A 144179-nucleotide genomic window follows, 5' to 3' on the forward strand; every position below is an offset into this window, starting at 1 on the left:
TGTAGTTGACACAGTGCACAACCACCTTCATGACAGACGCCCACTTCAAAACTTTGCAGCATAGGGCTTGCTGGTGAATCAGACAGTGGACTTGTAGTGGGGGGGTGAGACCTCGTTCCTCGAATTCGCTGTTCAAGCGCCCTACTAGCCCTCTTGTCGTGCCAACCATACTAGGTGCGCCATCCGTAGTGATGCTGGCAAATTTACACCAGTCTAGACCCAACTCTTCCATTGTTTTGCACACTTGGACAAAAATATCCTCTCCTGTTGTAGTTCCTTTGAGGCTTTTTAGTGCTGCCAGCTCCTCAGACACTTCAAAGCTTTCGCTAATCCCACGAATAAAAATGAGCAGTTGTGCTGTGTCCTGCACATCATTGCTCTCATCCATGGCCAAAGCAAAAAACTTGAATTGTGACGCTTTCTCGTTCAGCTGCTCATAAACGTCGTCCCCCAATTCTTCTACTCGCCTGGTCATAGTAGTCGCGGAGAGACTCACACCGTTGACTGCCTCTCTCTTGTCGGGACACACCTCCTCGGCCACAGCAAGGATGCATTTTTTAACAAAGTCCCCATCAGTGAAGGGCTTCCCATGGGTAGCTAGTATGTGAGCTACCTTGAAGCTAGCTCGAACAGCAGCGTGGTTTACCTGGGTTTGGCGAATTAATGTTTGTTGTTGTGCTGCCAGTCCGCCTTTCATTCTGCGAATTCTGTCTGCTCTTGCTTGCCCTCGCAAACTAGCAAAGTCACTGTGGCGGGTTTCGTGGTGACGACGAAGATTATATTCCTTGAAAACCGCCACACTCTCTTTACAGATAATGCAAACGGCACGGTCCTTATACTGAACAAAAAAATATTCATTTGTCCACTGTTCTTTGAAAATTCTGCACTCTCTATCAACTTTTCGTTTAACGTTAACATTAGCCATTTTTGCTGTCCTGAACACTGACAGTTCTCTACGCGTGCGTTGTCTGTCACTCACTTGATCTCCATCATGTCGGGTGACGACAATTCGGCAAATATAGTGCATTTTATTTTATAACTAAATATAATTTTTTTAACTGAAACAAAATCAACAAAATACGAAACGCAGACATGTTATTATTTTCCAAAAATCAATTTGAAAAAAATAAGCCATGACGACTTTTGGGGATTTGCCTCATAGGGCCGGTTCAATTAGTGGGGGGCAGAGGGGGTGGGGGCCGGTCAAAGGGGGGTGGCGGGCCGGATCCGGCCCCCGGGCCGTAGTTTGGTGACCCCTGCTGTAGACGGTGTGAAAGCACCTATTGTTTTAAATAATGGTCGGAATGTGACCTGTGAGCCTTCTGAATTACCGTGGGACAGCACATTCTAAACTAAAATGTTCAATCAATAAAGTAACATCTTATCTTATCTTAATAATATCTTCATATTAATAATAATAATAAATCATACAGTATGTGTCCGAAAGGGAGCAGGAGGAAGCAAACACAAAAATATACTGCATATTAAAGCAAACGATTGTAAAGGTTAAAGTATGAGCATAACAAATAAAGAAGTGTAATGTAAACATTTACATTATGATTATTTAATATATAAAGACTCTATATTATTGAATTACAAGATTAGATATACTTTAGTTGATCTAAAATATGGATGTGTTCAAATGCTCTTCAAAACACAACTGAAAGTCCATGAAACTTGTCTTTCTGTATTTGTGAATGAAGCGCCATCTCCTGGTTAAAACCTGAAATTGAAAATCTGGCAACGCCCTCTTGGAAAATAGTGGGAGGGCTTAACATTCCTCTATACTGGTCTTTGGCAGGTCGTAGGCAGGAAGCTGTAAGCTGGAGTCCAAAATTCAGTGCTACATCTGTACGTGGCGCTGTAACTTCCTCCACAAAAGCAGCGAAGAAGCATGGTTGTCATGGTTGCCCTTCTGTTTATTCTCCGCGGTGGGGGCAGAGGGAACCGGGCAGAGTTTTTCGCCATTCAACGTGTATTAAAGTTGAAATCTTCCGGACAAAATTTTAAAGTGCCGGTCAAAGGTCTTCTTTGCTATTTATTGAGCTTTAAAACAAATGAATAACGACTCTATATAATATAATAAAACACACGGAGTCTCTCTTTTTCCTCCCTCTCTTCTGACAGCGTCAGTGTCTGTCTCATGCAGCAGCTGATCCAGTAATGAGTGACCCGGACGAAAGTAAAAATAAACATATTTATAACTAGTTTAGGTAGTTTGTGAGGTAATTAAAATAGCTAAGGGCGATGATCTGACTTGAAGTGTGTGTTTTGCTCCGTTCACCGCTGCATCACAGCGGGAGGAGCAAAACATCTCCTGCAGTCTCAGGCTTTATAATGCATACCAATAAATAGTGTATTAAAGGGTCTCAGGCATTTTATATTCCTTTAATATATTCCTTTTCCTGTAGAAAAATATCTTATATAAAGACATTAAAATAGTTTCATTATAATAGTCATGATATTTCAAGATCTGTTCAGATTTGTTGCACTAAATACTTTACACTGATGACAACAGTAATTATAACTATGTATTTATTTATAGTAGGGTCAATTAGGTGGTGGATGGATATTGTTGGGGACATATCTATACCGTCCCTATTCAACACCTCTTGATTTCACATCAGGTCAGCAAAATTGTGCTTGTGGCATTATTTGAATATACCGATGGCACCTGACTGACATTGGTGCTCCTTTGACACAGACTCATGGCTCAGAATACACCACACGGTGAATATCATCAGATGAGCTAGTATAGGGTACATGTAGACGTCTACAGGGTACAGTAGTTATGGCCTAGTTTGTAGCTGTCATTAAACCAGAGTTTAGTTTGATAATAACTATTCATATTGAACTTACATTTATCAAGAGTCTTAATATAAAATGTATTAAAAAGCAATGAATACATATGTTTAATACACTTAAAAAACACAGCCTTATATTTTCTCAAAATAAGAAAAAAAACATCCAAACTAAATGAGACCATGAAGAAACAGTGTTATTTTGTGAATGCATTTTGAGGGACCATGTACCAGTCCTGCCTCACACACGTTCACTTTGAAAAGGCAATGTGAACATTTTGGAATTTGAATATCATAACAACTGTCTCAATGAGCAGTTCAATAAATGTATCTATTACATCTTAAACTAAGAAATAAGTTTAAATGATGCATTCAGGTATAAGTAAAGTATTCCTCTCTTCCCTGTAACTGTTTGCTGAAAAATATCATGGCTTAAAGATTTGTCCCACAAATCTTTTTCTTTTTCTTGCAAAATGGACAGAGGGTATCTACATTTTAATTGCTTATGTATTTAAAACGTATTCAAATAATAGGAGTTGAGGAAAGCATGATGAGAACGTGTGAGAGCAGCAGATGAAACCTGAGGCTGGATGAGCACAACACGGCTCTGAGAGGGGGGGGGGATCTGATTATGTATTCTCTGGGGATTCTGGGGGGGTTCCTGGTTAACTTGATTGGGAAAGCAGTGAGGGGGGTGAGGGGAGGAGTCCAGATGGATGCGAAACAGATATGTACCCACAAAATAACTGGTGCCCCCCCTCCCAACCTCAGCTGGTGCCACCCTGAACCCTGAACCCTGACTTGACCTTGCCTATAAAGGCCTCTCTCTCTGTCCCCGCCTAGCTCTCTCACCCCTCCCCCGCCCCCCTTATTTCCCTCCCACTGTCGCTCCGCTCCCCCCCCCCCATCCGCTCTTCCTCAAAGAACCAAACTGCACTTGGGGGCAGCGGAGAACAGAAACCAGAGGAGGGGAGTACAAATGTTACTGTACTTGCTGTGGCGGAAGCGATTTGAAAATGAAGAATGCTTTCTGAGCCCCCCCAGGCACTTATGTCTCCCTCACTTTCCCTCTTTCTCTCTGTGTCTGTGAGGGAGGTGTGGGGTGAGTCTGAATTAGCATAAAGGAACAGGCACAACAACAGGCGCCTTTGAAAGAGCTAACCGGTGGGTGGATTAAGTATGTCATTGAATGGGGTTTTGTTGTAAATTATGGGGTGGGGTAGGACCTCATCCCCATCTGGTCTTTTTAAAGAATACCTTGTGGTAATTACCCCCCAGACAGCATTGTGGAGCGCCCAGGCCGTCCGGCCAGGTGCCTGCAGGCCCCGCTGCGTCCGGCCATTCACTGGCTCTGCTCACGCACGCTGCCCCGCACAACATGGACCCAAGGTCAGCGTCTGATTTGTTAGACTCCCACTTTACATGGTTTTAAATAAATACAGACCCAGTGCAGCCTAGAGCCTAATCCCAACACCCCATAACAACGTCTGTGGACGTAAAGACTACAACTTGGGAGCTTTTGATATCTCTGTCAATGTTCAAAGTGACCGTAAACAAACTGAAAACACTTCTAAACTCACTGCATTGTTGGATCTGCTGCACAGTGATTTTCCCAGCGTGACAATAAATCCAGCTCTCTCAGAGTCTCCTCTCCGCTCTCTGGAGAGCTCCTCTCTGTTAGCAGGGTTTGTTTAGATGCCCTCCTTCAGAAAGGAGAGTGTCTGCTCACCACTCTTGACCCTCTTAAGGGCGAAGACAAGTCCAGAGAATGGCTCTGATAAAACTCCTGAGGGGGTTCCTCCGGTTCTTTCTTTTTCCTTTATTTCTCTAAATGCGGCTCTTGGACATGACAGGGAATTGATTTTATCTCATGGTTTGACAGGGGACAGGGCTCCCTTCCTCACAACTGCTTCATGTTTTCTTTTAAGAGCTAAGAAGGACATTTTGGCTTTTGGGGTGTTCAAAATCCTTTCAACTGCTTTAAACCGTGTAAGGGATACACTTTAAGTTATAGCCGCTAACATTGGGACACTGAAAGGTTTGGGCCAGACTGTGCATGAGTGTAAATAGTTCAATATAACAAAAAGTGAATGACACTAAAATATGAACCAACTTTAACCATCAAAAAAAAAGGAAAGCTAACCAAAGTAAGGGTCTCCAACTGTATATTAAATCACAAGGTTCAAATGAGTTTAACAGAACATCGGACATAACTTCTTATTAAATATGATGTTAGATGTGGGAAATAATAATAATTAGCATCCGCATTTAAGAGCTGGTATTGTAGGCTGTATCTTGCCATAATAATAATAATAATTGTATCTAATATTTTAACGGATATAACCTGGTTTAAATAACTTGTTAATAAAGGCAACATTCTAGTACATTTATCTTTTTAATGAATACAATCTAAGTTTGGTATTGCCCATACAGTATACAGGTTGTTTTATTTTTAATGTGTAGTTTTCACAGCAAATGTCTTTAAAGAGTATTTAAATATTTGTTAAAGTTCTCACAAAAAGGAAAACATGCTTATTTTTAGATAGGGCTTCATCCAACCAACCATGTTCTTTTTATGTCAGAAGAATCTGCTGTTTTCGTATATAAAATACAGAATATAGTGAGAAATGTCTATAACCTTAGAGTTTCTCAAAACTGATGTCTTTAAAAGTGTCATCCCAAAACACTGAGATATTCTCTTTAATACTCTTTAAATGTTTTGCCTGTTTTTGCCTGAAAATTACATTATCGCAAATGTGTTACTGAGATGTGTTGGTGAATATTTAATATTTTTGCCAAAACTACATCACGTTGAAGTATGGCGCTCCACGGTACAGTATATTGGTATCTAACACTGCTCCCTTAGCTCCGGCCCTCAGCCTCCCAGTTAGCACAGGGCTGTGATTAGCAGCGCTCACAGGGAACAAAAGGCGCTTGACCTTTGCCCTGGACACATGTAGAATGTCCCCGGACACTACAAAGCTTTTCAGCTTTATTCATGAAGCAAATACAACCAAATTTAGAGCAGCCGAGGGCCTTCCCTGCATTCACTTACACAGCACAGAGGGCCAAGGCACTGCTGCTTCCTTGAGCTCTTCCAAAGACTTACTCAAATGTCTGCTGGTGATATGAAGCTGCATCCTCTAAGTAAACAGTTTATCAGGTACATCTACTCAAACTAATGCAGTCCAACATGATCATAAATAATACAAAATGAATTCCAACCAAGACAATCCAAATGACAAAGATGATCATGTGAAGGTACAACTGAAACAAAGAATCAACCGCTCTTATCAGATTTTTACCACACAATAATCCTGGCTAGAATGATTCACAATATGGATTTAATCGTGACAATTATATAGAATTTGAGGACAAATGAAGGTAAAACAATTGCATCCCTCATCTTTGTTTAGTGTGCACTGTTTCTCTTATTTGGCAAATAGATTGGATTGAGTGAAGCAGATGGAGAGAGAGCATGTGACATTTTTAACAATTGTAACCAGTTATTTAAGAGGCGCTGGATTATTTACACGATATTCTCATATATTTATATTGTAACTGCATTTTTTCATACAACAGTGTCTTTCTGTTATGTTGCTAGGATATGAGGCAAAAACACCTGCTTGTGACCTGGAGAGCTGCAGTGTGACAGCTGCTCCCCCTGGTCAGAACGAGACAGTTATGGAGCTTCTGGTGTTCCTGGTGAGTTCCCTGGGGGGGGTTTCCCTGGCACGTCCAACTGTATGTAGACCCGGAGGCAGAGCAACATCAGGAGGGGGGGTGACCCTCCATTTACCACTGGAACCTTTGGGCTGAGGCTAAGCACCCGGACCAGCTAGATCATCATGACTGAGAACCACTAGCAGAAAATGGACAGATGGATGGATGGTTGTTATTGTGAGGGTTTACAAAGGCAAAGCCTGACACTGACATGAATGCTAACAGCATGGCTGTCTGCAAACAGACAGTGATGTTGTGTGGGCAGCCTCCTGTGAGGAGCAGCAACATATTGATTCTTTATCAGAGTAGACGAGCTGCTCAGAGGGAAAGGTGTCATTTATCTGTTGTGAAAAAGTACAGCCTTAAACACTTTCAATGTCCTGCTGCTTGTATTCACAAATATCTGACCCAGTGGCATTCACCCTGGTGAGGCTATGTGCAACAATGCACATTCCTCTGTAGGACCCTCTATAACCCACCCTGTACACCTGATTCAAGAGCAATAGATACCTGGTTTTTAACATTTATTAAAACAATTATAATTGAGTTTAATAATAATTTAAGTTTCAGCAACTTATACAAACATTCTCACATTCATAATATATAATATATAATAAATAAGTAAATAAGTGAATACATAAATAAATAATAATACAAATACAAAATAAGATGTTAAAAATAATAATTGTTAATAAATAAATACATTTCTATAAATACACAGACCGCCTATGTTTATGCCAAAAACCGGCCCTGACTCCACCACTGGCAGCCGCGCATTAAACGTATTGATCTGAGAGAACAGGAATTATGGAAGGAAAGTGTATCAACAAGTTGAACAGCTCCTCTGTTCCACAGCAGCTGGACATTCAGAGGACACTTTGGTGAGACGTTATAATACCAAATACATTTGGCTCTATAGAAATGACGCCGTTGGCTCTCAGTGTCCTCTCACATGTCTGGTTTGCAGTGATGTGTGTGAGGGGCTGCAGGGGGGTGCTCAGGGGGCAGACGGAGCTAGGGACCTGCTGCGGGGCATCCTAACATCTGCCTGAACGCCCCGCTGCTGATTATTGAATATTGACAATTGAAGGACATTCCTCAAGAGACAAAAGAACCGAACAACAGGATGGGAGGATCGCAGTGTCATAAATGTGTCAGGGAGCCCCAAGTACGTGTAATTGGGCCCCTGAACCCATCATTAGTTATCCAAGGTCGGTGCATGTTTAGCTCATAATCAAAGTCATCATCAGTTTTTTATAATAGGCTGGTTGTAATGTACGTTGTAAGTGCAAAATGCAAACATTGGAAGCAAATATGTAGCAATGCAAAAATCATGCACATCCTATCTTCAGGCGATGCAGAGAAACTTTCTTCCTGATATTTGTGGTTCGGATGGTTATGGTTGGGGTGGGGGGGGGGATTACATAGCTGCTCTATGATGTATGATGCCCCCCGAGGGAGAAAGAGACAGAGACAGATTCCGTGTGTGTTTACTGTATGTTTTCTTAAATTTGATCACAACACACCGCCCATAGTTATTATATATGATCAATTAGCTGCCAATGTTTGAAATTAATATCTAAAAGTCTTAATACTAATGCTGTCAAAATTATCGCTTTAACGGCGGTAATTCATTTTTTTTATTAATTGCGTTAAAATATTTAACGCATTTAACGCATGCGCAGAATGGCCCGCCCCATACATCCCACCAGTGGCAGCGCCAGGGTATGACTGGGATAGGCTACACCCATGCCAAGAAATGGCTTAGCCCCACCATGAAAAATGATGTTAAAGTAAGCAAAATAAAGTCCGCCAACTCGCGAGGAGTAAATTGCACAGAGCAGTTAGTAAGATTGATTTCAGCGGTCACTTGTCTGGAAATACCGAAAACTAGAAACGGTTTTGAAAACTTTTGTCACGTAGTGATCGTCTTCTCAATAGAACATCTTTGATAATTTCTTCTGGCCAATCAGAATCACGATAACGGCGTGGTGTTGTTGCAGGAAGTCCCGACGGAGAATACTTTTGCTGTGGTACATCTCTATATACATCGATATAACATTACGTGTTGATATCTTTCCATTCCCACAACAATATACATAAAGAAATGGCATATTTTGGACATAGTTAGAATGGTGATTAATCATGAAGAATTAATTTTTAAGCTGTGATTAATCTGATTAGAAATTTTAATCGTTTGACAGCCCCACTGCAACATGATTGAAACATGATTATAAAACATGCAAATGCAGCTAGGGTCTACTATTAACTACAAATATATCTTGCATACCATAGAATCACAAGAAAATCATCTTGCTTACACATTGTAACGACGAGACGCCGTTACTAGAGCTCTCGTGAACATGTTCATATAATTTATTGATGTAGTATTTATTTGGTATAAGTGTTCACCCCCATCTTGTCTGTTGCTTCCGGTCGTCTCTGTGTTCCCTCCTACTGATTACCCAATTGTGTTCACCTGGTGCCCTGTGTTTGCTCCTCCCCCCTCACCTGTGTCTAATTGCTCCCCCCTCACCTGTGTCTTGTTAGTCTGTGTATTTAAGTGCTGTTTCTTGTTGGGTGTGAGTGTGTGTGTGAGATCCTGGTTGCTGCAGGCTGGGCTCACGTGAAACAACAACAACAACAACAACAACAACAACAACAACAACAACAACAACAGCAGCAGCAGCAGCAGCAGCAGGATTGGGGCTGTGTGTAATGTTTTAATAAATGCCCACACCGGGTTATATTTTTGGACGTTCTGCCTCTGCCTCCTTGCTTGGTCGGGCCGCTCAACGGTCAATCTCACACACATACAATTATAGTGATTTTTAATTGTTTACTCAAAGCCTACTATTCATTTTTGCTGCCATTTAAATATATGCTTGTCTGGGGTTTTTCACATTTTGATAAATATTTGATATATCAGCACATTATCTCTCTTTCCTCTCTTTTGTGCTGAAACATCAACACCTTTTGCCTGCACATGATAACCGATGCATGTTGAGTGTTAATTAACACTGAAACATTTGTGCAACAACAGCTGTGGCTTCACTCATAGAGTGCTATTTACCACACTGAGTAAAATTATGCATGTACTACACTTAAAAATGTACTAAGCTTGCTGGTAATGCTGTAAAGGTTGTGTTGGTTACATAGGCTCGATGCAATTAATGTTACTTAAAATGGCAGAGAGATGTATCTCTGCCAAGTGAAACGGGGCTGCTTAGAAGCATTTACAAATAATAATAATCAGGCACAGCTAATTTACGCAGGGTCAGGATTGTATGTGAAGTTGCGTGAAAATGGAAAAGCCCACACAGCGGAGAGGAGAGGGAGCATCAGACACAATAAAGAATTACAAAAATAGAAAATGTTTTCATAACAGCTTCAATTAGAATCTGAAGTCCCAGGCTCCTCCTAAATCAAATAGTGACATGACGGAACCAGTCAAATGAAAATCAAAACAGAACGGGTTCTTGTGGAAAATGGTCCACAGATAATAAGTACAATTATTATGTAAAACACTTTTTAAAGCTTAATCAAGAATCTATCGGAAATTAAGGTTTCTAAAAAATAAATTGTGACGCCAACCTCTTTTGGAAAAAAGTATTCCCACCAACCATTACGAGATGGAACAACACATCAGGAAATGGGACCAAATTAGCTCTAATGATGAGTGGGACTATATTAAATATATTATTATTATTATTATTACTATTATTACTTGTATTTATTTTGATTAACACAGAACCCATTCTTGTACTTATCTGCCTATTTCGGTAGATGAATCCTTTTCAGTGTACATGCAACTCATTATCATGCTAACAATAATTATAAATGCTGTTAAACTCATATTAGCATTTTGTGTGATTTTAATAACCATACATGTGTTGGTCATTTGGCAAATATTGACAAAAATTGATAAACCCAGAGAAACAGCGTCTCAGGGCCCTAACCCTAACCCCACATGAGGAGGTCCTAACCTACAATGTGTTGAATTGTTCCTTACATAATTGGCTTGTTAGCACTAATTCACCTTAAAGTGGCAAAACAAACCAGATTATATTTTATATATTTCTGATTGAAAAAAAAGGTCAGTCATTTATTATTGCAGCTGGAAATTGTAGTTTTTATCAAACCTATCTCAAACAGTGGGCCATCGTGGATTTATTGGGGACTATTTTCAGCAGCAGATGAATTCCCAATTATATTTTTGTTTGTCTTTAATGCAACGGAAATGAAGGAACGTGTTAACCAGTGAAAATTCATTTCAGAGTTTTTCCTTTCCATGAGATGGTTGACTGAAATAAATCACCAGACAAAAGTCAAATAAAACCGAATATTCACAGTCTGATTTGGTCCTCCATCAGCTCCAGTTTGACATCTTCTTCTTTTCCTTTTCTCTTTTGTTTTGGCCCCTCAGCAGCCTCAGCCATACATCATGTAACAAGTCTTTTACCAGGAGCAGGGGTGAAATGGTGATTACACGCTGGCCGTCAGCAGAGTTAACCTCTGACCTCCACCCAGCAGTGCAGCCGTGTGGAGCAAACACACAGGAGAGTGAACCCTGGATACAAGTCACACTGCGGCAAGGAAGGGAAGTAAAAGGACAAAAAAGAAAGAAACATGCTGTTCTCTGGTCTTTATTGATTCTGCTAGGGTGTTGAAAAGGTCTTTGGTCATGCCCTTACCAAAGGATACTAATTTGCTCGATCAAGTCTGTCGGAAGATCGACTGGGAGGAGGCTGAGCGCCGCCATTGTGCCGTCTTCAGCGGGGAGCTGGTCTGTGAAACAGGATTACTAGAGGTCAGGCAGCCAGTGAAAGGATGTCCATCACTTTCTGAGGCTAATACAAAGGGGCGGGCCCAGGAGACGTGATTGAGATGTTGAAGACCAGAGGGGAGGATACGCTCCAGCACCATCTCACCCCCACCCACATGCAGATTTGCTGCCAGTTAAACTGTATGTTTGATGGTTACAGACACCCGGGAGGCTTTGTTCTCAGCCACAAAAGATATTCCAGGGGGACGGGGCTCCTCTCTCTGAGACGTAAATGTCATACACTAATGATTTTAAATGGTGCCATATTGTTCTCTATCCATCTCTTGTGTCTACAGCCACTGATCCTGTGCGGGTACAGCCACTGATCCTGTGCGGGTACAGCCACTGATCCTGTGCGGGATGAAAGTGTCCAACAACTGGGAAACACAACACACTGTTTCACTTCTTCATATCATCAAGTGCAGCCAGTTTTCAGAAAAGCTGAGATCATAAGTCCAGATTTGAAATGTATGTAAATCAATAAACACATGATCAAATAATAAATCTGTAGTTTTAGAATACATTCATCGATTGATACATTTGTGTAAATTATTTGAATGATTAGTCATGATAGACTTTGACTAAGGTGCCTCGGGAAATAATAATAATAATAATAATAGGCCTAATATAAATTATTTTATCGGTTATGCAGAATTCTGAGGACACTTGGGCAGATTTAAAAATGAACAGAGAAGCTGATGTATTATTTTAAATAAACATTGTCAGAGCAAAAAAGGATTCCACCTAATTCTAAAGATTTTTATTCTGAATCACCGCAGAAAACTTTGAGGTAAAACATGTTTTCTGATTTTGTTTGGATCTGCAAATACGTCAAAAATGTTTGGGTTGTATAGTTCGGCATAACGTTATATTTCATGTTGAGTATTAAAATATGAACATTTTAACAACAAAGACACCAAACGGAGGATGAAAACATAAAAGTTATACAAAATCCAATAGGATAAGATATACTTAATTGATCCCACATCGGGAAGGTTTTTAATAATAACTTATTGTATATGTTTTTCTTGTTGATTAAAACTTAAAACACCTACGATCATTGCCATGTAGACACCCCCCCTCTGCTGTGGATATGTAGTGCTGTACTGCAGGCTGAGTCACTGTGACATCACTGATGACAACAAGGATTCTGTTTGTTTTTATTTGACTTTATTTATTCATGGCATCTCATATGTGCTATTAATACTGATCATTCATTTAACCCTCAATGCAGGGTATAATGCTAGACTCTGATTTTAAATTGTTATTTGCATTATTGCTATAACATAAATACATTAATTTATATGACAATATATAATCAATATATTTGGACCAATATGGCATAATAATAATACAAATAATGTATAGAGCGCTTTTGAAGAAACATAAAGACACAGAGTAAAGAGTCATGTATAATTGAAGAAATGAATTGGTGGTAAAATCATTTGTAATGTTTCTCATCAAATCACAATTACAAGATCAAGGCTTTGCTGTTGCCATGATTATACGCATCAATAGAAGAACAACTGAATATGAAATAGTTCCCCGCTCGGCCTCCTGCTTGTTGTCACTAGTTGTGTCCCCGGTGGACAGTCGTCTGGTGCTTGTCATACCACTATACAAACATGTCCATTGTAAGGCAGCTTTGGGGCACTGATAACCTCCCAACCACATGAAACCCTAGCCTGGCATCTGAAAAGACCACAGCCCATCACAGACATGACCCCTTTGTGGAAACAAGCCTTTCTCTCCATTGAGCAAACAACCAATTAGCTATTATGGAGAGCGACTGTGAGGATACGTGTGTGTCTGCTTTTTGTGTACCAGGTTGCAGCCTCTTACCTCTATAGGTGGGACATCTGCTGAGGGCTTGTGTCCCAGGATAAGTACCAGCCGAGCTCGAGCCCAGCACCTTTTCAACCTGATCACATAGGTATTTAGCTCTCGGCCATGGCCAGTGTTTCTGTTTGTTTTATTTTCAGAGCAGGTGTTTTATAATCATTAGCAACTCCACTACAACCACGGCTCTAAGTAGAAGACAAACAGTGGCCGTGCATCTATTCTCAATGGAACCATCTGGTGGCAAGGAGGAAAAATGGCTGTGTTTGGCGCCAGTGTTTGCCAATGGTCACATAATTGTGTTTGAAAGGAGAGGAGGCAGATAGCAGACAGGCTGAGCTCAAGTGCTCTGGGTTTTATAGAATGTGTCCAATGTCTTTGTCTGCTCAGCCAACATCCTGGTGTTTGTATTCACCCAACTACAGCAGGGCTTTCGTTCACTTAATGTCTTTTTTTATTTTTCTGAAAATGCATTTGTGGACAGTCAATAAATTGCACATTCACCGAGCGGCAGGGCCATTGAAAAAAAGCAGACTGCAGTGCTTCTGTCACATGTTTTCCCCCAACCTGCAGCTTGCTTCATCCTCATGAACATTGGGCTGCTCCAGTCTCCATGAAGGCTGCGTGCACAGGACAAAAGGAGAGAGCCTCACAAGCAAACCTCAAGCTGCTGCAATGCTGCTGCGTTTAGTCAGGTAAACAGGTCCTTCACTACATGTGTACATCGGAAAGATTTTATAATATGCATGCTTATCATTCATGTAGTTATGTATGCACTTTTTTTTATTGCACCTTGTTATTTTGTACATGTAGCTAACCCTATCAACTATCCAAGTTAATATGCTTTATAATGATACCTTTTCTTCTGATTTTGAAATGAAAATATCTTTATTTATATCTGTTATATGTATCAAAAAATGTATTCAGCTTGTATATATTTTATTTATATGGAGCCATGTGCAGTGTCAGAACTGGTTTCCATCTGCAGTCCCTTGGGCACAATAAACCAGGACATTTAATGCTAAAGTCTACAATAGAAAATAAAAGATTACAACCATAGCAAACACGTTAATCGTAGATGCGGTATTTTAGCCGTATATAAATATATCAAATATAGCATTTCCAAATGAGTTTGGGCAATGGCATATCTTAATTCATGAGCTTATTTCAATATAATATTGTTGCAGTAATGTTTTTACCATAATGTTGCGTGTCACATATAAATGTTTTATTTATGTGAAAAATGTATCTTTGATTTTTTTTTTATGTAAATTGTCAAATAACTGATATTACATTAACACTAAAAAAATATCATTAATATGTGAATATTTAATTTATTTGAGATATATGATGAGTATATGAGCATTTTACCCCCTCAAATGTTAAATGGCAAAGATCCAGTAATTGACTGTTATTCTGACTTTCGGGGAATTTGATTGACATTAACAATGTACATGTATGCATAAATACAGTCAACAGGACCCAGTGTTTTTGTTTTGTGTCACACAGAACGTTAACCTGGCCTGATGACTGAAAGTGTTTCCGCTGCTGTGTCAGCAGTCAGCAGGGGGCTGGCTCCGACTCCTGACCTCAGTGAGTGAGTGTGTGTGTGTGTGTGTGTGTGTGTGTGTGTGTGTGTGTGTGTGTGTGTGTGTGTGTGTGTGTGTGTGTGTGTGTGTGTGTGTGTGTGTGTGTGTGTGTGTGTGTGTGTGTGTGTGTGTGTGTGTGTGTGTGTGTGTGTGTGTGTGTGTGTGTGTGTCTGTGTGTGTGTGTGTGTGTGTATGTGTGTGTGTGTGTGTGTGTGTGTGTGTGTGTGTGTGTGTGTAGTCCTGTTGTGTCTCAGATGCGTGTGTTGTTTGTGTTCACCCTCCCTTTGCCTCTCAGGGTCTGCTTGTTTGTAGAAAACGCTGTCAATGGTGATAATTATTCCAAACAAAATTCTGCACCCACTACACATAATTATGCCACTGATGCTAATTACTGTGTTACTTATTAACGACTCATTAAACAATTACGGTCACCGTCAACGATATGCTAATGAATTTCACATGGAACATGTGTAAAAGTAGCTGCAGCAAGGTGATGGATGGAGGGCCTCTGGATCTTATCAAGGACACCACATCTGCTGGTACTATAATAAACATTATTACTGTTAATAACAACCTGAGCATTATTGCAAGAGTTTTTATTATTGCGGCTAAGCTCAAGTCAAAGTGGTGCCTCTGGTTGAAGTCTACAGTTTGTATTACTGACTGAATTTCGACAAACAATTATCACTATCATAACAATGAATGTAAGATTTAAGTAAATGTTGACAAGGATAACCGATAAAATACATTTTAAATTCTCATTTTATATCAATAAACAAATGGCTTTACAGAACATACACCATTTGTTGTAATCATAATTTCCCCATATCTGTTGATGTTCAACAATTTGATGGTAAATCAATCGAGATTTTAGAGAAAAGTAGTATTAGGAGTATTTATTTTTTTATAGACCTCTTTAAAAAAGCCTTTATTGGAAATTCTATGATGCAACCACCTAAAAAAGCATTATTAACATAATCATGATGCATTTTATATCTGCTTATAGCTCTATATAAGTATAGTAATAAGGACTCGTAAACTTCAATGATGCTTTATAACAATAATCAGAACATATTATCAAGCATTTCATAACGAGTACCTTATAGTAATATAATAATACATTTTTGTCCTTTGAGAATGTTATTATCACTTTCTTAATGAATTAAAATGTTACTATAAGTGGTTGTTTTGTCTTATAATAATATAATATACAATATTAAAATCCAAGAACCAAACATGTATATTCTCTTTACTGGAAGTAAATATTACTTAGGATAAGTTATAAATACATTGAATTCCTTATCACAGTGCTAATAATAAATTATACAAATATTGTAACCTTATACAAGTATTGAAATGATAATACACTATGATCCGTAGACAACAACAACAACAGAACGGGTGAGCAGCAGTTAAGTGTGTGAAATTTGACTTATTTCAGTTTGTAATGCTTCATAATTGGTCATGATTTATTTTATAAATCAGTATGAATATTAATGAATGCTAATAACAAAAGCTTCAAAATGCTTTCAGAACATTATAATCTTAGTTTCTTGACAATGTATTAACACCATGGACAAAGACAATGCTCACCAAATACAGAACTGAAAAAGTATGATTTTAATTAAGATATTGTTGTCTTTGTTTGAACCTGAACAGTGTGTTAGAGCCGTACCATGTTGTGTGCTTTAAAAGCTGTGGAGTTAATAAAACAATATTTAATCATCCACACAGTAATATGTTTTTTTACTTTTACTTTTTTGAATTCTTCCCATGACAGCTCAGCTGGACAGTAATTGCTGCAATCACAATGGCCACAACAACACTCAGTCCTCATAGTAATATCATTTAGAAATATCATAGAAATGTCACAGGGACTTTGTTTGGCTGCAGTGTGGCTTGTTACCACTGAGGGTGTTCTTTATTCATGTTTGATGTGAGGAGCTAGCAGCAGATTACTACTTCAAGAAATTATTTTCATCTCAAGAAAACAGTCAGGTTGTGTGAGACATATGTTCAGATCATAAAAAAAAAAGAACTTCATGTTTCAAATAAATGATCCCACGAACACATGAACACATGATATGAAGAGTTTCAGCCCTGTCCTTCTGATACCAAGGTGTGGCAGAGAATGCATGGTTCTGCAGTGTGTGTGTGTGTGTGTGTGTGTGTGTGTGTGTGTGTGTGTGTGTGTGTGTGTGTGTGTGTGTGTGTGTGTGTGTGTGTGTGTGTGTGTGTGTGTGTGTGTGTGTGTGTGTGTGTGTGTGTGTGTGTGTGTGTGTGTGTGTGTGTGTGTGTGTGTGTGTGTGTGAGTGAGAGAGAGACTGGTGCTTTATATGCTCCTAAAAATACAGCACAATGAACTGTTTTGTCTAATGGCAAAATATCCCTCCATTTCAAGTTCCTGGAGTGAGGACCTTGGGCAAATTGATGTATGTCTCCTCCTCTTCTTTCGGGATCTCTCTCCTTTTTTCTCCAGCAGCATTATGGGTGGTTATAAAATATTAATATGAGAGTGCATTTAGCGGAGAGCAGCTCATATGGGTATTCTCTCGTGACTCCCCATTCAGGTCACTGGGGAGCGTCTGTCTGTTCCTCTGCCTGCCTGATTTACTCTGGATGCAACGCTGAAGATCCTCTTTCCTTTTGGAGGCTACATGAGGCTGTCTTCCCCCGCTCTCCCAATATACATAGCCTACATCTGTGTGTTTATGCATGTACTGTATATGTGTATGTTCGGACAAAATCAAAAGCAGAATTATCGTGCTATCCGTGTCTCTGCTCAAACCTCTGTGGAGTAGCTCATGAAAACACTGACTGGAAAAGACTGGGTGTCATATCCAGTTAAAACATGAGAAAGACAGCACCACCCTCAGAGGCAAACACAAACACACAAACACACACACACAAACACACACACACACACACACACACACACACACACACACACACACACACACACACACACACACACACACACACACACACACACACAGACACACACACTACACTCGGTTTACATCAAATCAAATATGATGCACAAGAAATCACCAAAGCATCACATCAACAACAGTACCCCTGTATATACGTGATCACAATATTTGTGTTGATAAACAAGGTTTTTCTTGCCCTTATCCTTTTTTGCACAGAATCAACAGCTGATCATCTGATCCTGGACCTGCCGTCGGACCCTGACAGGACAGCAGATCATAAATGGTTTTCTTTTAAATTGTTGTCTTTTTAGGAGCCATACATGTCAAAGAGTGGGGGTTTCTGTTCACTTAACACGGTTCTTGGCTGTCTTTATTTTGGCATTTGGCATATTCTTACTTATTATTTTGTGATTATTTATGGGATGGATTATTTGGGTCACATTGGTATGAGCTGAACTCATACTGAATATGATCACCTGAGGCCTGTACTACGAAGCTGGTTCAACCTAACCTGGATATGTTTGAGTTAGCCGGTTGGCCTAATCCAAAACATATGCGCTCTCGCTAAACGGTACTACGACGCGGGTTATCAAGTGGATCGCTCAAGCCAGCCGTGCCCTATCTAGTTAGGTGCGCGTTCACATGAGAGGGGTGGTATTTGGAGCATTTCGACCAATCACAAACATGGACAAGCGTACTGACAGTGTGGCATACAGAGCCATCAGTGGGTTGATATACCTACATTATTAGTAATGACATGGTTAACATGATTTGCATTTAGTACAGCTCATGTTCAGAGTGTGGTGAGAATTGTCTGTGTGTTTTCTGATAAGAAATGGTTGGTTTATTGTTTGAAAAATGTAGTGTTATCTAGCAGTATGTAGTGTCTAACTCCGACCAGCAGAGGGCGTGTTCGCTACACTGTGTTCGGGGACAAAGAGAAGTTTTGCGTGAATACGTAAACACACACTTGAGTGAAGTCACGGTGTGTGTGTGTGTGTGTGTGTGTGTGTGTGTGTGTGTGTGTGTGTGTGTGTGTGTGTGTGTGTGTGTGTGTGTGTGTGTGTGTGTGTGTGTGTGTGTGTGTGTGTGTGTGTGTGTGTGTGTGTGTGTGTGTGTGTGTGTGTGTGTGTGTGTGTGTGTGTGTGTGTGTGTGTGTGTGTGTGTGTGGCGAACTGTGATAATAAGATACATATTTTTGCTCTTTGCAGGTAAGAACGGAGAGTTGGAATTGTGTAATTGATGGGTGAATATGTTATGTGGGAGTTTATGATCCCGGTTGGACTTTATGTAGTAGTGTTTATGAACGTTACTTGTTCAGCAAACGTAACGTATTGAAAATGGCTAGCCAGTAGTTAGCACTGGTGGCGTAGTTAGCTTGAGCGAGCGTGAGGCGGGAAAGTAGAACTATGAGCCGGTCTAAAGAGCCCGGACTGCTCGTGTATAGTTAATAGATAAATAAATAAATAAGTTAAAAGAGATACATAATTGATTTGGTTAATGTGACAATGTTCGGTAGACATGATTGGCTGACTGTGTATCGGAGCAACAAATTGATATTGAATGTACAAGATGAAACTGGTCTGGAATAGCAATGCAATAGACATGATTATTGTTTGGATGTTGATGCATATGTTCATTATGTTTCTGTGTTAGTATAGTGAATACGTTTAGGGAACGTAAACACACACTTGAATGAAGTCACGGTGTGTGTGTGTGTGTGTGTGTGTGTGTGTGTGTGTGTGTGTGTGTGTGTGTGTGTGTGTGTGTGTGGGGGTGTGTGTGTGTGTGTGTGTGTGTGGCGAACCGTGATAATAAGATACATATTTTTGCTCTTTGCAGAACAAAATAAAAGACTTTCAAATTAAATGTGTAGTGGAGGGCTACTTCACTCTGTACCACGCTACAACAGCGCAACGTCATACTTCCTGAATGAAAAGTCAACTATAATATTAGACATATGAAGAAGTTAAACTTTAAACATCCATGACTTAAACACTGTATCCAGGATAAAAGCCACATAGTTGCACATGCAAGGTGAGCTGGTAAAAGAAAAAGGGTTTGAATGCGTAAATTAACAGGTTTATGATATCACTGCCCCATCTAAGACACGAGTGGATCTGATTTTAATTACATTTGTCTCGAGTGTTTCGTCAACTTAATGTGTTGATTAAAATAATACTTCTGCATACAGTATGTGACACTGTGAGTGTTGCACGGCCAGATACGGCTCAGCTGACTCAGATAAGGAAATATATGATACATGATGTGATATGCCGCGGACTGTACTTAATGTTACTCTGATCCGGTTACTTATGTTGTGGCAGATATTTAAGTAAGCTTTCTTAACGCTAATGTTATAATAGTCAGATTGCTCTGAAGATGGGAGGTGATATTCTATTAATTAGGGATGCACCGAAGATTCGGCCACTGAAAATTATCGGCCGAAAATTGTTAAAAAGGCCCTTTCGGCTTTCGGCCAAAAGGGTTCTAGCACCGAAAAAATATCACCGAATGTCAGAGAACAGGGTTACGTTGATCATACTCCGCATATTTGTCCGGGTGTTTTGATTTCAAGTGGTGGAGTAATCCTGAAGTGGTGAAAGTCTTTGCAGTTACACCCCCTCGAGAAATATCAGCTGAACACGTTTTTAAAATCGCAATCCGCGCCTCTCTCTGATATTTTTAAATATCTCCAAGCGGCAGACATGTTGGCTGTGAGCCAGCCGCGAGCATGGTCGCGCGCCGTGCTTGTCGCCGCGTTTTGATTACGTCATCACAACAACACGTTAGCTTACCAAACTTATAGGTGCATTTGTTGTTGTTGAAGGCCTGGCTGTTACAGTCTTTATTTACACTATTTTGTTGTAGGCCTACTGGCCTAGATGTTTATGCAGTTTTAAAGCACCTTGGCTTTGTTCTGAATGCACTTTGTTGTAGTTATCCTACAGAGAAAAGAAAATGCACTTGACTTGGAATTAATGTACTGTATGCATTCAAAAGTGCTGAATTTGTTTTACGGACCCATAATAGTGATTATTATTTAAGTAAAATTTTGCCATAATCATGTCTTTTTCCATAATCAGGTAGCTGAACAACATTGGTAAAATATATATATATATATATATATTTCTATTAATAATTTTCGGCCTTTCGGCATTCGGTTTTCGGCCAACTGTTTCCTATTTTCGGTATCGGTTTCGGCCAAGAATTTCCCATTCGGTGCACCCCTACTATTAATGTTCACGTTCACACAGTCGGCAATTTTTGCCGGCCGTCTTTCATGCAACGGCAGCTTTTCTGTATTTCCTTTCTCCTATAATATGACTTGATCGCTTTAAACTCTGCACACTGAGCTCTGATTGGTCAGCAGGCAGTGCTTTCACTGAGTTGAACTCTTAGCCTGCAACCTAACCTGCTCCGGGCAGGTTAGCCGCACAGCATAAGTTACCATGGAGATCTAGCCTGCTAAAAAGAGAACCAGCTTCGTAGGAACGGAAACCCCGAGTTTTCCCTGAAGTTAGCCGGCTAAAATCCTGCTTCGTAGTGTACCCCCCTGTTCACCTGTGTGAGGTGTGTGTGGAAGAGAGGGTCGCTGTAGTTTTCATTGAACGCAACCTTTTCACTGCTGAATAATTCAGAAAATATGTATTTGTGCACGTTATAATAAGTTGATGATTTTGTTGAACGCATTTTTGGATCTCAGCATTTATTTTCTGATAACGTATTGGACAAAGGACACCAGAGGCCTGTACTACGAATCCAGTTCAACATACCCTGGATATGTTTGAGTTATCTTAACTAACCCAAAACAAACGCGATCTCGCTAAGTGGTCCTACGACGCTGGTTATCAACTCGGTAACTGGATCTGACTTTAATTACTTGAATGTTTTGTCAACTTAATGTGTTGCTTAAAATAATACTTCTGCATTCAGTATGTGACACTGTAAGTGTTGCACGGCCAGATACTGCTCAAGAAGCTGACTCAAATAAGGAAATATATGATACATTATGATGTGATATGAAGGATAATGGGACACATCCAAGTCTGCACTCACAGACTGTGACTGTACCTGTTACTTTGATCCGGTTACTTATGTTGTGGCAGATATTTAAGTAAGCTTTCTTAACGGTAATGTTATAATAGTCATATTGCTCTGAAGATGTGAGGTGATATTCTATTAATTTTCACGTTCACACAGCCAGTTGATTTTTTGCCGGCCGCCTTTCCTGCAACGGCAGTTTTTCTGTATTTCCTTTATCCTGTAATATGACCAACCCGGTATCACGGCAAGACGTGAACATGTGACGATTTACCATGCTGGGAGACGTGAAGATGTCATGATTTCGTCCCTTCAAACGTGACAGTTACACGGTATTGTTAACATGGCCCAAACAGTGGATATATACCCTGAAATGCCAAGCAAATGCTACCCCGACGGTCGGTTGTTATTGTCAATATTAATATAATAAGGATTTATTTTTTAATAGTCACACTCGATTACGCCGATGTTCTTGTTGCCCCAGCTGGTCGACACCTCTTTTAGCAGAAACAAAGGCTACATTAATGTATTAAATCTATGTTAATCCACGTGTGTGGATGTGGAATTAGCGGACGTGACGTTGTGCGATTGTGTTGCCAGGCAACAGCTTCGGTTCATATTAATTTACAAACTCTTCAACTAGAACCGTAGTTATATTTAAAAACATTTTAGAAGGCCTCAAGAAATACTTTAATGTACATTTTAATTTAAATGTGAAGGAATGTGTGTATAACAAAATACATCAGTCATAAAAAATACCGGAAACAGACGTAGGGAAGGTCCTCAGCTCTGTGATTTGATGGTTTAGCTGCAATGCACGTTGGGAAATGGTGTTTATGCGATGTGAAATCCGAAAACATTTTTTAAAAATAAAATAATGCTTTATTCTGAGTGTGCTTGATTTTCTCTTTGAAAGTCATCACATAACGGCATTGTAATACACGGTTCGGCTGCATTACATATTACATATCTGCCGTAGTTCTCTATTTATAGAGCCCTGATGAGAAGACTTCTAGACAAACAGGAAGAGCTGCCGCCAAAACTGAATACTTGACGTGGATCATAAATATATCAGCAATTAAACAACATCTTACATTTCTTTTCACAAAATACGTCTCTTTGCTGTCTCAACACTAATTCGGCTGACTTTTATATTTGATCCAATTGGTAGATAGGCTGTATTTACACCATAACGGTGCACAGCTGATATAAAGGGACACCTAGTGGTTAAAGCACGTTATTAAATCGTCACATGTTCACGTCTTGCCGTGATACCGGGTTGAATATGACTTGATATAGCTTTGAACTCCGCACACTGAGCTCTGATTGGTCAGCAGGCGGTGCTTTCACTGAGTTGATCTCTTATCCTGGAACCTAACCTGCTCTGTACCAGGCTAGCCGTTCAGCATAAGTTACCATGGAGATCTTGCCCGCTAAGAAGTGAACCAGCATCGTAGGACCGGAAACCCAGAGTTTTCCCTGAAGTTAGCTCGCTAAGCGAAAATCCGGCTTCGTAGTACAGGCCTCTGCTCCGGAGCAGGTTTGCCGTTCAGCATAAGTTATCATGGAGATCTAGCCCGGTAAGAAGAGAACCAGCGTGGTAGGACAGGCGGAAATCCAGAGTTTACCCTGAAGTTACCTCGCTAAGTGAAAATCCGGCTTCGTAGTACAGGCCTCAGGTCAGACGTTTGTTCCTGAAGTCGCTGCAGTCTTCTTGATTCCTTTCAACTCTCATCAACATTGGACATTAAAGTGCGGTGATGATTAGGTGAAGGAGGCTTTGAGATGTCTCCACAAAAATACAACTCAAGCAAAACCAGCAACAGCAAATGATCACTGGTGACAGTCAATTACCATGAATAAGTGGCCAAAAGGACAAACTAGACCAGGACAGAAAAGTGAGAAAATATAGCTTTGTATTGTCTGATTATTTATCTTTAATTGCATGTTATGCCTTATGATACTGCTGACATATATTTATTTACTACCAAGGAGCATGCCACAACAGTACGATATTCAAAGATTTAATAAAATAAGTAACAATGGATATTTTCCTTTAAGAAGTAACATAGCTGTTTTATATTCTACATCATAGCTAGCAGATTCAAATGGTGTATGCATTGATGCCAACCAGGGGGCATCCAGAGCACCCAAAATAAATATTTAGTGAATGGTAACCCCCTGTGTTCTTTATAAAAGAAAACCTGAGGCTAACAAGTCCCCTCATACTTATTTATAAAGTCCCTTAAATATTATTTAGCTTTTATTCAATTTCTCTTATATTTAAATCTATATTATGATTAATTTGGTCACTTTATAAAGCATTGTATTCAATGTACTAGATTATAACCTGCCTGCCTCAACTGAGAGCAACTTGGGTGAACTCCTGTTTTGTTAAATGTACTACACAAATAAACAGAGAAAAAAGTCAAACTAAATGATTATTGTCACATGTCAAAGTGTCTGTAGCTTTGGACCGGACTCTATCACAATGAAGATCATTTGTCTGCTACTCAACAACAGATCAATAGATCTGCACTATGACTCAGGTTCTCTGCTAATATGTCATTATGCACTCACTTGGCATGTAGAGTAATAATGATGAAAAGGGATATTTGATATTTCATCTGAATTCCAACACCTCCTCTCGTTCCACAAATCAAGAGTTCTAAATGATGGTGTTGATAATTGCTGTTATTAGGATGATGCAGGCTGAATGGAAGCTGTGGCTTCTCTGAACAACAAAGAACAGAGTGACATATGGTGGAGATGCAGCATCATATTTGTTATGGTGTAAACAGCGTGTGTGTGTGTGTGTGTGTGTGTGTGTGTGTGTGTGTGTGTGTGTGTGTGTGTGTGTGTGTGTGTGTGTGTGTGTGTGTGTGTGTGTGTGTGTGTGTGTGTGTGTGTGTGTGTGTGTGTGTGTGCGTGTGTGTGTGTGTGTGTGTACAGCACAGCACAAAGTGTGCTTTGTGGAGAGCTATTTTAAACAGGCAGACAGCAGTGAGAGCTGTGCTGCTCTTCAGGTGCTCAATAATTAACTGCATGCTACACGGAGAGCCGGCGGTGTGGTGGAGGAAGTCAGGCAGAATCTAGGAGCAGGGTGGGTGTGCGTGTGTGTGTGTGTGTGTGTGTGTGTGTGTGTGTGTGTGTGTGTGTGTGTGTGTGTGTGTGTGTGTGTGTGTGTGTGTGTGTGTGTGTGTGTGTGTGTGTGTGTGTGTGTGTGTGTGTGTGTGTGTGTGTGTGTGTGTGTGTGTGTGTGTGTGTGTGTGTGTGTGTGTGTGTGTGTGTGTGGGAGGCAGTAACATTGAGTACACTCCTCTTAGCTAACTTGTTGCAACATCTGGAAATGAGTCCCTTGTGTTTATTATCTTGTTCTCTGATGAAGGCTAAGGTACACCACCTCGTACACCGTCAGGACTTGGATCACACAAGTCTGCGATGCTGATTACTGTGTCCGACAGGGAGGAGGTCCCCCAGCACATCAGGATGGGGTGGGGGGGGGGGGGGGGGGGGGGGGGGGGGCAGGATCCTGGTAGCCTTTGTGTCGGCATTAAAGTTTCAGGTGGCGTGGGCCTGTTTTACACGCCTGCTTGTCCCCCATTGATGCTGAGCTGGAAAGCAGCCATGGGCAACAGCATGTCAGACATCAGACTGCTGGTCTCCAGGTGCCACCGTGCCACAAACAAGTGTTGAATAGACCCGCTGGGATTTGAAGCTACATGCGCTAACATCGCCCGGATGCTGTTAAAATGTCTTAACACCGGGACTCAAAGGTGTGCAGCAGCAGCAGAGCCTGCGCCTGCTCAACTTCAGCACTAAGGAGATGAACACATACTAAAGAAAACTCCAACTCCAATTCTGAGCCATTGTCACATTGAAACCAGACATGCAAATCGCACACTAAACATTCATCAAGAAGTGCAGGTATACATAATCAGAAATTCCAGGAAAAAACAGCAAAGAATGATGAGAGTTAACATTTATAATATATTTTTATAGAATAGAAAATCTGAATATTTGAACGAACATGGGACCTAAAGGAAGATCATGTAGATTATTCAACATTTCCTTCCTTTTGAGGCAGCTTGAAATCCTCTCAATAAACAGTACATGGTCCTCTTTTTTCACACAGTCCTCTATAATGATGGCCATACAGATATTACTGCATTTAAAGGGGCCCTATTCTACTCATGTTCAGGTTCATATCAGTTGGACTAGAGTGTCTCTACTGGGACATGTCTCCATGCTTTAATGTTCAAAAGCTCGTTATTTTTCTCATACTGCCTGTGCTGCAGCACCTCTTTTCACCCTCTGTTTGAAACCAGAGCCCAGTCTGCTCTGATTGGTTAGCTGACCGGCTCTGTTGAGATTAGTCGACCAAAGATGTCCCACCCCTTAGCCTGGCCCTATCACGTACAATGGGACAACACAGGGGTTTTAGTCTTTGCAGAAACTTAACACAAAAACCTGTATAATACAGCAGGGAAGAGAACCCCGAAAGCAGAATAGACAAGAAAGACAAAAGGAAAAGCTTGAGAGGCCATTCCAAGCTCATTGTTGTTCATCCTCATCATCACTAAAATCTTGAATGTCAATCTATGATAATGGAACAAAACCGAAGATACTCAGGGTAAAATGTTATTATGTATAGCATGAAGGTCTGGGAGGGAATTTAGGTCTATATATTATACTGAAAAAACGGAAACATTGACTTGAATGAAATGTATAATGTCAACACATTTCACTTTCACTGTATTAGGTTAGCTGAAAGCAATAATATCAAGTTTAAATAAAACATTTCATCTAACCTAGTAGTTATGTGAATAACCTAGCAGTGTATGCAACGAGGTCAGAGAATGAATTAAACAGTCATTTGGGCTAAAAACAAATAAGTAATATATGCTTTGGGGTAACTATGTGAAGTGTTGTATAATGGCACATTTCCATTGCAGGGCCTCGCTCGGCTTAGTACGGTATAGTTAGGCCTTGTTAGGCCAGTCTCACTTTATGCTGCGTTTCCATTACAGTTTAGTAGCTGGGGCAGTAACTATAGTAACGCAGCAGTGTAGGCGGAGCCGTGACGTCATCTTCAATGCGAACCACAGAAAAACAACACAGCCGTTAGCTCTTAGCCCTCAGAGCTCACAGCTCCTCATATCTGTTCAGAAAGTAGACAAAAGTTAAACAAGTACAAACCACAGACTGTCTGTGTCATGGCGAATACAGTCGCTGGTTTATTTATGTCTGTAGGCCGTTGTTGTGAGTGTGGACGGTCGGAGCATAAACTTGGTTAGCTTAGCCAATCTCCATTTAGAAAACACGCATTTTAAAAGGTTTTTCGCCTGCCGTCTGTCTGCAGACTTGTCAAAGCATTAATTCATGGTTTTTACTATCCGGTATCAGTATGTTGTTACTTCGACATCATTTTGATACGTGTATTACAATTAAATCACGGTCAAATATGTTCATCTTGTTGTAGTTGTAGCCCCCTTGACAGCGATTCTCTCTCTAATTTACCATACTCAGCCCAACTCAGCCTGGTTGTTGGCCCGGAAAGAACCTTGATGTTATGGGGCCAGAAAAACTGTGAATAGTACCCGCTAGCCGGTACTACGCCTAGTGGAAACGCAACCAAAAATGGGCCATGCACGGCACGGCACGCTTAAACCGCGCTGTAGTGGGAATGCGCCATTAGTGTACTTCTGGAAAGTACAGTAGCCTACTACTTTTGAAAACTAAAGTGTTCATGTTTTTTGTGTTTGTATTGTTTTTTTTGGTGAGATGAGTCTGTAATGAAAGTCTAGCAGACTGGACCTCCATTAGCCTACTTTCAGACACACACACTCAGCAGCACACCCACACAACTGTGTACATTAATAGAAGAAATGATATCTCTTCATTAAAGAATCGTCTTTCTGAATGGACAATCCCAGGCTTTGTGAGTAGGTCTCCTCATGACCGAAACCACACCAATGCAATGAAAGAGGAAAAAATGAAACATCCAAATTGCTACTTCAATCTCCAAGAGCTTTGAAGTGATGTTTTCATCCCATTTTGACCAAAATAAATGTGTATTTTTATTATAGCATGTGTCGGGAGGTTGCTAATGGGTTTGGAATAAAAGACAACATTTTGATTCAGCCGAGTGCTGGAAGCACAGAGACCCTTTTTACTTCAGCTCATTTTAGAGCCGGAGTGCCGCTGCTCCCCTATCATTGGTTGATCAAGTCAAAGATGACGACCCACTCAGTGTTAATGCTTGTCTGCAGTTAGAAGTGATCCCCATGAACCAAATCAAAAGCCTGGCTCCCTACTGAATGGAAGCAGTGTCTTCTCTGCTGCCTTCAGTGAGGGATCAGCGCAGGGTGTCCTCTGAAAGGCTGAGGGCGTCCGGCCAAGGCTGCTCTCTCTCCGGAGCGACTCCTCTGTGACTGAGGGCGAGCGTATTCACGCCGGGACCAGTCAACGCTTCAGATCAAAGCTGAGGAGCCAGTGAGGGGCCGCTGATATCTCAGGCATTCTGCACTAATGCTGCAGACATGTCATCATGTTACAATGTGAAATCATCATGATGGCCACAGGAAAGTTTTTAATTAAACAGGAGAAGGGGTTGAATCCACACATTGTCCACACAGACCTTAACCTGTGTAAAAAAAACACAGAAAATGTGTGGAATTATATAGAATGATATATGAATCACAAAACTAGACATGATGTGAATTGTCAGTGGTGGTTCTAAACCTGGGGGACCAGGCTGGGGCCAGTTATTTCATGAGAGGGCTACAATAAAAGCGGGTTAAAAAGACAAAGACAGTTAAAGTAATTGTGTAAAATAAACATAAAATACAGTAATTGGTAGTTGTTTTTGTAAAGGTATTTGTTTTAGTACATTTAAGTTACAGTCCTTTGTTTCAGTAGTTTATTTTCATTTAGACTATTTGTTTTAGCAACTTTAAGTGACAATTTAATCAAAATACGTAAACAGTATTTGCTTTTATACAAGGTCTAACAGTTTAATCCCCACTGTACATCCGTCTCTGATTTGATTTAGTTCAAATAAATCATAATATTGTAACCTTTTTTTTTTAAAAAAGGTTACAATATTATGACTAGAACCGCCCCTGCAAATTGTACAGTGTGTTTGTGATTCTAACAGTATACGTTTCTGATAGTGGGGATAAAGTGTGTTTCTATGTTTCTTCTGTCTTTGTCTCTATAGTGGCTTCAGTAACACTTGAAGAAATCTTAATTTTAGAAGCTAATAACTAATTATATTGGGGGATTAGGTGTCAAACTTAAATTAACAAACAGTAGGCTAAATATCTCTCTAAAGTTTATTGATTTATAATTATAGAAGGTATTATATGAAATGATGTGCTTTATGTTAATGTATAGACTACCGGTCAAGTTTAAGCACATGAGATAAGAGTTACAAGCAGGGTTCCAGTTATAATCTGAGCTTTATGGGGGTCTTTAAAACTAACGTGTACGTGTGCAAGCACACACACACACACACACACACACACACACACACACACACACACACACACACACACACACACACAGCAGCAGCAGCAGCCCTCTACTTGCTACAAACTTAAATATGAAAAGGTTCAACTACGCACAAACACATCATGTTTTTCTTTTGGCCTATTCACCTTGTTAATGTAAATAATACTCATTACATTGACACATGCATTATTTGTGATTAAAATAGTGGTTGTTGGTAATGTATTAGCGACCCCCACAGATGTATGATTTCACTGCTTTCACAGGAGCTCAGACCCCTCCTCATGGGGGCTCAGCTCCCATTGGCTCCCACATAATCGAACCCTGGCTAGTGGCTACAAGTGTATAGAATGACACTTTCTGTTGCTGTTGGGTTACAGCAGGGGTGCCCACACTTTTTTGGCTGGTGAGCTACTTTTGAAATGACCAGCTCACCGAGGTCTACCAACCAAAAATAAAATCCCAAATTGCAAGGGTTGCTGAATAACACGTTTTATTTATACATGGGATAACTACAATAGGGCTGCCTGCAACAAACGACTAATTTGATAATCGATGAATCTATCGATTAATGAAACGATTCATGGACTATTCGGACTATTACTGCCTTGCACAATTTCTCAAACGCTCTTATTTAGCCATCAACTTTTAGATTAAGCTTGAGGTTGTTTGAGGCATGTGGAAACTAACAATGAAGACAATAAAGATGAATACTTGATTCAAAAATAAATATATTATTAAATTAACTTAACAAATTGTGAACAAAATTAACATTGCTTTTTATTTAAATTAAATAAATAATATTTCACATCAAAAGAAACAACAATGTTTTAACAAATCTTATTAAATAATCTGATGACAGAACTGTAAACAGAATAGCAGAAACTTTAACAAAATAAAGAGTAACTCTGTTATCTCTCATTAACCCATGTTTGTATAGTTTAGTTAACTCTGTGTGTTGCTGCTAGCATACATAACACCTGACGTGGAAACGTTACTCGTGGATGGGGCTACAGAGCTACTAGAAAGACAGTCGAACCCGGTGCATTCCGCCGTCTGAATGTGGTGAACTTTTGCTAAATGTTTAGACAAATTGCTCGTGTTACCGCCCTTACATGCTAAACACTCTTGACAAGGAGCGTTGTCCACCTCAAGACGGGTAACATTTAACCACACCTGGGAGCGCTTCTCTCCGCCATCTCCTCCGTGTGTTGCTGCATGTACTGTAGCAGCCGCGTGTGTGTGTAAACTGCACCGCCCCCTCGCACACAGACGGGAGAGAGAGATCTGGTCTGGAAAGGTCGAAAATACACCGACCATAGACGCATTTTTTTGTGTCTTTTTGCATGTTTGAAACGAGTTGGCAACACTAAGACTGCGAGATAAGGTTTTTGTAGCAATAATACATGAGCTTTCTCTTTCTAAACTCGCTACTCGGAGGGAAGTCGCTGTCATATGCCTTGTGAACACTCCGATAATGCCTCCACGTTACCTCTCTTTGGCAGAGCGACGCTTGCTTTACAAATAAGGCAAATAACCTTTGAATGTGACATCACAAAAAAATATTCTTCCTCCCATTCTGGATGGAAGTGGTATGTATTTAGCTTTTTGCTCGGTCCCGCACTCATTTTGTTGTTTGTCTCTTTAACTTAATTTGAGTTTTCCCGGCACTGATTTGTATCGCTTTGCATTCTGGGTTAACAGACTGGAAAGCGATAGGTTGCTTTTTCTGTCAATCAAGTAAACTCCTGAATTAAGTGGCAGGGAGGCCAAGGGAGGAGGGATCAAAACCTGTTTTGTCTATAGAGTGGCGAAGTCCCTCCCCTTCCGGTGGACCTCCATGGGACCTTATATCGGAAAAATAATGTATTGAAGTCAATGGGGAGAGAAAGATTATCTTTCAATCCCGTTTGAATTGTGCCACGAATTACACATATGATGTTTGTCAATTTAAAAGATAATTTTGCAAGTCAAAAAAATTAAAGTGTGTCGTAAAACTGTGAAGATACACATTTCTTTGTGTGAAGCGCTCAATGAACTATGGTCTTGCACACGTCACCAACACCAAGATGGCCGTCACGTTGGTACATTTCACCTCTTTCTTTCAGAATGAGGCGAAAAGTATTAAAAGAGGTGAAAATCACTTCAAGTCTGGGCATGTTGAGAGCTGTACATACGAAAAAGGGGAGTTAGTCGGTTCCGTAAGAGCCAGCATGCGGGACCGGCTTTACAAGGTTTCGGTGAGTGTAATGTGTAAAGTTAATGTCAGCTAGCTAACATTAACTAACAAGGTACGCTCTCGTGTTTTGTTTTAGTTGAGAACGAGCAAGAGGTACTATTACTGGCATGATAACAACCTGGTACAAAGCACACAGGCATCTTGTTAAAGTAAGTAAGTACAGTAAGTAAATGTAATTTTTCCTATCTGGAGGGAATACATCGGGTTGGGAGGGTTACTTTGTAAATGTAATCAGTTACTGATTAGTGATTACATGGCTCTGAAAGTAATCCGAAGACACTTACAGTTACGTGTCTTAAAAAAGTAACGTAATCAGATTACTTTTAGATTACTTTTGGATTACTTTCTTTTTCCATCAGAGATGGGTATGTTTTGGTGTACAGGAGACACAAAAAGCAAAAGGAAAATGAACGTGTTTTTACTGTTTTAATGGCTTATCAAGAGCACAACTGAAACATAACATCTGAAACGATGTAACAACATAATAAACTTTCGGGGGATGCAGATTGGGATGTGCAGAGTGAGGGACACGGCCTAGAACGGGGGTGTCGTCTTCTGTCCTGCCAGTGTTGGCAGGACCTCCTTCACTTCATGAAATCTCTGCAGCACCAGGAGGCAGCGGGAGGGTTAACTCAGCCTCTGAGAAGACGAGCGCGCAGTGCCTTTCACGCACCGCCTCTCAAGCACCGCCTTCACTGTGTTTACCTTCAGAATCATCAGAAAGGCTAAAGAGCGGTGTGGCTGGTGCGTTTTAACTTTTAACCACACACACCTCTACACACACACACACACACTCACACACACACACACACACACACACACACACACACACACACACACACACACACACACACACACACACACACACACACACACACGATTTAAAAGCAGACTTCTGTTCCTCCATGTTTCGTTGTTATTGTTTCACTGGGCGGACTCGCACATTTTTTTCAAACGCTCCCTTTTTTGGTCCATCTGCGGCGTTAATAGCTTTTGTGCGCTGTGATGATTCGGCGGCTGTACCTTTGGTAATGAATAGTAAATGTTGTGAGGAAATCTTTCCACCAATAATTCCAATAAGTAGTCCAAAATGTATTCACTTCAGGTTTACGAAAGTAACTGTAATCAGATTACTCGTTTTTCAAATGTAACGCGAGCTGAATAGTTACTTGATTTTTGTATTCTGATTACGTAACGCCGTTACATGTAATTCGTTACAACCCAACCCTGGTTATGACAGCACTTACGCAACTCTGGGATTTGTAGTCTTTCTAGTTGCGTATTTTTCATAGTCTTATATTTCAACAGTTTTAAGACAAACTTTGAATTTTTTGACATGGAAATGATTTTTTAAGATTGACAAACAACATATGTGTAATTCATGGCACAATTCAAACGGGATCAAAAGATAAGTTTTCTCTCTCCATTGACTTCAATGTATTATTTTTTCGGAATAAGGTCCCATGATGCGGAAGTAAGTGGGCGTGACTTCGCCACTCTACTTAAACGGAGCTGGATTTTTTATTTTTTATGAATGACTCGCGATCGACCGCGGGGGCAATGACGTACTGGAAGACTGAACAGCAAAGACAACTCAGAATCAGAATCCAGTTTACTGTCAGGCTCGTTCACACATACAAGGAATGCTCTTTAGTGTCAGGTGGTGCAAACATAAAGATTTTGAATTTGGAAGAATAACCTCAACATACAGAACATGTTCCCGATTCTTTATTCTTCTACTGTGCACAGTGGTACAAATGATTTAAAAGATGAAATTCATTTAGTGAAGTAATTTTCTAAAGGGACTTATTCGGTTTACATTAGCAGTTTAACTTTCTTGAGGCATAGAGAAATGACTCCATGTTGACTTTGTACCAGCTACCTCTGCTCCGTGAAACCTGCACATCCTGCTGTCTCTGGGATGATTTACACCAGCGGCTGGCAGCTCCAAGTAAACAATGTTCTCTTCTCTCAAACAAAACACTATTTGCCCTTTTGGCAGGGAGCATGGACTTGATAATGATAGCTATTTACACTGTGCTCAAAACTTCCTATTTTATCTGTAGCAGCTTCTAAAGGGCTCTTGAGCTCTCAGTGTTGGCTGAGATGAAAAATGGCAGAGAGTGCCGTGCCATGTTTGAGGCCTTTCTCAAGGTCTGCACTGGCTGCTGTCTCAATTTGTCAAACCTGGCACCTTTATACACCGTCCGAGCCCAGGACGTCAAATGTTGTTTGAAAAGTTACTTCCTCTGTTTGAGCGTCATACATTTTGTACCTTTTAGAGGGAAACAAGTAGAGCATAAAGGACAAGGACACCCCTTGCTCGTTTAGGGGGTCTAATTTATGCCTGTTTCCATGGTAACTATCTCCTTGGTCTTTGCGAAAGCAGTCACCTGACAGAGGTCCATTAGTAACTGTATCTTCTGCCTGTTAGGGAAAATGTGTATCAGTGCATACAGGCCGCTAGTCTAAACAGGCCATCTGTCAGGCTGTCATTTTGCCACCTTTAAGTGATGCCTTCAAGTTTCCTCAGGCAGCTTAGTGCTCATGAAGGATGGCTTCTCTTTAGGCCGAGGGAGACCCTAGAGTAATGATTACAGGTCTGCTTAGTGTCAAGTCTAAAGGGAGCCTGAAAGCCAGGGTTATGGGATGTTTAAAGAAAGATTGAGGTCAATTCAGATTGTAGGATATGCTATAGGTTTAGGCAACTAAAACACTTTGTCTTGGTGAGACACACTACAATCACAGTTAAAGCTCCTGTAATATGAATAACAATAAGGCTGTCATTATACTGGTGCAGGAATGAGCCCTAAAAAGTAAATTTGTTAGTATTTAACCACTTTATGTTCCCTTGTCTGGAAGTCAACATTGAATGCGTTTTTACTTTGGTTCAAAGCTCAAGAGATTTCACGTTTTATTCGACAACATAGCGCTGATGGGAAGTCATGTGACAGTGCTGTAGTTCCATTAACATTAGCTTTTTACTTCCGGCGTTTGCATTTATGCTTCAGAAATTATAAAATGAGTGTAATATGTAATGATATCCTGCTGAACAAAACATTCAAGTATCATTAACGTATGTTTGCCGATGTTTTATGTTCTGCAATATTCCAAAATCCAATAGAAAAATCCCATTGTTTCTTGTCGAGGGAGCCCTTGCAAATGCAATGTTAACTTCAGGGTTGGCATACAAAAATACTTCAACACTGCACCACTGTTTGTACAACTATGGTATGGCTATTACCCATGACCCCTGCCATGGATCATTTTTCCCAACAATGTCAAAAGTGATAATGGAGTTGGATCACCGTGGGGCAAAGAAAATGTCAAACTGCCAGTTTTGTCTTCAGTTCAGAGGAATGGTTTTCTTCTTTAGACTCGCTGGGTACTTGGCTCTCAATCAAACATAATGACGTGAATGATTATTTTTACCTTATTAATTGTATTCCTATAATTCAGAAAGATGACTCGTGTTAAAAAATCTGACTTACTGAGAGTGGGTGTGACCTGTCAGTCTGAAAGGGTTAAGAAGAACGTTAGCAACTAGAGAATGCAATTCCTGAAGAAATTGCTAGTGGGAATGCTTTATGCTGAAATATAATGTGTAAGAAGAAAGTGAATAATCAGGAATATTTGGATGACTGAATGGTTTCCATATGAATGAATTAAAAAGTAGTTAAAAATGAAGTTAAAAAGTAGCATGAAATTCCAAATGTATAAATAATGTTAAAGATGTAAGGCTTTGAATGTAGAATGTTATTCGTAGGAAAAGTTGAAAATGCAAAAATAACTGGTGAAATAGTAACATTTGGCAAATTTTATTTTCAAAAACCATGGGGGAAAAAAACTATATAAAACGTTTCAAATCAATTACTAACAAATTATATTCAGTAAAAACACGAGTGAAAATCTGTCAAACAATACATGAAAAAAACTATATAAAACTGTTTGAATCAATTACTAACAAATATATTCTCTAAAACCACAAAGTGAAAAGGTGAACAAAAATAAAGTAATTTTTGTGAAAGAACAAGTGATAAAACAACAATATACAGAAACTATTATTCATTTGACACTTTAAAGTTCAACATTTTAGGGAGAGATTAAGTTAGCTAGCAGCGTTAGCCCGTTAGCGCAATGCTAACGGGCTAACGCAACGCTGCTAGCTGTTAGCCCGTTAGCGCAATGCTAATGGGCTAAGACTGGATACGCTGCTAAGAAGCTGTTTCCTTTAATGTGTAAATTAGTATCAGTTGTCACGCCAGTAAACAGTCTATGAACGAACTCAAACGGTGTGTTATACTTTGAAAAATAGTTAATTTGACACTTTAAACTTCAGGTGTTTATGGATACATGAACGTACATAGCAGTAGTCAGAGCAGAATAAATCTCCCGGGCTTGGTGTGACGCATCTGCTAATATTGATGCGTTCAAGGACACTCAGAAATGATAAAGTTACCGATGAAGAGCGCTGGGAAAGAGACTAAATTTGAGTATTTTTTGTATTTATGTTATATATTTGTTTAATAATATAATTTGTTCCAGTGTACAAATGTGAGTGGTCAGGATCCATTATCAAAAACACCGTCATGCATAAAGACTGACATGCAGAAAGAGCCTTGAACCATGTCAGTTGGAGTGATGACATCATCGTGTTCCATTACACAGGTGTTTGTATTTGAGCTAATGAGGCGTCCAGAGATCAAAGGTTTCCATTGTTCTGGATGAGAGATACAACTCTTACATGTGAACGTTTTGTGGAAGAACCGTAACAGATATCTGTGAAATTTCAAAACGTGAAGCATGTCAAGGAAGTTGAGTATCTGAAGTGTAATTTTTGTGTACTTTTGGGTTAATAATGTGGCCTTTTTGGCAGTTTAACTAAAGGTGTGTGGCTGCTGCTGTGAGGAAATATCTGCCTGAAATTACAATGGGCTTTAATGGAGACATGTTGAACTAAAGAGGCACTTTGTTTAATTATTTTTTGCTTAATTATTTGTCATTTTTCAAGCTACGGGATGTTTTCCTACGTTTGTCATGAAACATTATGTCTCAGGAATGTAGAATTTGGGAATTATGGCAGTTTTAAAATAATATATGAAGGCAAATTTCAAACTGTCCTTCACTCTAACTCTGACACCACGCACTCTGCCTTAACGAGCTGCGCAATGTTAAAGTTCAAATGTTAAAAATGTGATGAATGATGGTATGTATCTCTGGAATTATGAAACTTATGAATGAGAAAAGTAATAGCCATCGATTCCCGACCGAGCTGAACGTTTTGATGTTTGAACGGAGTTTCTGCGATGTTCAATGCGGGAGAAGAAGCGCGGCAAAATAAGTCGGCGGAATAATAAACTTTTCGTGCGTAGAAGAACAGTTAGTTGGAATGCTGTTAACAGCATTCCCACTATATGATCATTTTGATCACAATGCAGCTGTTATTGGTCCAGATGCTTTTGACCCAAAGGATCAGCAGCTATAGCTGATGGATGGATTCTTCTTTCAGTACACAACTATTCCACCTGCTGTTACTTTTCTGTGTAATATACTCTAAACATACTGTCAAATAAAAGAAAAAGCCACGTTGCTCAAGTCTGTGGCTGTGTTCAAAGGGGCACTCATTTGCTAATTTTCAGGTTCATGTTAGTATTTAGTGTCTCTACTGTTAAATGTTTCCATGCTTTAATGTTAAAAAAAAAATATTTATTTTTGTTACAGTTATTGGTTAGCTGGACATATCTAACCTCTTGGATATGTCCCGCCCCTCAGCCTCTCACAGTACAATGTGTCGGAGCACTAGCCAATAGAAATGCCAGATAGATAAATTACTTTATTGGTCCCAATTTGGGAAATTATTATTTTAGATAGATAGATATACTGCTTTATTTATATCTTGTGTGTATCTCTTTGAATAGCTCTAACTCTGTCACATGTTGCATTATGTGCTCCATGATAATACGGTCAGTGAAGCGAGAGGTGTTCCATATGTAATGTAATCACTGTTCATTGCTTCCTTACTAAACAACAACCAGACATAGGCTGTTTATTTCTGCCTGCCAGTGCTAATTAGCATCATGTTGACTTATTAACCAGACGAGAGGCGATCTCTCAGCTCCAACTTCCAGTGAAGCTCCAATCAGACAAATGAGTTCAACCCACTTGGCCCCCCCACTTCCACTGCTGTTGTGCTGAATATAAACCTCAGGCCTCAGCCGATGACGAATCAGCAGCAGCCTCACAGGTCACGCTGTGTTGTGGTTAATAAATCCAATGTCTATGGGATAGTAAGACAGAAAAGTATTATAGTTAAATATAATAATCCTGTCTGGGTAAAGGTCATTCAACAGCCAAGACATTTCCTCTCTCTTTATCCACCTATCCCTCTTCAAAGCCTGATTTCACAGTTATTCCAAACCTTTAAGTCCCTTTAAAGATCCAAAACATATATTATATATCAATATTTTCATTTGATTATTGTGATTGAATATTAGGTTTAAACATTTCACTCAGACTACCACAGAGCTTCAATGAAATATTCCTCTGAGTACCAAAACGTCCTTCTATGCTCACCGCTGATGTTTTAAACTCACAGTTCACATCTGAGATTTATCAGGAGTTTGGAAAAAAAACATTATTGTAGAATTATTGGGGTATTACTTTTCAAAAAACAGAGTATGAACCCAAACTACATTTTAGAAAACCGATTTATTTCTTAAACCGAAGCACTTAAAAATGTTGCTAAAATGGTCTTGGCGTTTTTCATAGTAGTTACATAGATACATCGGGTATACATTTCACAGGATGTAATGTTGAAAAGGAAACACAAAGCCCCACCTGCTCCATCTATTCAGTGCCTCATGGAGTTAAGTTTCTATCAAAGTCATTTGCAACAAGTCTTTTTGATGAAGCATAATGGCATGAGACAAATGAATCTGACGAGTCACAAAATGGTTATACTGAACATATCACCCAAATGTTCGCTGGCAATGTTTTTATAGTTGTTCACAGACAAATATGAGATTGTTCTAATGTCACGTCTCACCAAAGCAGGAAAAGCACAGACGCTGTACATGTTTTAACCTCAGCTCTGATCATCAGGGGTCCCAGAAACAGCCAGCAGGTGGAATACAAAACCCTGATACATGCTCCATTAATGTGATAAATGACATCTCTGTATCCATTCCAATCGTGGTGACTAAACACTTGTTGTGTTAAGCCACTTTTATGGACACGTTGTGGTTTAATACAGACAGGCTTGGGGAGAAACGGATTTCTTGTAACGACATTACGTAATCAGGAAGTAACTGTATTTCCCTTACAGGTAAAAAAAGATTGTACTGTTACATTTATTTAAAAACCGGGTTACAAGCAGGAATACAATACATTTCAAAATAAAAATGTATATATTATATGTAGACGTACTGCTTGATTGTTCTTTTTGATTTTCCCAAACCTGAATACAGAAAAGTACAGTGACCTGAGACATGTTCTAAACCTGAGCTTGACTCAGGATGTGAACCCACTCCAGCACTTTGTACGCCTCCATGCATGCTAACCCCCCTCTGCATATTTCTTTGGCTTACATCAGTTATAGTTCTATGAATGAAGAATTTGGTATACTTATTTCATCAACTTGAACACTTTTTAACCTGTATCTCATTTCTAATGTTATAACTTTATTCTCACTCAGAGTTGTATTTATAGCTTGGAAATTAAAATAAAAGTGCAAATCAATTTCAAAACCCCAAAACAGTATTGATTACCGTTACAAGGTCTGTCTGTTTGAAAAAGTGTGGGGAAAAAAGTGATTCATCTTAGAGTGACTGTTTAACTGATAACACACATTCATGGTGACTTAAGATTTTACAGCCCTGTGCAGTTTCTCTGACCAACAGGGACTAGGTTGATATGATATATATCGTTTTGTATATATATATATATATATATATATATATATATATATATATATATATATATATATATATATATAATATATAATATACTATAATTTCATTAGTTTCCCATCTGTGAACACTGTCACTTGTGTTCTTTCGCTTGCACCATGGTCAATTATTTCCAAACAGCACAACTGTTTACCTGAACAAGTGAAAATATTCTGTGTGCATAACATCTTCTACATTCTGAGTCCGACTATAATGTTGCGTTCACACCGGACGCGATGCGAATATTCGCTTCGCTCTAATCGCTCGAGTTTCACCGCGGCTGCCAGCTGTGTTTACTCGCATCATTCAAACAAGACGCGCTGGCTCAGGAGCTAACTACAACAAAATGAACATATTTTACCGTGATTAAATTGTAATACACGTTTCTAAATGATGCCGACGTAACAACATAAGATGTGGAATGGAGCAGGAATTGATCCAAAAACCCGGAAGATGAGTCAGCATTTTACAACTTTGTTGGAAGCCAAGGACTGTGGTCAGAAGAGGCTAGTCAACAAGGCTTAAAGAGCCTGTGACACGAGTTTCCCCCATTTTCCAAACCCATCAATTTGAGTAAATATTGTCCCCTTGAAACCGTTACTGAACTGATTTTGGATATTTGTACTTTGATAACCATTAATCTGCCCTTCAATGTTGACCATATTCTGGATTTTCTCGGGGATTCTTCAAATCCCGCCAAATGATGTGTGACGTCATTGCGGGCCAAGCGCTCCAGATGCACCGTTCAGGATCCCAGCATCTGCATGTAAACGCACGATGGCGCACACAGCAGCAAGCTCAGACAGCGATGACAGTTTAATTTTGAACGTGTCTGAGAGCTCATATGAGGCTGAAGGATCGGTTTATGTTGTATCTGTTAGAAGTTTAGGAATTAGGTGCGTCAATATGGGCGATCATACGGTCATGTAGCCAGTGGTGGACTGGGACTAAAAATCCTTAGGAGCCTCGCTGTGGGGGAACGGTGGACCTAGTGTCCCCATCGGAGTGGGAATTAATAATAATCCGTGCATTTTATCCATTAATTTCCCCAACATTGTGGTAAAAAAAACACACGTTTAATCCATGTTGGTGTACTACAACTACAAAAAGCATTGGTTTGTTTTTTCATCAGGAAATGCAGACCGGCTCAAACATCATATGTTCGCCGAATTGACATGAAAGCATGTAGTTTCATCCACTTGAGTTTACAACTACAAAAATAATCGATTTATTTTTATATCACATCCTACGGGAGGAAATTCAGCAGCTCTCACTACCGATTTGTAATCCTAATTTAATCATCATCTTCACAACGATCATTTATGTTTATGTTCGCCGAATTGACATGAAAGCACTGACAAATATGAATATACTGTAGTCAACTTCATTAAAATGTTATTAACGTGCCTAAACTCAGTAATTCACCATTTCTACGCATGACAACACACTTTGTCCGTGTTTGGCTCTCTCGCCGCACAGTGAAGCATTCCTGCATTGACGTCACTTCCGGCTTCACCCAAAACTTCAAAATGAGTCGAAGGAATTTCCCCGCGATGTTCGAAATTATTGATATTTATCGGAACGGTATCGCACCTTCTTTTTTAAACTGACGGTTCGAGATGACTAGTAGCCCAATATTTCATTGCACAACAGTTGTTGGGAGGCTGTCACACTGTGTCACAGGCTCTTTAAACGTAATCACACTCATTAGCCGCCTTTAGCTTAGCACATGCAGTTTTTACTTAAAGTTGTTTTCACCTCTGGTGATTGCATTTAAGCTTCAAAAATCATTAAGGTGGTGTTAATATGTTGATTTTATCCTTCTGAAGAAAACATGTACGTATCATAAGTGTGTGTTTGCCACAGGGCTTATTTTCAGCAATTTTCCAAAATCCAATGAAAACAATCTCATTGCTTTTGGTAGAGGTTGAGCCTCAGGATCGGCCTAGAAAAATATGTTATAATGCTCCACTGTAATCCATTAGTGTCTCTTCGACATAGAAGGTATTGAAAATAGGAGATGGCTAAATGTGTGGACTTTACATGTGGAGAGATTGAAACAAATTAAAGGATTATATACAGGGGTGCACATAACTTTTTTGCCCTGGTTCTCAAAGGAGCACCTGGAGATGTTGCTTGGTGCTCATCCTTAAAATGAAATAAACCGTAACTTTTGAGGGGGTCTTAACTTTATTTGACACACGGCACTGAACACACATGCAGAGGTGAACACAAGACAACATTAGCACAACCAGTAATCCTACAAGCTGTCATCACAACCCTCCTGATTGTTCTCATCACTGTCTTCCTCTCTGTCAGACATGGTAGCTGATGATGTAGGCCTAATACTTTCTCTCTGGTTGAGTCTGCGATTAGCTGCTTGCATCCACAAGTCAACAGCTGGTTTTGGGTCGAAAGTCTCTGTTGTCATCTTAGACAAGTGGATGTAATCAAATAAGTATGTCAACATAACCAATAACCTACCATAGCCAATAACAAATGAATGTAACTTATTTTATTTGTGTTGTGTTTATCCCTCCAGTTTTAAAGGATATTTTTGGTTACCGTCCTGTAGTATACATTGAAATGATTTCAAACCTGTTTATCCCGATAATTATAAAGGAGTGCCTTTGAAACATGGGTTTACATAAATTGCGACCAAACCGTTTGAGAACCACTGAGATAACTTAGACTAAAGTGAACTATCTAAACACTCAGAGTCCTTTACCTCACTGAGCTGTAGTCATCAGACTCTCAGTCTGACTGGAGAGGACTCTCCCTCCACATTATTGTAGAAACATCTTCTTCTTATATCCGTTAGAGCAGCACCAGATTCTAATAACAACAGCGCCGGTACCGGTGCACCCTCCCTCTCTCCCTCGCATTTTGGCCGTGAGCTGCGGGCGCCAGATAGCCAACATCCCCCATTTTCATCACTTACATCGTACAGGGCAAATTAAACGTGTAACCGGGGTGAAAAGGGTGTTACATTTACTTAATTATGAATGTTGTTACATCAAGGCCGAAAATTAGGATGAGCTCCAACGGTCAAAAAAATGTTTTCCCTCCCAGAGCTACCAGCGCAGCGCCCCCCCAGATCTGGCGCCCTAGGCGAACATCTATAACGCCAGTGCCACGGGCCGGCCCTCAGTTAATATGCAACTCGCAAATATCTTTCTCTCTCTCTATCTCCTCTCTTTTCTCTTCTCCCTTCTCTCTCTTCTCTCTCTCTCTCTCTCTCAATGTTGGTACGCAAATGCGCCTTTTTTCAAATGATCCGGTGCTCCTTTTTTGGCGGAGGTTTGCATGCGCACCTGCGCACCAGTTATGTGCAGCCCTGATTATATATCTTCAGTTGCCAGCACTGTGAACCTGGAAAGTTGAGTGCCCCAAAGTTTGATGTGAGAAATGTTTAGCACGGATCCCCAGCACATAGAAACGGCCGGATGCTAACTTGCATAAATTGGGTAATTAGCATAAGTTGCTTTAATTAGTATTAATCAGCATTATAGCCTATGTTGACAATAGTTTAAAAAATTGCTTGGCCGATTTTGGATTGGTTTCGGAGGTTATTGAGGATGCTAAATCCATTTATGACATTTGAAGGATCAACTCAAGAAGTGGCCATCTTCTTACTCTCGTGGGCTGATTTTTATTACCATGATGATGTTGTAACCATTGGATATAAAGAGCAAAACATTTGAAAAAATTATCTCGGAAGTGGACCATTTTTTTTCAAACAGATAAGCAATCTCTCCAATCCAAATAATCCAGGGTCCCCTAAATCTTCAAAATCTACCCAAAATGCATCAAAATCACCAAGAGACAGTATATGGCCACTTTCTGGTAAGAACAGCCATCGTTGATCCTGATCATGTCAAAAATGGAGCAGCGAGTTCGAAAAGCATGTACAAGCCCTCATGTTAGCCACACTGCATAAAAACATCCATACAGCATCAATTAGTGCTCGATGAATATGAGTTAATGAGCAGCTCTGAGTGAGAGAGCAGCTACTCTTCACAATAATGGCTGCTGCTGTTACTCACCCTGGCCCCATTATACTGACCAAAAAAAGAAAGAAAACTAATTGTTACATAATTGCTATATGGAATCGGCAACAAAGAATATTGTTATACAGTATTCTCTAACAAAAATTGAGATGTTCCATATGGAATGGTTGTTAGACATGAGCTGAACATCCAGGAATGGCATTTGAATTGTGGACATCTTTTTTTAATAAAAACAACAAATCATGTCAAACAAGCCACACAGCTTACACTGATTCTGTTTCAAAGTGTGTACCTTTCTGTGATTATGCAGCATGTGTCATCACATTGATGGTCAAACATTGATCATGAAATTAAAATTAGTTTTTCTCTTTGGCTCTGTCTTGTCATTTCCATAATTTAATGATAACGATTCATCAAGCTTAGAATTCGCTTTCAATTATTTGTCCTCCCTAACCACTGAACAGTTCTCACTTCTTCCTATAAATTGAAGAAATGTTTCTTTATGGGAGGACAAACATCTTCAGAGTCAGAAACAGGTTTACTGCCAAATAGGTTTACACACACAAGCAATCTGTCTTTGTGTCTTTGGTGCATACGTAACACAGTTCAAGAAGAACAATTGTAAGGAAAGGACCATCAAATAAAACAAAGATAACAAATATTTTAAGAAAACTAATAACATTAAAATAGAGCGACATTTACATGGAATACAGATGAAATATAGATATACCCGTACAAATTAAATGAAAAATAAACAAATATGTGCAGTATTGGTATGACAAGTAAAAAGCCAGGCAGATAGGACGTAGCTTTCTTATTCTTTATTAGGATCCCCATTAGCACTAGCATGAGCATTGGCTATTCTTTCTGGGGTCCTCACACACACAAAACATACATAAAACAAAACAAATGATCCACAAATGCTTTGTGTACAATGTGCAAAATCTGGAGGGTTGTGCAGGTTGTGCAGTATTAAAATGAACAAGATATTGTGTGCATTAATGTAAAGTAATCTTGTACATCAGACTAATCGAATGATTTTGAGAATAACTGGATGATATATATTTATACCTCACTTTTGACATCAGTGGAGCGCAGTGATACTGTGTGACTATTACATCTAAAAGCAAACAATTATTTATATTGTAGTATTTCCTTCATAACAAAACCGCACAAAAGGAAAAGGAGAGTTGAAGAGTCATTTTTATAATAAGCTACCAAATAATCAGATTAATTTGTTTAGTTGTATGTGATTTTTTTGACATGTGCGTTTGTGTGTGTGAGAAAGAGAGAGACAGAGAGGGAGAGAGAGAGAGAGAGAGAGAGAGAGAGAGAGAGAGAGAGAGAGAGAGAGAGAGAGAGAGAGCCCTTATCAATAATGGAGAAGGTCTAATAATAATACAAAAGAAACCCCAACGACATCAAGTTAGCAGACAAAACAATAAAGGCACAGAGAAATAACAGAAAATAATTGTTGTTTTTGGATGGGATGATATACAGGGGTGTTTTGAGTTAAATTGGTTTAAATTAAATTCCACTCAGCATGAGCCGAAGAGGCTTAAAAACCTGAGGTCTATTGAGGAGATGGAAACAGAAATTAATCAATTAATAATTGTTCACGTCATTTGGAGCTGAGCAGGGACAACACAGAAAAGGCTTTATTCTATTTAAACCTACATTTATTATGGGCGCATTATGTCTGATGATTGACATCTGGCTATGAATCTAATCCTTAGGTCAAAGTTGAAATCAAGTTTGGCTGGGGAGTCCAACAATTTTGTGTTTAAAGAAAATTACCAAATAACAAATCAAGTACATCAAACACTGACAAACCAAGTTAAATTTAACTTAAAGGTCCCATGTCATTTCTACTGATCATAATTCCATTGTTGAGGTCTACTAGAATAGATTTATATTGTTCAATGTTCCAAACTCACATTGGTTTCTCATACAGCATCTCTGTATAGCATGTGTATTCCCTATGAGCCCACTGTGCTCTGATTGGTCAGCTCGCCCACTCTGTTCTGATGAGTCCACCACCGTTACAGCGGAACATCAGTGTTTATGTTTTACAATGGCGTTAGCAACACCAGTAATGACAAACAGGTAAGAATGCTGCGTGGGGTCTGGGTGCCGTGTTGGCGGGACGTTGAGGGGCTCGCTGCTGGAGCGGACAGTGTGAGCTGGATTACTGGTGTCATTTCCTGGTTGCTGCGTGGGGTCTGAAAGACAGCGAGACACCGCGGAACTCAGCCTGAACTCAGCCTGAGCACACACACACACTCACAGCCAGGCTGATCGCCACATACTCACAGCCTGAGAAAAGATAAGGCTGAGTGAGTGTGTCTGCCGGCGAAACTCCACGGAGTAGCGCGGCTGAGAAAAGATAAGGCTGAGTGTGTGTGTGTGAGGATCTCCACGGATTGGTCCATTTGGTCGTCGTTACGTCACTGAGACCAAGAAGAAAACAATGGAAAAAGAGAAATGTCCAACGAGGCGTTCTGGGGCAGCATAGACAGGTCTTGTCTGTGTTAGAGTTTTACTCGCTACATTACATTACATTGCATTTAGCTGACGCTTTTATCCAAAGCGACTTACAATAAGTGTGTTCGACCAACAACGCAGGGTGTATTTTGAGGGTTTGTGACTCTGCAGAACGTTTACATAAAAAGCTACATAACACACAAGGGGACGGGTAATGACCAGAAAAGCATGACATGGGACCTTTAACTTTAGCTATAAGCGACATTTACAAATGCTGCATTGCTTTAAAAAACTTTTTAAATCATTCGAACACTGTTTGATGCCTGGTTTTATTTTTGTTAAAATGTTAAGTACTATCGTACAATATATGTTGTTCTTAAAGTTTGCCATTTTATTGAATTTAAGCAATTGTTGGTGTATTGATCTTGTGTTTTGTATACAATTGTGATTTTAAACATTATTATACACGAAGCTGACAGAATACTCTGAGTTGTAATCTTCAACTGACCTGAACACAACACAGAGCGGGAGATGTGTGGCGTTCAATGCGCAGCTAACAGAGCCGATCACTGCACACAATCAGTACTTTTGATATTTCAAATTGCACAAAATAAAATAAAAAAGCTGTCCTTGTTCTCTGAAAAATTAAAAGTGAAAAAAAAAATGTTTTAAAGTGAAAAGAAATATATATATTAAAAGTGAAAAATATGACATCATATATAATAACAATAATAATAGTAATAATAATAATAATAATAATAACAAGAAGAAGAAGAAGAAGAAGAAGAAGAAGAAGAAGAATATAGTTGAAATAAAATAAATTGTAATTGTGGTTAAATAACATTGTCCGCTGCATTTATTTGGTCAATTTAAACGGTAAGTAACGTTATTATGTCAGGTGCACGTGACCTGTGCCGCTGCGCGTTCATCATCTGCAAGGTGCTTACACAGCAGTCAGTGATGGACATCAGAAAATGGTTATAACAACCAGCCCTTAGCGCCAGCAGTAACACTGCATCTACTGCAGGTAATAACTGTTCAGATCATGGGGACATTACGTTACCCGCGGCCACTGTCGTGGACACAAACACCCTCCCGTCCGACTCGCCGGCTTTGCCCGCCTCGCCTACGAAGGCGGAGCAGCCGCAGCCATCTTCGTTGTCCCAAACACCACCATCCCTCGGCGGCCCGCAAGTGCCAGAGGACCTCGGCAAAACAGAGCCTGCCCAGGTATATTTAAAAAAGTACCCGACTCGCCTGTACAGTGGGGTAAGCAGTGCTTGAATTGGGCCGGTACTCACCGGTACGCAGTACCGGCAATTCTGATTTTTACCCATGTGGTACCTGCACTTCTTACTGAGTACCGGCAAGGTGCCGGTGCTCAGTAAAATGCCGGTACTCAGCCGCCGGCGGCACGTCATGACAACAAATATGCGCATTTCATGACACATTTCATGACGCATTTCATGACGCATTTCATGACGCATCTATGACGCACCGCAGCGATAGACTAGAGCAGAAAAGACATCACATAAGGTTAGCATTTCGAAAATGTTAGCGTGGCTTAATAATAGTGCGAAAAGACAGCGGTTGTCGGCGGACAAGGATTCCCTCTCTCCTTTCCTGCTGAAAGATGGTGAGTGTACTCAGGGACGAGGAGTAATTTAACCAGCCGCCAGTAGGAGTCAGGCTTTACTTTATTTTATATCCATAAAGAAAAAGTAAATCTGTTTACAGTTGTTTCATTATGGATGTTGAGATGTATCCATATATATCTTCCTTTTGCTCCCAAAGTGCACCAGATTGATGCATATAACTTCAATATTTTTAAAAAATCTTCCCGGGGGAGCATGCCCCCGGACCCCCCTAGGGTGTCAGGTCTACTCCCCATTTATAAAAATAGCACTTTACAACTGCACCCCCTCTAATCTCAGATGCACCCTGAGTCATTTTGTTTACGTACAGTGAGCCTTTCTAAAATATACAGTAAAGAGACAAACCCACCAGCATGATAGAATATACTATATGACTTTGAGCCAAATACTTCTTTTTGGGCTGTATAAATTAATTGACTTGAAACAGTTGCTGATTTAGAGTACTGGCACCTTTTTTATTCCAATTCAAGCAAATGAGCGCCTTCAAGTAAGGCGCTCATTTTGCAGCTCATGGTTTCAAAACAGAGATTGGCTGGAATATTCCTGTAAAAAAGATGCCATCTTCTGCTAAGCATGTAGACATTTCGGTCTTAAAAGGGGAGTGATTTGTAAAATATCCATAAAGAAAAAGTAAATCTGTTTACAGTTCTGTTTCATATGGGTGTTGAGAGAAGTATCCACTGATCTCTTCATTTTGCTCTCAAAGTGCACCAGATTGATGCTTTTAACTTCAATATTTAAAAAACAAAAATCTTCCCGGGGGATAATGCCCCCGGACCTCCCTAGAGGAGGTGAGGACCCTCCTAGAGGAGGTGAGGACCCCCCTAGAGGGTGTTAGGTCCACTCCCCACTTATAAAAATAGCACTTTACCACTGCACCCTCTCTAATCTCAGATGCACCCTGAGTCATTTTGTTCTGGAACCGGGCCTGAACGCCGCTCCTCTGATCTGTTTGATGCTATCCATGGCGCTTTGCAGCCGCTGAGCTTCCATCTGACTTGTGATCAGATTAGAAAGTGGACTTAATCTCCGCTGCCCGCCGCCCAGCGCCTTTTTCAATATTACTAATGTATATTCTATTGGCTGAATTTGACAGATGTCTAAACCTCGTCCATCCGACCCGCGTGACACTTTCACTGCTGTTCCAGCTCACTTATCTAAAGCCTGCGGCCGGAAACAGGTTGATACACGGGGCCATGTATTCGGGTCATAGCCTACTTTCGTCTCTCACAATATCTGAAGGCTGTGTTCAAATATAGGCCTATACACTCAATTATAGCGTCAACATTGCGAAAAAGAAAAAAAGCTGAAAAATAGTATACAATCATTTATTTTAATGGTATGCTTGATTCTGGATTTTTACAGATTGCAAAACCTTTTATTTTAGTCATTACAATTTTTAGACACGTTGCTAAAATGCCACAATTAAACCAACAAATGTCATCCCCTTAAAGTTAGGTAATTCACTTCAGAAACACTTTTTGTTATATTCCATGGAATGCTCTTAACATCCCGATAGCAATGAATAAATTAAATGCTTTGACAATAAATATATACAAATATGTCATCTGTGTAAGCCGTGGCGCTGTAAAAAGCAAGACCAATAATGTGCCCCGGTCCGCGGCAGATAACTGGATGGCCTACCTGCCTGTCAGCCTTCCATCTCGTGCACAAACTTATCTTGTGCCCTCATTGGTCATGTGCGCGTTCGTGTGTGTTGGAGGAGGGGCTCTGTAATGAAGTCTGAAGGAAGAGGCAGATTTCTTTCGGTTGTGTACTTTCAAATTCTAGCTTACGGTTTCTCCATTCTTAGCTACCCTACCTTTAAACATAATAATTGACTGTAAAACAAAAAAAGAAATAGTAGCCTACTACAAATAGCCCTAGCCAACAAACGGGGCTGGCTCTTCCACATCAAACACAACAGCAGTTTTGCAAGAGAGAGAGAAATGACAACATTTCTGTAACTCTGAGCCTGGATCCATCAATGAGAATACTGTGTGAGAGCGGGAGACAGTCTGCAGTCTGTCCGCTGATGAAGAGCCTCCGGCGGTTCCTGCTCACCCTGTCAGCCGGGATCAGAATGACTGGAGAGAGGCTGTGTGACGGACAGAGGCGCGCTGCTGTGAGCCGGGACGGTCACGTGGTGCCGGTAGCGTCACTGTGCATAGAGCTGCACTGATGCCTGCTGGACAAACAATAGCACTGCAATATGAGCCAGGGTGCTGCCTTCAAGTGCTGCTCGGAAACATAAACTTTAGAGTTATAGGACCAGCAAGAAGGACTAACTTCAAAGCCAACTTTATTGTCAATCTCAAAATATGTTTGTACACACAGAAAGATCGAAATACTGTTTCCCATAGTCCCGAGGTATAAAATAAAAATTAAATAAAAAATTAAACTAAGGGGGGATTAATTGGCAGGAATGGAATATAATCAGTGGTGACAAGTAACTAAGTACATTTACTCAAGTACTATTTTTGAGAGACTTGTACTTTACTTAGGCTACTTTGCACTCCACTACAATTCAGAGGTAGCCTAAAGGTGTACTTTTACTCTACTGTATGTAGCCTATTTATACCTTTAGTTACTTTGCAGATTTGGATGAATGATAGGAAATATAATCAACTCTTAAATCAGACTTTAGTTCCACCTGGAGTAAATTCACAAGCTACCCTGCAGTATACAAAGTCATTCAAACTAGCTGCACCTTTACCAGCTTTGAGAACACTTTAATGCATCAATAAATATAATCAAATCATATTATTCTGAAATTGGCCAATCTTCATAATGATGAATGCAGGACTTTTACTTGAAACAAAGTCTGGTACTTCCACTTTTACTGCAAGAGGTGAGTATTTCTCCCCGCTCTGATCGAAAGTGAAAGCAGGACAGAGGGCGCCACAGGGCTGCTGTGCTGTGTTCAGAACAGACAGTCTGTGGTCAGAGACACGGTGCTGCTCGGTATGAAGGTAAGGAAACATATATTTACACACAGCTGAGCAGTTATAGGGGGCGGAAATTTGAAAGCAGAGATCGTTTATAGTTGGTGAAAGGTTTGTTTTCAACCGTCTGGTAGTCATAGTGATAGTCACGGTGTTTGTCGTTGTTTTTTTGTACAAATACCAAGAAAATGGCGGCGAATGCCTCTCTTCATTTTCTTTAGTTTAAGACTATGCTTCTGTCGCAAAAGCAATCTCCTTTAGTTTTAAAGATTTAATTTCCTACTTAAAGGTGGTGTAGGTAATTCAATCCATAAACATTTGTTGTTATATTCCATGGAATGCTCTTAAATAGCATCTTGCAGGTTAGACACATCAGTGAATAAATTTGTAGGAAAATGATGTATGTACTAGATTTTCAAAAACATATACAGAAATATACACTACAGTGACATCTGGCGTCGTTTTTGTAAGACATTTTAGGCTTGTTTGAGACGAGCTGCGGCTCGCCTCGAAAGTAGACGAGAAGGTCTCAAAAAGCTTGCTTGAAGTCGGACAGCTCGGAGTCGTCGTCTTCTTCTTCTTCTTCTTCTTCTTCTTCTTCTTCTTCTTCTTCTTCTTCTTCTTCTCTCGGTTTTTTGGCGGATTGCAAACAACTTTAAGGTGCATACCGGCACCTCCGGAGTCGGCTTGACTCGGTTTGCATTTATAAAGAATGCACAAATGTGTTTAATCGTTAATGTCAGATATGTAATGTAAATACATTTGTTCCTGCTCAAGATTAGATTCAACTTTATTGTTATTGCACATAGTAGCCTTCCATCTGTGCACAAACTTATCTCGTGCCCTCATTGGTCATGTGCGCGTTCGTGTGTGTTGGAGGAGGGGCTCTGTAAAGAAGTCTGAAGTAAGGGGCAGATTTTTTTCGGCTGCGTACTTTCAAATTCCAGCGCACTCGAGCTGGTTTCTCCATTCTTACCTTCCCTACCTTTAAGATAGGGCTCCAAGTTAGCCAGGAAACTATGAAAGGGGTTTCCGGTTTCACACCTTCAGTATAAAAGCTCTTCAATTCAAATAATAGCGGCAGTTATTATCCAAACCTTCCCTGTTTATGTTGGCAATCATGTAGTCAAGTTAAGCAGTGGTGTAAAGTAACTAAGTATTTACTCAAATTGCTGTATTTTGAGGTACTTGTACTCTTCTTGAGTATTTCAAGTTTACTTTGTAGTAGGACTACTCCACCAGAATTTGCGTAATGGGTAATTTTACTTTTGGTACTTTGAGTATAGCCTATTGCTAAGATGCTAATACTTTTCTACTTTCACTTGAGTAACAGAGTATTCCTACAATTTGGAATTTCTACTTTTACAAGATCTTCTTCCACCTCCCAAATGATGTTATGTAAAGAATCTTTGAGAATGGCTGTCTGAATAAAATGGGCTGTCATTAATAAATGAATAACAGCTAGATCTGCTATCAGAGGCTACTCAGTTGTATGAACTTTTTCCACAATTTTTGCACATTCTAAGTTAATATGATGAAGGGCTGAAAGTCAGTGCAAATGTCTTTAATAATAAATATCTTCCCTGGAATAAAACACAGCAAAAAAATAAATACACGTTTTTTTCAAACATTGCTATCATGCCTAACTTCAGCTGTCGTATTTTGTAGCAGATCATCACAGACCTCACTGTCCAGATTGATGTAACTTATTGCAAAGATCCCGAAAGAATAAAGAAGATTCTTCGACATTACAAGAATGAGAAGAAAGCTCACGTCTACATCGTGAGAGGAACCTTCGAGGAGGTAGACCAACTTATGGAAAAACTGTCAGAAGTGATGCACCCAACCTCTCCCGCCACAAGGGGGCAAATCAAACCTGTGAATGTATCCGGGGTAGTCATGGCCTACATTAAGGAAAAATGTGATAAAGAGCTTAAGAAAATTGAAGGGAATAATTTTCACATTGAACCATTGCACGATAAAGCCAGCAGCACAGAACAGGTGACCTTCAGATCACACCAGGGATCCTCAGAATCTGTTCATGCAGACTTTGTCCGGCAGAGGTTCATCACGTTCTACCAGAGGACGGCCTCCGACCTGCAGGTCACATCTGTCTCTGTGAGTCCGCACCACCTCAGAGACCTGCAGAGGACATTTCCACGTCTGCTTTTTGAACCCACAACAACAAGCCCCAGCAGATCTGAAGTAACAGTGACCGGGCCTTTTCTGCACATTGCTCAGTTGAAAGAGTTCCTCTCACAAAAAACACCAACCCCGAGCAAGAGTCCAGGAAACAAAGGTCTTGCAGACACTCCAAGCAGCCGAACCTCAGGTCCTTCATCTACACTCAACAAGGACCCTGAAGTAGAAGCATGTCCAATCTGTATGGAAGCGATAGAAAACACAGAGAAAAAGACTCTGCGCTGCAAACACTCGTTCTGCAGAGACTGTCTGAAGAGAGCTTTTGACTACAAGCCTGTCTGCCCGACGTGTGGAGCGTTGTACGGCACTTTGACCGGGACACAGCCGGATGGAGGCAGCATGGATGTCACCAAAAGCTCTTCGTCTTTGCCTGGTTACCAGAAATATGGAACAATAACGATCAATTATTACATTCCAAGTGGCATCCAAAAGGTAAGACAACAGATTCAATACTGAATAATAAAACATGGGAATAGACTTTTGTTTTAATCTAGCCATGTTGCTTCCATTGTACCGCACAGGATTGCACAACAAAATGCAGTTCAGGTCCATTTCGGAATTGCTTAAAAAACACAAACAAACTAACCAATTGAGCCCCAAGTAGAACAGGAACCAGCAAGTGTATCAAATAGAATGGCCAGCTGATGGCTTTAGCAAGGCATTCCCTGCCATTGCCTGACAGCAAGGTAATGTGGTACAAATATTCAAAATGTATACATTTACGTTTTTCTTTTTTTATCTAACGTCTGTCTTTTGAGCAACATGGTGCAAGAATAGATATTTTTGTGATTAAGACACTTAGTGTCAGACTGCAATTCACCTACACAACACTGCCTGAACCCTCGTATTAAATTCACATTTTGCACCTGTTGGTACTGTTTGGTTCAAATTGACTTGAGACATAATTGAGGTATTAAAGAAATATATAAAAATTAAAAATAATATAAGTCCCTAATATATATTTTCGTTATATTAATTCCTAACAATATTTGAAGCATTTATGATTAATGTTTGCAAAGTCTCTCTGCTAGATACATTTTAACATGGAAGTTTCATTCGTTTTTTGTGATAGTTATCATTTATGTCAAAATTCACATCCAAAATAATAAAGACGTCGAATGCATATTCATGCTTATCCAGCAATATAACACTATATTCTTTCTTTGACGTTTATTATTTTGAACCTATTTCCAACATCATGTTATTATATTCAAAGCCGTAAATAAAATATGTTGTAACAATGCTTTTTGGCACCAAATCGTTGGAAAGCCTGTTTTCTTACCTTTCCAATGGTACCACATTTGTGAGGAACAAGCATTTGTGGGATGAGCAGCAGAGCTGAGTATGTCCGGTGCGCCCATGAAAAATGGGACAACAGCAGCCACTCTCCGGTCTCGTACTGCTGCCAGGAGCCTCAACATGTGGAGGAACATCATGTTCAGAACACTGGAACCTCAACATGGGGAGGAACATTATGTTCAGAGCACTGGAACCTCCACATGTGGAGGAACATTATGTTCAGAACACTGGAACCTCAACATGTGGAAGAACATTATGTTCAGCGATGAGTCCAGATTCTGCCTACAGCACATGGATCGTAGGGTCACAGTGTGGAGAACACGTGGAGAACGCTTTGCTGATTGCTGCACCAATAGAGTAGGAGAGGAGAGGATGGAATGGCCTGCAGTCCGAGCCAGAGTGACCAACACAACCACGTTGGCTGACCTGGGACCAAATGCTGGTTGGAGAATGGGATGCCATCCCACAGCAGAGTGTGAGCAGGCTGGTGACCAGCATGAGAAGGAGAGGCTGTTGTGGCTGTGTTTGGTTCTTCCACACGCTACTGAGGCTGCTTGTTAAATGAATCAATTTTTATTAAATCAATTGTTGCCAATATGTCTTTATTTATCAGACTTCAATCATCCAATCCAACAAACAACACCAAACTAGAGTCAGCAGCAAAAAAAGCTGCTTGGCAGAGGAGATTTTTCACATTTTTCATGGGCACAACCCACATACTCAGCTCTGCTGCTCATCCCACAAATTATTGTTCCTATGGAAAGGTAAGAAAACAGGCTTTCCAACGGTATAAGATGTATTCCCAAAAAGCATTGTTACAACATAGGGGTGCAACAACTAATCGACTTAATCGATTACAATCGATGACCAAATTATTTGCCAACTAATTCAGTCGTCGATTCGTTGGTGACGTCATCACGTGTGTTTTACGTGCCGTAAAGCTCCAACGTTATCGGTCTTTTTATCGGTACTGGAGACATGTCAAAAATGTGTCATATTTATTATTGCTACATAAACATGATATCGCAGTCTTAGTGTCGCCTACTCCGTTTCTAATATGCAATTAAAACTAAATGCGTCTATGATGTATTTTCGATCTTTCCAATCCAGACGAGAGACCTCTCTCCCCTGTCTGCGTGCGAGGGGGTGGGGCAGTTTATGCGCGGCTATTACATGCAGCAACACACACACGGCGGAGAGAATATAAGCACTCCAATGTGTGGTTAAAAGTTACCCGTCTTGATGTGGACAATGCTCATTACCAAAAGTGCTATAAGAGTTTAGCATGTAAGGGCAGTAACACGAGCAATTTGTCTAAACATTTTGAAAAAGTGCACCACATTCAGACGGAGGAATGCACCGGGTTCGACTGTCTTTCTAGTAGCGCTGTAGCCCCATCCACGAGTAACGTTTCCATGTCAGGTATTATGTATGCTAGCAGCAACACACGGAGTTAACTCAATTATACAAACATGGGTTAATGATTAGAGGTAACCGAGTTATTTATTTTGTTAAAGTTTCAGCTATTCTGTTTACAGTTCTGTCATCACATTATTCAATGCGATTTTTTTAAACATTGTCGTTTCTTTTGATGTGAAATATTATCTATTTTATTTAAATAAAAAGCAATGTTAATTTTGTTCACAATTTGTTTAGTTAATTTACCTTGTTTTTTTTCAAAAGAACCGATAAGAGTAGCGTTAAAAGACCGGATCGATAAGCGGTATCGATAAAAGTAGTAGTGCCGTTAAAACCTTAACGATATCCATCCCTACTTGACAATGCAAAAAAAGTTATCTTTTATCTGATCTGATCTGCTATCCTTGGTTTAAAATGTTGATGGACAGATTTTTTATTTATCTTTCAGCAGAAAGTTTAATAAAATATGTATTTTTGAATCAAGTAATCATCTTTATTGTTTTCATTGTTAGTTTCCACATGCCTAAAACAACCTCAAGCTAAATCTGAAAGTTGATGGCTAAATAAGAGCGTTTGAGAAATTGTGCAAGGCATAAGCCGAATAGTCGATTAATCGTTTCATTAATCGATAGATTAATCGATTATAAAATAAGTTGTTTGTTGCAGCCCTATTACAACATAGAAGTCATCTACCAAAGACAAATTGCCTTATGTGTGTTAAGTTTAGATAAATAAACACCATCAGGAGTGCGGACGCCTGCGGTCAGAAGCTTTCTCAACCACCTTGTAGTCTTCCCCCATGTCAGACTGATGAAGCATCATTTTAAGCTCTTAGACCTGCGCACTAGAGTCTGCTTTACTTCATGAAACTTGGTCGTAAACAATAATGAAAATAAAACTTGCGCAGTCCAGAAAGAAACAGAGATACAAAAACGGTTTAATTATACCTCAAAGAATATGCAACTGTCCCACCAAACATAAATATCTACCATAATGATAATACACCTATGGCTCTCACCACCTGGCTGAGCAGGAGACCTGAGCTGTGTTTCTGTGTGTGTGCAGGAGGAGCACCCCCACCCCGGGCAGCCGTACGAGGGGGCGTCCCGGACGGCCTACCTCCCAGACTCCTCAGAGGGCAGGGGGGTCCTGAAGCTGCTGACGAGGGCCTTCCGTCAGAAACTCATCTTCACTGTGGGCCGCTCCACCACCAGCGGACGGAACAACATCGTCACCTGGAACGATATTCACCACAAAACATCCACACATGGGGGACCAACTCAGTAAGGACTCTTTTTTTCACAACATATTTTATTGACAGAGGTGTAGGGCTGTCCTGAATACCATTTTTTGGGCTCTGGATATTCGGTAGTAATCAGCAGCAAATAATTGAATATACAGCCCGCGCGGGGGGTGGGTGGGCGTAGTAATCAGCAGCGAACCACTTCAACATGTGTATTTTGGTGTATTCACGGCATTCATTTTGTTATTCTACAGTATTGTTGTTTTATAGTCATTAACCCAATTTGTGTTCTTTGAAATTGAAAAAAAACGATAACGTTTATGGTTAAGTGTTAGCACCCCCCGAACAAGCTCTTACGTTGATATTGGAGATTTCAATAAATTCAATTTGAAAATAAAACGGGAAAAAAACAAACAAAACAAATATCCGAATAACGAAATTGAAACCCGAATAGTACTCCAACGAACGAATATTCGGATATTCGAATATTCGGGTACAGCCCTAGTGTAAGATACCGATACCGATTATTAGTAATCAAGGGGACCGATAACCGATATTTGGAACCGATATACATTTGCAGTAAAATCAGAAAATCTTGGTGTCAAAATGTAGAACACAACCTCTTTGAAATGCATTTAAGCATATATTATGTTTAATTAACTTTTAAACATCTTACAACTGGTTTCCTCTCTGTGCCCTTTTCTTTGTGCAGCCATCTGCAATGAGTTAGAGAGAGACAGAGAGTTAAAAGTGGGGCTGCAGGCTGACATGCTTAACTAACAATAATGCTTAATTTATTATATCAAAACAATGTCTGTCTATCTAGCATAAAACCCCAACAAACTGCTAGCAACTGCAAAACACTAGTGTTAGCTAATGTTTTGCAAAATATTAAAAGTGAGGCTATCACAGTAGACCTAACGTTAGTCTAGCAGTGGCGTTTTCTCCTGGAGGCCAAGGGAAGCCAGGCTTCCCCTGTTTTTTCGGATTGTAGTTATAATTTTAATAAATAAATAAAAACACTTTGTTTATTTTCGGAAATTCTTTGTTGTGTGTTGCTGCTGGCCCGTCTCTCGCCCATTATCATTGAGTATTCTACAAAGAGTGAAACAGCGCCCCTCTAGATGTTAGGGTGAAACAGTAGATTGCACTCACTGTTGCGAGAGGAGGCCATCCGAAATTGGCTTCCCTTGGTGAAAAAAAATGGAGGGATTAACCAATCAGACAAGGCTCACGTCGTGCCCCTGCCAACCTGTGATTAGTCAGGGCCATGCCAAGGGAAGCCAAAGGCGGCTGGCTTCCCTTTCCTCACAATCCAATCAAATCGCATCAATTTAGTGTTGCAGTGAGGCGTCCTAAAACCCGGAAGTAAGCTGCGCTCGGTTTCCCTCAACAAAAAAGCAATGGGATTTCTCCATAGGATTTTGGAAAATAGCTCGAAATAAGGTCAGTGGAAAACAAACCTGTTAGATAAATGCACGTTTTGTTCAGTCGGATAATATCCACATGTCTACCCTACTTTTATAATTTTCAAATCATAAATCTAATCGATAGAAGATAGATAGTGTCACTGCACCACTCTCACCGCCCTTAGAAAGTAGCAAGCAACTGAAGCAAGTGCAATTATGGAGGGTAGAGATTTGGAGTATTTAATAAAAAATAATTGTACTAAACTTCCACAACAGCAGCAACCAAAAATGCAATCTGATGACAGGCCAATGCCCAAACTGGAGCTGTGTACAGCGAGGAAAAAAGGAGCGAATCGGACGTAAAACGTTAAAGGTCTCCTGATTTAGTTTGTGAATGAATGCTTATTAGAGTTTCGGCTGGAGAGTGCGTGCGGACCTGTCGGTTAGATATCAGGCGTGTGTAAGTCCTGCATCTGTATGATACAAATGTGTGCACAATTTTGCCGGGTGCTGTAATCACTCATCTGGTTAGGTTATTACATTGACCACCACACCCCCGACCCAAAAGAAAGGACGTATTGTTGGCCTCCCCTAATTTTTTTCCCACGCCACGCTACTGTAGTCTAGTAGTCTCACTTCTAATTTTTTGCTAAACATTTGCTAGAAACATGTTGGCTAGCTAATGAGCTTCACATATCAACCTGAAAAACTGCGAGGCTCCACTCGCATTCCCCCCCCCCCCCCTCTCCGCACCACAGTTACGGCCCCTACAGACGGCGGCGTGCGTTGACGCTTGGCAGTGGGCTTGTCTTGAGCTTGGGGAGTTTACGCGACCAACAACCAATCACATTAATCTCTCCTGTCAATTGCATAAAAGGTTTTACATGTCACACTTTATATGATGAACATTTATGACATTAATGTCTCTGGTGCTATTTTACGCAACATTCCATGAATTCCATAAATACTGTCTATGCCTGCTAGCTGTCCATTCAAACAAAGTACACTGGATATAAACTCCCCAAAACAGGCGAAAACCTACCAGTTTCACCCACTGTCTCTGCCACCTCCCTCCATGCCTGGCTCCTCCGGTTTGTATCCCTGTGAACAGGGACTGATCATAAAGCACCGGGTGATTCCCTACCGCTATGATTATTTTCTCCTCCATTTTTTGGCATATGAGGAAATGAACTGCGGTTACATTGCGAGACGCTGCACGCACCCCCAACTCTGACTGACTTCCCGCGTCCCTGTGTAACTGGGAAACTGATAGAATTGGATCATAAGATTGTGGTGTTTTTGCAGCTTCAGCATAGGGCAGTGACCACCAACTGGCGGCCCGCGGGCCACATCCGGCCCGCCAGACATTCTCATCCGGCCCGCACGACGGGGGTGACTGTGGCGTTGGCGGAGTGGTTATTGCATTCGCCCCCCACCCATTTTCTTTTTTACAACGTCTCGTGAGTAAGGTGCAGTACCGGAGTCCAATAGAGAGGCAGCAGCTGCGGGACAGTAGACTGCGTACTGCGAAACCTTCCCTGCCTTGAAGAAGAAGTGATCCTTCGTTGTGAAGAGTCTGCTTTGTGGGCTCCGCACCACAGCAGTAGCCCCGCTGCGACAGAGTCCAACAGAGAGGCAGGAGCTGCGGGACAGTAGCCTAGAAGCAGGGTTGCGTTGTAACAGAATACATGTAACGGCGTTACGTAATCAGAATACCAAAATCAAGTAGGCTAACTGTATTCCGCTGGCGTTACATTTGAAAAACGAGTAATCTGATTACAGTTAGTTTCGTAAACCTGAAGTGAATACATTTTGGAATACTTATTGGAATTATTGGTGGAAAAGATTCCTCACAAAATGTAATATTCATTACCGGCAGAACTGTGTGTACACTGCACAGCGCTGCAGCATGTCTGAGCGAGAGAGAGATGCAGCGTGTCTGTTAGCCCCGCCCCCGCACAGAGATGAGAGAGAGAGATCTCTTTTACAATATATTGAAAGTTAGAAATGGAGATGGTTAGATAAAATGTGCAAGATAACGTTTATGTCAACACACTCTCACTCCATAATCGTCCAGGAGCGACGTTTGGTCAGGCTCCCCGAGGCGTGCAGTTGTGACGCTCCTAGGCTCCTTCAGCTTCATAAAGGGACGCAAATAGCTTTCAACTGATTGCAATGTATTCCCATCTGCGGCGGGATTTGACGCTCATGGAAGCATGGCATTCGTTTGTGTCGGCTGCCCTTAAAGGTAATGTGAGCGTCCATTCCCATTGAATAACGGAGAATTGTACACCCGGAAGTAAGTATTCCCCTTACTGTCGATTGATTTTACAGTGATATCTGCACTACTCATCGACTAAAAAACACGAGATTATCCTTGTTAATTACACAACATTGATTGGTTTAAATTGTGTGCAATGCTTTTGTATTTTTCCCCTTCGATTCGGAGAAACAAATATTTTTTTGGAGTAAAGGATGGCAGAAGACACTACACTACCCAGAATCCCCAGCTATCGTTTAGGACTACACCTTGTGCTCTGTTTGACAAACCCGGTTTTTTTTCACCATTCATTCCAATGGCTGGCGTCTATGTCACGTGATCTTCAAATTTCTCCCTGCAGAAAAAAAAAACATGGCCGAAATTTGTTTTATTCTCGGTGGAAAATGCCTATTTTAAAGTTAGTTTAGCCATTAAAATGCGTTTTGATGTCATTTGATGCAAGAAATATGAGTTGTTATTTCAGATTATGTGTGCAGTGGATTTACATGATCTTTAGTTTGCTGGTTATTAAGAAGATTACTTCAGGAAATTGCGTCCATAGAACGTTTTCATTGTTACCAAGGTGGTTGCTAGGGACGCTGCTGTCGATATTATTTCTGTTATGTTGTGTAACTGTTTAATGGTGTTATCTTTATTGCTACCCCCTTCCCCGTCAATGTATAGTGTTGGTCCACAGCGCAAACGTATTAGTTTAACAAAATCTACACTAGGGGTTATTTTCCCCTGTGCAATTCCAGTCTCACATCTCACATCACATCGTCATTAACAAATAGACCGAAAACATTTAAAAAAAAAAAAATAATACTTTATTCCGAGTGTGCTTGCTTTTCTCTTTGAAAGTCATCATGGCATTGAGTCATCAATCAAAGTCATCAATGGCATTGTAATACACGGTTCGGCTGCATTAAATATTACATATCTGCCGTAGTTCTCTATTTATAGAGCCCTGATGAGAAGACTTCTAGACAAACATGAGGAACTGCCGCCAACACTGAAAACGTGACGTGGATCATAAATATATCAGCAATTAAACAACATCTTACATTTCTTTTCACACAATACGTCTCTTCGCAGGATCAACACTAATTCGGCTCACTTTTATATTTGATCCAATTGGTAGATAGGCTGTATTTACACCATAAAGGTGCACAGCTGATAGAAAGGGACACCTTGTGGTTAAAGCATGTTATTGAATTTCATTATTTTTATTATTAGATATTAATAGGATCCCTATAAAGTATATTCATTACTCGTTATTCTCTACTAATAGTTAATTAAAGACTGTACAGTGGGGCAAAAAAGTATTTAGTCAGCCACCAATTGTGCAAGTTCTCCCACTTAAAAAGATGAGAGAGGTCTGTAATTTTCATCCTAGGTATACCTCAACTATGAGACAAAATGAGAAAAAGAAATCCAGAAAATCACATTGTCTGATTTTTAAAGAATTTATTTGCTAATTATGGTGGAAAATAAGTATTTGGTCACCTACAAACAAACAAGGGCAACACAGACTTTCAACTCCCTCCAAAGATTTTCTATGGGGTTGAGATCTGGAGACTGGCTAGGCCACTCCAGGACCTTGAAATGCTTCTTACAAAGCCACTCCTTCGTTGCCCGGGCGGTGTGTTTGGGATCATTGTCATGCTGAAAGACCCAGCCACGTTTCATCTTCAATGCCCTTGCTGATGGAAGGAGGTTGTCACTCAAAATGTCACGATACATGGCCCCATTCATTCTTTCCTTTTCACGGATCAGTCGACCTGGTCCCTTTGCAGAAAAACAGCCCCAAAGCATGATGTTTCCACCCCCATGTTTCACAGTAGGTATGGTGTTCTTTGGATGCAACTCAGCATTCTTTCTCCTCCAAACACGTCTAGTTGAGTTTTTACCTAAAAGTTCTATTTTGGTTTCATCTGACCATATGACATTCTCCCAATCCTCTTCTGGATCATCTAAATGCTCTCTAGCAAACTTCAGAAGGGCCTGGACATTTAATGGCTTAAGCAGGGGGACATGTCTGGCACTTTAGGATTTGAGTCCCTGGCGGCATAGTGTGTTACTGATGGTAGCGTTTGTTACTTTGGTCCCAGCTCTCTGCAGGTCATTGACTAGGTCCCCCCGTGTGGTTCTGGGATTTTTGCTCACTGTTCTTGTGATCATTTTGACCCCACGGGGTGAGATCTTGCGTGGAGCCCCAGATCGAGGGAGATTATCAGTGGTCTTGTATGTCCTCCATTTTCTAATAATTGCTCCGACAGTTGATTTATTCACACCAAGCTGCTTACCTATTGCAGATTCAGTCTTCCCAGCCTGGTGCAGGTCTACAATTTTGTTTCTGATGTCCTTTGATAGCTCTTTGGTCTTGGCCATAGTGGAGTTTGGAGTGTGACTGTTTGAGGTTGTGGAAAGGTTAAGGGTTTCACCAACTAATCGACTAGTCGACTAGTCGACTACCTTTACCACTAGTCGGCGATGTAGGCCCTAGTCAACTAGTCGTGAAAAAAATGGAGGTAAACGAGGTGCTGCAAAATGCTCCAAAACACGTCCGACATTCTTATGTATGGCAGTACTTCAACGAAGATGTAACCAACTCCACAGTGAAGTGTCAGTTGTGTACAGCTGTACTGAAGTACACTACAAATGCATCTGCTATGCGCAACCGTCTGAAGATGAAACACCCGTTGCCGACAGCTAGCACTAGCAGTAATGCTAGCACCAGTGAGCAACGGACCGGCGTCAGCACTGAACAGAGGCAAACGAACAGCAAGAAGACACGGGTCAACAGTGATGCGGATGATGAGCTACGGGATTACTGCCTGCGGACACCGCATATCCCCACAATGGATAATCCACTGGAGTGGTGGGCAGAAAACGTGCCCCGCTTCCCCCGCTTTCGAGGAGCTACCTGGCTATTCCAGCCACAAGCACCCCGAGTGAGAGGGTTTTTTCCCTGGCAGGCAACACTGCCACCCGAAAGCGCTCAAGCCTCCTTCCCTCACATGTCGATGCGTTGGTGTTCAAACCAAACCAAAAATATGGAAAGGTGGACGTTATCGTGGAGGACAGCGAAGTGTTGCGCAATGCGCTGTTGCGCACTGGATTTACGTGGCATTTATGTAAACAAGAGTTTTTTGCTGTCGATTTTGGTGAGTCCAGTTACTGTTTGTTATTTACTCAGCCATGTGACACAAATTAAAATGCAGTGTTCAATGTTACTGTATGAGTTCCAATATAAAATACAGTTGTACACCTCTCTTTGTGTGTCTTTATTATGACGTAAATACTAGTCGACTAGTCGACTGCTATTTTGTAAAACGTGTCGACTAGTAAATATTGGTAGTTGTGAAACCCCTAGGACAAGTGTCTTTTATACTGATAACAAGTTCAAACAGGTGCCATTAATACAGTTAACAAATGGAGGACAGAGGAGGCTCTTAAAGAAGAAGTTACAGGTCTGTGAGAGCCAAACATTTTGTTTGTTTGTAGGTGACCAAATACTTATTTTCCACCATAATTAGCAAATAAATTCTTTAAAAATCAGACAATGTGATTTTCTGGATTTGTTTTTCTCATTCTGTCTCTCATAGTTGAGGTATACCTAGGATAAAAATCACAGGCCCCTCTCATCTTTTTAAGTGGGAGAACTTGCACAATTGGTGGCTGACTAAATACTTTTTTGCCCCACTGTATATAATGAATATTTTGCACATCCCTTTCAAGATTTCAAGATTTTCTAAGGTTTATTGACATAATCATATTCACAAACGGTGTAGTTATGCAATGGATGAAAAACTTGGGTCGCAGGTTACTCAATAGTGCATTACAAGACATCTATCAATATTTGTGCATACCTCCAGCAATGTTAACTATGTTGAAGCACTAATTTTTACTGATATTATACATATGTATTATACTCTTATAGGATGTATATAGATATTTAATCTCCGGCCTTGTCAGGTATTGAACAATCAATAAATAAAGAACACAGAATTATTAAATATAAAACACAGAATTTTTGTGATTATACTAAATGATTTACAAATAAACACCACTGCATATTTACAACTGTTACACATGCTGATGTAAGGCAAATGTTTCCAACTTGGGATCAATAAAGTATATCTTATCTTAAGATGATCGATTGCTACTGCCATATTTGCAAAATTTCTCTCTGAACCTTGACAAGTGCATGTTTTAGGCTTATCAATTAATGTAATGTAATGTAATGTAATGTAATGTTATCAATTAAAAACAGGTGGGGTCACAAACATAAGACCATCTGTTAAATAAAGCTCTTCTGACCTTAGCTGGCTTGTGGGTATATATATTAATGCTGCCTATTATGGGCACAAGCAATTTTCAACCATTTATTAATTATATGTTTTTTTGAGTGTTTCTATCCCCTAAACCTCCAGGGATGTACACAGTATACTGGCAACTTCTTATTATGGGAAATACGAAAACGTCTTTTAAAACTACAACTCCCAGTAGAGACGTGCCATAGATAGAGAACATGTTACGAAACACAATATTGATAGCAGCGTCCCTAGCAGCAAGTAACAAGTAGTTAATAATAATAAAAGACATTAAGAAAAAGGCATTTTAAACAGTCATTAAAAAGCAACACAATCGACCTGCATTGCATTACTCTAAACGTGTAATAACGTGCTTTAACCAGTAGGTGGTTTGGGTTAAAAAGCCGTCAAGTTTACAGTGTTAACAAAATAAAATATACTGCTGTTTCTGGTTTAGTTTACGACGGATATATTTAGTTATTGTTTTGATATTTGTAACACAAAAGTGACAGCAACACAGAAAAGATGGTCTTAAAATGACCCAGCGGTCTAGTAGTTAATAAAAAACAATAATATCAAAACAAAATATTACTACTAACTTTATTGTGAAATTCAAACTGAACGGTAAAAGAATAGTTTCCGGTCTATTCTGAGCCCGATCTCTGTAGATAAATCAAAATAAAGAACTACGACATATGTGTAATATATTTAATGCAGCCGAACCATTTATTACAATGCATTCATGTGATGACTTTCAAAGAGTAAAGCAAGCACTGCTGAATAAAGTATGATTTTATCTTTTACGAAACGTTTTTTTTCATATGGAATGCAGTTGGAGCTCAACCAATCACAGAGCTTGAGAACTAATCATGGGGTTTGTCAAACAGAGCACATGGTGTAGTCCTAAACGATAGCTGGGGATTCTGGGTAGTGTAGTGTCTTCTGCCATCCTTTACTCCGAAAAAATATTTGTTTCTCCGAATCGAAGGGGAAAAATACAAAAGCATTGCACACAATTTAAACCAATCAATTTTTAGTAATTAACAAGGATAATCTGGTGTTTTTTTAGTTGATGAGTAGTGCAGATATCACTGTAAAATCAATCGACAGTAAGGGGAATACTTACTTCCGGGTGTACAATTCTCCGTTATCCAATGGGAATGGACGCTCACATTGCCTTTAAGGGCAGCCGACACAAACGAATGCCGTGCTTCCATGAGCGTCAAATCCCACCGCAGATGGGAATACATTGCAATCAGTTGAAAGCTATTTACGTCCCTTTATGAAGCTGAAGGAGCCTAGGAGCGTCACAACTGCACGCCACGGGACCCTGACCAAACGTCGCTCCTGGACGATTATGGAGTGAGTGTGTTGTTTATGTAGCATTTATTTATTGTCGAAATGATGACATTTCATAACGGGATCAAATCAAAGTGAATGGCCTGCTGCTGCTGAATGCATGGGGCAAGTGACTGGAACAAGTTTTAAAAGTTATTACATCGTTTCAGATAATAAATAATAATGATAATTCATTCTATTTAGGGGCGCCTTTCAAAGCACCAAGGACACCTTACAATTCATAACATATTCCAAAGAAAGGTTTTAAGACAGTACAAAGAATGCAGTCCGGGTGATGTTTTTTATGTGGGGTGCAGATGAGAGAGCTGTCCAGAATGACACCAAGATGTTGTGTTTGAGTTCTTGATAAGCCATTAAAACAGTAAAATACGTGTCTCCTGTTCACCAAAACATACCCATCTGTTATGGAAAAATAAAGTATTCTAAAAGTAATCTAAATACGTTACTTATTTAAGACACGTAACTGTAACTGTATTCTGATTACTTTCAGAGCATGTATTCAGTCATCAGCACACACTTCAGTAATAGTCTATCAGATAGCGCTGTGGGCGGGACATTGCTCGTGTAGAGAAATGGCCGCATTAGAGCCAAAGTTTCATCGGCAATTTGATTAAAAAAAAGCCGATACCGATAATCGGTCAAATGCGGAATATCGCCCCGATAATCGGCCAGGCAGATTATTGGTCGACCCCTAAAACTAAATCTACTCAAGTACTGTGCTTAACTACAATTTGTAGGTACTTGTACTTTATTTTAGTATTTCACAGTTTTGCTACATTGTACTTCTACCCCACTACAATACAGATGTAAATGGGGTACTTTTACTCCACATGGATTTAATACCTTTTGTTACTTCACAGGGTACTTGTGGGTTATCTGTCGCCACTTTTTTTGTTTTTTTCAGACTCTCTAAATATGCACTTTTTTGTTTTTTTCAGACTCTCTAAATAACCCTAACCCATCACCGCAAAATAGGATTAATGTTTGTTATTTTGAGAAATGAAAAAGTTAATATGGAGGAACCAGCTAGCCGCTATTAAAAAGTGGTGACGGATAACCCACAAGTACCGTTAACAGATCTGGATTAATGATGTGAAATATAATCAACTCTTAAATCAGACTTCAGTTGCACCTGGAGTAAATACCCTGCAGAATACTACTGTAGTATATTGTACTGCTATAATTACCTCTCATGTTATGACACGACCTGATTTCTTTCACTTTACAATGAATGGTGTGCGTTCATTAATTCCTGTGAATTTATGGCATGAGTACCTTCTGACACTAAAATCCAGTACAGATGTCTCGTATGATTTCACAGGAGGCACAGCTACAGTAAAACTGATATTTTTTACATGAAGTCCCTGAATGTGTGTTCTTGTGTTTGCAGCTATGGATACCCAGACCCTGATTATCTCAGCCGAGTCCGAGATGAACTGAAAGTCAAGGGAATTGAATGAGACCCATTAAGGTTCGTCAACAAATACATGTGGAGATCTGACTCCATATTAAAAAGACCAAGTAGGAAGGATTACTGCAGAGAGCATTACAAACAGAAGGGATACCTGATGTCATGTTATTGTAATTACCAATCAACCATGGCTTAAACTGTCTTTATTATTGACTTTATTTCTAATGTGTGTTTTGATTATTGGATTTTTTTATTTCTTTTTTCAATTATGTTGGACATTGTCTCTTTTTTAACTCGCGGAGGGTGATACTCTAAAAAAGCAGCTACGGGAGACAATTCGAAACTGGCCCCTGTAAATGTCCAAACCTAACCCCCTACAATATACAGTTCCCCCCCCATGTATATACACACTTTTTAGACTCTCTTTTTAGACTCTCTTTTTAGACTCTTTTTGTACTCACAAACAGTACTGTATATTTGTAGATCTGGTATGTCATAAATGTCTAGATGTAACAGTACTGTCTATTTGTACGTAATATATGTTATGATTAATTGAAAATGAATCTAAAATGAAAATGTAATCTATCTGTGTATGTCATGTACAGTGGGGCAAAAAAGTATTTAGTCAGCCACCAATTGTGCAAGTTATCCCACTTAAAAAGATGAGAGAGGCCTGTAATTTTTATCCTAGGTATACCTCAACTATGAGAGACAGGATGAGGGAAAAAAAATCCAGAAAATCACATTGTCTGATTTTTAAAGAATTTATTTGCAAATTATGGTGGAAAATAAGTATTTGGTCAATAACAAAAGTTCATCTCAATACTTTGTTATTTGTTGTTACTTTGTTGGCAATGACAGAGGTCAAACGTTTTCTGTAAGTCTTCACAAGGTTTTCACACACTGTTGCTGGTATTTTGGCCCATTCCTCCATGCAGATCTCCTCTAGAGCAGTGATGTTTTGGGGCTGTCGCTGGGCAACAAAGACTTTCAACTCCCTCCAAAGATTTTCTATGGGGTTGAGATCTGGAGACTGGCTAGGCCACTCCAGGACCTTGAAATGCTTCTTACGAAGCCACTCCTTCGTTGCCCGGGCGGTGTGTTTGGGATCATTGTCATGCTGAAAGACCCAGCCACGTTTCATCTTCAATGCCCTTGCTGATGGAAGGAGGTTGTCACTCAAAATCTGACGATACATGGCCCCATTCATTCTTTCCTTTACACGGATCAGTCGTCCTGGTCCCTTTGCAGAAAAACAGCCCCAAAGCATGATGTTTCCACCACCATGTTTCACAGTAGGTATGGTGTTCTTTGGATGCAACTCAGCATTATTTCTCCTCCAAACACGTCTAGTTGCATTTTTACCAAAAAGTTATATTTTGGTTTCATTCTCCCAATCCTCTTCTGGATCATCTAAATGCTCTCTAGCAAACTTCAGACGGGCCTGGAGTGGACTTGTACTGGCATACACAGGGCGACACGTCTGGCACTGCAGGATTTGAGTCCCTGGCGGCGTAGTGTGTTACTGATGGTAGCCTTTGTTACTTTGGTCCCAGCTCTCTGCAGGTCATTGACTAGGTCCCCCCGTGTGGTTCTGGGATTTTTGCTCACCGTTCTTGTGATCATTTTGACACCACGGGGTGAGATCTCGCGTGGAGCCCCAGATCGAGGGAGATTATCAGTGGTCTTGTATGTCTTCCATTTTCTAATAATTGCTCCCACAGTTGATTTATTCACACCAATCTGCTTACCTATTGCAGATTCAGTCTTCCCAGCCTGGTGCAGGTCTACAATTTTGTTTCTGGTGTCCTTTGACAGCTCTTTGGTCTTGGCCATAGTGGAGTTTGGAGTGTGACAGTTTGAGGTTGTGGACAGGTGTCTTTTATACTGATAACGAGTTCAAACAGGTGCCATTAATACAGTTAACAAGTGGAGGACAGAGGAGGCTCTTAAAGAAGAAGTTACAGGTCTGTGAGAGCCAGAAATCTTGTTTGTTTGTAGGTGACCAAATACTTATTATACACCATCATTTGCAAATAAATTCTTTAAAAATCAGACAATGTGATTTTCTGGATTTTTTTTTCTCATGTTGTCTTTCATAGTTGAGGTATACCTAGGATGAAAATTACAGGCCTCTCATCTTTTTAAGTGGGAGAACTTGCACAATTGGTGGCTGACTAAATACTTTTTTGCCCCACTGTATGTATGTTATGATGAATCAAAATGGGGGACCCGGATGTAAACAAGACGAAAGTCTTTCTCTGGTCTGCATCCTCTTAACAATTGTGGGTATTGAACTGTACTATATTGTACCCATTCTGCAATCTGTTAATAAAATATTCAATCAATCAATCTATCGATATTGAAAAATACTCACCTGTTGAAAGAAGGGACAAGTAGCAAAGCTTCAGATGTTATTGTCATTAAACACATTTGGTAATTGTCATTATCCTTTGTGCACATGGCTTCTTTCCCTTCAGCATTGACAGCAGATAGTGGTTGAAAGGGACACAGGCCACTGATGGCTGAAGAAGGATAACATTACATTATGCAAGACTTGTAGATTTTACTCCCTGATATGTCTCCAGAAGTGGTCATTTCCATTTTCACCTTAGGCTCTGAATTAGTGCAGTATAACACAGTTCAACAAACTGCTGTCACTTCAGTGTTGTGTAGAGTTTTAAAAAGACTGACATTTGTATTCTGCGGCTCAATTTATTAGACAAATAGGATTGAACCTCAACTGTGTGAGAGATTATTAGGTCTCGGAGCAAAGGACCTATTGAAATTGTTCTGTTTATTTTTTTCTTATTTTATTTTTTTCCTAGAAATAAATAGCCTTTTTCAAGACCTTAAAGTTTACCGACTTTTTTTCGTTCACAAACTTGTCAGGACTGGTGAAACATTTTATATTTAGGTGGGGTCGCGTTCTCGGACCGTCAGCATAAAGCTCTATAGTGCTATAGTAGAAGCCAGTCCCCAACTCCGGGGACTTCCGGCCGGGGACTTCGGGTGGCAGTATACGCCGTGAAGTTGTTTGCGGCCTGCCAGTAAACCCAAAGCAGAAGCAGAAGAAGAAGAAGTGACGTCAGCGGCTTCATTTGCCTAATCCTCCCTCAGGGACTTATTCCGGTGTGAACGCGATCTATTAGTTAATCAGAACTAAAGAGTTCTGATTAACTAAGTACTGGGAACTAAGTACGGCAAAGTACTTGGTTTGAAAGCGCCTATAGTTTTTTGGTTTATCATATATGAAATGTTTCACATATTCCTTTTTCTTTTTTTTGTTAATGACAGGGGGTAGGTAAAGTGTTTTCCAAACACCTTCTAAATCTTTATTGTATTAATTGTACTTTAGGGTTAGGGACGTGACCTTAATTGTGGAGTTTTGAGAAACTGCAAAAACATTCCCAGGAAGAACTTGTCTGTTGTTACAATTAAGTCTGTCAAGTGATGAAAGTGGAGGAAGGCAGCAATGACGTATAAATGAATAAAACATGGAGCGCAAGTGATGAAGACCCAGACTAATGGTGAAGATATGATGAAGACTCAGACTCATGGAGAAGACATGATGAAGACTCAGACTCATGGAGAAGACATGATGAAGGCTCAGACTCATGATGAAGACTCAGGCTCATGATGAAGACTCAGGCTCATGGTGAAGACATGATGAAGACTCAGGCTTATGGTGAAGACTAAGGCTCATGATGAAGTATGGCTGCTCAATTAATCGCAATTATGATAATGGCGTGCAACGATTACGAAAACAACAAAATCGATTAAAAAAACGATTATTTTTTAATTAAAATTACCTTCTTTTTTTTTTCAGTTGAATTATACTTAAAGTTCAGGGTAATCAACTGTTAAAAAAATACTGTTCACATTTTTTTTCTCCAATAAATGGATTTTTCAAAGTAAATGGATAATCGTTTTTAATAATCGTGATATCAATTATTGACCCAAATAATCGAGATTATGATTGTTGCCATAATCGAGCAGCCCTATGATGAAGAATCAGGCTCATGGTGAAGACATGATGAAGACTCAGGCTCATGATTAAGGCTCATGGTGAAGACATGATGAAGACTCAGGCTCATGATGAAGGCTCAGGCTCATGGTGAAGATTTATTCCACTTGGATTATATGTGTTGCTTTTTCTGTTGAGTGACATTGGAATAACTCAGCTGTTGAAGAAGACTGCATTTTGAGTTGGACATTTCCTGAAAACTTTAAAAGAATATTTCTCCAAATGTATTTTGTGTTTTTGTTGGAGGCGATGCAAGTCAACATCTGTCTAAGCTTTCCGTTTGGGTAAAACATTTATAAATGAAGTTACAGTCATCAGGTGTGTTTTCTTTAACTCTTTTAAATAATTTCTCAAAATGTAATAACATGAACTTTACAAATATGGAATTAAATCATTATTTATTAAGTGTTTTATCTGTAAATGACTTGTCAACAGAGGTGGGAGAAGTACCAGAGTGTAGGAATACTCTGTTACAGTAAAAAACCTGCATTCAAAATGTTATTCAAGTAAAAGTACAAAAGTATCAGCAACAAAAACATTAAGTACCAAAAGTAAAAGTAGTCATTGTGCAGATTGGTCCATTTCAGAATAATATATATGATATGTTTTATAATGATTGATCATGAAAGTGTTCTCAAAGCTGGTAAAGGTGCAGCTAGTTTGAATGAATTTGTATACTGCAGGGTAGCTTGTGAATTTACTCCAGGTGGAACTAAAGTCTGATTTAACACTTGATTATATTTCACATCATTCATCCACATCTGTAAAGTAACTAAAGGTATTACATACATGTACATGATTAACCTTTGAATTGTAGTGGGGTGTAAGTACAAAGTATCAAGAAATTAAAATACTCAAGTACAAAAATTTTAAATTATTGAATAAATCTACTTAGTCACTTTACAACACTGCTTGTCAATCTGTACAGATTTAGTCTGGTTAGTCAAATGTAATACCTTTTAAGACCTTTTTTAAGACCCTTTCCATACATTTTAAGACCTCCTCGCCACTTTGAGTTTTAACCGGTTACATTGGCGACACACTTTACCTCACATTTACTATATGGGGCATTCTACCGAATTGATGCAAAATGCGGTCCCACAACAAGAACAACTATTTAACAAAACAATTAAGTATTCAGACATAGATATTTACTAAGAATATGTTATGGTCTATTTAAACACAAGGCATTACATTATATAGTGATAAGCTGAATATATACAAAAACATAATTTATAGGGTACTTTCTATTGGGAAGTAGCTGTCCCCAACCCTGACATCTAAATGTCATGTTCTGTTAATAACACTTAAAACATTTTATTTTATTTTTTTGAATGGTGTATCTAGAAGATCTTTATGATTACATTCAAACAGAAGTTGGAATATTTAGATTTATTGTGGGTTTAATTTTTTAATAAAAATACTATACTCAAAATATCATGTCCCCAGTTTTCATGTCACTACCGAAACACAAGGGGTTTTAGTCCAATGGCTGAGCCAGGTTTTTAGCCACACCCCTGCATTTTTGACAAGGCAGCGACACTGCATCCCTGTCCTGAATGGCAACCCTAACCCTAATTAAAGGTGGGGTAGGTAATTTTGGAGAAACCGGAAAAAATGTGCCACTTCCTTACAGAGCCCCTCTTCTAAGTTCCAACACACACGAACGCGCACATGACCAATGAGGGCACGAGATAAGTTTGTGCACAGATGGAAGGCTGACAGGCAAGTAGGCCATCCAGATATTTTAGCCGGCCTGGCTAAAATGATTGGTCGTGCTTTTTACAGTACTACGGCTTCCACAGATTACATTTTTTTATGGATTTTTTGTCAAAGCACTTAAGATATTCATTGCTATCGGGATGTTAAGAGCATTCCATGGAATATAACAAAAAGTTTATCTCGAGCCGGTTTCTCAAACTTACCTACTCCACCTTTAAGTAAACTTTTTCGGAGTTTTATGCAAATTATTAGGTGTTTATGTGTGTAAACCTCTTCAAAAACGTGTATGCTAGCCATGTAGTTGCATGCTAGCATTCTATAGTTGTGCTCAATTTTAGCTAGAATCGTATACCACACAGTCGAAACGTAACCATATGTTTCGGTAATTGACATGATCGTTTCGGTAGTGACAAAATGGAATGGTAAGCAGGTAAATCCCATAGTTTTGAAATAAATGTGTTTTAAAGTCTAAAAATCAGTGTGTTACTTTAAAGGTCTCCTATTATACTATTTGTAGGCATATATTATAGGTCTCAGATATATATAAAAACATGTCTATGAAGTGTTTTGCCCAAAATACCAAACAGATCACCCATTCTAGCCTCATTCCCCTCTATTTCAGCTGTTACTAAAGTGCTGATTCTGGGTCAGCTTCAAACATTCACACTTCAACATAAGGCAGGTTATGAGTTAAGATTAACCAATCAGGTTGAGGGAATATGATACAACCTTGAGAACAAAATACTGTGGTCACTACCAAAACACTGGATGTTTTGTAAAAACTTAAGTATATTGACTTATCAACTAAAATGATATGATACTGATTGGTTTAATGTATGTTCAATTTCAACAATCATCAACTCTGGAATCAATATGATCAGTATTATACATTTTACAAAGAAAAATTGCATTGTGATTTTTATGAATTGTATAAATTGAACTTTGAAATTTGATTACAAATTAAATTGCATTGATTTAATTGTGAAAACCCTCAAGAAATGTTAAAATACTATTTAGAGAAGGGAAGGTTAAACAATCTTAACAGGTTAATATAACACTTGTTTAATACAGTGTATGTACTATGTTTCGGTTGTGACCATTTTTGGCAGAGGAAGAACATTCCAATACAGTCTGAAAATACAATATAAAAATGTACGTTTTTTTTACAAGATATGTGTAATTTAGATATGGTACAAAATATATATGGACAAAGTTTTGGGGAAAAAACATACAATATTTAAAAACTATTCCAACCTCACTTTGCATCAATTCGGTATAATGGCCCTAATACAGTATTGATTGTCCTTCCTCCTCATCTTCCAATCATTTGGACCATATATAAATGGACGTAGTGTCCGTAACGTCACCCATGGGATTCTGCAGAGTTGCCGAGAAGCCCTTAGTAGGCGGAGTCGGCCACTAACGCTTGACAGCGACGTCAGAGTCTAATCCCTCCTGCTCCAAATAAGGGCAAAGAGGCGGGACCTGCTGCCTCCGAACTGGAAGTAAACAGAGCTAGCTCAGTCTAAGAAGCTAAGCTAACATGAAATACATGCATACCAAGTTACCGCTAACAGTGTAGTTCCCCTATATAAACGTTACATTCATAATCAAATGAGACAATCTGCAAGAGAATTAGCTATATTTTGTTATTCTTAATGCTTGTCATTCACACGTTAAGAAAAGAAGTACCGACACATAGCAGAACAATTGTGGCGATGTTCAGCTTAATAAACCTTGTTCAACATAATTTATTTAGCTAATACTACAGCGGGCGAACCAACTCTGCGTTTCGCTGCATTCCTTGATCTCCAGTTATAACGACGGACTCCATCGCCCAGACCTAACGGAGCCGCAGTGGGCTAGCTCCGGGACGCCGGCTGGAGCTAGCCCCCTGCGGCTCCGTTAGCTTCGGTGGCCACCACTGGGATAATTGGGTCCCCTATTAACATTTGCTCCCGTTTAGCATTATGGGCGTCATAGCCATAGACTATAAAAGTCTTACCCAAGGCTGAATCATAAACTAAAATGTATATGTATGTATAAAGGGTTACGTCCTTAGCTGGCTAATAAGTAACAAGCTAAGCTACCAAGCACACAAACACCTGCGAACGGGATTAACATGTATAATATAATCATTTTAGACTTCTTGGAAGTTCTGTTAGTACATTCAAGCGCACAGCACAACATTTTAATTGTCTGGTATTTGTAACAATATTCCCTAAAAGGCACAATCACCACGAACACGGCTAAAGCTAAAGGGTCAAGTACAGTACTATGACTAAATAACGTTGTAGCCTCTATGGTTGTAGCCTAGCAGAGTGGACAAGTTGCTGTTAGCTGACAGTGAGGCATGTACATGTCCATCAAAAGTGACCACGCCCTAATTTATGCAAAAACGTTAAGACCTAATATAAATAAAAGGGTCGTGTTAGAAAACAATTCACTCACAGATTCATAATCATGAAGGTGGAATCTAACTATATCGATAATAATATTTATTGCATCCATGGGTAGAAACATGTTTTGTTCTGCTGTAATGTTGGGCATTTTAACATGTGGGTCTATGGAAATTGATCCTTTCTGCAGTCAGTCCCTCGCGGCACATGTATGAACTGCAGTGTGTTGCACTTCCGTATTGGCATCCCGGCTGTTCCCCAGAGTTTGCCGCTTGATTTGGACGCAGATTTGCATTTCCCCATAACGATGTTGTTTAACAACCGGCGTAAACGGAGCTTCGTGCGCTATCAAGCTGTCCTGTTCAGATGACGTCAAATCCAACGGGATGCCATAAATAAACTACACAGAATCACACTACACACCTACGCAATGATTACATTCAGGCAAACTATAGAATACAACCTCTGGACAATTTATATACTTATTGAAAACAAGCTATAAAATATAATACCTTTGAAAATGCCGTTTAATACTTTTTAATAGCCTTCATTTTCGCTAAATTGATTTAATAACTTTTAATACTTTTTAAGAGCCTGCGTGCGGACACACTGCGGTCAACTCAACCGTCTCTCAAATTTGCTTGGTCAAATGAGCAGCTCTTCATTTTTGAGTGCGCGATTAATAGCATCTTTACGGTAATCGCCGAGAAGCTGCACTGACACTAATACAAGAATAAAATAATGCATGTTTTTGTGCTATATTTTTCGATAAAAATATGTTTTACCATAAGTTCTTAATACAATTGGTACTGTTGGACTCACTACTTGTTAGAACACTACCACAAGTACAATCAAGTACTTTTACTGTGTACTTTTTTAGTAATCCCCTCTCAAACTCCCCTCCAGAGTACAATAATTAATGTATTTGCTATGTTTGATGAGGCATAAAATGATTCTTAGCCATAAGTTCTCATTGAAAGTGGTACTGCTGGACAGAGTACTACTTGGACTACTACCACAAGTACAATCAAGTACTTTTATCTTGTACTTTTTGAGTAATCCCCTGTCAAACTCCCTTCCAGAGTACAATAATGCATGTTTTCTGCCATCTTTGATGAGAGATATAATGATTTTTTGCCATAAGTTCTCAGTGAAAGTGGTACTTCTGGACAGAGTACTACTTGGACTATTACCACAAGTACAATCAAGTACTTTTATTGTGTACTTTTTGAGTAATACTACAATAATTAATGTATTTTGCTATAGATCTTGTACAGGGACAACCACTTGGATCTTAATGCTCTCAAGACAGTGGAGACTGTTGTGGACATCAGGAAGAACGCAGCCCATCACTCTATGTGACTCCCCAGTCACTGCTGTGGAGTCTTTCCGCTTCCTGGGCACCATCATCGCCCAGGACCTCAAATGGGAGCAGGACATCAGCTCCCTCATCAAAGAAGCACAGCAGAGGATGTTCTTCCTGAGGCAGCTGAAGAAATTCAACCTGCCACAGACGATGATGGTGAACTTCTACACCTCCATCATGGAGTCCATCCTCACCTCCTCCATCACCATCTGGTACGCTGCAGCCACAGCCAAGGATAAGGGCAGGCTGCAGCGTGTCATCAGCTCTGCAGAAAGGGTGTCTGCCATCCCTCCATGACCTGCACGCCTCCAGGACCCTGAGGCAGGAAGATAGTGGCCGACCCCTCCCACCCTGGACACAAACTGTTCACCCTCCTCCCCTCTGGCAGGAGGCTGCGCTCCATCAGGACCAAAACCTCTCTCCATCAGGACCAGAACCACCAAAACCTCTCTCCATCAGGACCAGAACCTCTCTCCATCAGGACCAGAACCTCTCTCCATCAGGACCAAAGAATCTCTCCATCAGGACCAGAACCTCTCTCCATCGGGACCAGAACCTCTCTCCATCAGGACCAAAACCTCTCTCCATAAGGACCAAAACCTCTCTCCATCAGGACCAGAACTTCTCTCCATCAGGACCAAAACCTCTCTCCATCAGGACCAGGACGTCTCTCCATCAGGACCAGAACCTCTCTCCATCAGGACCAGTCAACGTCTTCAGCCTCCAGCACACTTTCCCTGTACAAGGCTCATTCCCCATGATCAAAAAACGATCCCTGTATAGTCTTGAGTACCAATGACCTCATATTATGTCTATCATTAAAGTTACATCACCCATTATAACAATAGTCTTTCCTTTATTCTCTTGTCTCTTCTCTTGATTGAATTACAATAGTCCTGTCTTTAACAAAATGTAAAGTCCTTCTACTGTACCTTTTGAAGACTCCAAAACAGGCATTTTTACTTTATGTGTTTGGAGAAATGACACAACAAATGGCCCAAATGTGTACTATAGAAACTTGAAATCTTGTAGTGCAGGACAAAATACTAATTGGCTTAGCCTTCCAGGTTATATAGGCTTTGTTTTGCAATATTTATTCAAAGGTCACTTGTTATTTAAAATATTACATTTCTGAGGATAAATACAAGCAATCATAATACTGCCTTCATCAAGAGTCATTGAAGCCCAATACGAATTGATCCTCCGAATAAAAGCTTTCCATCTGTATTAATACAGTTGACACGTGTTTTCAAAATGAAATTAAGGGATTATCTGTAATGAACATTATAAAATCTTCATTCTGCTGTGTTTTATTTCAAAAGTGTTCAGAAAGATTAAATCAATGAGAAAGATCATAAAATCAACATTATTATTAACTTCAACTAAAGTACATTTTAATAGCGTGCACAAATAGGTTAATTGCCATGCACCTGATGTTTGATACTGTTTACGTTCAATTTCAGCTATTTTGGGCAAACATCTTATATTGACAAAACAATTTTTTATGATTTGCTTTGATTTAGTTTTTTGGAGAAATCATTGAAAAGGTAAAACTTGAAAAAATGTTGTATTTAAATTTTAAATGTTTGCACACAACATTATTTACTTTGGAACCGATGTTGACTTTTCTATTTTTCTATTTCCTTGATGCCTGGGAAATATACCCAGCCTGTAGTTCAACATGCACATTTTCTATACAAGTATGTATAATAATAACATGAACAAGTTAATTTCCTCTCTCTCCTCTTTTAATAACACAATCAAATCATCATTAATTTTCCCATGACCTTCACTCCCAAACATAATTTTGTTATGGTTTGCATTTTATACTTGTATCCAGTTTGGACAGATATGTTTGGTAAAAAAAGCTCCAAATGGCATAATGGGTGAATCTGTATACCCTGCTAAGCCAGTAGAATTTTAGTTACATTTATTTTATACATTTAAGGAAAAAGCAAACTCAATAGTGGACCAACAATTAGACTATTTCCTGTATTCTTAAACCTCCTGTTGTCCTGAAATTAACTTTAAACCCTTTATTCTTTGGGGTCATTTGACCCCAGCATTTTGAGCCTCAAGAACATTTATCATAGTCAAAATGTATGTTTCAGGCTGTTCATTCGGCAAAAAATCATTTTATCTCTCATCAAAGATGGCATAAAAACATACATTATTGTACTCTGGAGGGGAGTTTGACAGGGTATTACTCAAAAGTACACGATAAAAGTACTTGATTGTACTTGAGGTAGTAGTGCAAGTAGTACTCTGTCCAGCAGTACCATGTTCACTGAGAACTTATGGCAAAACATCATTTTATCTCTCATCAAAGATGGCAGAAAAAATGCATTGGGTGATTCTCTAAATCGGGTGCCTTTTGGGTCTTCGCATTTTTTAAGAAAATACCTTAAAACATTGTATTTCTTATCATAACATCTGGTAGAGGACTACTTAAACCTTTGAGAAAACACATTTTCCCACCTCAGGCATACGATCCCAATAATTACTAGGAGTTTCCTTCTTACAAAAAGTTGTTTGGAGTTCAACCCCGTCACAGACAACTTGGAGTCTGTGTGAATATGCTTCAAAAAGATATTCAAGTTAATTCTTGTTGAACCTTAATCAAGTCCCTTGTTTAGGATCACCTATGTTAAGTAGATTTTTTCTTTTAAAATACACACAATTTGACTGCAAAAGGAGATCATTAGAACTTTATCCAACATCGGCCTTCAAATGTTATCAAAAATATGCATTCAACTTAGAATTTTGTTTAGGTTTCATATTTTGTCTGATTATCTTGTACATTGTAAACACAATACAACACTTCAAAGTTCATATTAAGTTCATATCACTAAAATATTAATACAAACCTATTAAATAACAGGGTTGAACTCAGCATGACGGGTTGAATATGATAACAGGGTTGAAAGGACAACACATTTTTCTATATGGTATGGATTTATTAAGCTGAGCAATTAATGATTATGCATTCAATTAAATGGAAATTCAATTGAATTACAGCTGAACTATCAAAACATTTGATACAACATGAAGTATTTAAAATCACATTTAAAAAACATCAAGCACAGATTCATCAAAAACAGGAATGGAATGAATCAGTCGAAATGGTCAGCAGTAACAACAATTCCTAATAAAATGTATAATGTAAAATGTAACTCATTTTGATTACTAATTTGGCTACTAATATTCAGTACATAACGTTGAACTCTGAATATTTGTTTGTGAAGTGTTGCTTCATCCTTTATTCAGAAAGCCTGGCCCACACTTCTTTCTCAATTTCCATGTGTCGTGATGTCACAGGCTTGGGATTGGGATGAGCTCAAGCACATCATCAAACATATACCACAGCACATCCTCACGAACAGGCCAAGAGAACCTGTTTGGTCCAACACGATGCATGCATTTGACTTGAACTTGTGTTTCATCCACGGCTAGGATTATTCCTGGATACAAATCCTTATCGTATGTGAGCACACACCATTGCCCCAGCACCTCTGTGTCTTCCCATTGGATTTGCGTTGGCCTCTGTGACACTGCCACCGGCACCTTCTTGAGAAAGCTGAAATGCTGTGTATTCCAACATTCACAGTGTAACTGCTTTTGGGTAGAGCACATACAGCTGACATCACGAGATACTATCTCTCCTTGAGCGAGAGTTACCAGCTGATGGATTCGCATGGTTCCTGGGACTGCTGTTAGGTTTGATGGCATCCTCTCAAGTGCCTGCTCAACTGTTTCACTGTTGACAAAGAACAACTTAATCGATGTATTGGTCTCCAAAAGGGCATTGAAGAGCTCACGTGCATCTTTGATGTCCTGACCATGGCTTATTAGCATGTCAGCAGTCCTCTTCAAGGCTGCGTCAACACCATCTGGTGCTCCCTTACCATGGCTGGCCTCAAAGAAATGCCAAGTCCCTGCATTAAGGCCTCTCTTCCTCAGCTCAGTGCTAAAAAGAAAAAAATTGCCCTTCTGCTTGTATTGGGTACAAGGACTAGGGGTCGGCCGATATTCCGCATTTGACCGATTATCGGTATCGGCCTTTTTTTTAATGAAATTGCCAATAAAACTTTGGCTCTGATGCGGCCGTTTCTCTGGCTGCAGCATGGATGTATAATAAGAACTGGATACAGCGTGCGAGGCGGGGCCTCGTTCATTCCTATGAGAGTTGCTCATTAGCGCATGATGATAAAATGGCCCAACCTTCGAGAGCGCGAAACGTCACAGATTACCCGGCATGCCTGAGAAGTACCCGTATGTGCGTTCATAGCGCATGCGCAACTTTAACCATGCCCCCAAAATGCTCGTTCACATCAATCCCGTCAATTTGCGTACACGTAACAGCACCGTGCGTCCATGACAGCATGGCACTGGATTGTTATATGATAGAGTTTGATATTAACGAGGCGGCCACGGCAGTTAGCAACTAGCTGCTAGCCAGTAATTAGCTCTTAATAGCCAACGCACTCTCACTCCATAATCGTCCAGGAGTGACGTTTGGTCAGGGTCCCGTGGCGTGTAGTTGTGACGCTCCTAGGCTCCTTCAGCTTCATAAAGGGACGCAAATGGCTTTCAACTGATTGCAATTTATTCCCATCTGCGGCGGGATTTGACCATTCCCATTGGATAACGGAGAATTGTACACCCGGAAGTAAGTATTCCCCTTACTGTCGATTGATTTTACAGTGATATCTGCACTACTCATCGACTAAAAAACACCAGATTATCCTTGAAAATTACACAACATTGATTGGTTTAAATTGTGTGCAATGCTTTTGTATTTTTCCCCTTCGATTCGGAGAAACAAATATTTTTTCGGAGTAAAGGATGGCAGAAGACACTACACTACCCAGAATCCCCAGCTATCGTTTAGGACTACACCATGTGCTTTGTTTGTCAAACCCCGTGATTAGTTCTCAAGCTCTGTGATTGGTTGACCACCAACTGCATTCCATATGAAAAAATAGCTTTTCTTAAAAGATAAAATCATACTTTATTCAGCAGTGCTTGCTTTACTCTTTGAAAGTCATCACATGAATGCATTGTAATAAAAGGTTCGGCTGCATTAAATATATTACACATCTGTCGTAGTTCTTTATTTTTATTTATCTACAGAGATCGGGCTCAGAACAGACCGGAAACTATTATTTTACCGTTCAGTTTGAATTTCACAATAAAGTTAGTAGTAATATTTTCTTTTGATATTATTATTTTTTATTAACTACTAGACCGCTGGGTCATGTTAAGACCATCTTTTCTGTGTTGCTGTGGGTTTTTTTCATCACTTTTGTGTTACAAATATAAAAACAATAACTAAATATATCCGTCGTAAACTAAACCAGAAACAGCAGTATACTTTATTTTGTTAACACTGTAAACTTGACAGATTTTTAACCCAAACCACCTACTGGTTAAAGCACATTATTACACGTTTAGAGTAATGCAATGCAGGTCGATTGTGTTGCTTTTCAATGACTGTTTAAAATGCCTTTTTCTTAATGTCTTTTATTATTATTAACTACCTGTTTCTTGCTGCTAGGGACGCTGCTATCGATATTGTGTTTTGCAACATGTTCTCTATCTATGGCACGTCTCTACTGGGAGTTGTAGTTTTAAAAGACGTTTTCGTATTTCCCATAATAAGAAATTGCCAGTATACTGTGTACATCCCTGGAGGTTTAGGGGATAGGAAACACTCAAATTTAAAACATATAATTAATAAATGGGTGAAAATTGCTTGTGCCCATAATGGGCAGCATTAATATATACCGACATGCCAGCTAAGGTCAGAAGAGCTTTATTTAACAGCTGGTCTTATGTTTGTGACCCCTCCTGTTGTTAATTGATAACATTACATTACATTACATTAATTGATAAGCCTAAAACATGCACTTGTTAAGGTTCAGAGGCACATTTTGCAAATATGGCAGTAGCCATCGATCATCTTAAGATAAGATATAATTTATTGATCCCAAGTTGGAAGCATTTGCGTTACATCAGCATGTGTAACAGTTGTAAATATGCAGTGATGTTTATTTGTAAATCATTTAGTATAATCACAAAAATGCTGTGTTTTATATTTAATAATTCTGTGTTCTTTATTTATTGATTGTTCAATACCTGACAAGGCCGGAGATGAAATATCTATACATCCTATAAGAGTATAATACATATGTATAATATCAGTTAAAATAAGTGCTTCAACATAGTTAACATTGCTGGAGGTATACACAAATATTGATAGATGTCTTGTAATGCACTATTGAGGAACCTGCGACCCAAGTTTTGCATTCATTGCATAACTAAACCGTTTGTGAATATGATATGTCAATAAACCTTAGGAAATTTTGAAATCTTGAAAGGGATGTGCAAAATAGTCATTATATACAGTCTTTAATTAACTATTAGTAGAGAATAACGAGTAATGAATATACTTTATAGGGATCCTATTAATATCTAATAATAAAAATAATGAAATTCAATAACATGCTTTAACCACCAGGTGTCCCTTTATATCAGGAGTGCACCTTTATGGTGTAAATACAGCCTATCTACCAATTGGATCAAATATAAAAGTCAGCCGAATTAGTGTTGATCCTGCGAAGAGACGTACTGTGTGAAAAGAAATGTAAGATGTTGTTTAATTGCTGATATATTTATGATCCACGTCACGTTTTCAGTGTTGGCGGCAGTCCCTCATGTTTGTCTTGAAGTCTTCTCACCAGGGCTCTTTAAATAGAGAACTACGGCAGATATGTAATATTTAATGCAGCCGAACCGTGTATTACAATGCCGTTATGTGATGACTTTCAAAGAGAAAAGCAAGCACACTCGGAATAAAGTATTTATTTATTTGTTTTAAATGTTTTCGGTCTATTTGTTAATGACGATGTGATGTGAGATGTGAGACTAGAATTGCACAGGGGAACATAACGTATCTTTAGATGCGGATTTTGTTAAACTAATACGTTTGCGCTGTGGACCAACCCCATATATTGACGGGGAAGGGGGTAGCAATAAAGATAACACCATTAAACAGTTAAACAACATAACAGAAATAATATCGATAGCAGCGTCCCTAGCAACCACCTTGGTAACAATGAAAACGTTCTGTGGACGCAATTTCCTGAAGTAATCTTCGAAATAACTAGCAAACTAAAGATAATGTACATCCACTGCACACATAATCTGAAATAACAACTCATATTTCTCGCATCAAAAGACATCAAAACGCATTTTAATGGCCAAACTAACTTTAAAATAGGCATTTTCCACCGAGAATGAAACGAAGTTCGGCCATGTTTTTTATTTCTGCAGGGAGAAATTTGAAGATCACGTGACATAGACGCCAGCCATTGGAATGAATGGTGAAAAAAAACGGGGTTTGTCAAACAGAGCACAAGGTGTAGTCCTAAACGATAGCTGGGGATTCTGGGTAGTGTAGTGTCTTCTGCCATCCTTTACTCCGAAAAAATATTTGTTTATCCGAATCGAATGGGAAACATACAAAAGCATTGCACACAATTTAAACCAATCAATGTTGTGTAATTAACAAGGATAATCTGGTGTTTTTTAGTCGATGAGTAGTGCAGATATCACTGTAAAATCAATCGACAGTAAGGGGAATACTTACTTCCGGGTGTACAATTCTCCGTTATCCAATGGGAATGGACGCTCACATTGCCTTTAAGGGCAGCCGACACAAACGAATGCCATGCTTCCATGAGCGTCAAATCCCGCCGCAGATGGGAATACATTGCAATCAGTTTAAAGCCATTTGCGTCCCTTTATGAAGCTGAAGGAGCCTAGGAGCGTCACAACTGCACGCCACGGGACCCTGACCAAGCGTCGCTCCTGGACGATTATGGAGTGAGAGTGTGTTGTAGTAGCTCTGTACGTGTTTTCTTTTCCTTATAACTGTTGTAAGTAAACATATTTATTCTATATCTTCTTCTATATGTGTATGAGCTCTGTACGTGTTTCTTTTCCTTATGACTGTTGTAAGTAAACATATGTATTCTATATTTCCTTCTATATGTGGATTTGAATGTATGTCACAGTCCTCTGTTTATTTATTGTTAAGAAACGCAACACATGGTTTTCAACAGTGGAACGGTTTATGTGAATGTCAACAGCAACATCCCAAGCTTCTTTCTAGCCAATGTTCATTATGTTGTATCTGTACCTTCAACTGTAACTGACCAATTTGGTGTATTTTGTTTTCAAGTCTGTGTTCAACATAATACTGGAGTATGCTTAACGCGGAACAAGTCTGTACACGCATGGACACGCAAAACTCTCAACAGGTCAGTTTTTTTTTTCATATCTGATACCAAATCTTGCTGAAATATTGCCATACTGGAGATGTATAGTGTGTGTAGTTAAGGGTTTAGTTATTGTACATTTCAATTGTGTTATTTATGTTAAATGTATGATGTATTCAATGTGTTCAATGTATTCAAAGTGTTCAATGTGTTAAATGTATTCAATGTATTAAAATAACTACCCAAACATTGTATTTGTTAAATGTTCATTGTTCATTGTATATGTAAGTTATTTATATGTATGTAAGTGTTGTGTCTTGTGTATGTACTGTTTGTGATCGTTGTTGTGCCCTCACTCGTGGCCTGCACCTTGAAGTGGTGAGTGGGCTTTAAACTAAGACAGGCCATTTATGTTTGAAATATCATGCTAACAAACCTGCAATTACAGAATTGAATGATAGTGGTTAAATATGTTCATGTCTGGCTGACATTATTTGTTATCCTTTTCCACATAGCCTCTCAGATGGATTCCTGTTTCATCTGTTGGTTTGCCACTGTCCAGTGTCTGCCAGCTGGCTCCCTCTCAGAAAAGTGCCATCTTCTGTCAACAGGAAGAACTGTTGAACACTTGTCACTATATGAAGCTCAGCGCAAGTTCTTTAAGGAAGACTGGGTATGTATACATTCACTCCGCAGCTGCTTATAATCAGCTCATCACGGGCGCTGTCTTTAACCTATTATATTCACCTCATTCTCCAGCAGCCAATCACCGTGCTGCAGCCAAACTTTAAAATGGTTCTCCTCTCTCCTGCAGTCAGCTGTGATTGCAGGTGTTCATGCTGCCGCCCGCCTCCTCTCCACCCACCTCCATTCATCATATCCAGAGCCAGGAGAGCTAATCCAAAGACCCCATCACACCTCCTCTTCATCCCATCTCCTCATCAAATCCAGATCTTCAGCATCCTCATCACCAGTGTCTAGACCCCGGGGGGTTCCCTATATGCTCACGGCTTTCCCCCCTTTAGATATAAGATTTCAGGATCTGGGTCTAATCGCCAAAGACTTAACATTTATCATATGACATGTGTCAATAAATGTTCTTTAAACAAAATGAAGTCTCTCCTGATTGAACTGTCTGGACCCCATCCTCAACTTTTTTTCAAACCATGAAATGCCTTCAGAGGGCTTTCCTGTTGATCATGTTTGGTGGATTTTTTAATATAATAATTGCAATCAATATTATATATATTACCTTTTAATCTATATAAATTGTATTTACATTTGTTGTCACTATTTGTTCCACCTATGCCAGCCATCAGAGTTATAAATGTGTTAACTGTGTTAATCTCTTTTAGGTTTCATTTCTTATTTTTGTGAATTTCTATATGAAATGCTGATTTCTACCTGAAATGCTTATGTATTTTTAATTACATTTTCGTAGAGCTTTGACTTTTTCAGCTGAATAAATATTATAACTCTAGATGGTTTTGTTCAGCATTGCCAGCTTCACTGTTGAACTTTATGTTGTGCCCAGCATTCTCCTGTGCTCTGAAATCAAAATGTGGATAAGCATAAAACAACACGATAATAAAAACTACAATACAACTTGTCATTTGACACACACAAGATTGTTCATTTGTGTGTATAGATATACAACACAGGTTATATACATATATATATATATATATATATATATATATATATACAAGTATAATTAATACAACTGTTAATTTGATTAGAGCTTTGACACATATATATTTATATATCTCTAAGTATGACGACTTCCTCGGGCGATATCATATGGTATAGCTAATTAATCTGGGTCAAAACGTGTTGTGCCCACATGCAAAGGTTTTAAACTCTGGCTTATCCCTGCGTGGGATTATAGTAATAGTGCTACAGCAACGTTTAATGGTATATTGCAAGTGCAATAAGAAGCTACAGGGACGTTAATCTACGTCGGTAATATTAACTTTATTTAATAAAAGATTTACATCATACAGCCCATGTAGTATAATATTTTACAAATGATGAATTACAGCAAACATGTGCAATATATCCATTATTACAGCTCCATAGGCGATATGGGTCCGTTCTTATTATTCAAAGAAAGGCTCCAGACCGGCCCTCAGAGCTGCATCCATGCATCCATGGGTAAAGGTAAAGGGTAAAACGGGTAAAACTAATTTAGTCCTGAACACGTCACATCACATAATAAGGGCTATACAAGTGTTCATACTGGGTAGTTTATTTAGTTTAAAAAAAATATCCAACGATTTACAGACCATTCTTTCCCCATGTAAGTCAAAGGGAAAAATAGTTTCCGGGCCTGGCAACCAAACGGAAGTGTAGTACCGCCGTTTGGCCAGCACGAATATTTTCATCTGAGTCCTGCGCACTTCCTGGGGGCTTGGGCTGCAGTCACCACTCTCTATACACGAGCAATGTCCTGTCCACAGCGCTATCTTATAGGCTATTACTGAAGTGTCTATCAACATTGAAGATTTTCCGGGCGGGAGCCAGCCAGAGAGGCGGGACCTTCTCAAATTACAGGCAGGTGCGAAGAACGCAGACACAGACAGAGGCATGCAGCAGCGCTGAGCGGCAGAGCCATACATGTGTTTCTAAGGTAAATAAGTTAAAAGCCGAAGTTCAATAAACATCCCAAACCCCTATGCTGAAGTTGCAAAAACACCACGATCTTATGATCCAAATCTATCAGTTTCCCAGTTACACAGGGACGCGGGAAGTCAGTCAGAGTTGGGGCTGCGTGCAGCGTCTCGCATAGGGTGGCCATTTCCATAACACCAAAAAGGAGGACACTTTGGGATTATCTTTTAGTTTTTATCCTGGCTTCACTGAATCCTTCACACTCAAAACACAATAAGACTCTAGTGTACTAACCACAAGTTGAATGTCTATTTACGATACTTTTGCCCTTTCCTGGCTGCTTCCAAGAGTTTTTTGTTTGTAAGGAGTCTCTGGTACATGTCTGTGCACTCAAATGTGAAGTTGACACAAATTTGCAGCTCTGCCTTGACACTGTCCACATCCAGACGATTTCTCTCATTTCTCCATGCTGAGGTCATCATTGAGAACACACGTTCTGTATGTGCATTGCTACATGGGATGGAGAAGATGTAGGCGCTGATCTTCCTCAGATTCACAAGTGGGACTTCTGCTTTGGAAAACAGTTTCAGATACCGCTCCTCACTGTGGCATCCTTCCATTTCTGAAGAGCTGAGAATAGCTTCCACCATGCCATATTCCTCATAGAGTCCATCCATGTCAATGTCTTTCAGGCTGCAGGCTTGGACTGCATCACTGTATTCTCCATAGGACACAGCAGTTGTGAGGCCAAGCTTTGACACTTTACTATGAAAGCTGTTCTCAGAGAAGTCATACCTTTCACTCACGTATTTCTTGGCTCTTTCATAGAAAACAAGAAAATCAGCCTCACATTTCTTAGCCAGATCAGGGGTTAGCTGCTTGAGTTTGTTGTTCACAGCAAAGCCAAAAAATGTGTCCTTTAACCTTCTCTCAAGTTTCCCTTTCAGTTCAGTCATTACCTTAAACACAGAGGTTATGCTGAATGATTTGGCCTCGAGTGCTTCAATGCAGTCTGAAAACACTTTCAGAATGTGACTGAGGAAGAGAAAATACATCTCAGATACTTCGTTGCCATCCTCTCCAAAGCATTTCCACAAAATCTTGGAGCATTCCTCCTCACCTAGACTCTGAAAGTAGCTGGTCAGGGGTCTCCAACACTTCAGGATTCTGTCAATAGATGGCAGCAGAGACAACCATCGCGTGACAACGTGCCGCAGCAGATTGCATTCCTCCACTTCCACAAACTCGCAGAATTCCTTCAACTGCGCCGTTCTGCTAGCTGAGATGCTAAAATGGCTATACACCTTAAGCACAACATTTTCAATGTCAATATCCAAGTTGCTTGCTGCATATCTTGTTGCATTGTGCAGAATATGGGCTAAACAGTTTGCAGCGAGCACGTCTTTTTGAGCCTGTTTCAGTTTCTGATAAACACTGTTGTGTTTTCCATAGTTAACGCTGGCGTTGTCTGCTGCATATGCTGACATTTTTTTCACATCTAGTCCAGACATCTCCAGTTTAGATAGCAGCTGATTTGTTATAGCTTCCGACTTTTCGTTGCTATCACTGTAAAAATCCAACAGTGCATGTTGCACGCCCTCCTCAAAGTGAAAATATCTCAGTACAATGGGGAAACACTTGATCGTACCTTTGTTTGATGCATCACTTGCCACTGAATAATGCAGTTCATTTTATTTTATGTAATCCACATGCGTCTGGACAGAGTAGGGTGCTAGGATATTTTCGCACAAAGCTTTGGCTTTTGTTTTTCCACAGGTCATCCCTTTTGCTATTGATGAGTCGTTGTAGATTGTGCGATCAACTTTTATTCCACAGTCTACACTCCTGTATGACTGGTGATGCTTGACGGCATGATAAACTTTACAAAGTTCTGCTGCGGAGATTTTGTCATCTTGAGGCGATGAAGCTTCACGGAAAAACGATAAAAGTGAAGAGGCACCTGCGCTTTGATCGTTGCTTTTGTGCTTATCTGTGTTAGCATGTCTGTCGACAGCACCTTTTCCTTTGCTGCTGTTAGAAATTAAAATCAATGTTGATATGGCGTAATTTGAATTAAATACACTATTTGATTTAAATCAGTTTTATTCTGAAAAACCGGAAGTTCTCACTATTAGCTTAACACTTTTATTCTGAAAATTCGTCACTTCCGGTTAGCATTTAGCATCTGGCGGAATCATACGATTTCAAACCTTGAACCAAGGTGAAATGACATGTGATGTTGTACACTGAGCACACTGGGATTAGCACTCATTTATTGACGCTGAATAATGTGTAGCGGGGAATGTTTAAATAACCACAGACGCTAGAATGATGCAATTTAGCTACAGAAAAAGGCAGGAATTGCATTGGACCCGCCCCCCGACAACGCCGGCCAATAGGAGAAGACCTCAGATGACAACAGGAAGAGCAAGCCAAGAATTGATCTCTTCGACCCCCTGACCTGAACTGACCGGTCGGATGTGGAGAGCGCCTCCACTCGCACATTTCATTTTGTACACCACCGCATATTTTGTGTAATTAAATGCTGTTAACTTTTATAAGCTTCGCTTGACTCTTTTCAGTCTCTCTTGCCTTCAGGGTTCTAGAATTGCTTTCACTACTTACGTCCACATCGCAACGACACAACGTGCAAAAAGCATGGAAGTCGTCCTTTCGGCTTTTTGTGAGGAATCCATGCTCTTTCGACCATTCAGGATTAAATGAAGTCTTTCGTTTCGGCATTTCTGCGGTTTAACCTACCGCTAACTAGGCGGAGTTGGCTCATGAGCTAGTCTGCTAGCGCTAACGTCACTCTGTGCCACAGTGCCATGCCGTGAACGTGACGTCAAGAAGCACATGGCTAATTGTTTACGTTTATTAACCAATGAAATACAAGATATTTATTTGACATCACATTCAGCCAATAATTTGTAAGACCACAAGTCTTACAGGGATATATACTTACACATAACTTATTTTTTGTATTTCTTTGTATAATTGTCTATTTTTTTTGTATACCCTAAAAGTATAAAATGGGGATCACCTCAAAAGGAGGACAAATGAGCGTCCGGCTCAAGGCTGCGCCGGCAGACGGACACAGACATTGAAAACCGGACTGTCCGACCTAAAACCGGACGGATGGCCACCCTAGTCTCGCAGCGGAGTAACTGGTGCGGAGGGGGTCTGCGAGTGGAGCCTCGCAGTTTTTCAGGTTGATATGTGAAGCTCATTAGCTAGCCAACATAGCAAATGTTTAGCAAGATATTAGAAGTGAGGCTACTAGACTAACGTTAGGTCTACTGTAATAGAGAGCCGCAGTGACGCGTCCTTAAACCCGGAAGTAAACTTCTTCTGGTTCCTTCGTCTAAAACGCAATGCAATTTCTCCATATTATTTGGGAAAATAGCTCGAAATAAGGTGTGAGGTCTGTGGTTGACACATATTTAAGAGATGGATCACGTTTTGTTCAGCCGGATAATCTCCACATGTCAACCCTACTTTTATAATTTTTGAATAATAAATCTAGTCGGCAGAAGCAAAATGCTAATGTTATGCTATAAACGAACTACATGCCAGTACAGCAGCAGGGTCGCACGACTTCAACGTCACGCCAACTTAAGATCGTTTCAACTGACTTGCACTGAAACTGCACTTTGAAAACTTTAAATATATTAACATTTTAAACTGTACACCCCGGTTATCTAGGCCCGTTTTGTTTAATGTATACCACGTTTATCTAGGCCCTTTTTGTTTTATGTATACATGTCACACTGGGAAACGATATTTCGATATTTCTGGATGTATAACACATGTAGAATTTTTGACAATAAAGCTGAATTTGACTTTCGCGTGCTTGCATATTTTAACAAAGCTTTTCATTTTAGCCACACTGAATTTAACTAGAAGTCATGGCTGTGTCAATTACCAGTCTGATATCGTTTTACAAAGATGACAAGAAGAGTGTAGATAGAGGAGAGAACCACTACAAGTCAGGACACGTTAAAGTGCAGCCTAGATGAAGGTGTGCTTACCGGTGTTGTCAGGGCTAGCATGAGGGACAAGGTTTATAGTGTCTGTGAGTAGTAATAGCAAGAGTACCGTTAACCTTTTAAGACCGAGTTAATTTATTCACATTAATTCCCATCAACAAATCAATTTTATGTGTCACATGAAATCTTTATTAGGCAAGGCAAGTTTATTTATATAGCACTTTTCAACACAAGGCAATTTAAAGTGCTTTACAAAAAATGAAAGACATTAAGAAAATGGCATTTAAAATCAGTCATTAAAAAGAAAAGCTAATAAAATAAACATTAAAAGAAAAAATACATGGATAAAAGTTACAGTGCAGTTTAAGATATGAATAGTTCAATTAAAAGCAGCGACAAAAAGAAAAGTCTTCAGCCTGGATTTAAAAGTAGTAAGTTGCAGCGGACCTGCAGGTTTCTGGGAGTTTGTTCCAGATATTTGGAGCATAATAACTGTATGCTGCTTTACCATGTTTAGTTCTGACTCTGGGGACAGAAAGCTGACCAGTCCCTGAAGACCTGAGAGATCTGGATGGTTCATCATTTAGCAGGAGGTCAGAAATGCATTTTGGTCCTAAACCATTCAGTGCTTTATAAACAGCAGCAGTATTTTGAAATCTATTCTTTGACACACTGGAAGCCAGTGTAAAGACTTCAGAACTGGAGCAATGTGATCCACTTTCTTAGTGTTAGTGAGGACTCGAGCAGCGGTGTTCTGAATCAGCTGCAGCTTTCTAATAGATTTTTTAGTGAGACCTGTGAAGACACCATTGCAGTAGTCCAGTCTACTGAAGATAAAAGCATGGACACGTTTTTCCAAATCCTGCTGTGACTTTAGTCTTTTAATCCTAGATATGTTCTTTAGGTGATAGTAAGCTGATTTAGTAACTGTTTTAATGTGACTGTTGAAACCAATAACTAATTTAACCCGCTGACAAGAGAGCCTACCTCCGAAGATCGTGACTGGCTGAGGGGCAGGTTCTCAGGAATTTCTTGGCTTCTCTCCCCCGAGCCAGAAGAGGAACACTACAGCTTGGAAACACTTACTGTTCCTGAAATTATCAAATCTGTTGGGCATCAGGGACCTGAGGCAATTGTGGCAAGCATGGCATTGTCTGAAGAGCAACAGAGGGCAATTCAGGTGGCTACCACTGGTCAGCGAACCAGCCCAAACTGGCATTTGTTCAGGAAAGGAAGGTTGACTGCCAGCAACTTTGGAGCTGTCCTGAGGTCAAAGCGTGTGACTGCTTCCTTTATTGCCAGGGTGCTAAGGCAACAACAGGCCCTTGATGGTGTTTTGTCTGTACAGTGGGGGACTATGAATGAATGTGAGGGCGTCAGGGCATTCACCACTGCAACTCAGATGCAGGTCCATGAGTCAGATCTGTGGCTCTCCCAATCAGGAATGTTGGGGGCATCTCCAGATGGTCTGGTAGGGTCTTCCGCTGTGCTTGAGGTAAAGTGTCCCCACGGAGCCAGGGAAATGACAATTAGTGAAGCATTGCAAATCAAGGGCTTCTTTGTCAGTAAGGAAGGAGAAACATTCAGCCTGCGTGAGGAACATCCTTACTGGCACCAAGTGCAAGGTCAGCTTCACCTCACTGCAAGAAAGAAGAAGAAATAATAAAATTGTGAATTGTTTTTAATTTACATTTACTCGCCTCTGCAATGTTGTGGTTGTTAGAGTGTTAGGTTTTCTGTCAGCTCGTCTGTTGGGAAGATATAAAATATAGTTTCATGGAAGTCACACCGTCACATATACTGTAAGAGCATTAAGACATACAGTACATAGGCTAAAACAAAACATCTAAAGATATAACCTTGCACTTTGATAAGTCTCGTGAACATTTTCAATATTTTGACATTTTTATAGATGAAAATTGAACTAAAGAAATAAATGGTAGATTAATCCATATTGAAAATAGGTGTCAGCTGCTACACTAATTATAATAGTTATATTTCTTAATTAATTAAGATAAGATATTACTGTATTAATCCCAATTTGGGAAATGTTTGTGTTGCAGCAGCATAACAAGAAAAACAAAATATAAGTTATTATATATACAAAAGTATGTGAGGGATGGAATATTAAATTGAATATAAATGTAAAATGTACATGTGATTTTACGTCCAAGAGAAGCTATGGAGCAGAGAGTTCTCTGCCAGCCAGAGGTGATTTGTTATTAGTTCAATATGTCAAACTGATTTCCCTGACTACAATCTTTAGTTACATGGTGAAACGTTATGCTGCTTGTACTAATAAGACTTATCATATAAGCCACACAGGTTTTAATAGGATGTATTCATTATCTTTACTTGTGTTGCGGTCTTTTCAGCAGCGCCATCTCTATAACGGCGATACAGTCACTACCCATTATTTACATTTCACCTTGACATGGACAAACATGTAACGTCAGCTTACCTCATGGCACGAATCCGGACTCTCCTTTGGAAAACATTGGCCGGGAAACGATAGAACAATCACGTTTCATGCGAAGACCTGTGGCTGCAACCCGGAGCAAAGCAACAAACCATTGCGTAGCTAACTAGTAGCGCTAGCTTTAGCTAACGTTAGCCAACGAAACGAACTGCCTTGTAAAATTGGAAAACACTGGTAATTAATTATTCTATAATTTGTAAAACTACGGTGTTAAAAACGACAATTTCAAAAATACAGATTCTAATGGTCAGATATAGATATACAGATACTAAAGATAGGCAGGTACTTGCTTTTAAGCAGAACACAGGGGAAAACAAACTTAGCGGGAGTGTTTACGTGTTCGGCGTAATGACGTACAACGGCCTCGAGAATTTCTGTAGTCCTATTCAGCCATTTGGTAACAACCATCGTTTTTCAGACACGTAAACTCTTCAAAAATCCCCAGTGGGGTCACTGCTGATGTATTTAATGTTGTAGAACAAAACGTCAATTACCTCTTAAATTTGTGTCAACCACAGACCTTATTTCGAGATATTTTCCAAAACCCTATGGAAAAAATGCATTGCTTTTTGAGGAAGGAACCGGAAGTGCTAAAAATGCTAACTTACTTCCGGGTTTTACGACGCGTCACTGCAGCTCTCTATAGCCTCACTTTTAATATTTTGCAAAACATTAGCTAGCACTGTTTTACAGTTGCGAGCAGTTTATTGGGTTTTATGCTAGATAGACAGGCATTGTTTTGATATAATAAATTAAGCATTATTGTTAGTTAAGCATGTCAGCCTGCAGCCCCACTTTTAACTCTGTTTCTCTCTAAATCATTGCAGATCTATGGCTGCACTAAAAAAAAGGAAACCAGTTGTAAGATGTTTAAAAGTTCATTAAACATAATATATGCTTAAATGCATTTCAAAGAGGTTGTGTTTGTGTTATTCTACATTTTGACACCAAGATTTTCTGATTTTACAGCAAATGTATATTGGTTCCAAATAACGGTTATCGGTGTCCTTGATTACTAATAATTGGTATCGGTATCGGCCTTGAAAAAGCCATATCGGTCGATCCCTAACAAGGACCATCACTAAAAAAGTGTACCACAGAAACATCTGGGTATGTCGCCTGCACAAGATCCAGTACAGGGTTTAGATGCTCCCATATAGCTGCTGGGCTTTTGTGTTTTGATGGGGATATTGTGGTGAAACAGGTTGGTTCTTGGATGCCACCTACATAAAGAACCCCTGTATGCAGTGTTGCCTGCTGGTGGGATGATCCAAAGTGCACTGCTTGGATTTCCGAACTGTACTTGCAGGTAAAGTTCTCAGAAAAATCTACTTGAATTAGGCATTCATCAGTGGCCATGCTCTTCCTTAGCTCACGGTAGGAGGCATACTGCTGCCTAATATTAAAAGAATGCTTCTTGAACTTGCTCAGGAGTGTTTGGAACTGCTCAGCAAGTTTCTCCTGGGTGCCCTCAACAATCTGTTTAACAGTTATCTTCACTGTTGGTCCCTCCTGGTCATTCATTGTTGCCTTATCTTCTGTCCTCCACTGAGTATAGGACACCCTTTCTGCACTGTCATATGTACTTGAGAGTGGAACTGTTTTGTCTCTGCAGTGCTCACACTCCCCATACATACAGTCCTTTCTAGCAGTATCACAGCACAACATTTTAGTGAGCGCCTCAAGATTTGAGGTCTCAATCAACTTCAACTGACTAAGCTTTTCTGCCAGAAAGCTAAGATTCTCGTGCAGTTTGCACATGCACGTGTCACGGTCAAACAGGGACGGGTGCACAACCCAAAAGGGACGTTGGCGGCAAAATGCAGGATATGAGATCCTCACATTGTTCTCTTCCAGAAATCTTATGTGGAGGTTTCTTATTGTGTCTACAAGGAACCTTTTTTGCATCTTTACCTTGTTTCTTGTAATGGTTTGTTTTCTTCCTGTAGTTATCCTGCGGACATCATCTCTTGTCAAGAAGGTCTTTACATTGTTCTCCATAGATGCATCTGCATACCTATTGACAGGCTTTCTGGTAAATGTGCTTAGGCTATTAGTGTTCAAAAGGTTTCTGTGTTTTTTTTTAAACCCCCAGTGCATGTTCTGAACATCTCTGCAGCCGATACTTTTTGACAATCTTTCCCAAAGTAACCTTAGATATGATTTGCTTATCTCTTTCATTTCTGGTCTTTTGGTATTTTCTTTTGATGTCAGCAACAAGGGCTTCATGGAGAAGTAACGTTTTTCTGACCCTGCTGTTCACAGTACAATTATTGACCAGTTCACAGACTTTGGATCTTGGAGATTCATTATGTGTTGCTGATCGCTGGAACCTCTTTTTGTACTTTTCTTTAAGTTGTTTCTCCTTTCTCAGTGAATGTTTGAGCTGTTCTATTTCTTCGCGCAGTTAGTTTCTTGATCTAAGGGATTGCTTTTTGCCCTCCAAACGTTGCCTAAAACAAAACCAGGCAATACATAATTAGCAAAACTCCAGCCCATATAAACATCTAACATGGGCAAACTATAATATTTTAAACAAAATTATAAACACTTGCATTGACACCACACACACGCACACGCACAGGCGCACAGGTGCACAGGCACAGGCAAACACACACACACACACACACACACACACACACACACACACACACACACACACACACACACACACACACACACACACACACACACACACACACACACACACACACACACACACACACACACACACACACACACACACACACACACACACACACACACACACACACACACACACACACCTAACAACATATTTCCCTGACCTTGAGGACTCAGATCTGGGCTGCACTGCATACTGAATATTAGGACTTTGTGGAGGAGTGTTGATATTGCTGAAAGCTTCCCTTTCTTTCTCCCCTCCTCAGTATTCCTTTTCCACCTCTTGCGCTCACTCCTGAGATAATTCTCCCTCATATTTGGGTCTGCATTCCTTCTTGCCCTGTTTTTCCCATTATGATGTCTGAAAATATTAAACATTAAAAAAACATGAAGAATGATACAGACCACTTAGTCATCTAAGAAATGTCAAACATTCAACCCTGTCACAACAGTTCAACCCTGTTATAATAAGAAATGTGACAGGGTTGAATGTGACGGGGTTGAAGTTATTGACAAAAAGTAGCCATGAGACCTTGTTTAGCTAAGACATAGCACCACATGGAATTTAAGGTAGGGTGACCAGACGTCCCTGTTTTCCGGGGACAGTTCCCGTTTGTATTGGCCTGTCCCCGGTTGAAACTGTCCCCGGAAATGTCCCCGTTTTCTAATATACGTTATAAACACATAGCAAGGGGAGACAGAACGTTTCATGTCAGGAAACACTGGGTAAACAGACTGTGGTCAAGCCAGCCCCCACTTCGGAAAACACAGTCAAGCCAGCCCCCACGTTGTATTGCGGTGCGCGAATATCCTATGCATTACGTTAGAGGCCTGTAAAAACTGCCTTCAAAATAAAAGCGTTTACTCGGTCAATAACAAATATACCTAAAAAACACACCAAACATATTCATATATACTGGAGCTTAAATTAAGAAATATGTACTATATAATGTGATCATTAATAATTTAAGACAAACTACATAGGCCTGTAGAGTGGCGCAGTCACGCCCACTTACTTCCGCATCATGGGACCTTATTCCGAAAAAATAATACATTGAAGTCAATGGAGAGAGAAAACTTATCTTTTGATCCCGTTTGAATTGTGCCATGAATTACACATATGTTGTTTGTCAATCTTAAAAAATCACTTCCATGTCAAAAAATTCAAAGTTTGTCTTAAAACTGTTGAAATATAAGACTATGAAAAATACGCAACTAGAAAGACTACAAATCCCAGAGTCGCGTAAGTGCTGTCATAACTGATGTATTCCCTCCAGATAGCTAAAAATACATTTACTTAATGTACTTACTTACTTTAACAAGAAGCCTGTGTGCTTTGTACCAGGTTGTTATCATCCTAGTAATAGTACCTTTTGCTCGTTCTCGAAGAGCAACTAAAACAAAACACGACAGTGTACCTTGTTAGCTAATGTTAGCTAACTGACATTAACGTTACACATTACACTTGTGTTACTCACCGAAACCTTGTAAAGCCGGTCCCGCATGCTGGCTCTTACGGAACTGACTAACTCCCCTTTTTCGTATGTACAGCTCTCAACATGCCCAGACTTGTAGTGATTTTCACCTCTTTTAATACTTTTCGTCTCATTCTGAAAGAAAGAGGTGAAAGGTACCAACGTGACGGCCATCTTGGTGTTGGTGACGTGTGCAAGACCAGAGTTGTAGTTCATTGAGCGCTCCACACACAAAAATGTGTAACTTCACAGTTTTACGACACATTCAAAATGTTTTGACTTGCAAAATTATCTTTTAAGTTGACAAACATCATATGTGTAATTTGTGGCACAATTCAAACGGGATCGAAAGATAATCTTTCTCTCCCCATTGACTTCAATACATTATTTTTCCGATATAAGGTCCCATGGAGGTCCACCGGAAGGGGAGGGACTTCGCCACTCTATAACTACCACATTATAACTGAGTGAATGTAAAATGTAAGTATACAGTTATGAAGACATATCTGGCATTTCCACTGGGTGACCAATTTCAATTAATGTTGACACCATCTCACAACACTCCTAAAATAACATTACTTTCTGAAGCACAATTTAAAATGTATGCTGTTTAAAATCTCAAATTAGATCTATTGTCCATCTATATTTTGATTATTATTTAATGGAAACTGTCCATAGTCATTTGAAGTCAATCAAATACTTATTTCACTTCAGGGTGACAGGAGACCCCATCTAGTCAATCAGAGAGAATCAGGACAATCTGATGTAGAGTTTCAAAATAAAATACCTTTGAAGTCTCATATGAGCTATCGTCCATCTGTTTTTAGATAAGAATAAAACAAAAATGATCCAGTATCAAAAACTTATTTCACTCCAGGGTGATAGCAGGTCACCCCATCTAATCACTCTATTCACACAGCTATCGTCCTTCTGTTTACATTGAACCAGAATTGTCCCCGTTTTTTCTTTAACAGTGAAGAAAATTGGATATGTTAATGATATATTGACGGCATAACTCAAAATGTCCCCGGTTTTAATTTTGAAAATCTGGTCACATTATATTAGTTTAAGGACATAAATGGTGGTAAACAACTATTGTTTAATTTGTCCTAAAGAACTTTTTACTATAATTAATTCATACAACAGAGTTGAAATGTTGAGCTTGACAATCTCAATCTGACATTAAAAAAATGAAATATAGGTAAGAAAAGATACTGACACTTGTCTTTCTTTGCCGCCTTTTCCTCAATAGACTTCTGTGATGTCACTCCCTCAATTCAGATGTCAAATGCACTGATCCATTATTTTAATAGGGGGGGTAAAATATATAGCGTGACGGGGTTGAACCAAACTCGGGGACGTGTGTCAATAGTGCAATTTCATAGATAATCCATGTATTTTTTCAGATTCTTTTTTTTCACAGTTAAAGTACACACGCATATGATTATATTAGCATCAAAATGTTGGTATAATTGGCAATTGCTATTTGTTTAATATTCAATGAATATGTGATGATGCTCAGTGAGGAAATGCAAAAATGTGTGTTGTCTACTACAAAGACAACTAATTATTATAAAACAAAAACAAAATATATATATTTAGTTTTACATTGTAATGCAAAACACCCTGTTCCTTTAATTCAGTGCTTTACAATATATTTTTGTAGTTTCCTTTCATTTAAAATCTTTGAAGTAAGCTTGGGGGAATCAAAGGGCACCCGATTCAGAAAATCACCCCATTATTGTACTCTGGAGGGGAGTTTGACAGGGGATTACTCAAAAAGTAAAAGATAAAAGTACTTGATTGTACTTGTGGTAGTAGTCCCAGTAGTACTCTGTCCAGCAGTACAACTTTCCACTGAGAACTTATGGCTAAGAATAATTGTAGGCCTATCCCTCATCAAACATAGCAAATACATGAATTATTGTACTCGGGAGGGGAGTTTAACAGAGTATTACTAAAAAAGTACACAGTAAAAGTATGAAAACATAAAACATATTTTTATCGAGAAATATAGCACAAAAACATGCATTATTTTATTCTTGTACTATCGTCAGTGCCGCTTCTCGGCAATTACCGTAAAGACGCTATTAATCGCGCACTCAAAAATGAAGAGCTGCTCTTTTGACCAAGCAAATTTGAGAGACGTCTGAGTTGACCCTGAGACTGTATAACAAACATGGCCCCAGGTAGACCCCCCACACTCGTAGACTGGAATACCCCTGATGTGCAATAACAGTCTGAAAATATAAAACGTTGTGCAATATTCATGTGCAAAATAACCTCATCGAATTCAAGCTTTATTTTTTATATCAATGTATTTAGGCAAGCAGTACCAACTACATTGTATATGGTCTCCTTAAAAAAAAAATATACTGCTACTTTTAAATACCATGGTGTACTTATCTGCAATTAGTTTTTTTACTTATGGATTTTATACTACTTCATTATTGTTCAATATGTATGTTTATTCTCTTCACTTTATCCGCAATATATCTCTGCTGTTGTATTGATGTTCATTTCCCCACTGCGGGACAAATAGAGGAATTTGTATACTTACCCTCAAAATGCTTACATAGGCATCTGAGAGGTGAAGTAAGCTTTGGATAGTGTCCGCTCAGTGACATGTGATGTAAGGTTTCCAGTGAAACTCTTGTTAAACACTTCATCCTGCACACATTGTTCTCTGTCCTCAGATGTGACTAAGAAGTTGTGTTAGAAAGCTTCAAATAAAACTTAAAATCAGTCGTGTGTTTAGGCACTTCCAAGCTCAAGGTTGCGTTCCGATAATCCAAAAATCAGCTCCTAAATTCTAACCCTATCTCCTATTCCTTGACCTCTGAGTGAAACGTCACGGGGTTAAGGGATAGTGGATAGGAGAATTCAAAAGGACTTAGGAGAAGAGACTGCGGTACTTTAGAGAATCCGAATGCACTTTCACTATCTGACGTGTTTATGATGCGCCAGAGGACGTCATTGTGTGCGTCAGCTGCTGTGGTGAAACTATGGAACAACGGACTACATGGATGTTTAATAATAACGAGGGACTACTGTAAACTAATCTGGAGACTCTGCACCGTGCTCTGATGCTGTTGTTTTATGCTTTATGAACGTGGACAACAGAGAAACATATTCTTCATGACCAAAGTTGTAATTTAAATCAAAAAGGAAAGTGAAATGTATGCTCGTCACCCTCTCCCTCCGGTCCACATTAATACAAATGATCCCAATACGTATGATTGTATGAAAATATCTTAAAATAAATACAAATGTATTTATTATAAACATTAGTCCTAACACCTATCACTGTGTACATCACCATTCAAACATCTTTTAAAAGTTGAACAAACCCCACACAGCTCAGTGAAATGTTGACTTTATTTGATCATTTCAGTAAAAACTAACGTTCATATTTCTCTTTTTGATTATAATACTGATGAACGTTCAAAACAAAGCACTTTGGCAACTTACCACGTACGTTTTAAAATGCTTAATAAGCACCGTAACTTTCATGATATAATTTCTCCGTCATAATCGTTTGTGTCCGTGAACGGCCGACTGTTGAGTGACGCAAATGCTGCGGCTGCAAGGCATTGTGGGGCAGCATTTTCCCCTCTCCTTTCGGTAAGGGAGGTCCAGTGGTTCCTAAGCTAAAGGAGGTTATAAAGGAAGTTTGAAACCTCCTTTCCTTTCATTAGGAGAATTTGAACGGCACTTAACATGGCTGCCACTGACGTACTTCCGGGTCATTTCACTTGGTTAGGAAGGTTCCTAAGTTAAATGGACTATTGGAACGCAACCCAGGTTTATTTTTAGGGTCAAAGAAAAATAGTACACAGACTAGAGGTCCCTTTATTTAGATAACATATATAATCTCATATTCACGTCGCATTTTGAGGTGATTTCTGGTGCATAAATCTCTTGGTCAGCACTTCTCTTCTCCCACCATCACTCACAGCTCTTTGCTACATAGTATAACAGAGGGAGGCCATCTGTAATAAAGCAATGTCTTTGAGTAGCAAAACTTGTTAAAACTGAATAATGAAACATATAAAAACATTGAGGCAAAGAGAAACTAAGAGCAAGGTATGGTTAATGGTGAAAGGCTTTGATGAATGTTTTAGAGCACTATGTAACAACAGTTTGAAAGACAGTGCAGCTGAACCATCATAGACAAATACACAAGTATATACACCACCATGTGGAATGTGAGCCCATCATGTGATTCCTCTGATTACATTTTGGTGGGCATGTTAGGTCATCCAAGTTTAGTTCATCCAATGGATTTAATTTGAGAGCATTCACAAGTAGCTGCAAAGTAAGACTGTCAGCACATTAAAGCATCGCTGACATTTAAGAAAACACACTTTGTCTTTCACCACGCAGAGCTCTGGAGCCACCTGATCATTATGTATGTTAACATGTGCTAGAGGTTTGTTGTAGTAGACAGGACTCTTATGTCAAAAAGGGACAGAACTTCAAGACTTGTCCATGTTTAAATACAGAGAATTAGAACAAATCACGCAAATGATGTTGGAAGGAGCAATGGGAACATGTTTGTGTGATCCACTCTGTTTGAAACACTTCCAGAACCTCTCCTTGTGCTGGATAAGAGCTGAAACCCACATTTATCTTCACATTCATTGACAGATTGACCAAATGTTTTAGGTGACCTCAAAACATTTGACTTGAAGGTGTCGTTTCTTAAATGAAGTCTAATAAGTGACAACTTTTTGTTGATTGGGTCCGATTCTAGTGTGCTTATGCAAAGAGTGTTTGAATCATTTAATGGACATAAAAATTATGTTGGATGATTCCACCAAATCTAATAAACTACACATTGTATCAAGATAAACCCAGACTAAGATGTGAATGCTTTCAAATGATACTACATCCTGAATTTACTTAATGTTAGACGTGCACACATTTTGCCAGTGCATCTGGATAAGATTCGATACGAGCCCAAGTCCTCCGCCAACATTTCCGTTAAATTGCGAATAAAAAAATACTACTGGCCAGAGGATATTTAAAACAGTATGATCTTTTTATGACAGAAAGATTAACATCATTTTCTATTTGCCTTTCATTATCATACGTAGCACTTCTATCAGCCCTGTCAATTAGACATGTGAGCAAAACTTTAGAATTTGTGTTATCTCGGCACTGTGTTACCCTAAATGGGTCCGTTAAAGTAATTTCTATATATTTTGGCTTTTCATTTTAAACTGGTTTCCCAGAATTCAATGGGGCTGAGGTGTAAGTAAGTGATAAGTCTCCCAAGTCAACCCTCCATATTCCAGGGCCTGTGTGTATCCATGCATGTGTAGGCAGACCACCCATCTTCCACACACTCGTGGCCAGCAGCGATGGAATGTAGGGCGCTCTCAGGCTGGGGGGGTTAGTGCTGTTGTCATCTTTACCAAGTGCCCCCCCCCAGAGTCCAAAGACATGCAGGTCAGATGAACTTGAAACTGCCTGCAGGCGTGATTGGCTGTCTTGTCACTGTGTCAGCCCAATGATATATTGGTGACATGTGCAGGGTGTAACCCCCCCTGCCAGTGTCAGTCTCCAGCCCCCTGCACAGGACTAACAGGTTAACATCCAGGATGGATTTAAGGGCATATCTCACATTAGTTTCTACCCAGACCTTGATTTTAAAGTTGATGAATGCTGTGACACCGTACACATCGTATCCATACATTTAAAGACAGGCTAACCTTTTCTTCCTGTGAAGCATCAACGCCCTGCACATCTCCGTTAGTTATTTTATTCTCAGGGGGGTCAGGACGCTACCTAGAGTCGCCTGTGCCTTACATACCGTACCTCCATAAACAGTTCCAAAGATACACCCGATAGAAAATTAAAAGGATATGAATCTTGATTTCAGCCTCCACCCATATCATGACCCTACCACTTCATCCAGGGTTCCATTAGTTATTATTTTTAGCAAAAGTGAAAACAAACGTCACAGGGGGTGGACGGGGGGGGGGACGTGGCCATGGAGGATCAACATGGACAGTCATCTGGAAGGAAAATAAAGAGCAGAGGAAGAGGGATGAGGAAAGAGGGCAGCCCATTCCAAAAGCCCAGGTGGGGGGGGAAACTGTAATTCAGTCAAGTCACCATGTTGGGGGCTCTGATTCCTTCCCCAAAGTACAATGCCACTTGAATGCCACAACTGCTCGCTGTCCTCTCTGTGGGGCCTCATTTGGTGAAGGCGGCCACCACGGACCACAGCAGCTCGTTGGCGTTGGCCTTCAGGCTCTCCCCCTCGGGCTCCAGCTCCAGCAGCGTGCGCACTCTCTTCATGGCCAGGTCATACTGGTCGTCTAGCAGCGGGGCGAAGGCATTCTCCAACACATCAGAGGAGTGGGCTAAGAAGATGAGCGCCAGCAGCCGCTTGTCCATTCGATTCGGGTCGTTCACCCACTTGTCCAGAACGGACTCCTGGACCTTCTTGATGAGGCGCTGCTTGATGTTGTTGTTGGTCAGAGGGTGTGTGGTCATGTCGAACAGCAGGAAGTTCTGCTTCTCAGTCGTGAGGACGCCTTTCTCCACCAAGTTCTTGGCCAGCCTCTCACGGACGTTCCGCAGCTGATAGTGAAGCTTCAGGGGGTTCCACGTCTCTCCTGAAGAGAGACGATAAAAAAGAAAGACAGTTAATCCAATAAAACAACCCTCTTGTGAAATACTACTTAAGTGCAAAATATACATGTATGTATGTATGTATGTATGTATATATATATATATATAATAATAATAATAATAATTATTATTATTATTATTATTACTGGCTACTTCTTGTTGTTAGACAATTCAACTTCTGTGATAAATCTGTAAAAAAGCTGTGCAATATATACGTTGACCTTTAATACCATCACCTGGCTGCCATCTTAAAACTGTATATATGCTACACTTATAAATACTGTTACTTGTAACAGATGTGTATTTTGTAAATTGGGAAAGTTTAATTTCTACTTTTATCTTTAATATTTTATTTATGCTTCTTAATAAATATTAAGCTATCTTTGGCTCTTTACTCGATGTAACAATGTAAATCTCCCCTCTTTGGGATGGATAAAGGTATTCTGACAAAATGTTGATTTGCTCATCTATAACTAGCCGCTTTGAAAAAGACAATAAAAACGAGTCAATATCTCGGATACTGTACACATTGCTGACGTAGGCTTAGACTGAAATCTTTTGATACTTGAGCAATTATTCATTATTATTAAATTATAGGGGTGTAACGGTATACGTACCCGTACCGAATAGGTTAAGTAATTTGCTCACATTGGGTTCAACGCGTCATAGAGCGAGCAAGTCATTTCATTGGACGAGAGGCAAACTATGAGAGCTGGACACAGGGATGCGTTCAAATTTATTCAGTAATTTGAGGAACTGTCAAAAATGGCGAACGCGGATAAAGTTGAGCTCGAAAATCCTCCAGCATCATTGAAGTCTCCGGTTTGGGAAGATTTTGGTTTCGCAGTTACGTACAAGGATGACGGTCAAAGACAGGTGGACCGAACCAAAGCTGTTTGTCGGCATTGTTCAACTAGAATTGGTTACGCGGCTGGCAATACATCAAACTTGCACACTCATTTGAAAAGGCACCACCAGAACGTGAATATCACCGGTACCAAAAGAAAAAAGACTGAAGTGCAAACCCAACTCCCACTAGCATTTAAGCCTCCACCACTCGCAAAAAGTTCAGACCGAGCCAAAGCTATTACAAACGCCAAATATCCTTATGTTGCCATGTTAGCAAAGCGCTACCTGGCTGTATCTGCTACCTCTGTCCCTAGCGAGAGGGTGTTCTCCACAGCAGGAGACATTGTTAGTGCCAGCAGGTCTGCCCTTTCGGCAAGCAATGTGGACAAGTTAAATTTTTCTTTAAAAAAACATGAAAATACAATGACAAGCAAGTCATAATGTCAAACTGGCTGCTTAGGTACTAGTACAGTACAGTTCAAATACAGATTATTTCAGTTCATGGAAATGCTGCATCTTAATGTTTATTTTATTATATTTTGTATTTATTTGAGTGAATATTCAGTTTAATAATAATTAAAAACCCAAAACTAAGTTTGTTTTGTGAGTACTAGTACAGTAAAGTTCAAATACAGATTATTTCAATTCATCGAAATACTGCACCTTAATGTTTATTTTATTATATGTTGTATTTATTTGACTGAATACATTATTCACAGCTTAATAATAATAAAAAAATATATATATTTAAAAAAAAAATATATATATATATGTTATGTTTTGTGATAATTTTTTCTGCTGAACCAAAAACGTACCGAACCTTGACCTAAAAACCGAGGTACGTACCAAAATGTTTTTGAACCGTTGCACCCCTATTAAATTACCATTTAAAAAGAAACGTAATACAAATCTGGAAAATACAAAATATTCCAATGTGTTTTTGTTAGTGCTGGGCGACGGTTACAATTTGTATTGCGATTAATCGCATTGTTATGCGCAAAATTCAATAATGAATTCAAAAAGTAGTGTACTGTGCACTTTCATTAAAAAAATTGTGCTATATGAACAAAAGTGTAATAACATTTGGTTTGAAAACACTTTAACCTGTTAAGCCCTGCACCTGTTTTTCAGGCCTCAGGCTCGAAAATGACATTCCCAGAACAAATGACCATAACTACACTTCTTAAAAAGGGGTAAATTAATCATCTTTTTTCTCAAAGTAATGATAAACCTGTGAGTTGGATGTAGAAAAGTCAGAATCAATATAGATGTTTTTATTTTAAAGTAAATTCAGATTGAACATGGTAAAAACATTTAAATTATAGTTTCCGTGCAAAAAGAAAACATTACTTAGTGAAAACTACCCTTGGATGATGGTAAGGTAGATTAAAAGCTTTAGGAATCCAAAGTACAACATATAATAAGTACCCTGTATCAAGATTGATGCAAAACAAGTGACATTTGACCTTTTTAGAGAGGTTTAGCAAAAAAAACTCCACCTCTGAGTAGTGTCAATTTCGTGACTAAAACTATGACGAAATATGTTTGTCAACAACCTTTTTTTCCATGACGAAAACGAGACCATGACGAGACGGCACCGACGGCAGTAAACAATAACTGTAACGAAATCATCATGCAATATCGTTGACGAAAAGTGACGAGACGAAAATGTAGTTTACTAAATGAAAACTATGCCAAAATCTCTATTTACTTTCGTTGACGAAAAATGAGGAGACGAAATATTATCAAAGATAACGTTACATCTCTGATAGTCAGTTTTTCTTCCAGCAGTTCCATTTCCGGTGCTGCGGCAGGGCAGCAGCTGTGTGTCTGTGCTGCGCGCGGCGGTACATTTGAATTGCACCGGGCAGCGGCAGAATATGAACTGTCAGGAAGACTCGGGTCTAACTCATGGTCTAACTAACCTTATTTAACAGAAAATAAAATGGCACCAACAGGGCTTAGGAGCAGTGGTCGCCCTCGCGTTAACCGAATACCCCCTTGTCAGCACGAGTGATTGATAAATTGTGCACTCGACGGGTAATAATGGATTATGACGGAAATGTTACGATCCTGTCCGTCAAAATGACTGACAACGAAAAAGTCTAAAGCCACCACTGCGTGGGAGAAAGAAACGTTGTGATATTTGGGCCCATTTTCGCTACAATGAGGCGGAGAAAAAAAGCGAATGCATTGTTTTATCAGAAAGGAAGCAATGAGGGAGGCCATAACACAGCTGGTAAAAAACACCAAAACCTGACCAGATACTCTCTGCAAAGCTGCTTTCTTAATCATTCAACCTGTGTTTTTCATCAAATAAGGACAAGATATAATCTTATTGTGAAATAAGTTTGACTAAAATGACAAATTATTGGTTTTGGCTAGACTAGTTTGACTGAAATGTTCTATATCAGTGGTTCTCAACCTTTTTACACCAAGTACCACCTGAGAAAATAGTTGGCTCTCCAAGTACCATCATATGACCAATGTTAAAATACAATCCATGCAGGACTCGGGGGCAAATGTATATATATTTTTTTCTCTCTCTCTCTCTCTCTCAATTCAATTCAATTCAATTCAAAGGGGCTTTAGTGGCATGAAAGTTAAATTAAACAATGTTGCCAAAGCATCACAATACAAAATAATTAACAACATTAACATACATTTCAAATGTTTACATATTATTGATGATATATATATACAGTGATACAATTACATTTCAACACGTGTGTGTGTGTGTGTGTGTGTGTGTGTGTGTGTCTCATTCACTGACCCTCAGGTTGTGGCATGTGTATACATATTGGGCAGCAAGGTGTGCCTTGTCTCCTTCTACTAGGAGTACTCTCAGTCTTGAGAGGTCATCAACCTCCTTGACACCTGGGATTACAGAGTTCAACTTGTTCCAGTAAATGCTCCTTACTTCGTTGAATGTTTGGCACTTCAGGAGGAAGTGCATCTCTGTCTCAGTCTCACCTGTCGTACAGTGACCACATATTCTGTTCTCTTTTGGTTGCCAGGATCTTTTGAGTCTTCCTGTTTTGATTGCCAGTTTGTGGTCACTGAGCCTGTACTTGGTTAGGATCTGTCTCTGCTTTCTATCTCTGACAGTAGAGAGATACTTTGCCAGCTCATACTCTCTGTTTAGAGCCAGGTAACATTCTAATCTACTTTGGCTTTTAGTTTCTTCTTCCCAATGTTGTAAATAGTTGTCTTTACATTGTGTTATAATGCGTTTGACTGTGATTGGTGTTTGGAGAGCAGTGTTGTTGAGAGACTGGTCAGAGTGGCTCTGAGAGGGGGCAGCTAGCCTCAGCACCAGCTGACATAGGGGACTCTTCTCTGGGGTTAGCTCTTGGCTTTGGAGGGCTTTGGAGTGGAGGGTGTCTCGGGGGCTGGACCTAAGGTGGTTAAAGAATGTCAGTGCTCTCTTTTGAGTGTTAATGATCAGTGGGTATCTGCCTAATTCTGCTCTACATGCATTTGTTGGTGTTTTTCTCTGAACACGTAAAATGTATCTGCAAAATTCTGCATGTAAAGACTCTGTTGGATGTTTGTCCCAGCGGGTATAGCTCTGGTGACTGAGTGGACCCCATACTTCACTACCGTACAGCGCAATGGGCTGGATCACACTATCAAAGATTTTGAGCCAGATTTTAATTGGAATTTGGACATTATAAAATGTTCTCTTAATTGCATTTAGAGCTCTTCTGGCTTTTTCTTTGAGTGCATTCACTGCCATGTTGAAACTTCCTGATGCTGTTATGGTTAAACCGAGGTAGGTGTAACTCGTACTATGTTCGATGATATGATTATTTATGGTAAACTGGTATTTCTTCTTGACATCTGGGGTGTTTTTGGAAAACCATGACATTAGTTTTCTTCATATTGACTGCCAGGGCCCAGTTCTTACAGTACTGGTCTACTATGTCCAGCTGTTGTTGTAGTCCTTGTTCAGTAGGAGACAGCAGAATAAGGTCATCAGCATAAAGCAGACACTTCACCTCTCTATCTAGGAGGGAGAGGCCAGGAGCAGCACAGTGATCCAACTGAACAGCAAGTTCATTTATATATATATTAAATAAAGTGGGACTTCAATTGCAACATTGACGAACACCTCTTCTCTGGGTGAAGAATTCAGTTTGTTTGTCTCCGATTTTAACAGCACACTTATTCCCTAAATACATTGATTTAACCAGATCGTACATTTTGCCCACTATACCACAATGTAGAAGTCTATAATAGAGCCCTTCGTGCCGAATAGAGTCGAAAGCTTTTTTGAAATCAATGAAACAAGTGAATATCTTACCATGTTTTGTTTGGTGTACATGTTTGTTAACTAAAGTGTGAAGGGTATATACATGGCCGGTGGTGCGGTGTTTTGGAAGGAAGCCAATTTGATTTTGACTCAAGATGGATTGTTGGTTAAGGAAATCTTGTATTCTTTTATTTAGAATACTACAGAGTAATTTCCCCAGACAGCTGCTGACACAGATGCCACGGTAGTTATTAGGGTCTGATTTGTCTCCACTCTTATGAATGGGGGAAATGAGCCCTTTGCACCAGATGTCAGGAAAACATCCTGACTGCAATATGATATTGAACAGCTTTAACACTGTACATGCACATCTCTGGGGTGCTGCATCTGAGCATTTTGTTTTTAATGTTGTCTGGGCCACAAGCTTTCCTTGGCCGGAGAGATTGTGTCTGTGTGGTCAATTCTTCCCAAGTCATTGGGAAATCAAGGGGGTTTTGGTGGTCTTTAATAGTTTCTTCTAATGTTTGGAGTTTCTCTTTTGTAATACATTGATCTGAATTCATTAGATTTATTGGTATGTCTTTGTACAAACTTTCAAAATGTTCTCTCCAGATGTCACCGTTTTGGATGGGTAATGCTTGTGGTTGTTTTGTGTTGAAGTTGCTCCACAGATCCCAGAATTGATTTTGATCAATGGCTTTCTCAATATCCTCAAGTTTCATGTGGGTATCATTTTGTTTTTTCTTCCTTATTGTACATTTATATTTGTTTAAAACGTCATTGTATCTAATGTGTAAGGCTGGGTTGTTTGGTTGCCGATGTTTTTCATTTGCTATTTTTCTCAGGTCTTTTCTGATGGTCTTGCATTCCTGGTCAAACCATTTGTCAGCGTTTTGCCTTTTAACAGGCTTCCGCTTTTGTTTTACAAGGTCAGCTTTAATAGCTGCCTTATGAAATATCATATTGATATAATCAATGGCCATGTTTACACCATCTTTGGTAGGAACATATTGATTTTGGTCAAATAGTGACATGTCATTCATCAGATCAGGTGAGTTCAAGGCCATGGTGAATTTGTCTCCACTGTCTGGGGCCCATCTGGAAGTAGGATTTAATGTATACAGCTTACTGGGTTCCCTTGTTGTGTCACTCATTTGACCTGAGACTTTAAAGAACACATTGATTTGGTTGTGATCTGAAAAGGGGGATTGCTGTCTGACATTGAATGCACTGATAGTGGAGGGGTCCATGTCAGTGATTGCATAGTCTACTACACTAGACCCTAGAGCTGAGGAGTATGTGAATCTCCCTAAAGAGTCCCCTCTGAACCTCCCGTTCACTATGTACAGGCCTAAGGCCCGACAGAGATGCACTATCTCTTTGCCATTCTGATTGATTTCAGAGTCAAGGCTGTTCCGATGGCTGACGGTTGGTGTGGTAAACAGGGGGGGCTCACCAAATACATGGTGGCTGCCCTGTGGGTCTATGACATCAGGTTCAATTCCTGTTCGTCCGTTCAGATCTCCAGTTAGAAGCACATTTCCCTGGGCCTGAAAATAGGCTATTTCTGAATGGAGAGTTTCAAAAATGTCTTCTTCAAAATAAGGAGAATCTACTGGGGGTATATAAATAGCACACACATATAGATTCCTGTCAGTTATGCCCAGGGTTTGATCTAACCTTAGCCAAATGTGTGATTTACCTTGTTTTACTACTGAGATCTGATGGCAAAGATCTCCTTTATACCACACCAAGATCCCCCCCGATGCCCTTGCGTATGTTTTTTGATTTTATAGAGGGCACCATGACTTCATTATAACCTGGAGGACAGTGAGTGAGCAGATCATTTTTACACCATGTTTCTGTTAATATAATTAGATCAACATCTTTGATAGATTCTAAGAACTCTGGATTCTCACTCTTAACCTCAAAGGATGAGGAGTGGAGTCCCTGAATATTCCAACAGCTTATATGAAAAGAACGCATCTTTTTTTCAAAAACAAACAATCAAAATGAACCTGTATAGTGAGACAAATATATAAAAAAAATAAACAACAAATATAACAACTATTTTCACTAATATTGCTATTGTACTGATTACTACGATAACATATAAATGTAATGTCTTAGCTGGACAGAAGTCGGGTGCACAGGGTGTGCAGCATCATCCTGATGTCTCCCAGTTCAGAGGTAGCAGGGGGAGGGAGGGTCCCAGCAGGCTGGGCTACAACTGCAGCATAGCTCCGCTGCTGTAGGCGGGGAGGGAGACAAGGAGCAGCTGTTGCTGCATATCTCTGCTGCTGATGTTGTGCAGGTGTTGAGCTGGGTGAAAGTAGCCTCCTCTGGGTGTGTTGGGGGCGTGGGGAGTGGGAGGTCCAGGCTGAGCTGTTGTGTCTCCTCACAGCAGGGGTGGTGATCCTGGGGTGGTGATGGGGAGGAAGCGGTGTGGGAGGTTCTATAAGGCCTCTAGGGTGGGAGGACTGCGTCCCAGGGCTGCATCTTTGAGGGTCTTTGCAAATATCCCCACCCTCTCTCTGTGTAGGTGGAGTCCATCATAGAGGTCCCAGGGGCCAATGGTTGAGTGGAGGGCCAGGTGGACATTTGGTAAGGTGGCACATCCTTTTCTGATCTCCATATTAATGTCATGGATGACATGAGGAGGGGTGTCTGTCATTGGTAGCAGGGTGGAGACCACAATGCGGGTGTCGGGGAATTCCTTACTGGCCTGCTCCGCCATTTTCCTCACTGCCTCAGCAGTGTCCCTACGGAGGGTGTGCAGGTCATTTGTTCCCGTGTGGATAACCAGGTACTGAGGGCTCCTGAGGGTCTCCTTTTTCAACAGCTTCATGGCCTGGCCTGTGGTGCCGCAGTGTTTAGACAGCACCTTTTTATCAGGAAAAAGCTTTCTTGGGTCCAGGAACTTCCCGTTTGAGTCAGCCAGCAGGACCACTTGTGGGTCTTGTTCTTCCTGCTGAGTAGAGGGAGGCTGGGAGGGGCAGAGCCGGCTGTGGGCAGCTGGCTGTGTGGGTGTATCAGGAGGGGCCAGGGTGTTGTTGGGCTGGGTGCTGAGCAGAGAGGGTGGGCCAGGGACACTGGCAGGAAGAGTCTGTGTCTCTCTACTCGTCATTGTGAGGACTGATGAGAGTTTCTCTGTCAGGTGCTGGACCTGCCTGGTGAAGCTCTTCTCTCTACACTCAGCATCCTCCCTCACCTTGGCTAACTGAACACGGAGCACACTGTTCTCCTGTTTGAGTGCCTCTACACTTCCTCTGAGGTCAGATGCCAAAGCCTCGTTGTTGCTCTTGAGCTGCTGGAGGTCCTCTTTAAGCTGCTGCAGAGTGTTGTCTGGGGGACCAGACTGCCTGGCCTGGGTCTGCTCTTTGAATTCTGCAAAGTCCAGCTCCAGCAGGGCCATACTCTCCTTCAGCCGATTGTTGGAGCTGGCCGGTGTGGGAGGGGCAGAGATGGACAAGGTGTTGGGGTTCTCTATTGGGCTCTCATCACCTTCGCTGTCAGAGGGGACATCAGAGGGGACATCAGAGGGGACATTGATCCTCTTTGTGTCCACCTCAGCTTTCAACAGGGGAAATGCCTCTTGGAATGACTCCAGGTTGGCTTCATTCCCTTGGACCATGACCTTTCCTTTGGTGTAGTATGTGATGGTGAGCAGAGAGTCATCTTTGTCAAGGTGTTCATCTTTACAGATTTTTAATCTGCCTCCTGAGCCGATGCCCTCTCTGGATACGTATGCATAATTCCTGCACAGAGTATCTTTCCAGATATAGATGGAATCAGTGAAGAATATGAGGTTGTTCTTCTTCCTTCCTCCTTTTTGTTGGGCATAGTCAGTGAAGAGGACCTCTGGGTTTCCACACAGTGTCTTCTCCTTGTGTTTGTCCTTCGCATTTACACTCTTGCATTTAGCAGGATATTCAATCTCTCTTCCCTCTGCTCTGAGAAGTTCTTTTTTGCCTGCTGGACAGTTTCCATGGCGACCACTTGTTTTGTTCCAAAGAGAGGCTAGGCTAATTAATTAGCTTACAAATACTTCTCTTTTCCTTTCTTTTTATCTTCATGAAATAATTCACAGTTTATAATGTTCCGCTACCTTCTTTGGTGCAGCTCCTTCCAACAGTGGCAGGTAACAGCCCACAGCTAGCAGTCCACAGCTAGACGGTTGACAGTTGTCAATTGGTAGTTGAAAGCTAGTTAGTAGTTTCAACTCAAAAATACATCCAAAAATTGCATTTCTTCCTCTGTTTTCTGTTGGTCAATGTCGTTAACTCTTCTTTGGAGTTAATTCTGCAGATTTTCCTATAAAATGTCTCACTTTTTAGGTCCAATTTCGATTTTCTGTTCAGGAGCTCATTTCTGATGCAGCTTAGTCAAATCAAAAAAAAAAAATGTTCTCTCTCTCTCTCTCTCTCTCAGAATATAAAGAACAAAATAATAACTTATTCTCACACAACAAATGTCAACTGTACACACATGTCATTTCCTGGACCTATACCAAAGTTTGAATGTAGGCCTCCTGCAACAACCTACATCGTAACAGAAAATGTCCTATTGGGAATTCAGTTCTACAATAATAATGAAAGCCTCCAGGAGCAGACGAGCCTAAGGGCTAATAGCTCATCTTCAGTCTGCTGATGTTTGCTATTGCCATTTCTGTGGTGGCAAAGTAAAAAAGAAAAGAGATAAGAAAAAAGACAACAATTAAGGACAAGTGTGTGTCTCCATTATTTGAGCAAATGTCTTCTTCCTGAGTCACTTCTCTCCTCCATCACAGCAGCTGTGCATATCACTTTTGCGTTGCTTGTGGAGCCTGCGCTTGTGCTCGGTTGATGACTGTCCTCCTCCTCATTCACTTGTTCACTTTCGCTGGTAATATTCTCCTCTGTACATCTCTTCCGAATACCTCCCGTTTTGAGCCACGTTTTTAACATCATTCAGCTTTCTTCTTTCTTTAGCTTGCTTGCAACGTTAGCGGGTAGTAAGGTCGTAATTAGCAACGCCAGAAATAAAATAAAATAAATGTTTTCGTTTCTAAATCTAAAAACAGCAATAGCCTATTAGAACTAATTTAAACCACAGTTTCAATTATCTCAAGCTTATTATCATTTGTTGTAGTATTTTGATAGTATGATTTATTTTTTAATTAATGTTATTCAATCAAGCCTCAAACTGATGGCACTTGTCCCTATAGCCTGTTTTAAATTGAAGTTGTCTGAGGTCCTTACCATCAGCTGCTCTTGCAGTAATAATAGTGTACCTTAATGTCCCAAATGTGCACAATGTAGTGACTGCTTTTCGTCTTGTTGTTTACTTAGTTGTGTTTCCTGTATTTTATATGTCTGTGTTATGTGTAAAGGTTAAAGGTTGGGTAGGTACGTTTGAGAAACCGGCTCGAGATACACTTTTTGTTATATTCCATGGAATGCTCTTAACATCCCGATAGCAATGAATATCTTAAGTTCTTTGACAAAAAATCCATAAAAAATCTTCTGTGGAAGGCTCTGTAAGGAAGTGGCATATTTTTTCCGGTTGTGTATTTTCAAATTCTATCTCACTCGAGCTGGTTTCTCCAAAATTACCTACCCCACCTTTGAATAAAAATAAAAAAAATAAAAAAAATAATTTAATCTTTTTTTTTTTATATGTCAGATTCCTCCACGTACCACTAGCGGGAGCTGGCGTACCACCAGTGGTACGCGTACCACAGGTTGAGAACCACTGTTCTATATAATCTAATGCTGTCAAAATTATCGCGTTAATGGCGGTAATTAATTTTTTGAATTAATTGCGTTAAAATATTTAACGCATTTAACGCATGTGCAGAATGGCCCGCCCCATACATCCCACCAGTGGCAGCGCCAGGGTATGGCTGGGGTAGGCTACACCCATACCAAGAAATGGCTTAGCCCCACCATGAAAAATGATGTTAAAGTAAGCTAAATAAAGTCCGCCAACTCGCGCCGAGAATTGCACAGACAGCAGTTAGTAAGATTGATTTCAGTAGCCACTTCGAAATACCGAAGACCAGAAACGGTTTTGAAAACTTTTGTCACGTAGTGATCGTCTTCTCAATAGAACATCTTTGATAATGTCTTCTGGCCAATCAGAATCAAGATAACGGCTTGGTGTTGTTGCAGAAGTCCCGACGGAGAATACTTTTGCTGTATTGCAGGGGTGCACATAACTGGTACGCAGGTTATGTGCGTAATCTGAAATGCTTACCGTCACTTGTGTCGCAAAGCGCATTTGCGTACCGATGTACTTGTGAAGCTTTTCCTGAAGGCGGTTAGATCACCGGATGACAGAGTCGGTCTCCGTGTGCACAGACAGGGCTGCTGTTAACGTCGGTCTGTACAACGGAATTGTGCCAAAACTACGCCAACCGGCTGCGGAGGGAGACCCCTCCCGGCCCCTTCACTGGAGAACTGCGCTAAAACAGCTGATCACAACGTTCCACGTCCCGTGTTGATAGAAATCAACAAGTAATGAAATAAGACCCCATAGTTTGATGATTGATAGGTATTGGGGAATCTTATGTTGTGTGAAGTTTGTGCCGGAGCCGCTTCATCCAAAAACAGCACTCCGGTTAGAGAGTAGACGCGGAGACAGGAAATACAGTCTTTGGACTTTATTTCAGCTTGAATGCTTCTTACAACAGCTGTAGCAGTATTGAATGATGAATGAATGGTTGAATGGAGATTGATGAATGAATGTAGAATGATTGAATGAATGGTTTCTGCAAAATACACAGAAATAGAAATAAGGTTCACATTACAATAACTAACCAGACTCTGGTTATTAATAATAAGCAACAGCAATTCTAATTGAGGCTAAAAATACATTAGACACGTTGCAAACACACACATGGCTAATCAAGGCTAAGTTAGCATCTCATCCACACACTATCACTGAATAGCTTAACTTAGCTAACTAGCTAGCGGTAGCATTAGCTCCATTTCTGAACAGCATAACAGATAAAAACGGGACATCAATAGACTAATTAACACACTGACTCAGCAGGACACTATGCATACAATCTCATAACATTACCAACACTAAAGATCTGCATATATGCTCACATTCTTCACGAACGCATTCGCTCTTTGACGGTAATTATGTAGGTGACGATGCGACCGCAATAATGTCCTGTAATCAAACGCACATGGGTAAACAGCTCGAGGACCCGTAGCTGCGCTACTTAGCTCTCCCCAAATGTGCCTGACCAAAAAACACAAACGATACAACGCAGACCAAAGAAAACAAGGGGAATTTACAACAGCCGCCCCCAGAATAGCATAGCTATTATGTAAAACAGAATAAATTCCCTAAGGTGCAGCGGAAGTCCCTGGATCACCATCGTCGTCCAATAGAGCGGGTAGCTGCACAAGGCGTGCCACGGGTCGCAGACGTCTTGTCCCCGACTTGAACCTCAGCCGACCGGATGCATTCATCAACACTGGCCTTCAGCTTGACGACCTTCCCCACTGGCCAGTGGGCATGTGGACGCTGAGGATCAACTATCATCACGACAGTACCTTGAAGAAGACCATCAGTGTGCTGCCGCCACTTGTGGCGGACTTGAAGGGATGGCAAGTAGCTTATGATGAACTGCACCCAGAAGTGGTCAACCATCATTTGACAATGACGCCACCGCCTCTTGCTGAGAGTGTCTGTAGCGTATGATACTTGTTGAAGGGAGGCATCCCGCCGCCCCATCAGCAACATTCTTGGCGTCACAGGATCCGGATCTGCGAGGTCTGATGACACATAGCCTAAAGGTTTGGCATTTAAGATACCTTCCACCTCAACTAACAAGGTGAGGAGGACTTCTCCCTGGAGAGACTGAGTGCTGATATCTCACGCTCCCACACACCACCAAAGTGGGGAGATGCTGGAGGGTTAAAGCGAAACTTGATCTGTTTCTTGGCAAGTTCCTCTTGCAGTTGGGGCATCATTCCAGCAAACGCCTCCTCAAGCTCCCTAGCTGCTCCCCGGAAGTTTGTCCCCTGATCTGAGAGAATCTCGAAGGGGGTGCCGCGCCGAGTGATGAATCGCCTCAAGGCCAAGAGGAAAGCATCTGCATCGATGCTATTAAGCAGATCTAGGTGGCTACAGCGAATGGTGAGACATTTAAAGATGACTTCCCACCGTTTTTCACTGCGCCGCCCTACCTTGACGGTATACGGCCCAAAACAGTCGACCCCAGTAGAGAAGAATGGAGGCTCGAGGAGCCGCAGACGGGCAGAAGGCAAGTCGGCCATAATCGGTATCACTGGCTTCCCTTTCCACTTCCTGCATCCAGTGCAAGTCCTCTGATGATGCTTGACGGCCTGTCTTCCACGCAGGACCCAGTACTGGCGCCTAGTCTCAGCAAAGACCCTGCCGGGCCCTGGATGGAGCAAGCGCTCGTCCATTTCCTTAATGAGGAGTTTTGTGACTGCATGGCTGGGATCGAGAACAATGGGGTGAATTTCCATATCACAGGAAGTCTCCATGTGGCGAAATCTTCCCCCGACGTGGATCAGACCCATAACAGGATCAATCTCTGGTGAAAGCATAATGAGCTTACTGCCAGGTTTTACTGGTTTTCCAGCCCTAAGACACTCAATCTCTGCTTGGCTGCGCTGCAACAGGAGGCTTTCAGCGTCACGCAGGTCCGACTGAGGCAAGGAAAGGTCAGTTGCCGCCCCGTGAAGTAACTGCTTGGTAGCCTCGACCAAGTCTGTCCATGTGTCAAACTGTGTGACATCTGGTGTTGGAGGTACTGAACTCGTTCGCGTTAGGCCGCAGAAGGTAGCTCATTTGTGCTCGTCAGTATCTTCGGGCTCTGTGGGGGCAGGAAGCGACGGCCATTGGTCAGACAGGCCACGTAGGAATATTGGACCTTGAATCCACCGATCTGGTGCGGCCAGCTCAGCTACTGTCTTGCCACGGGTGAGGTCATCTGCTGCTGGCTTGACAGATGCGAAGTAGCATGAAGTCGACAGATGTTAGCCCATCCGGACCCTGAAGTGCCCAGCCGAGTGCTGTATTTATGGCTGTGGGTCCACCTTTGAGGCCGACCGTGACTGGCTCCGTGGCTGTGATCAGGTGGGTGCAATCCGAGCCCATTAGCAGTAACGGCTGAACCTAACTAAAGATCTTCAGCGGAAGCCCCTTCAGGTGGCGATAACGCTTCTGGAGTGCGGTCACAGGGTAGGACTGCTCTGATAAGGCTATCTGACCCGCTGTAAAGGCACTCGTAATGAGATGCTGCTTAGGAGGCTGTGTCAGAGAGGCCACATGGAAGTCAAGAGACTCACCAGTCAGGCTGGCCACATCTTGGCGGATGGTCTGCAGAAAGAGAGAATCAGCTTCCCCTTTGAGTCCCAGGTGTTGACCTGCAGCTGGCAGTATCATTGTTCGTTCAGATTTATCGTCCAGGGTCGCGTAGTTGTCAAGGGACTTGTACCCATGGCTGATGATGACTGGCACCACCTTGAGGTAGACCTTCCCTCCTTGCTTGGAGTTGGAGAGCACAGCACGATTCTTTGGCGTGATGAGGTAGACGCGTGGACTTGGCTTAGCAACACAATGGAGAACTCTGAGGTGTATTTCCTGGCACTCACTGCATGCTTTCTTTAAGTTACAAGCTTCTTGCCGGTGGTTGGTGCGACCGCAGTTACGACAACGTTTGCCGTGTACTATCCATTTTTCAACCTTCTCCTGAGAGCACTGGATGATGTTTGAACACTGTGACAGGTCATGCTCATCACTCTTACAGAAGAGACACATCCTCTTGAATTTCTGCAGCTTAGCCTCTGGCCGAGTCGTCTCTGAAGGATGATGGTTTTCAGCTTCAGACTTGTGAGAGCCATGGTAAACTGAGACCTGATGGTTGCGAGGCCTTGGTGCAGGAAATTGATTGTCTCTTTTAAGGGGATGTATACCTTCACTCCGATGGCGCTGTGCTATCCTTTCGGACAGTCGTTGAGCTTCGGCCTTCCACCTTAGCCAGTTGGAGAGGTCGCGGAGGTTTTACGGGTTTAGGCTATTCGGTTAAGGCGACCTTGAACCTGTAGATGCTCCACGAAGCCGTCCCTTGAATGGTTAGGGAGCTTGCTAAGGAGCCGATCGACATGGCCAGTCGACATCACTTCCATCCCGTTGGGTCCCTCCAACGACGTCAGCATACCTACTAATAGGTCAACGCTTAGCGTGAAGCTCTGGAATGCTTTGGTATCTCCAGCTTTGAGGTCAGGAGAGTTCAGTATAGTTGCGATCTCGATATGTACAAGCTGGTGTGGCTCTCCATATTGCCGCTGTAAGGCCTGCATGGCGGCCGTGTAAGGCTGGGCGTAGTGCCTGCAGGACTGGGCTATTAACTGGGCCTCATCCAGAACTAGTTGTTCCATGAGAACACGGTACTTGTAATGCTCAGACAGTTCAGTGTGGTCACTGAGTAAGTGGTCCAGCGCCATCTTTAGGTCAGTAAATTCTCTCTCGCTGTCACGCACCAATTTAGGCAGTTTAGGTACTGGGACTGGCTGTCTAGGAGGCAGGGGAGCATTTGACCCGCACAGTGACTGCTGTGGTTGAACAGAATACTGGACTGGCAGGGCTGGTACAGGCTGCTGCATTAAATGGACCAGGGATGGAAGGCACTAGTTGATAGGCTGGCTGAGCCGATGGGCCAGGCTGCAGTTGGTACGCCGGTTTTAGATGGCCCTGCTGGTACTGCGGCTGGTACTGCGGCTGCTGGTACTGCGGCTGCTGGTACTACGGCGGGTACTGCGGCTGTTGGTACGCATACTGTGCCGGAAGGACAGGCAGAGACTGATACGCTGTCTGCTGGGGGACATCAGACTGTGTATAAGGTGAGGGCGCTACAGACCAGTTGTGTGGCATGTAGGAAGATTGCTGAGGCATAACAACTGGATGTTGGGCCACTGGCACAGCCGGAACATATTGGTTTGCTGCGGATGTCGTCGTCATAAACTGATATGTGATTTGTGTTGCCTCCTGCATGCTGCCATACATGGTTGCCACAGGAGGAGGTACAGGCTTGTATGGCTGGTGAGCAGGCTGGTACCCTGTAGTTGTCAGCAGTTGTTGGCCAACATGACCGGCTGTCTGCATCCCTTGGACGATAGGTGACGACATGACCGTGCTTCTATCCAGAAGTGCTGTTGGCTTAGGAACAGCTCCAAACAACCGTGCAGATTTGACTGTTGGTGGTAGAGATTGAGTCAATATGCTTCTCTCCTGATTCTGACTCGGCATGAAGGCTGGGAGGGCTTGAGACTGGAATGTCGCTTTAGTCGTGCACAGCAGTGTTGTCGTTGGCAGCTTATCCTGATGCTTGGTGGCTTGTCCCAGCTGGATGGATAACGGCTGCTGCTGTAAGGTGCGGTTATCTGCTTGTGAGTCCAACAAGTGTGAGTGGGTTGGAGGTGGAGGTGACGAGAGGGGGCCAGATCCGTTCTCACTGAGGCTGTATTCTGACAATTGGTGACTGTAGCAGCTCTTTTCTGAGGGAGATGGTAGTCGAGGCCTCACACACATATTCTGCAGGTCAGGCATGCTGCTAGCATAAGGTGCCATGTCCCACAAATTTGCCTTATTTGCTGCTCCTGGCAAGGAGTAAGAGGGAGGGCGTCCAATTTCAGTGTGTAGCTGGTCATTCTCAGCTGCTAACCCGGTTTGCAGGCTAAGTGACCGCAGCTGACGCGCACTGTCATATTGAAGGGGGGTAGGATTAGGCAAGAGAGACTGTGGTAAGCTGACCTTATAGCCTTGCAGGTGTGTTGGAAGCTGTCACTGTCTTCCTCCATGAGCTCCAATCGTAGCTGTTGCTGTTTCCTGTGCATCCATGGCGCTGTCGTGGGTGAAGCTATCCGGCTCGAAGGACCAATATTGGGGAATCTTATGTTGTGTGAAGTTTGTGCCGGAGCCGCTTCATCCAAAAACAGCACTCCGGTTAGAGAGTAGACGCGGAGACAGGAAATACAGTCTTTGGACTTTATTTCAGCTTGAATGCTTCTTACAACAGCTGTAGCAGTATTTAATGATGAATGAATGGTTTCTGCAAAATACACAGAAATAGAAATAAGGTTCACATTACAATAACCAACCAGACTCTGGTTATTAATAATAAGCAACAGCAATTCTTATTGAGGCTAAAACACATTAAACACGTTGCAAACACACACATGGCTAATCAAGGCTAAGTTAGCATCTCATCCACACACTAGGCATGGGCGGTATCATTTTTTTCATACCGTCATACCTTGCTGACATCATACCGTGGTATACGGTACAGGACTGTCTCAGAAAATTAGAATATTGTGATAAAGTTCTTTATTTTCTGTAATGCAATTAAAAAAACAAAAATGTCATACATTCTGGATTCATTAAAAATCAACTGAAATATTGCAAGCCTTTTATTATTTTAATATTGCTGATTATGGCATACAGCTTAAGAAAACTCAAATATCCTATCTCTAAATATTAGAATATCATGAAAAAGTATACTAGTAGGGTGTTCAACGAATCACTTGAATCGTCTAATTAACTCGAAACACCTGCAAGGGTTTCCTGAGCCTTGAAAAACACTCAGCTTGGTTCAGTAAACTAAATCACAAGTATGGGGAAGACTGCTGATCTGACTGCTGTCCAGAGGACCGTCATTGACACCCTCAATCAGGAGGGTAAGACACAAAAAGAAATTTCTCAAAGAGCAAGCTGTTCACAGAGTGCAGTTTCAAAGCACATCCACAAAAAGTCTGTTGGAAGGGGGAAATGTGGCAGGAAACGCTGCACAACCAAGAGAGATGACCGCAGCCTTAACAGCATTGTGAAGAAGAGTCGCTTCCAGAATTTGGGGGAGCTTCAAAGACAGTGGACTGAAGCTGGAGTCCAGGTATCAAAAGTCAATGTTCACAGACGTGTCCGGGAAATGGGCTACAATAGCCGTATTCCCATGGTCAAGCCACTTCTGAACTCAAGACAACGGAAGAGGCGTCTGACTTGGGCTAAGGAAAAGAAGCACTGGACAATTGCACAGTGGTCCAAAGTCCTCTTTTCAGACGAAAGCAAGTTTTGTATTTCATTTGGAAGTCAAGGCGCCAGAGTCTGGGGAAAGGCTGGAGAGGAGCAAAATCCAAGTTGCTTGAAATCCAGTGTGAAGTTCCCACAGTCAGCGATGGTTTGGGGAGCCATGTCAGCTGCTGGTGTTGGTCCACTGTGTTTCATCAAGCCCAGAGTAAATGCAGCTGTGTACCAAGAGATTTTAGAGCACTACATGCTTCCGTCTGCTGAAAAGCTCTATGGAGATGAGGAATTCATTTTCCAGCATGATCTGGCACCTGCCCACAGTGCCAAAACCACCAGTAACTGGTGTACTGACCATGGCATTACTGTCCTCGATTGGCCTGCAAATTCCCCTGACCTGAACCCCATAGAGAATATGTGGGGTATTGTGAAGAAGAAGCTGAAAGACACCAGACCCAACAATGCTAATGAGCTAAAGGCCGCTATTGAAGCATCCTGGGCATCCATAACACCTCAGCAATGCCACAGGCTGATTGCCTCCATGCCACGCCGCATTGATGCAGTAATCCGTGCAAAAGGATTCCCAACCAAGTACTGAGTGCATTAATGGACATTTTCAAATGTTTGATTGTGTTTTGCTGTTATAAATCTTTTTTTTTTACTTGGTCTGAGGAACTATTCTAATTTTTTGAGATAGGATTTTTGAGTTTTCTTAAGCTGTATGCCATAATCAGCAATATTAAAATAATAAAAGGCTTGCAATATTTCAGTTGATTTGTAATGAATCCAGAATGTATGACATTTGTTTTTTTAAATTGCATTACAGAAAATAAAGAACTTTATCACAATATTCTAATTTTCTGAGACAGTCCTGTATATGACGGTATCAGTGCCAATTTAAGGGGTAATTTCTCCCCCAAAAAAATGTTTTACTCACTATATCAACAGCCCCACCAAAATTATTTTCCACCAGCCGCCACTGACGGTATGACTTGGGTCGACTTGAGTGAGGTGGCGTTCGGCGGCAAATATATATTAATATATATTATATGTTCGGTGTAAAATGCAGCCCGAGCCGGTAGACGCTCGCAATGTGCCGCGACGTGCGCACAAGTGCAAAACAAGGGCTGCATACATGACACATTGTGCAAATGGCACATTTTGAGATCGGATACAGGACGCGTTTGTAGATGTCCGACGTTGTTTCCATAGTGAGCTAAGTTAACAATATATCATCATACATAAACATTTTCCGGGAGTAAATACTTGACTTATTGAATAAAGTTTGCTATATTCACTAACTATCCATCCATCCATCCATCTTCTCCCGCTTATCCGTGGTCGGGTCGCGGAGGTAGCAGTTCCAGCAGAGAGCCCCAAACTTTCTTTTCCCTGGCCACATCAACCAACTCTGACTGGGGGATCCCAAGGCGCTCCCAGGCCAGAGAAGAGATATAATCCCTCCATCTGGTTCTAGGTCTACCCCTTGGTCTCTTCCCAGCTGGACGTGCCTGGAACACCTCCCTAGGGAGGCGCCCAGGTGGCATCCTAACTAGGTGCCTGAACCACCTCAACTGGCTCCTTTCGACGCGAAGGAGGAGCGGTTCAACTCCGAGTTCCTCGCGGATGACCGAACTTCTCACCTTATCCCTAAGGGAGACACCAGCCACCCTGCGGAGAAAACCCATCTCGGCCGCTTGTACCCGCGATGACCCATCCTTCATGACCATAGGTGAGGGTAGGAACGAAAATGGCCCGGTAGACAGAGAGCTTTGCCTTCTGGCTCAGCTCCCTTTTCGTCACAACGGTGCGGTAAAGACACTGCAGTACCGCTCCCGCTGCTCCGATTCTCCGACCCATCTCACGCTCTATTGTTCCCTCACTCGAGAACAAGACCCCGAGATACTTGAACTCCTTCACTTGGGGTAAGGACTCATTCCCTACTTGGAGTGGACAGTCCATCGGTTTCCTGCTAAGAACCATGGCCTCAGATTTGGAGGTGCTGATCCTCATCCCAGCCGCTTCACACTCGGTTGCGAACCGATCCAGTGAGTGCTGAAGGTCGCAGACCGATGAAGCCATCAGAACCACATCATCTGCAAAAAGCAGTGGTGCAATCCTTAGTACACCGAACTGCAGACCCCTCCCCCACGACTACGCCTCGAAATCCGATCCATGTATATTACAAACAGGATTGGTGACAAAGCGCAGCCCTGGCGGAGGCCAACCCTCACCTGAAATGGGTCCGACTTACTGCCGAGGACCCGGACACAGCTCTTGCTTTGGGAGTACAGAGATTGGATGGCCCTGAGTAGAGACCCCCTCACCCCATACTCCCGCAGCACCTCCCACAGTGACTCCCTGGGAACCCGGTCATACGCCTTCTCCAAGTCTACAAAACACATGTAGACTGGATGAGCGTACTCCCAGGCCCCCTCCAGGATCCTTGCGAGAGTAAAAAGCTGATCCGTCGTTCCACGACCAGGACGGAATCCGCATTGTTCCTCCTCAATCTGAGGTTCGACAATCGGCCTGACCCTCCTTTCGAGTACCTTAGAGTAAACTTTCCCGGGGAGGCTGAGTAGTGTGATGCCTCTGTAATTGGCACACACCCTCTGATCCCCCTTTTTAAAAAGGGGAACCACCACCCCGGTCCGCCACTCCTTCGGTACTTTTTCCGACTTCCACGCAACGTTGATGAGACGTGTCAACCATGACAGTCCCTCAACACCCAGAGCCTTCAGCATTTCTGGGCGGATCTCATCCACCCCCGGGGCTTTGCCACTGTGAAGTTGTTTGACGACCTCAGTGACCTCCCCCCGGGAGATTGGCGTCGATCCCCCGTCATACTCCAGCTCTGCCTCTAACATAGAGGGCGGAGTTTTCGGGTTCAGGAGTTCCTCAAAGTGCTCCTTCCAACGCCCTAACACTCCATCAGTTGAGGTCAACAACGTCCCATCCTTACTGTACACAGCTTGGATGGTTCCCTGCTTCCCCCTCCTGAGGTGTCGGACAGTTTTCCAGAACAACTTTGGTGCCGCCCGAAAGTCTTTTTCCATGTCTTCTCCGAACTTCTCCCACACCCGCTGCTTTGCCTCGGCCACGGCTGAGGCTGCTGCCCTTCGGGCCTGTCGGTACCTTGCAACTGCCTCGGGAGTCCCCCGGGATAACAAATCCCTGAAGGCCTCCTTCTTCAGTCGGACGGCTTCCCCACCGGTGTCCACCAGGAGGTTCGAGGGTTACCGCCCCTTGAGGCACCTAGGACCTTGAGACCACAGCTCCCCGCCGCGGCTTCGGCAATAGAGGCTTTGAACACCGAGCACTCTGGTTCAATGTCCCCAAACTCCACAGGAATGCCCGAAAAACTCCGCCGGAGGTGTGAGTTGAAGGCCTCCTGAACTTGGGCCTCCTCCAGACGTTCCCAGTTCACCCGAACTACACGTTTGGGCTTACCAGGTCTATCCAGAGGCTTCCCCCGCCACTCGACCCAACTCACCACCAGATGGTGATCAGTTGACAACTCCGCCCCTCTCTTTACCCGAGTGTCCAAAACATACGGCCTCAGGTCCGATGATACGATAACAAAATCGATCAAGGACCTTCTGCCTAGGGTGCTCTGGTACCACGTACACTTATGAGCATCCTTATGTTCGAACATGGTGTTTGTTATGGCCAATCCATGACTAGCACAGAAGTCCAGTAACAAACCACCACTCCGGTTCAGATCAGGGGGGCCGTTCCTCCCAATCACTCCCCTCCAAGTGTCTCCATCATTGCCCTGTGCGTTGAAGTCTCCCAGCAAGATTAAAGAGTCCCCTTCAGGAGCCCCATACAGGACTCTTTCCAGGGTCTCCAAGAAGGCCGTATACTCTGAACTGCTGTTGAGTGCATAAGCACACACAACAGTCAGAGTTTTCCCCCCCCATAACCCGCAGGCGTAGGGAGGCAACCCTCTCGTCCACTGGGGTAGACTCCAACAACGAAGCACCCAACCGGGGACTTTTGAGTATCCCCACACCCGCCCGGCGCCTCACATCTTGAGCAACTCCGGAGAAGAATAGAGTCCAACCCCTATCCAGAAGTAAGGTTCCAGAGCCGACGCTGTGCGTAGAGGTGAGCCCAACCAGATCCAACTGGTAACGCTCCACCTCCCGCACAAGCTCCGACTCCTTCCCCCCCAGAGAGGTGACGTTCCACGTCCCCAAAGCCAGCTTCTGTCGCCCCGGGTCTGGTCCATCGAGACCCTCTGCCTTCACTGCCACCCTTCTGGCAGCGCACCCGACCCCATCGCTGTTTCCCGTAGGTGGTGGGCCCGCGGGACGGAGAAGCGGAGGTGTTGCCCACGTCGCCTTTTCGGGCTGTGCCCGGCCGGGCTCCGTGGCAAGCCCGGCCACCAGACGCTCGCCGACGAGTCCTCCTTCTGGGCCTGGCTCCAGAAGGGGACCCCGGGCTTCCTCCGGGCCGGGTATCCTCACTTTGTGTGTCGTCTTTCATGAGGTCTTGTGAACCAATCTTAGTCTGGCCCCTTGCCTGAGACCACTGTAACACTGTATCACTAACTAGTTTGGCAATATTATTCCGTGCATGTGTTAAAAACCTTATTTCCATTTGATTCATTGGATTACTCGCGTGAATGTTTAGCACGTAAATGCTTTTGTTTTTAAAACCGTCCGACCTCGACTACAAAACCATCAACCAGTTGCATAGGATTAAAAAATGTCAACACTCACTCACCCAGTCTTAAACATTCCCAAAGAAGTGCCTCTGTCTCTCGTTGTGCTGGATGAAGTCACTGGCGACGAGTAAACCCAAAATAGTCCCAAACAGGCGCAGAGGCATTTTTCTTTTTTACTAGTTGTCCGAATTCGGGGCCGGCAAATTCTGCCGCCATCTTGCTCAGCTCTGTGCTGAGCTCTGAGAGCGGGAAAGACGGACTGCCCTCCCCTGCCCTCTGCTGGCGCGTGCTGTGCATTACAACCAATGTCGTCCCTGTCAAAACTCCTTGTCAGTGTAATAGAATGAAACGCATTTGTGATTCGGCGCACAGTCTGTGACGTCACGGTATTGAAAATCATACCGACGGTATTTCGAAATACCCTGGTATACCGTAATACCGTCATACCGCCCAAGCCTACCACACACTATCACTGAATAGCTTAACTTAGCTAACTAGCTAGCTGTAGCATTAGCTCCATTTCTGAACAGCATAACAGATAAAAACGGGACATCAATAGACTAATTAACACACTGACTCAGCAGGACACTATGCATACAATCTCATAACATTACCAACACTAAAGATCTGCATATATGCTCACATTCTTCACGAACGCATTCTCTCTTTGACGGTAATTATGTAGGTGACGATGCGACCGCAATAATGTCCTGTCATCAAACGCACATGGGTAAACAGCTCGAGGACCCGTAGCTGCGCTAATTAGCTGTCCCCAAATGTGCCTGACCAAAAAACACAAACGATACAACGCAGACCACTGAAAACAAGGGGAATTTACAACAATAGGTGTGTGGGCTGTCTTCCATTTTGACACAAAGAACAATGTTATAATAAACATACATACATAGGCCAACTGTATGTTAAATGGATATATCCGCCTTCTTTCATTTATCTTTCCATTCCCATAACAATATACATAAAGAAATTGCATATTTTGGACATAGTTCAAATGGTGATTAATCATGATTAATTAATTTTTAAACTGTGATTTATCTGATTAAAAATGTTAATCGTTTGACAGACCTTATATAATCTGATGACTAAAAAAGACTCAACATTTTTCATTGACAAAAAGTAGACTAAAATAATTTATTTTCTTTGACTAAAATAAGACTAAAATGCTCAGACTTTTAGTCAACTAAAACTTGACTAAATAAAAACAGGATGAAGCGGACTAAATATGACTAAAACTAAAAAGGAAATTTAACACAGGAATAAGACTAAAACTAAATTAAAAAAATAGCTGACAAAATGAACACTACCTCTGAAGTGATTTGGGTGGAAATGGGGGTTTTACCGTTTCTCTGGAACCCATTGGTCGATTTTGGTGATTGACATCTCTTTCTGACCGTTAGAGCCAATAGAATCGAAGGGGAATTTCCCAACACACACGGTAAAAAAAAAAAAGGTGGGGACTTTGCGCATACAGGTTTGCATCAGAGTGAACCTATCTCTCGCTCTGACATCTGGAAACGGAAAAGCAGGATTATAGTTTATGGATTATCAGAAATCATTTCAAAGGGACACAGACACATTGGATTAACCTATGGATTAATTTCAGCAGCGTTTTTATCGTTTTAATGCCATTGAAGACCACTTTTGACCCGACAACGACACAGGTAAGCCATGTTAGCGTTTTTAGCTACCTAGCGCTACATGTTTTGATGTCTTTTTTTGTTTATAAAGTCACAAGTTCTTATCATATAGTGATAATGTATGTACCCATCGATTCTGTGTCATCTCACGATGTGAATCGAAGTGTTGGATGTGCAGAAAGGATAAATAAAAAGGTTTTATGAGTGAGTTTGGGTGCAGTAATCTGTTAGCATGTTTCGCTCGTTGCTAATTCAGAGGCTCAGCGTTAGCATTGTGTTTTTTTTTTTGAAAAATAAATAAAAATGATCAGTTGGATGAGTTTCTTCCCGTTACATGGATATAAAACATTCATAGTTTATTAAATGAACATGCCCTCAGACACCATTTCCTGCAAGATCTTGCGGGAGGGCCCCGGTAACAGGGTCTCTCGGGCTTAACAGGTTAAACAATAAGGTGCTTTTTAACAGCAGTATTCCCCTTACAGCAGTTAAAATATTTCTTGTAAATCTCAACTTCAACATTAATTTATGTAATCAAATCAAATATAAAACCAAAGATATTTGCCACTGCATTAATGTGTTATCTAGTTGGTTACAAATAACTCCTCCGTCTGAAGAGATGTAAAATGTCCTCGTCAGAGTTTGGTACCTTCCTCCATGTTTCTGTCCCCGCCACTTGTTTCTGATTCCGTTCATGTGAGCGCTGCAGCAGTCTTAGGACCGCCCCCTATGCTCTCATTGGCTGAGACGCATGATGATTCCCATCCTAAGCCAATATTGATCAACATCCCACCTATGACCCATGTTTGGTCTGTATGTGTATTCAGAGCCAGTGAGCAACGGGCTTTCTAAATAATAATAATAATAATAATAATAATAAAAAAGACGTTTCTGTGCGATAACATTTTTGCCGGCGATAATAACAAGTTAACTTGCCCAGCCCTGGTTTTTGTACAAAAGCATAAACAGATTATTTCTTCCCTCAGTATCATCAGTTCTTAAAGTTAAACAGTAAACTACCATCACTTAAAATGATTATTGTTGCTCCCTCAAGTTGAGCATCACCACGGGGTGCGGGGCCGATGCAGGCCCTGAACTCACCACTCAGCAGCTCGATCCAGCTCTGCACGGTCTCGGGGGGCTGAGTGTCTTTGATGTGTTTGAGTGCTTCGTCCAGGAGCACGTCACCCGTCGGAGCGTCTGACTTACAGATCACCTGCACGGTCAGAATGATGACGGTTACAAAGTGTTATCAGAGAAAAGACGCTGACATTGACACAAGCTTCAGTTTTTTCGTTAATTCTCTACTAACATCGCTGAGTGACATTCGCCGTCAAATCTCACACGGAAACTGATGGCAGGTCAGTTGTAAAGTGTGTGTTGTTTGGTCAAGAAAATATGTGAAGACGATATCAAATGCTAGAGGCCCAAGCTGACATATTTAAATTAAATGTTTTGTTCAACCAACAGCCCAAATTTCAAATATTGTTTGTTTGTTTATTTATTTAAAAAGGACAGTGCACATTAATCCACGTTGTTGTAAATGAGCCAGTATTAGCCAGCAGGCTAATTTTCAACTGTTGTCCTTGGCAAGATGTTAAATAACCACAACAAGACTAGAGAAATAAAAACATAATTAAATAGAATACAACAGCAGTACAACAATAAATAGGAACAGACAAACATGCAAACAGATGAAATACTATGATACAGTTAAAAGTGTTCACATTTTTGATTGCTTAAAAGCCAGTTCTTATGATAGTGGTTAAATGTATGATAGGAGGTGTTATTCCTTATCTGTATTGGTATTATGTTCCAGAGTGTTGATGCCCTCACAGAGAAACACTCTTTACCAAAGGAACTGGACCTAAGAGGGACTACACAGTCTTATTTTAGGGCAGACCTTGTGGTTCTGCTGTTTGAATTTTTTTTCTGCTGTATAAAAGTGCAAGAGTGGTGGGGGTGCCTTGCCGTTTATAATCTTAGAAATGTTTCATCTCACATTGACATACAACAGAGAAAAGCAGAAATTCCTCAGATTGCAGAAGCTGATTAAAACAAACAACGTGTTGTAAATGCGTTAATTAATCCGAGTACATTATGACAATAACTGGAAAACTCCTAAACACATACACTCCTTTGGTTTCACTCTGCGCTTTACAAATAACGATGAAGGAATATGGAACAGTAAGGAGTTTAGGCATGTAGAGAATAGAGTTGAGTGGAAACTTTCCTTCTGGAATACACTTACCATATCATAGACAGAAAGCATCCATTAGTTTTCAAAAATATCTATAAATGTTTCAAATACATAGACTTTACAAGTTGAATAGCTTGCAAATTGATTAATGGGTAAGCTTTGAAATGTCAAGCCAACAATGAGCACTTTGTGCAAAGCTAGGGTCTAAACACATTGGGTTTTTAAATAAATGTTTACAAGAATACTGGAATAGGATAATGCCTGCTCAATGATTCTACAACCACAGGTAGCTGAAAACTAGCAGAAGATGTTAATAAATAATAAACTGTGTACTTTTCTTTAGGTAACCTGGTAATCAAAATATAATTCATCTCAACTATATACTCTTCGGTATTATGATGCCTGCAGTCAGTAAGCTCAGACAGTCCACATAAGACCTAGTATTGTTTTTATATGTGCCCCCCTTGGCCCAAATAAGTTCCCTTTAAAAAAAAAAAAAATTGTGCTAAGTCTAAGTCTTTGGAACACTGGTAGAGTTAGTTGTTACGAGTTTGTTGAAGCTGGTTGTGAATAACTGTGCCGGTTGCAATACAAGTAGGTGGTAGAAGCACAGATTAAGACAAACGAAGAAAAAAAGCTGCACAAGCAGAAACAGGCGTCCTACCTTCCTGGCCAGCAGACCTTTCCTCCTCATGCCACACGCCTCCAGCTGCAGACGTCCTCGCAGAGCCAGCTCGATCAGCATGCACCCCCGCAGCCCTGATGAGATGCAGTCATTCCAGAATGAGGTGTAGCCCTGCAACAAGGAAACACATGTAAGAATCCTGGTGTGTCAACTGTGCAACTGCTAAACTAACAGAAGAGCTCACTGGACCCAGACTGGCTGCCAGGAGAATTGCTGTTGCTCAAGCGGATAAGCCCAGTGAGTAAACAGATACTTTGAAAACAACACCTACAGTTCCTGTCAGTCAAGTCATAGACATGAGTGTTAAAAAAGTTAGAGAAAGCTTTACAGAAACACAAGCAAATAAAACCAAAAGAGCTGATGCAGATTTTAAACACAGAAACGAAAGTAACTCGATACCAATCTAATACGTTTTCGGCTGAAAAACAACCATGAGCTTTCAACCGTATTGCACTCGGTATATTTAGGCAATGCTTATTTGTATAGGGGCCGGGGGAAGTATGAATGATAAACCAATGCCATACCACAGCATTTACAGCCTGAGCAAATTAGCAACGCCTATCCCTAAATACTCTACTTTACAAACATCCGGTTGCAACCAGTAAGCACTAAATCAAACTGTTAATGTTGGGGAATCTAACTTAGTCATCAAACTGCCTTATCCACACTCAATTTTTAGTGAAAAAGGATGAAGAAGCCTTCCTATAAAATGCAAAAATGCTGGTCAAGTATCCTTAGGTATGTGCATTGCTTTGTGTGCAGTATCAGGTTTTTCTCCATCAATTCCTGCAACAGAGTTGGTTGCAAGTTTGGAATGTGTCAGTCAGTCAAAAGTCAAATTGGAAGTTAAACAAATCAGCTTTTGATATTGATTTTTGTTTTTTGTAAATCGGTGTGAACAAATCCGAATCAACTCCACTGGGATACGATGTGTCAGAATACAAATTAAAAACAAGACAGGAAATAGTACAAGTGGGTTGACAATACTTTAGAATTCTCTCACGAGTACACTTTTTAATGAGTGATAAGGTCACATTAAAGACTGACCCTATAGCAGAAGATTGACATTCAGCATTCCTGTTATCTAACATGTTTACCAGACTGTACAAACCAACAGATCATTAACACATGGCCATTTGTTTGAGTTACTCTGGCCACTGTTTGTAATCGTTTTCCCTGTATTCATTTAAGCTAACTAGCAAGCTAGCATCAGCATACCGATAGGCACAAAAGTCCCAAGAAACACTATCTGTCACAAGACAATATCCAATTCCCTGACCGCCACTGCTGAGTTATGTTATTAGTCAAAACCGTGTTTAGACTCAAGGCATAAACAGCTCGGCCTGCAGCTCTGAGGTCCATTATTATTGTTAGCTATAGCTAGCGTTATAGCAAACAAGGGCACTAACGTTAGCTTGGGCAACATACCATCGTCTAATGTTAAGATTTACCTTCATGTTACTGCGTTAGAGACCAGGATGTATCTGCTATTACCTCTCGGTCCTTCAGTCCTAACAACAGCACTTCTTCCATCAAGGTGAGACGTGTTTCTTTGGAGTCTCCGGTATCGTCATCATCCGGCTCGTCTCCCCGGCGGGGCTCCTCGTCCTCCTCGCCGTCCGGATGGTCTTTGTCGGCGGCGTTGCGCGAGGCTTCGGTCCGCCTCTGCACCAGGCCCGAGCTCCGTTGAACCAAGGAAGTCATGTCTGCCGGCAACTCTGCGAAACAACGACGAAAACAGCACGCCTTGGACTGCACTGCCCGAGATGTTTGACTCAATTACTCGTTGTCAACCATAAAACATTCACCTCGAGTGTTTTGAGAATTGACTACTGCGGCCTGAGAAGCCTTGTCATCTGGAGTCCAGTTCCCTTTCCTTGACTTCGTCCGCTGCAATATACTGTGTATCTAATATGGCGCCGTGTGGTGATGTGGTACCGAAATCCTCCAGCAGGTAGAAACCGAGATAATCTGAATACCGCAAACAGGATCTAATTTAAAGTCAGGTTTAATGCCACATCATCTTTTTTACACTCAATATTAACAACAGTAGTGGTGTAAAGTAACCAAGTAAATGTACTCAAGGACTATTCTTAAGTACAATTCTTAGGTAGGCCTACTTGTAGGCCTACTTTACTTGAGTATTTCAAATGTTTGCATTTTGAATCCAGGACTTTTATTTTTAAGTTAAGATAAGATATCTGATTGATCACATTCCAAGAGAAACTATATGGAGCAAAGAGTTCTCTGCCAGCCAGAGGTGATTTGTTGTACACTGTTATGGCAGTAGGCAGGAATGTTTTCCTGTATCGGTCCTTGTGACAGCGGAGCTGCAGCAGTCTGTTGAAGAAGGAGCTCCGCTGTCTGTCCAGCTGCAGGTGGGGAGGATGGGTGGGGGCTATGGGTGGGGTTATCTGTCTGTCCAGCTGCAGGAGGAGAGGGGGGGGGGGGGGTTATCTGTCTGTCCAGCTGCAGGTGGAGAGGATGGGTGGGGTGAGCTTATCTGTCTGTCCAGCTGCAGGGGGGGGGGGGCTGGACAACAGCCTGTTCAGTGTCTCTTCTCCACCACAGCTTCAAAAGGGTCCAGCTTGATGCCGATGACAGACCCAGCTTTCCTGATCAGTTTATTGATCCTGCTGGTGTCCCCGGCTCTGATGCTGCCCCCCCCCCCCCCGACCGCAGCAAAGAAGAGAGCACTGGAACGACAGACTGGTAGAAGATCTCCAGCATCTTGCTGCACATGTGGAAGGATCTCAGCTTCCTCAGAAAATAGAGTCTGCTCATCCCCTTCTTGTACACAGCGTCAGTGTTGATCCTGATCCTCCAGTTCAGTCCGTTGTCTAAGTGCACTCCCAGGTACTTGTAGTCCTCCACAACAGCCACATCCTCTCCCAGAATGCACAGGGGCTGAGGAGACGTCCTCCTGAAATCAATGACCATCTCTCTGGTCTTGGCCACATTCAGAAGCAGATGATGTATTCTAGTCCACTCCACAAAACCACCGTCGACAGAGTATTCCTACACTGTTACTTCTACAGTATACTTTTACTCAAGTACAAGATCTGAGATCCCACCTTTCCATCTTATTACACAAAACATTAACAACAGTATATTTATCACAATATGTTTTCAATGTAGTGGTTAACAGTGTTACCCACAATTATAACCACCATACTTACATTTATAATAAGAAATTATGTGGCACACAAGCCTAACCCTGCTTACATCTAGATGTGTTATCACATATCATAAATACATGTAGAAATATATAAATATATACATTAATATAGGAATGAATATATGTATGAATGAATAAATACAGAAATAAATAGATACAAAAATAGATACAGAGGTAATTTCATCGAGCAAGTGTTAAAATAAATATAGAAAAAAGTTAATTAATACATTTATACAGATATAAATACATCTATAAATTAACATAGGAATACAATTGATAAATACAGACATAAATAAAAGCAAATGTGAATTAAAACATGACTAAATACATCTGGAAATAAATACAAATAATAAATGAATGCTGAAATAAATATTTACATTTATATTATAAATACATCTATACATGAATAAATAAATATGTAGTACATTTGAGTGATACCAGAGGGTTAGTCTAAAACTGTGTTGATCAATTAGGAGAGCCACATAAGTAAATCTGCTTCTATAAAATGCAGTTGCAATGAAAATGTTTTATGGTGAATTCAGGTTTTAGTTAACACATGTGTTGTATGTTTGTGTCTTTGTTCAGGCCTCTGAAGATGCCAAGAGGGACCTGGCAAACACAGTCATGGGCATATACACACTTTAAAGAGATGTGGATGGGCAGCCAGAGGACGTGGGAATTGTCATCGAAGGCAATATAGTCATGGACAACTTGGGCAGCTTGATTGTGGGGTTTGTCATGCTATTGGGATTTATTTATGCCCTGGCTGGATTTGAGCTCTCAAACACACCTTCGAGTTCATGCAGAAGGTAGTGATGAATCTGGATGGGCACAAGCTGAATGGTAAAATAGAAAGTCTGAAGATCAAGTTTTTCGATTGAAATGTGAAAAAGAAGTGACTCATGAGTTCATTGTTGTCATTCTATTCACGAGTTTCCTAATCAGAGCAGATTAAGCAGTTATATCAATCATTTCTTCTGTGCTTTTCTGTATTTGTTTGTTTCAACCGTAACACTCTATTTCCATATGTTGGTGTTTGCACTCGTTATGATATGTGTTATTTCCCTGTTAGAAGAGCAGTGCATACTCATATACCCTGATAAACCTGTTAAGCCCGAGAGACCCCGGTACCGGGGTACTGTCGCAACATCTTGCAGGAAACAGTGTCTGAGGGCATGTTCATTTAATAAACTATGAATGTTTTTATATCCATGTAACGGGAAAAAACTCATCTAACTGATTATTTAAAAAAAAAAAAAAAAAAAAAAAAACACAATGCTAACGCTGAGCCTCTGAATTAGCAACGAGCGAAAAATGCTAACAGATGACTGCACTGAAATTCACTCACAAAACCTTATTATTTATCTTTGGTGCACACCCAACACATCGTTTCACATCGTGAGGTGACACAAAATCGAAGGGTACCCTCATTATCACTCAATTATACGAACTCACGGAGATAAGAACAAGAACAGACATCAAAACATATGGCGCTAGGTAGCTAAAAACGCTAACATGGCTCACCTGCATCGTAGTCTGGTCAAAAGTGGTCTTCAATGGCATTAAAACGATAAAAACGCTGCTGAAATTAATCCATAGGTTAATCCAATGTGTCTGTGTCCCTTTGAAATGATTTCTGATCATCCATGAGCAATAAACCTGCTTTTCGGTTTCCAGATGTCAGAGCTAGAGCTATAGCGCTTCACTCTCATGCAAAACTGCGTCCGCGAAGCCCCCACCTTTTTGTTTTACCATGTGTGTGAGTGGGGAGATTCTTCGATTCTATTGGCTCTAACGGTCAGAAAGAGATGTCAATCACCAAAATCGACAAATGGGTTCCAGAGAAACGGTCAAAAAAAACCATTTCCACCCAAATCACCTCAGAGGTGGAGTTTTTTTTGCTAAACCTCTCTGAAAAGGTCAAATGTCAATTGTTTTGCATCAATCTTGATACAGTATATGTTGTACTTTGGATTCATAAAGCTTTTAGTCTACTTTACCATCATCCAAGGGTAATTTTCACTATAAGTAAAAAATAATTTTTGGACGGACACTATAATTTACAGTTTTTTACTATGTTCAATCTGAATTTTCTTTAAAATAAAAAACATCTATATTGATTCTGACTTTTATACATCCAACTCACAGGTTTATCCTTACTTTGAGAAAAAATATTATTAATTTAACCCTTTTAGAAGGGAAGATATGGTCATTTGTTCTGGGAATGTCATTTTCGAGCCTGAGACCTGAAAAACAGGTTTAGGGGTAAACTGGCTATATTGTATTCATTGTATTTGGCAAAGGGAGATTTGTAAGTTAATTCTAGGAGTTCCATTTCTCTGCCATTTTTAAAATCGGTATTATCTTTCAGAAAATGTTTTCATCTTTCAGTGTGAATTCATTCATTTTTAAAACACTGTATTGAGTGGAATGGAGGATTGTTTTGAATAATGTGAATTTCAAAATAAAACAAACTAAACCATGTTTTTCTATCATGTGTAACACATTTTTATTAAATTATATTCAACCTCATTATTTAATTTTCAATTGATTAAATAGGATTTAGGTGGACTAGCATTATTTAAATTCATAAAGGTAATGTTATCATTTTACTTAAACTCTATTTGAAAAATTTGAGTTGGACTAACTCATTTACATTTTACTGCAAGGCAGTGGTGGCGCCAGAGATTTTCTCTAGGGGGTGCTGTGGGGTAGCTTGACGTTTCAAAGAGGGTGCTCAAACTTTAAGGGTTTCCCATTAATGCACCAGCGCTACAGTTGAATTTTCTGCTGCAACTCATACTTGTCAACCCTCCCGATTTTCGCGGGAGACTCCCGATTTCATTGCCCTCTCCTGGTTTCCTCCCGGGGTCATATTTCTCCCGCATTTCTCCCGATTTCTGACAAAATCAGATTTACTCAGGACTGTTTCCACTCTGACTTTAATACAGCTACACCATTGTTTGGTTTCCATGGTAACACATCTCTTTAGTAGCGCGCGCAACTGAAAGTCTGAGAGGGTGAGGCAGATAGTCACAGAAAACAGGACAAAAATCGACAACTACTCTAAGCTCACTCCTTTCCTGCCCGCACATATGCTCCATCAAGGATGGTGCTACAGGCCGCAAGGCATTGCACTTAGAACTACAATATAAGCATGTTAATGTTAATCTAACAGCTCCGGCGATCCACTAGCACCCCCCCAGTCCCCCCTCTTGCATTTTGAAATGCTCCCGAAGATCTTTTTTTTAATATTGAAGTTAAAAGCATCAATCTGGTGCACTTTGAGAGCAAAATGAAGAGATCTATGGATACATCTCTCAACATACATATGAAACAGAACTGTAAACAGATTTACTATTTCTTTATAGATATTTTACAAATCCCTCCCCTTTTAAAACGAAACGTTTGAGACCCACTGAGATAACTAGACTAAAGTTAACTATCTAAACACTGAGAGTCCTTTACTTCACCTGAGCTGAGGTTATCTGAGACTCTCAGTCTGACAGGAGAGAGTTCTCCCTCCACTTTGTTGTTGAAAAAGCTCCTTATATCCGTTAGCTTGGCTAGAGCACCAGATGCTAACCACAACGATCTCCGGTAGACCATGGTAGAGACCCACCGGTGCTCGCGCACGCACACAAAATGGCTCGTGCCACACAACACACAGAGCAGATCTTGAATGAAACACAGAGACCCAGAAGTAAGCTACTTCCCTCTCACTTTCAGGTGGTTTTGATTGAGTGTCCACACTTGGACGTTTAAGGACTAAAAAACGATCCATTTGTCACTTTGCTGTTAGCAAATAATTTGGCGCTCCAGCTAACAGGAAGTCACTCAAGTGTCACAAAGTAATTTAGCCTACAGATGTAGCACTGGATTTCGGACTCCAGTTTACAGCTTCCTGCCTACTACCTGCCAAAGACCAGTATAGAGGAATGTTAAGCCCTCCCACTATTTTCCAAGAGGGCGTTGCCAGATTTTCAATTTCAGGTTTTAACCAGGAGATGGCGCTTCATTCACAAATACAGAAAGACAAGTTTCATGGACTTTCAGTTGTGTTTTGAAGAGCATTTGAACACATCCATATTTTAGATCAACTAAAGTATATCTAATCTTGTAATTCAATAATATAGAGTCTTTATATATTAAATAATCATAATGTAAATGTTTACATTACACTTCTTTATTTGTTATGCTCATACTTTAACCTTTACAATCGTTTGCTTTAATATGCAGTATATTTTTGTGTTTGCTTCCTCCTGCTCCCTTTCGGACACATACTGTATGATTTATTATTATTATTAATATGAAGATATTATTAAGATAAGATAAGATGTTACTTTATTGATTGAACATTTTAGTTTAGAATGTGCTGTCCCACGGTAATTCAGAAGGCTCACAGGTCACATTCCGACCATTATTTAAAACAATAGGTGCTTTCACACCGTCTACAGTTTGATTTGTATAGAGGGAGCTCTGTCAGTTTTCGAATTACCCATTTGCTTTCAGGGAGCCCTATTTTTCAGAGCACATCCTGCTACTAAATATGTCACACGCACGCTCTGTTGACCGGCGCAGCAGCACGGATGCGATCAATTGCTATAAAAACACTCTTCTACTAATACAGACGGTGTCACTATGCCGGCGGATGTGGCCGTTGTTGAAGCCTCTTCAGGCTCCGCATCGGCAGGCCTCTCCCTCGGTGTGGAGCTGTCAAGCTCGATCCTAACGCCGCTTACAGCCGGCCAACTAAAAGTTGTTTTCCGTTCACGTTGTCATTTTTAGACTCCTTCGCTTCTTTGCTTGTGAATCCAAAAACTGTGACGCTTGGCTGTTTTCGTTTTGCCATATTTTTTTATTACACAGAGTTAAACAAATATCAATATGAACATTTCAAATACCGCGCCGGCATCACCGCCATAACCATAGCAACGTAAGTAAGAATGCAGCGCCGCCACGTACAGATGGCAACACCCAGACATATTCACAAATATAAAAAAAATATTCAGAAACTGTAATGAACAATAACTATTATTTATTTCAAGAACTGTTATTTACAGAAACTCAACATTTCTAATCTGTGTGACACAAATATGCACGATTGTTTTGGGCTCCCCCTATTTATCTCAAAGTCAGCCATCAAGGGAGCTCCCTCCCTCTTCGGGGGAGCCAAGCTCCACCTAGCTCCCCCCCATTTCGAACAGTGTCTGTGGCTGAATGGCCAGCGATTAGGTGCGGCGCATTTATCATAGGTGATCAGAGCTAACTGCCTGCCGTCAGATTTCATTTAAAAAACAGATCTGATTTTAAGACTAGGCCTATTTCTGCGCTCATAAAGAATGATAAGAATAAGAATAATGCGTATTGAACTAGTTTCATTAATTAGTGAGTTTATTTAACACTAGAACCGCCAATCGGGTCAATTTGTGTGATGTGTGTTGTGTGTGTGCAATGTAACTTTTTTTCAATAAAATATTAAAGTCTCCCAGTCCGTGACTTTTCCTGAAAGTGTGTTATGTAGCACCCTATGTTGTTAAAAATTGCATTCTAATAGCGGGATTTGACTGGTTTAGGTAGGCCTATACAAAAACCTCTGGCGGTTCTAGTGTTAAGGTAATTAGGTACAGTAGAAGCCCTTTTTTATCAGTAACGAATTTAGCAGTTGAACATAAAAGTCAACTAACTGAGGGTCACTTGCAATTACAGTGTTGTTTCTAACTGTAAGCTTGTCACTCAGAGTAACCTACCGTTAATTTAGCTGCTGGAGAAGAAAGATCAAGGGGGGAGGGGGGCAGAGAGCTGTGGTTGATGGGCCATTAGTTGTGTAAATACACAGCTGAGAGCTGCCGTTTCATTCAGACTGTTTAAAAAACTGTAACAACGGACTATTTTTCTTAGCGGGTGCATGTCAATTTAAATCAATACATACAACTATTTTTTAAATCAATACATTCAACTATTTTTTAAATCAATACAAACATTTTCTAAATCTATAAAAGCATTTCAATTAATATTGGGAGTCATGTCGTTACTTTGTTGAGAATGTGGCCGTGTAATAAGCGGGATAATTTGCAGCGACTTGTTCCTTATGGGGAAAATAACACCCGTCATGTGTGTGTAGAGGTGTGTGTGGTTAAAACACTTTCATGAAGTGAAGGAATTTCATTCTATAAAACAGCTGTGGGCAGCAGTGAGTGTCACGGACATGAATTCATAGATCAAGGCAGACTGATGCACACACTCTCCTGTCCTGCCAGGCGACACGCCCGTTCTAAGCCGTGTCCCTCACTCACATCCCAAGCATCCCCGAAAAGTGTATTATGTTGTTACATCTCAGATGTTATGTTTCAGTTGTGCTCTGTCTATGTTCAGTGATGCAAACTTGTCACCTTTCGGCGAAATTCGCCATTTTGAATCCAAAATAAGTCGTTTGTGTGATTCATGTAGATCTGCAATACAAATATTTTTGGCGTATGGAGGGGGCTGGGACCCGGAGTAATCTGCGGCCTTGAGCTGTTATGTGCCATCATGACACGCATGGTGTTCTTTTTTTATATATTATAATGAAGTACGAGCTGTGTGCTCGAGTCTTCCTGCCTGTCGGCTCTGCTCATGGATGTATAATAAGGCTCTGCTGCTCCGAGATGATGGTCTAGCTTCAGCAGCTACATTACCTACGGGTGCGTTCGTTAATATTAACTGTGCGTCCGGAGTCACTGTGGCACAGACTGGACCGCTGGTGAACAGCTGTTAGAACGGGCCGTTCAGGTGTTCAGAGCAGAGCTCCCTGTCGGAGCGGCAGAGCGTGATGTGAACTGTAAAGTTTTTCTGTGGCAATATTATTTAAGGAATCGTTGAGCTAGCTAGCAAGCATACATTGTCACTATCTGCTAACGTTAGCTTTAGCCTTCTATTTCTAATAGTTTTTTTTCATAGGCTATAAACAGAGGTGGTATAAGTATATATTGTACTTGAGTAAAAGTAGAAGTACTCAGATCTTGTAGGCCTACTTGAGTAAAAGTAGAAGTACTCAGGTCTTGTACTTGAGTAAAAGTAGAAGTACTCAGATCTTGTACTTGAGTAAAAGTAGAAGCACACAGATCTTGTACTAGAGTAAAAGTAGAAGTACTCAAATCTTGTACTTGAGTAAAAGTAGAAGCACTCAGGTCTTGTACTGGAGTAAAAGTAGAAGCACACAGATCTTGTACTAGAGTAAAAGTAGAAGTACTCAAATCTTGTACTTGAGTAAAAGTAGAAGCACACAGATCTTGTACTAGAGTAAAAGTAGAAGTACTCAAATCTTGTACTTGAGTAAAAGTAGAAGTACTCAGATCTTGTACTTGAGTAAAATTAGAAGTACTCAGATCTTGTACTTGAGTAAAAGTAGAAGCACACAGATCTTGTACTAGAGTAAAAGTAGAAGTACTCAAATCTTGTACTTGAGTAAAAGTAGAAGCACACAGATCTTGTACTAGAGTAAAAGTAGAAGTACTCAAATCTTGTACTTGAGTAAAAGTAGAAGCACTCAGGTCTTGTACTTGAGTAAAAGTAGAAGCACACAGATCTTGTACTAGAGTAAAAGTAGAAGTACTCAGGTCTTGTACTTGAGTAAAAGTAGAAGTACTCAGATCTTGTACTTGAGTAAAAGTAGTCATTGTGCAGATTGGTCCATTTCAGAATAATAGATATGATAGGTTTTATAATGATTGATCATGAAAGTGTTCTCAAAGCTGGTAAAGGTGCAGCTAGTTTGAATGACTTTGTATACTGCAGGGTAGCTTGTGGATTTACTCCAGGTGGAACTAAAGTCTGATTTAACACTTGGTTATATTTCACTTAATTAATCCAGATCTGTGAAGTAACTAAAGGTATTAAATACATGGAGTGGAGGAAAAGTACAGCATGTACCTCTGAACTGTAGTGGAGTAGAAGAACAAAGTAGCAAAACATTGAAATACTTAAATAAAGTACAAGTATCTAAAAATTGTGCCCAAGTATAGTACTTGTTGAGTTTATGAACTTAGTTACTTTACACCATGTGGCTATAAAGATAAAAAGACTCAAGCCTTGCACAGAGTCACGAAAATACATTTTCAAAATGCTCAACAGTGCTGCCAAAATTATAAACTGACTGCTACACAATTTAAAAATAAATGCTTTTATATATTTCTATTAGATGTGACTCTTTGGCGTTTCTGTTATTATTAACACTGCTGCTTTAGTTGTTCTGACTGCTAAAATCCTCTGTCATTCCGTGGGGTGGGGGAGCCGGGGGCTCGGATCCTTGTCACCTTTTTCATACCTGATGAGTTTGCATCCCTGTATGTTAAAAAGCCTCAGTCACCTTAATTCATGTAATAAAAACATCTCAGGTCAGTAACACTCAAAGCTAAATGTGCAATACCATGTTCAGCTATGTTACTATTTATAATGTTATTGTTGTTACATCAGAAGATGTACATATTGAAATGATTTGTTAACTTACAGTAGGCTATTTTTTACAATGTGTGTTGGAAGGATTTATTAAATTAC

General features: G+C 40.7%; 2 protein-coding genes and 1 long non-coding RNA gene across 5 annotated transcripts; 2 read left to right on the forward strand and 1 right to left on the reverse strand.

The window, feature by feature from the left end:
* Positions 1–3824: 3824 nt before the first annotated feature.
* Positions 3825–69912, forward strand: LOC307044596 (uncharacterized protein; the record flags this gene model as incomplete). The annotated part of the gene is made up of 8 exons (XM_079689907.1): positions 3825–3903; positions 4080–4190; positions 6406–6506; positions 11646–11662; positions 50482–50572; positions 52214–53179; positions 56531–56748; positions 67443–69912. The coding sequence occupies 8 exons, from the start codon at positions 3825–3827 to the stop codon at positions 67510–67512; spliced, it is 1653 nt and encodes a 550-aa protein (XP_079546033.1). The 3' UTR covers positions 67513–69912.
* A 33566-nt stretch (positions 69913–103478) lies between these two features.
* Positions 103479–134374, reverse strand: golph3a (golgi phosphoprotein 3a). Its single transcript, XM_079687851.1, has 4 exons — positions 133961–134374; positions 132446–132577; positions 130683–130797; positions 103479–105084 (listed from the first exon to the last, which is right to left on the reverse strand). The coding sequence occupies exons 1-4, from the start codon at positions 134168–134170 to the stop codon at positions 104660–104662; spliced, it is 882 nt and encodes a 293-aa protein (XP_079543977.1). The 5' UTR covers positions 134171–134374; the 3' UTR covers positions 103479–104659.
* Positions 132567–138128, forward strand: LOC307043421. 3 transcript variants are annotated; one of them, XR_013809380.1, is made up of 3 exons: positions 132569–132703; positions 135038–135322; positions 136230–138128. It is a non-coding gene; the product is annotated as an uncharacterized lncRNA (long non-coding RNA). The 3 variants fall into 3 exon arrangements; XR_013809381.1 differs by lacking the exon at positions 132569–132703 and adding an exon at positions 134333–134420; XR_013809379.1 differs by lacking the exon at positions 135038–135322 and having other exon boundaries at positions 132567–132703.
* Positions 138129–144179: the final 6051 nt, after the last annotated feature.

Source organism: Notothenia rossii (assembly GCF_949606895.1).
Source record: "Notothenia rossii genome assembly, chromosome: 6".
Lineage (NCBI taxonomy): Eukaryota > Metazoa > Chordata > Actinopteri > Perciformes > Nototheniidae > Notothenia > Notothenia rossii.

Excerpts from the sequence above, each read along its gene's own strand:
- golph3a (XM_079687851.1), bottom strand. The coding sequence starts at position 134,170 with ATGACTTCCTTGGTTCAACGGAGCTCGGGCCTGGTGCAGAGGCGGACC. Across the intron at positions 132,578-133,960 it reads TAGGACTGAAGGACCGAGAG|GGCTACACCTCATTCTGGAA; the intron begins GTAATAGCAGAT and ends TCCTTGTTGCAG. Across the intron at positions 105,085-130,682 it reads CTGGATCGAGCTGCTGAGTG|GAGAGACGTGGAACCCCCTG; the intron begins GTGAGTTCAGGG and ends GTCTCTCTTCAG.